General features: G+C 45.0%; 2 protein-coding genes across 2 annotated transcripts; one reads left to right on the plus strand and one right to left on the minus strand.

The window, feature by feature from the left end:
* Nucleotides 1-20287: 20287 nt before the first annotated feature.
* LOC120843677 lies at nt 20288-22420 on the minus strand. The gene is made up of 2 exons (XM_040215105.3): nt 21218-22420; nt 20288-20901 (listed from the first exon to the last, which is right to left on the minus strand). Exons 1-2 carry the CDS (start codon nt 22418-22420, stop codon nt 20869-20871), a joined length of 1236 nt encoding a protein of 411 aa, XP_040071039.1. The 3' UTR covers nt 20288-20868.
* Nucleotides 22421-37674: 15254 nt separating this feature from the next.
* On the plus strand, nt 37675-96964 carry LOC8031058 (microtubule-associated serine/threonine-protein kinase 2). Its single transcript, XM_040502726.1, has 13 exons — nt 37675-37719; nt 45427-45630; nt 46988-47149; nt 52726-52817; nt 53469-53634; nt 55018-55190; nt 56169-56239; nt 57115-57231; nt 63998-64479; nt 67645-67765; nt 67866-68014; nt 83142-83489; nt 96698-96964. The coding sequence occupies exons 1-13, from the start codon at nt 37696-37698 to the stop codon at nt 96962-96964; spliced, it is 2376 nt and encodes a 791-aa protein (XP_040358660.1). The 5' UTR covers nt 37675-37695.
* Nucleotides 96965-125530: the final 28566 nt, after the last annotated feature.

Here is a 125530-nt window from a genome sequence, read left to right on the forward strand (position 1 = left end):
AGTATTTCGTAACGTAACCGTTAGTAATAGCTGCGACGCTGATGATATACAAATACGGCCAGTAATTTATGTTTTGGACATCATTAGCAGGTGCCTTGGACACATTTTTAATCTTAGCCTAGAGACTGCCACATTCCCTACAAAAATGCAAATAGCAAAAGTGGTTGTACTTCACAAAAAAGGTGACAGAAATAACATAAGTAACTATAGGCCTGTGTCTCTCCTTCCAGTCTTTTCGAAAGGTTTAGAGAAAATTATCTTTAGTCGTCTTACCACATTTACAGAAGAACATAACATTCTTACGGAATCGCAGTTCGGGTTTAGAAAGAGACGTTCCACGTAACTTGGTTTGGTGGACCAAAAAGAATTCATTTTACGTAATTTCGAAGACAAAAATGTAGTGTTAGGTATATTTATAGATTTTACAAAGGCATTCGACTTTATTACCCATGATTTGCTTCTTCAGAAACTTTATATTTACGGTATTAGAGGGCATGCGGCAGTACTTATTAAGTCATACCTAGAAAACAGGCGTCAATATGTGCATATCGGGGGTCACGCCTCTGAATTAAAACCTATAAAATCGGGAGTACCTCAAGGAAGTATACTTGGTCCGCTTCTTTTTAACATATACATAAACGACATCGTTAATATTGCACCACCAGCTAAATTTATCATTTACGCTGATGATACGAGTATTTTTTTATCGTCTCGGAATTGCAGCGATATTGTACTAGTCGCAAACGACATCTTGAGAAGTCTGAAGGCTTGGTCTACATCAAATAATCTAAGAATAAATAAAGAAAAAACTAAAGCTAAGCTTTTTAGTCCCAAAAACAGGAAAATTACCCTTTTGAGCGACATCGTTCTGTACTCGTCCCCCATTGAAATGGTCACCACGTTCAAGACATTGGGCGTGTTGTTTTCAAACAATATGTCTTGGACAGAGCACTTAGATTACGTTATTTCCAAACTTGCTTGTATAATTGGTTTGATACATCGACACCGTATAATTCTTCCATCAAGTGTTAAACTACTTTTGTATAACACACTATTTGTATCTCATTTAAGCTATTGTCATTTGGTATGGGGTACCACTATTAGAACAAACTTACATAGAATATTCATACTGCAAAAGAGAGCGTTAAGACTCTTGTGTGACGTGCCTTATCTTTTTCACACGGACCAAAGTTTTGAAAAACTCGGGGTACTTAAAATACATCAACAATATGAATACAGGCTTATCATGAAGTATAAACAAGAATATTCTGTGATAGATAGCTTCCTGCTAAGCTTGGCATCCCTTAGGAAAAAACAGCTGACACATTCTACTCGCCACTCAGATTTCTGGATGGTTGGTACATCGCGTACAGATTACGGTCTTCAGATGATTAGAAATACACTTCCAACGTTACTAAACGCTTTCCTGAATTCGAATATTGATATATTATCTTCTAGCCCGCGTTAGTTACGTGACTATCTACTTTTTATATAAATATGTTTATCAGTCGTCTAGTCTTCATGCAATTTTTTTTTGTGAAGTTGACGGCCTGTTAGTCATCTTCTTTTTGTTTTACCATAACAGCGTTTTGTGGTTGTTTCTGTTTATTTTGCTGTTGCTTTGTTTCTTGCTTGTATGTAACTTGGCCCCGCTGTGTACCTGTTCAGGGGGCTGGAGACCCGTCAAGCTGCTTTGTCAGCTTTTTTCTCCAGCTCCCACCATATGTGATATGGTGAATAAAGTTGTTATTATTATAATTAAGCTCCAATAATAAACCCTTTTTTTAACAACGTTTGCGTGTTAACTGTGGTGGCCCAAACGGCCGCAACGCCGCACCCTCTGCTTTCGATAATTTCGAATGTGGTTGGAACTTCGAGTCCATTCGGAAATCAGAGCTCGTTTCTCGCGCCGCCTGTCGGCCGTTTCCGGCAGTGGTGGACGCAGAGCGAAGAAGATCTAGCTCGAGATTGGCGGTGAACAGCCCGTGGCCCGAGTCCAACTCGAGCGCCCAACCTCCATGCGCAGTGGCGAGCATGCAACTCGTTTGTTCCGGAAAAATTCTGCGCCGTCTATGGGGAAAAGGGTACACATAAATAGCGGTTGAATCCCCCTTAAAATATCGCATAGTTGTCATCAAGTGCGTTTATTCCTACAGAGGTTTTCTGTTTCCTGTCGTTCTCAGTCACTTGAGTTCCGTATCTGGTATGGGGGACGAAAGAATAATAAAATATTTAAACCTGGAGTATGCGGGAAATTATAGGTGAGGCGAAATAAGAATGTGTGACAATCACGCTTTTTCGTAAACACCTTCCAGCGGCGTGGGGAGATCAAAACGAAGTTTCACCGCACACCAGGATTCTGGCCTCAGCTCTCGAGGAGAGACGCACGTTCCTGAGCTCCCGCTTCGGGCTTAACCATTGCCCCAATCCGAAGGGGTCCCAGCACCCCCTCGTTGCCGCCCTGGACACCGAGGACCGACGCGGAGACCTCACATAACCAACCGACAAGCCAAGGAATCCTTAGACCTCCTCGAAAGGGGATTTTCAAGGGTCCAAAGATGAACAATGGGAGCGGGGTGGCAAAGCCTAACGTCGCTCTCGCGCATGCAGTCCAAATGAACAACGGCAACGCTGTGATACCGCCCGTAGCCCCGGAACGCAGCCTCGTCATTGACTTTGACTACTTCCGGACATGCACCGCCAACAGAAAATGGGTAAGCCCCTGTGGGGCTATGTTCCACGTTTTGGACTCCCAGGAGACTACGGAGAAGGAAGGGACGTAGGTGTGAATGAACGTATCTTAGCAGCACCACGCAACGCGTCATCAGCGACTCCACCAATCAACATCCAAAAAGCGTTCCTTCTCTCTAGTCTCCTAGGAATCTAAAACGAGCAACATAGCCCCCCTGCATGGCGAATCAAGCATTTATTCAGCAATGCATAAACCATTGGGAGAGGCTTCAACCCTTTCTGTTAGGTCTGCAATGCGACGACGGTTCCAGAGAAAACCTCGACGCAAGATCACCACCCTGCAGTCAAGTTTCTACTGTGCAAGAAGACTTTCTCATGCTCGAACGTAGCTCGCCCAGAGATTTGCCGTTGAGAACTTACGAAAAAAAAACTAAACTTGACGAACAACACTACCCTGTCATGATGGACAGTAATGAGGATGGCCGACAGGCGGTACGAGGGAAACGTAAATATGACCTGATTTCAACGCAGCAACGTGAGTCTTCTGATGAAAGGACCCAGAAGCCGCTCACGCAAACGGTTGTTCTCCGACCAGTCTGTGAAATGAACGCCGAGGACTTCTCAACGAAAGAGATTCGCACCGCCATCAAGAAAACCGGCGTAAAGAACATGAGTGAATTCACCGTGCATAGACACGAAAATGCAAATACCATCACCATTACAACCAGGAATAGCTTGCTCGCGGAAAAAGTTCTGCAAATCAGGAAAATTCCTACCGAGCGACAAGGCCCACAAGAAGTGCAGCCCTACAATGCACTAGGCTCCAACGAGGTGAGAGGTGTCATCTACCTTCACTCACCACATGACAAACCTGAAACTCTTGTAAATGAACTCAACTGCAACACGCACAAGATCATCGCGGCCAGAGCCCTGGACATCAAGAAAACGACCATTCTTATTACACTCGAGGGAAGAACCTTGCCCCGGCACGTTCGTTACGTTTTCGAGGTCTACAGGGTTGCAGAATACAGGCCAAGGCCGCTGGTTTGTTTCGGACGTCACCAAATTGGTCACAAGGCCGAGGTGTGCCCCAATAACATCCGGAGGTGCGGATCATGCGGACAAGTGCACGGAGAGGTGGAGGATTGCCAGGCTGCACCAAAGTGCGTCAACTGCAACGAAGCACACGTCGCCACCAGCAACGAGTGCTCTAAAAGGAGAATTCCGCCGAGAAGCGACTCGCACAAGAAGCGACAAAAGAAGCCCGCACCGCGAGTTAACGAAGACCTTCAAGATAATAAGCTCGTTTTGACGCCGTCACCTTCCCTGCCGCTGTGGGCTCAGTCGGACGTTTCATGGGCAGATAGAGTAACAATGAATCAAGGAGAATTCAACCCCGAACGCCCACGCCGCCCAATGGCCTCAAGGGCAGCCGCTGACAAGCAACAATTGCGAGTTTGGCAACAGATTCTTACAGAACAACCTGCAAATATCCCACGGAGAGACCTCTGCGCTTGAGAAGCAAGGCTTTCTGCAATGTGCCAAAAGGTTGAGGAAGATCTGGCCTCTATCCAATCAAGCACTAGGAGAATCGAAAGATTCGAGTATCTTAGCAACTGAGATCCTCACCAGAATGAAATCTATCGGAGAAAAAATAGACAGATACCCGGTACTCACCAATGAACGAGAGCCACAAAGGGAACGTGAGACCGGACGATTCGCAAAGCAAACACACAAGCCCTCGCCCTTGGATTCTTCAATGGAATTGTAGAGGATTCGCAAACAATGAAACGGAGCAGCATCAACTACGACTTAAAAGAATGGGCAAGAAAAGACCGGCGGTCATTCTCCTCCAGGAGACCAACTCCGAAAGTGTTAAGCTTAGTGGCTACAAGACATACACCGCACCATCCATACCAAGAGCGATCCCGCACAAAAAGGGCACGGAGAGAGGAAACAATTATCTTAGGACAGGTGGCCATTTTGGTCGACGAGCACGTTCCGCACGCGCAAAGGGAATCGACACACCTGTGCAACGAAGCGAGAGAGGTAGTCGTAGTACAGATCAAACACAACAAAACGACTCTCACGGTGGCTTCGACTTATATAAGGCTCGCTGTCAAGAGAGCTGACAATATGAGCTGGCTTGCACAAATGAAACCTCGACAAAAAAAAGGAAGCCATAATAATAGGAGGACATTTCAACGCTCCACACGAGGAATGGGGCTACAACCGCTCACACCCTCGAGGCAAGGCGCTGAAGAGCAAGTCAAAAGAGCTAGGTTTCGTCTTAATCAACGAACCCGGCACGCCCACGAGGATCGGACTTCACGCGAAGCAAGCAGATACCACGCCAAACCTCACGTTGGCAACCAAGAATGTTAAGGCGAACTGGAGAACTATGCAAGACGCAATGGGCAGCGATTCCCTGCCAATCAAGATCGAGCTACCGAATAAAGACCGGTACAAACGAGACGCACCCTTCATCAAATGGGATAAGTTTCGCGAAACCATCCAGACGGCCGCTTCCTCACTCCCCCTAGACCAACAAATCCAATTAGCAATTAAAGCGGCGACGAAAACCTACCAAGTTAAAAAGAGGCACCCCTAACCCAGACCTACATTTGCTCAATCTTTGGGCTGCTAGGCTCCAGGCTCAACGGTGATAGAGAAAGGCAAAGCATAATATCATTTCAAGATTAAACTCAACATCGCCACGGCCAAAGACAAATATTACACAAAGAAGCTCAAGCGGCAAATCTGGAGACGGCACTGCAACTCGTTCAACGAAACGACTGGGTTGGGAAGATTGTGGCGGATATACAAGACATGTCTGGCAAGAAACAAAACAAGTGCACTGGTCAAAACCTCGCGATCAGGCTAGGAATCACGGAGGAAGAACTTGCAGCAAGGGCAGGCGAACACTTCTTTCTGCAACCAACACCGCAACAGCTGCAATAACGCTACACAGAATTGATCGCTGAGCTCGACCATCCGTCACCAGCTGACGCGCCATTCAACATGGGGAACTAATGGCGGCTTTGGCTTCGCCAAAAGACACCGCGCCGGGGTCGGACAGATACACAATTACAGCCCTCAAGAATTTACCAGAGGAAAAGAAGACAGAACTACTAAAGTGGTTCAACGAAGTGTGGGAAACGGGACAGCTACCAGAAGCGTGGAAGCTCTCCACCGTAATTCGTATTCCCAAACCAGGCAAGCTCACTGACTCGATTCAGAACCTACGACCCATCTCTCTCACCTCGAATCTATGCAAGACTATAAAGAGAATGGTTCTGGCAAGAATCACGTGGCTCCCCGAAATCAACAGCCAAGTTTATTGCGGCAGACAGACCGGCTTCAGGCCGGGTCTTTCAACACAAGACAGTTTGGCAATGATTCACAAAGGCGTCACCTCAAAACGACCCTGCTACAATTCCCGCCTGATCGTCGCGATCGACATTAAGAAAGCCTTTGATTCCGTACCACATGACGCAGTCTTACGTGGCGCGGTAAACAGAGGGGTCAAGGGGAAAACTTTGAAGTTTATTCGCTCCTTTTTGGATGAAAGGAAATTCGAGACGGCCATTGGACCATCCCGAGGACCGAAGGGGAAGAACAAAATCGGAGTCCCGCAAGGAGCCGTGATCTCGCCGACACTTTTTAATATGGTGATGGCGGATATTGCACTCTCACTCGAGCTAATCCCAGAATTGAGATACATAATTTACGCTGATGACATTACCATCTAGATGAAGAGCGGCAGCGCCTCCAAACAAAGTGTCACGCTGCAAAAAGCACTCGACGCCATACAAGAGTTTTCCGAACGAACGGAGCTTCCAACTCTCACCCGAAAAACGAACTACATCGCCATCTCTGACCGGAGAGGGCGAAAAGAAAATGTGGGAAGTCGAATCAAACTTTTTGTCAACGGCACACAGATCCGTCAACAACCGACCATCAAGATTCTTGGTATCCCGATCGACGAGAGCAGGAAAGCAGGAAGTTGGTATAATCAAATCAGAATCCAATGGAAAGAGGCGCTCAACCTCATCAAACGCACCACCGGCAAAGCTTGGGGAGCCCAAGATCAGATCCTCAAGACCATGATCAAGGCCCTCCTTGTGCCTAAAGGAACTTAACGGGATCAACTACCTTAATCTCACCAAAGCACAGAAGAACTGTCTAGAAGCACTCAACAGGGAAGCCTTAAGAGTTATCACCGGACTTTTCAAGTGTACTAAAATCGATACACTTTACCAAATAGCAGGTCTCAACACCATCTAGGAGACTGGGCAAGAAAAAACAGGCCAAGTGCTTAGGCTCCAGAAAACTAAACCGGGACGGGAGATCCTGAAAGATCTCGGGCACTGTAATGAAAACTACCCGGTGTTTACGGAACCTCCCCCACCCTGGGAAGACGAAATAGTGGTTGACACTAGACCTACTTCACAAAATAAAGGAAAGAATGAAGTGAAGAGAAGAAAGCACGCTGCAATTATACAGCTAGACGAGGTGTTAGTACTTCTCGAAGACGACGAGGACGCTATTATACACACGTACGCAACAAAAGACGAAAGCGGCACAGCCATCGCATACTACTGTGCCAACACCCACAGATGCTTCGCCGCTACTCTATGCAGCTGAAGTTCAAGCTATTAAGGCCATAATAGAATTCAAAGACGTCAAACTAAAACGTAGACTTTATATCTACACAGACTGTAAATATGGAGTGCAAGAATGCAGCAAACCCGACAGTCGCAGCAAGACTGTCAGAACAATCAAGAAGACGGCCAAACAACTTCGAATTGAAGGATATGACATTAAAATTCGATAGATCCCTGGTCACCAAAGTATTCAAGGGAGCGACAAGGCGCATGCAGCCGCACGGGAACAGCTACAGGCATCCCTGACCGGCCGAGGCCACGGTGTAAGATACACTCTTTAGGTGAGGACACGGCGGGGCTGAACGCGCGGCGCGAGGAATTAGATAGTGTTCGTTGGGCGGGCATCCGAAAGGCTGCATTATTCCGCGGCCTACGTGCCCGCGGCTGACAGTGTCGCCGGCGGCCAAACGGCGAAACTGCGTGAGAGCGAAAAAAAATTATCTCGTTGCCATGGCACCCCGGTACACCGTGGTCTTTCAGCACAAGCGATAACCTCGCTGGAGCTCTGCGCGTGTCACCATGAGGCGGCACGAGCCGTCTTTGCCGTGCCCACGGGTCGACGAGTCATCTGCCGGCGCCGCTTAAAACCATAGTGAGAGAGAGAGTGAAAAGCGAACTTTATCAGCACTGCGCGAAAAGCGCGCTGTCCTCACCTGGCCGAGGCTCAACTCGCCCCGTCGACAGAAAGGACGCAATAGAAGAGACCGATCCGGCTGAACTTAAAGCACAAGAACGTGAAAAGAGAGAAAGACGTCTCAACGAAGAACTCCAACAAGACGAACACCCGCTCCCCTCGACGTCGTACAGCCGATGGGAGAGGGTGTGCCTGCGAAGACTCCGCACAGGAACGGCCATGACCCCAGCCAGAATAAACAAGTTTAAAAGGAAAGACGACGAAGAAGACTCACAAGCCGGATTATGCGAAGAATGCCTTGTGCCCGCGGATACACAGCATATATATTCTGGGATTGTCCAAGTAGTGCAGAAGTCGGAAAGAATGCTTTGGAGTCGCTCTCCCAGCCTGTGAGACCAAGCTGCTTGCAAGAATAGATCCTCCCTGTCGGCTGTCCCGAACACCGGAAGGCAATATTAGATTCCCTGATCGATTACGTGAAGTCGGTAGGGCTTGTACATTGTATACAACTCCCTTCACCTTTCTCCCCTTCCTCCTGTCACCAATGTCTAGTTTTAAGGGCGACAGGCATCCCCCACCCTCAGTTCCACAAATAAAACATTCTCTCAACTCAACTCAACCGCATACCAGAAGTGACCGCATTCAAGATGGCTGCGGCCATGTGGGAAAGGTGTATATAGGTGTAGCTTTCGTTTTTTACCTGCGGGGCTTGAGTTGATATCATTAAAGCCCCTTCATGTTTTAAAAGTAGAGCACCATACCGGCGTGCGGTCGTGTATCACTACTGCGTGGCGCACGTTAAAGACCCCAAGCTAGCGGTTGTACTGCACCGGCTAAATTGCTCATCTACAGCGAGTGACTCGTCGGAACTTTGAAATGGTTGACCAACTACACGCTGTATAAATATCCACACAACCCCAATTATTTATTAAAAGTAGCGCAAAATGCGTCGATGCACGAGGCACGCGCAACGTGCAACCCTTGGGAAGATCATGGCGGCACAGCGCAGCACTGAGCTCGATTTCAGACGCCACGTTCTTCGAAGTGGCGCGCGGCACGTGTCTCGAGCATTTCCATAACAATAAATGGCGCAACTTTTCCCAGGATCACGGTGGAAGAAATACATTTAGGTGGTGACTCTGGCCGCTCTTCCCTCGGGGAGCGAGCGTCCAGATCGTGTTCGGAACTAGCCTCGAACGAGGAGTATAGACGCTTTGCAGCAGCTGTGCATGGACGCCGCCATAACTGACCTTCAGTTTTTGTTTCGTCTTATTCCATTTATTTCACTTCATGATTACCATAGCAGGCCAGGTTATTGCCATTTTAAGTGTTACTGTGTCCTTTTCTAAAGAATCGGCCTTTGTAGAGGATCGTCAACTACCGTTTCAGTTGCTCGGCATCTCTGTAAGACAAGAGAAGGTCAGCAATGGCGGCTGTAATTTGGCGCGTGTGTAAAGCGTCTATACTCTGTTTCACCTTATGATGTACCGCAGGAAAGGCTACAAGCGCGAGCTCCTTGCACTGGGGCACATGCCGGCCAATGCCCGCGGCACAAGCTCTCGTGACTTAAGAGCAGCTGCAAACGCTATGAGCTCGCGCTTCTAGCCTTCGCTGCGGTACAACATAGGGTGAAACGAAGTGCAGTTGTTCCGTGCCGCCACAGAGGGCGCTGAGGTGTGAGCACCGTGGGTATGAGGTCTCTCCTCGGCGGCCACGGAGTCGGGGGCGTAGCTTGCTCGCCTTTTTCGCGGTGCGGTGATGGTGTGCGGTCAGTGGCTGGCCTCATGTTTTGCTCTGGTGCTGTGTCAATCACCGGTGCCACCATCGTGCATGAAGATGAGCATTAACCCGAAGAAGAAGTTATGCTACAAGGATGGGAAAGACGTGATTCGTTCCCAATTGCAATTCGGGGTACCGGAACTGCGCAGAGCGAGTGTCCTTGTTTAAACCTCCATCGAATGACGCTCGCCTGGAGCAGTGGCCTCGTGCAATCCCGAGGGCCGATCGCAAGTTACTACCTAGTCTCCTCTTCTCGTTGACCAAGTGAAGACCGAGCATGACAGTCTAATTTCTGTCGAAGACTGGGAATGCGAAGATGTCTGCACAGAAAAGGCTTTTGAAACCAAGGCTGTGGACTGCAAGCTATATTATGTAACTGCGTTTTTGATCGTGAAAATAAAAAAAAAGCTACACACTGTCCTGCATGCGGATCCGCTTTCAGCATCGACAATAACACTTCTACTGAAACAGCACTGACAAACGTGAAGAACACCAGAGGCCTTACACACCCCAACAAGAACCTTTTCCAGCTACTGAAGAAATCGGAACAGTTCGTCGTGGAAAATAAAAGCCACCGGACTGTCTACTGGGACACAATCGACAGTGTTCTTGACACATGCACAATAACGTTTCCATGCGCTGAACACAAAGAAGAAACAATCGCCCAGTTGCTCCGCTACTACTTCAGCATGCGAATGCGACAACACTGCAAACATATTACGATGAGTAGGAACAAACAAGCCCAAGAGATAAAGAAATCAGCAAAGCAGCGTTCGTCTTAGTTTAATGGCATAGGCGAGAAACACAGGATGTAGGAGATGGCGGTCTTTGGATAGTATGCAGTGAATTCAGCTTTTATGTACATATTACAGCAAAAATATTTGTCAGATGTTTTTTTACCTGTAAGACGGTGTGACACCATATTGTGCGAGTATAGATGAAAAGTGATTTATGTCTTATAACCACTACTACTGTTTTACTTTCAGTCACTGTGTCATCATGTCAGTCAGTATGTCATCATCCTGTGTCATCGTTTCAGTCACTATGTCATCATAAATAGTAATTTTTTCTGCTCACAAGGTTTGTATGTTCCACAGTACAAGTTGACATTGTATGTATAAACCACTTGTAATGCTAAAACCATTATGCGCATGTAAAGAATTATTTAGGCCCCACTATGTAACATTATTAGAATTTTTTTTTTCAATAAGGCAGGATCAGGGTGGACAAAATCACCCGACCTCATATAAAGCCACGCAATGTGTGTAAACAATTTATGGAACTGTTACCAAACATGTTGTTTGACAAAACATTCGAGCATGACCCAGGTGTTTACTCTAAATTACTCTAAATTATTGAAGGCCCGGTAGATTATGCCGGGAAGTTTTATATTTGTACGAGTATTTTTGTCACGTTGAGTCGTCATCGAAATGTTCTCGTTTGGAAAACAACAACAAAAAAACAGGAACCGCACGGGGGAAAAGGCAGTCAATGCCAGTGCGCCAACATAAATCCATCATTTCACTTCACAGTACACAGGGACCGAGTAAATAATGCATAATTTCCTTCACAAGCGCTCTATAGGAGGTATTCACTGGACGCCATATCTGAGGGCGATGTTTAGAGCGCATGCTCAGAACGAGCTCACATTTATAGCCTGCTAAGACCGGCAACCTTGATGGTGCTAAATGCACGCTCCAAAAGGACTGCGGAAGCTCGCCGTCAGCACGCGCTCACCAGCAGCGCACACGGATATGGCCGCCAATGAATACTCTCTATACAAGCCTTCACAAGCTCCTCTATGCGTGGGCGCTATCTATCCCCGTGCAAGTGAAGCGCGCTCGGTGCGCCGAACATAATGTGGTCGCCGCGCGAGACAGAGAGTCATCACCGAAATATATTTCTTCCACCGTGCCCAGGATAGAAGGGCTTTAGATATCATCATGGCGCCACCGCACCTCACTGAGCTTTTAGTATTATGCTTATGTGTTCCTCTACCACTGTAAGTCCACAGTGCACACAGATAACATTAGCGATATTTATTGTAGACATAAAATTGGTCTGTGTATCTCTATGCACAGACCGATTTGTGGTGTATACTGTAGGTGAGCAATTTAGCCAGTCCCTGTACCACTGCTAGCCTTTAGGTCCTTAACGTGCACCAGCCGTAGTAATACAGGACCGCACGCCGGTACAATGTTAATCCAGATCGACACGGGAAGGAATGGAGATAGACCTTTCCGGAAAATCCCAAGAGACCTTGCAACGGACGGAATTGAGAGGCTGTTCGGATGTACGCTTGTGCCGGCTCGAACGCTGGTAGCGGCAGGGTTAATTTTTTTTTCTTACCATTATACTTCGTTTCAGCTGAAGTCCGGAAGCAGCCGAGGCTACAAGCGCGAGCTCCGAGCTTTCCGCGTCCTTGCCAAGCACGCGCGACTGTGCAGTGCAAGCACTGCTCAGAACCGCACGCTCGCCCTTGTAGCATCGGCTGCGTCTGGACTAGCTGAAAATAGAGTGCCTTCATACACACGCGCGCTTTTGCTTGAGTGGTGACATCTCAGCCATTTTTCCGTCCAATCGGCTTTTTATGCATTTTGAAGTGCGCTCAATCTGGTGTCACTTTGCTCGAGCGCGTAGCTTTGGCTAATGCATAGACGCCATTTTACCGCCCAAGTCACGCACCGAGTGCGCGAGAGCGTCACGCGCTGGCACATTCAGGGCAACAATGGATGTCTTCACCCTGAGACAGACAGACATGTAGACACCCTAGCTGAAACGAAGTATAGGACCTCTGGGTCGCTAAACTCGTGGAACACACAGATTCTTTGCGTTATGACGTAGCTGGGGCAGTGACCGAAAAAACGTCGCATAGTTTTTTTCCCCACCTCAAACCCACAGATCAGTTAATCTTCGTGACGTTTTTCATCGATTGGGCGAAAAATCTCTACTGCTCCCTAGGCACTGAAAAAGAGCAGCACGAGAGAGCGCGCGGAGACTACCGTGGCTCATACGTGTGATGCCACGACAAAGATTATAAGCTGCGTCCAACAAGTTTGATGGTCCCTAAAAAGCACGGCGGAGGTTTGGGGTAATTCTAATCTTAAATCAACACCGTCGAAGTTGATAGTCGGATACCGTTCTTATTTCCGCCGATAAAGCAGAATTTGCTGAAAAATATAAACGCCGTTCTTTCTTTCTTTCGAAGACGGAGCTAGATCAGAACCAGCCGACTAATACCCTAGTTACACGGGCGCTTTGAACTGTCGTTGAGTTCAATCACAGTTATCGGCCCCAACTGAGATGGTGCTACACGGCTCTCTAGAACCCAGTTGAAGCTAACACGAAACTAGTTATTGTGCCTCGTGATCAGTCAATTGTTAAAGTAATCTACTCGGAGAAACATATTTTATTTACTATAAGTGTATCGTACATTATGTTCAATACCTTGTTGCTTTTTAGCGGCGTTTACATCCGTATACCAAAGCAGATTCAGGATCAAAATTAACTGTTGGGCTAGTTGGCTACACATTGTATAAAAATTCAAAAGCGCAAACACCAAGGAAAAGAAGAGGGGACAGGACAGAGCGCTTACTCCAACTGGAAGTTTAATGCAGTCCCCGAGGAAGACATAAAAGAAGAATTCGGCATGTGAAGGTAAAAAAGAGGAAGAAAAAATTATTGTTATAGATTATAGATGCATTAAAAATTTTTTTAAACTAAATCTTACCCCTTGACACTAGCGAAAAAAGGATGTAATAAAAATTAAGAAATATAAACAAAATCAGCAGGGCAAAGATAAGGTTAGAAAACACTAAAATAACCCGCGTTAAGAAAAAGGTCGAGGTATATCATCTCTTTCTCGGACAGCGCTATTGATGGTGCGCTTATGCAAGCCCCCCGAGAGACAATATGGTTTTCGCTTCATAGAGTTCTCGGGATCTTTTTCTATGGTAATGCTTGAGGATCTTTAGTCTGTTGGAATATGGGCGTGCAGTGGCAGTCGCGGACATGTATGGCGAGATGTCCCGATGGTGATGATTTCAGAGAAAGGTGATGCTCTCGAAGTCTCACGTTCACACAGCGCCCAGATTGTCCGACGTAGACTTTTCCACATGTGAATGGAATTTCGTAGACTACGTTGATGTTGCAGTTGACGTACTTGTGCGTATGCTTGACGGTGCGGTTGTTGTTATTTTCGTTTTACGAATTAATCTTAGGACACAATTGTTTTAGTTTGTTTGGAGCTGAAAGTACCACTGGTACTTCATACTTTGAGCCTATCCGTTTGAAGTTATGTGATATGTTGTGGAAGTAGGGTATCACTGCCGGTCGCGTTTTTCAGATTCAGGGCTAAGTTTCGCATATTTTAGGCTAGGTGGAGCTGGCTAACACCCGCTACGATGGGTGCATCCATTACTATCTGTCCATTCACCCAGCTGGTCCCGCCGCCATCTTCGCTCGTTTGGCGGCTTGCCGGCTAGCCGGGATTGTTTTAGCGGTAGCTCGGACGCCTAAACCTATTCCTTCCCGGATATTTTGCTGCTACGATTCTTTTTAGACGCCTCCCCCTGCATTCCGAAACAGTAAGTGCCTCTGAAACGATGGTCGGCGGCAGCGGTCCCCTCGGACAGGCGCTATTTTAGCTCAGTTGGGGAAGTCCGTCCAGTTGAACTGAGGTAGGGGAGCTCGGTTGAACTCAACTGTCATTAGCGGCTCGATGACGGTTGGCGCCGCCGTGTAACTCCGGCCGATCGCGATTGAGTCAACTGTCGTTGACTCAATGGCAGTTGAAAGCGCCCGTGTAACTAGGGTATAACGCTGTCTGCTTACGGGTGGGTTTTGCCTCCAAGCAGCTGTCCCCTGATCCACGTGATAAATTACCTATCCACACCCCTTTCCCCCCCCCCCCCTTCTCTCTCCGATGTCAGTGGACAATAGACCCTTTTCGAAATTCAGTGCCATCTGGTGGTTTGTAAAGCAGTTTAGGTTTTGTCATATCAATGGTGGAAATGAACTTGTATCGGCACCGTCACTTTCGCAAGTCAATGGCATGCGAGGAATTGTCCAGTGTGAGTCCTTTCTCAATCACTTTCAGTTCGATGGTGACCAGGAACCTGCATTCAGAACAAAGCTCCAACCCACTCAGATGCCGAAAATTCTATACACCAAAGTGCTTTAAAGCCGATTGTGTTCCGCCCACAAATTTGACTGAATCTGAGTTATTAGAAATAAACCCTTACGCAGCTCTTGTGATCCATTCCTACGTCGCGTCGTACTGACCCCCCGATTGTACAGGCCTCGCAAGATCCGCTTAGGAGCATTTTCATCGTCTTCCTTTATCAATCACTAGAAGGCCGCCATTGGTATGGCACAGATGCCGTTCCACAAATGATGACAGTGATCAAAGTGGCCAGACTGAATTTCGGAAAGGGTCTATTGATTAGAGAGAGTCGTACGCGCTTTACTTCTTTTTTATTAATAAAACATGTTCAATCAATCAATTACTTTTTTCTGACTATTGGGGTCCACGAAGGATACCAAAAGCGTCGGTGTGGTCGTCTTTCCAAGATTGGCCAAACTGGAATTAATTTTGCTTTCATCAACGGAAATAAGAGTAATAAAATGTTGTTAATATTGACGGTGATGTTTTATTAACGCGATGACTCCAAGCTTCCCTCGTAAACAATCAAAGTTGTCACCGCCGATTCAAAGACGTACCATAAAAAAATGTCGTTCAAAACTGATAATCCTGACCCTGACGTCAAGGGTAGGAACTATAATAGGATGTCACTGAACGTGCCTAGACACTACGAGCCCTGGCACAAGCCTCTCGCTTGGAAGTCTCTCATGGCCGCTCATGAAATTATGAACGCGACCTGTTTTAATTCCAGAACCTCTAGAACCATTATTTTAAAAAATGCACGCTGTTGTGTTTCTCGTCGTCGCTCAGTTAGAACGCTGTAGTGGTTATAGCTCGTCGCCAAGATGTTGTGGTCGCTTGGGGCCATTACGAATGGGTGGAAAGAGACAGGGAAAGCTAAGATAAAGACAGCGCCCCGAAAGGCCTGTAGAGATGCTGGAAAGGCTTACATTGCCGGCGCGTGGGCAGCGGGGTGCCGAGGTGCGGGGCCCAAGGCGGGAACCCCGACGAAAGGAAGAGACGTCACACCAGCTCGGAGTTTTTGTGAAGACTGTTCTATTTTCAATATGTACACATCAATCCCGAGACAGCGCGCGCCGCTGTCAAGCACGTGCACCATCTCGTAGTAACGACACAAACCATGACTTCTTGCGCCATCTAGCTAGTTGATGGCACACTACATCTTTTCCCCCCTTAGACAAAATGACTGTTGGATAACTTGGTACTAGACCGAAAAGAACAGCTTACTCTTTACGATATGGAAAATCACACGCACACTGAGCCCTACCGACCAATCACTACAAGGAAAATAATTGTGAAGTGGTCGGGGAAAAAAAGGGTAAAGAAATACATTTTCAAAGATACGATCATGAATGCTACATCTCCACTGGAAGTGAAAATGTCACTGGAAACCTTTTGAAACAAAGAACACTCAAGTAATCTCGCTATAAGACGAGTCCTTCGAAACAAGAATAACACCTTCACCTCAGCAAGTGAAATGAATGACTAGTCCTTTAGAAACATGAAAATAACACTCACTTTCACAAGTGAATTCACCTGGACAATTTCTGAAAAATTGAGAAATAACGTCTTTTCTTCCTTGGAAGAATTCAGTGAAGCAAGTCCTGCTAAACACAAGAAGTAAGATGTGCCTTTTACGAGTGCTCTTATGGCAACTCATACATCACACAAAAAAAAGAACTACACTATGATAACTTACTCGATGGTAACTACACAACGTATGAAAAAAATATACATAAGGCAGTTCGTCCAAACTTCCATGTGCATAACATGGAAATTTGACATTTGAAGACATGTGAAAAATGCAAAAATAACGATCTGTTCACATCTATCCCATAAAAATACAGTGCACACTATGAAATTGCAAACCACTATGACTTAAGTCCCAGAGTTTTTAAGGAGCGTCTTTGGAGTACATATCCACTTGAAAGTCACGAAATTTTGCGGGAAGTCGTCTACGCCGCGTGGGGCGTTGTGGTGGAGTGTCCGATGGGGATTGTGGTGGAGTATGATATGTCCTTGGTGGTGTGTCTGCACCACCGTCACCTGATGTAGAAGTCGATTCTTGGGTTGCCTGAGGACTTGATTCCAGGTCTTCTGCTAAACCAGGAGCCACTGAAGGCTCGGAAAGCATGGAGGTCTTTGGCCCAACGGAGTGCAGGGACTCCGCTGAGACCGTTGCGGAGCTAGATGACGGCAGCTCGCTCCAATACCCAAGTCCCAGTTGAGATGAACTTGATGCGGTGCTCAATATCGCACCGCTTGTAGGAACGGAAGGTTCAGGACCCTCTTGGAAAGCGAGCCTGGAGGCCTCTTGGAAGAGTGCAGCCGGGGCAGCCGGCGGGACTGGTGGCTGGCTGCTGGCTTGGACTGGTACAGCAGCGCGGAAGGCCGCTTGGAGACCGGAATCAGGAACGGCACCGGGGACTGCGGTGGCGGGAAGGCCACCGAAAACCACCGCATCTTGCACGGTACAGGGTACCACGGAACTGGTGCCGGGTACACCAGGGACAGGAAGGGCACCGGGTACTACCGGTACATGGGCAGCACCAGGGACCACAGCTACATGGGCTGCAGGAGCCGTATGATGAGGAACGACGCCTGGCACAGCAGGGTCATGGGCAGCGCCAGGGGTCGCTTGACTATAGGCACCAGGCACCACAGCAATATGGCCAGGGCCGGGTGCCGCAGTAGCATGGGCGGCCACAGGGGCCGCAGTGGCTTGGACGACCTCTTGGGCCGTCGGAACAGGACCGGCATCAGGGGCCGCAAAAACAGGACCGGCCGCAGGGGCAGGAACAGCAGCAGGGGCCGCATGGACAGGAACGGCAGCAGGGGCCGCAAAAGCAGGAACGGCAGCAGGGGCCGCAAAAACAGGAACGGCAGCAGGGGCCGCAAAAACAGGAACGGCAACAGGGGCCGCAAAAACAGGAACGGCAACAGGGGCCGCACGGACAGGAGTGACGCTGGGGGCCGCAGCACGCAAAGTTGCAGGTGCCGGACCCTCAGGTGGCACATGGCCCAGGCTTATAGCTGGAGCCGCATTAGTTGAAGTAGGTAATATGTCATCATCCATAAGCCACCACGGCTGACGTTGGGGTGGTTTCAATGATGTATGTGTCATTTTGTCTGCATTCCATATGGTTCCATCATCTAATTTATATGTGGCTGGCCCAACTTGTTCATGTATATGTTGCGGTGGGGCATATTTGTTGCGCATTTTCCCTCTAATGTTAGGTTTGAAAACCTTTACTGCTTGCCCAGGAGCGAAAACAGGGTGCTTGACTGCTCGCCTGGCATCGGAATACTGTTTCATCTTCGTTTGATATGCCTTGACTCTATCAGGAAGCTCTTCCTGTACGACCTGCGGAGGGACGGCGGACTGTGGGGTCCCTCGCCCTTGAAGATGCAGTCGCGTCCGGTGGGTGCGACCGTGTAAAAGAAAAGCTGGCGTTTCTCCAGTCGCGGCATGGCGCGTACTCCTGTATACCCCGAGATATTCTGTAATGGCTTCGGAAAGCGGACGATGTTGGACGAGAGCCAACTGAATAACAGACTTAAGGACTCTATGGAATCTCTCTACCTGTCCATTAGCTTGGGGATGGTAAAGGGATGACTTCACATGTTTGATGCCATGCATCTTCAAGAAATCGCTGAACTCCTTTGAAATAAATTGTGGACCATTGTCTGTCGTGATCTCTTGCGGCAAACCCTCGCGGGCAAAGACAGACTTCAAAAACTTAATGACTGTAGCAGTCGTGACATTGTGGGCTGGTGCCACTTCAGGCCACACTTACTGTGGTAATCTACAAGTGTAATGAAAAACCTCTCTTGAGCTGGGGCTCGTTCAAAGGGACCGACTATATCCATGCCCAGTTTTACCCATGGACGGTTGGGGAATTCAACTGGTTGAAGAGGTGCAGGAGATGCCTTTGCAGGCTTGTCTGTCGACTGACATACCGAACAGTTCTGCACTTTCGTCCTGACATGTTGACTTAAATGCGGCCACCAGTAAAGCTCCTTGATGATACTGGTGGTGCGCGAGATACCTTGATGGGTTTCGTGAGCTACATCAATCACTTGATCGCGGAGAGTGGACGGAACCACTATTTTCTCTCCTTGGAACAACAAGGCATCGATGACTGAGAGCTGGTCTCTTACAACGAAATACGGCTTGAATTCTGGAGGCAACTTTTCCTCTGAGGGCCATGTGTTTGAAAGGTATGTCATAATAACTGGTAATACAGGATCCTTTACAGTTTCTTCCTTGAACTCCTTCTGTGTGAGGCATGCACAGACAATTGAAACAACCTCTTCTTCAAAAGACGTACCTTCTTCGGTATCTGGGACCGGAAGGCGAGACAGAGCGTCGGCAACTACGTTGTCGCTGCCTTTACAATACTTCATTGTGAAATTATAGTTGAAAAGTCTAGCAGTCCAACGACTGATGCGTCGTGGACGAACACCTGTCCCTTGAGTGGACATTAGTGTGACAAGGGCTTGATGATCTGTCTGAATTTCGAAATGTCGACCCCAAAGATAAACGTGCCATCTCTCGCAAGCCCAAAGGATTGCGAGAGCTTCTTTCTCTCCTGCTGAGTACTTCCGCTCTGCTTCAGAGAGAGAGCGGGAAGCGAAAGCAACAGTCTTTAGTTGCTTCCCATGCTGCTGCTGAAGAACAGCACCTAGTCCGTAATTGGACGCGTCTGTGGAGACGACAACTGGAAGATTTGGATTGAACATTGCAAGAATGGGAGCCTGCTGAAGGCAGGACTTGACACTTTGAAAACTGGCCTCTACGTCGGTCGACCAGACAAAAGATGCGCCCTTACGCAGAAGCCTTCGGAGGGGTTCTACCAGAGTAGCACAATGGGGGACAAACTTACTGTAGTATTCTACTAGACCTAGGAAGGCCTTCAACTGCGAAGGTTCCGATGGAACTGGAAAATTTAGGACCGCGTCTATCTTCGACGGAAGGGGTGCTAGACCCTCCGCAGACAGACGATGACCAAGGAATGACAGTTCAGAAACATTGAAAACGGCTTTTCTATTTAATTTCATGCCGGCCTCTCTAATACATTTGAGGACTTGTCTGAGATTATTATCATGTTCCTTCTGGGAGGAGCCATAGACAATGATGTCGTCCAGATAAAACTGGACTCCTGGACAATGTTTTAATATCTTGGACATGACCTGTTGGAAGGCCGCTGGTGCAGACGCCAGCCCGAAACAAACTCGTTTGAAACGAAAAAGCCCTTCATGGGTAATGAATGCTGTTATGTCGTGACTCTTGGGGTCGAGACGGACCTGATGATAAGCAGACGCAAGGTCTAACTTAGAAAAATGGGAAGCTCCACTGAGGGAGTTCAGAAGCTCCTCGATGTGCGGAAGCGGAAAAGAATCAATGACGACTGCCTGATTTGGCGCCCGCAGATCGACACACATACGGATTCCACCGTCTTTCTTCTTAACTACTACAATGGGGGACACCCATTCCGACGCGTTTACGCGCTCGATAACGCCTTGGCGCTCGAGCTTCTGAATTTCCGCACTGACGGCATCACGCAACGTGATGGGTAAGCGGCGAAGTTTAGCCTGTACCGGCGGGACATGGTGCCGGACAGTGATTGTGTGAGTTTGGTTTTTAACTAACCCTAACTCAGGAGAAAAGAGATCCTCAAATTCTTCAAAACCAGAAGGTAACTTAGATGCATCGCTCACCGATGAAGGTTGCAAAGATGGTCCCGACGTCGACGGATCCCTTGAAGGCTGGTCTCCGAAGACGCCTCTACTGGAGTAGTATTCAGACGATGTGGATGGCTGAGTGCCGTGAACAGAGGACAATGATGAAGGGTGCTTGCAGGGAGCACTTGAAGGACGCGGTGGAGGACTGGGCTCCACCGTACATGGGGGCTGCGGGACTCCAGCCGACTTTACATGTCCCGGGATGACCGAGCGAGGATCAGCTGCATTGACATGGAAGCACTTGAGTGGCGCGCCCGATAAAATTAGACGCAGTCCATGCGCGGCATCTGTCCCAAGCAGGGATCGGCCATTGCGAACGATGTAAAAAAGAATGTCGGCGGAGCGTTCTTTGAAGCTGACTTTGGTCTGGAAACATCCCATGACTGGAATCGACCCTCGGAGGTAGTGCACAAGAGTGCGCGGCGGTTTCCTTAGCCGGATTTGCTGCTTGAAGTTGATCTTGTTAAACATGCTCTCGGAAAGTATTGACACTTCGGAGCCAGTATCAATGAGTAAGGGTAATGTAAATCCATTCACCTGAACATCAGCGGTGAAATTCCGTGGGCGACGGTCCGCATGTCCTTCAGGGAGGACCTCCGGGGATCCGACGGTGAAGACGTTGTTTGGATGTGGTTCCCCCTCGTCGTCGTCGGGAAACGTCACGACTCCATGGATCGGCGTCTGGTTACGGCCAGGTCCAAGCCTCTCGTACCGGCGACCGGCGGCGCGGCCTCGTCCCGGCGGAAACGCCAGGCGACGGGGGTCGATGACTTCAGACGACGAAGACGAACTTCGGCAAACATTTGAAAAGTGGCCTATCTTGCCACAAGAAAAACAAGCCATTCCGGACGCTGGACACTCCTCACGCGGATGGGGTCGGCGACCGCAAAAGTGGCACGATTCCGCCCCGCGCTCAAGAGCGCGCGCGCCCGGAGGAGCATCCCGAGGCAATCGGCTTGTAAAAACACGGGTGAGTCCACGCGACTGGTGGCGCGGCGAGAAGGAAACCTTGGAAGGTGAGGAGGAAACGGCAGGAGGCCGCCCTCCATTTTGACGTTGCATGTTCGAATTTGACCTCAACTGGCGGCCATCTTGTCCACGCCGAACGGGAACCCTTTGTACTGCCTCAACGGCCTGTGCCGACTCGGAACGCGGAAGACATGACGAAATTTGGCGGTAACGATCGCAATCTCGAGCAGCCCGTTCGAACTGTTGTGCCAGAAGCACGATACGTTCGAGGCTGGGTAGTCCAGCTTCCGCAGACTCTCGGATTACCCGATCTTGTACCTCCGATGATAATAATCCAGCCAAAAAAACTTCCGCGATGCGGGTTTCAAGAGACTCCCCAAAATCACAAAAAGAGCCGAGGTGCCGTAGGGCACCAAGGTACTCAAGGACACTTTCTCCCTGCGACTGGACGCGGGTGAGGAATAACCTCCGTTCGACAACAACATTCTTTTTGGCAGCGAAATGCTGATCAAGCGCCGTCATAAGAACGTCAAATTCGGAAACGGTCTCGCTATGTGCGAGGGCCGTGGATGGAAACGTTGAAACTATTCTTTGGCCTTCGAGACCAAGCAAGGACCACAACAACGCGCGCTTACGCTTCGGCGAGCTTTCATCAGCCTCTAGGACTACAAGATAATTTAAAAACGACGCTTTCCAATTTAACCAAGGCTGCACAGGGGCACCTGGCGTGGGAAGAAATGGTGGAGGTGTCGGGAAAGAAGCTGTTGCCATTTTTTGGAACTTATGAATGAGTGAAGCCAATGGCTACATACGCATATTTGATGGACAAAATATCTATTATATCTATTCACTTCGCCTTTTAAAGTCACTTGGGATGTACTACATAAACATGAAACATAGCGACGCTATCGTCTACTATGGCTATGGTTGGGAGACAAAAGTTGAAAACGAAGGTGAAAATCCGAAAAAATTCCACCGAAATGGAAACGAGACAGTTTCTCCGAGTCTCGGAAAATTAAGAACGACGCTTCCGTGCGGTGCGCACTACTTACATGAAAGAAAAAGAACCATTCGAACGGCCGCTACGGCGTTCGAAAAAAAGAACAAAGGATGGCGTTACGCCTAACCCTACTGGCGTTCGGAATGGACCATTGCCGCTCGAAACGGAACGTTAAATGTCGCTATGCATCGACAGTATTTTCATGTACTACATATGCAAAAGATGTGGTGGATGGGGATATTCAAAAGGACCTCCTTACATTTCGAAACTTTCCTAACACACAAAAGAAAACTATACGTGCCGGTGCTGCCACCACTCATCTCCGGCACGGAGTCTCACATAAAAAAACTCACGAGGGCGAAAATGGAAAAAATGCAAGAAAATACCTCGTCGCCAAAATGTAGTGGTTATAGCTCGTCGCCAAGATGTTGTGGTCGCTTGGGGCCATTACGAATGGGTGGAAAGAGACAGGGAAAGCTAAGATAAAGACAGCGCCCCGAAAGGCCTGTAGAGATGCTGGAAAGGCTTACATTGCCGGCGCGTGGGCAGCGGGGTGCCGAGGTGCGGGGCCCAAGGCGGGAACCCCGACGAAAGGAAGAGACGTCACACCAGCTCGGAGTTTTTGTGAAGACTGTTCTATTTTCAATATGTACACATCAATCCCGAGACAGCGCGCGCCGCTGTCAAGCACGTGCACCATCTCGTAGTAACGACACAAACCATGACTTCTTGCGCCATCTAGCTAGTTGATGGCACACTACAAACGCCTCCAAGCAGAGGCGTCGAAACAGAAAAATAAAGAAAAGGTGATTCCCCCTCCCTCTCCCCCCCCCCCCCCCAGTGGTGTGAAAAGAGGGGGCAAGGGGCAGATAGGGGTAAGTGGGGAGGCTATCGCCCCAGACGCAAACCATAACGTCCTAAATGGAACCCAGACATTTTAGAAATATATAATAAAACATTCGGGGAGGAAACCTCCCTTCTTCCCTACGATCACCCTTCCCCCCTCTCTCTCTCTCAGACACTCTCGGACATTTCGTACGGCGCTGTCTTACCCATAATTTTATGTGTGTGTTGGTTCGTCGTAGCCCTTTCTATTTCCATTTCCCCGTTTTTTTCTCGCCGTCTCTTGTCGCCCTCTAATCTCTCAAACATTACCTAGGTCACTTCCCACACCACCTCTCAGTGACCCAGGCAGCTATAGATGACTGTGGCGGAAGATGAGCTCTGAAGTCGCGTACTACGCGCACGGCTCCAAAATGTCACAAAGTTCAATCTTCGCCTCGATGCCGAAGCGAATATTTTGGCCTGAAATAACTCCTTCCCGAAGTCACCGATAACTTCCACAAACGACGATTTTGCGACGATAAAGTTAAGAGTAGTAACTACCCGCCTAAGGACATTGGAGACAGCATTGACTCTTACACGGCGTAGGGATGTAAGGACACGCGGGCGCGACGTCGAACATCAGTGCAGCCGTTCAATCGGCTGGTTCCACGGTGTTGCTTGCGTGCGCTCCGATGAAGCTCGCTACGACTTTGTGTTTCGCAATCTCGGTTGAATTTGAGCACCGATGTTTTTGGATGATTGCAATCTTGTACCGCGAGACGTCATCGTCGCGACAGTCCAATCAGCACGCTCTGCGAACTTCGGCCCCAACATTGTGCTTGACGAGTTTAGCGACAAGAACACACAAAAGAAAATTAGCAAACGAAAAAGAAAGTTACCTCGCACTCGCTTTTCCTTTCCTTTGGCCTCCTCTTTGTTCTCAAATCACGGACTACCACTGTACACGAACTGTTAAACCAACGTCAACGTCAACTTCGTCTTCGCTTCTTCGATAATTTCACAGGCCTACATCTGAAGGTCATAATGTGTAAAGCAGACGCTAGGGGTGCCACATATTTTCGGAAAGGTCTATAGACCTGTATAAAACAAAAAAGGGCTTCTGGCCGGTTCTATTTTCTGTGTCCGTGTGTATCATGCTTGATTTGCTTTCTTTCCGAAACGACGAACATGCACGTGCTTGGCTGAAGAGATCGCACACTGAGCTGAGGATTCGTAAATATTAGAATGATGTATTGAAATAAAAGTAGGGTGTACTAGACTAGCTGTACTAGTTCTAGTACACCCTACCCAGGATCCCGGAATTCTGCAGCGCGAGCTTTCGCTCCACGTGCTCTGAACTGGTGTACGCTAGAGCTACTCTGGCAGCTACTCTGGCAGCGTAGCTGCCAGAGTAGCGACACGACGCAAAATTATCTAGATGCACTACGTCAGAAGCGATGATAGTGATCTCCATTTTGGGCCTGGGAGGTTGCCATGGTAACCGTGCTTCTAGCGACGCCGGGCGGCAACCTTTGTAGTCTAGTTGATATCTCCATTCGTTCATTGAAAAGTGGTACAAGACGCTTGGCATCGCGGTACGGCAAGAACCTCTGGAGGAACGGTGCCTGTTTTTTCTGAAAAGTGAGACGATTTGCAGCCCAGGAACTGTCGGGCGACGAGAGCTGCTATGGTATCGTACGTGCACGGACAAGTCGAGTGGTTTCCGACGCCGCCGGGATGGCGGCCGCTTTGTGGGACGAACGTACCGTCCTAGTACTTTCGGACTTCGCTGCGATGGAACAAAATCCGATTGCGCCGGCCGCGACCGGACGATTGGCTCGGAACATTACTGCTGCTCGACTGCCCTATAGTGAGCGAGTATATATGTTTAGCATCATACTTCTTCAAGACCCGATCATCCCTTCAAGATGAGATTTTCTTACCGACTGGGGAGGAGCGACGTCGACGGGGTTTAACCAAGAAGGACGGCATGGTGGTCTCTAAGGAATACGCATTTTGGCCTTTGTAGGCATTGTAAAGAGGATATTTAGAACCATACACACATGACGATAACGTCATAGCACACTGACATTACGGAGCACAAAACGGGCCCAGCTACAGAAAATAAATATTACACTCGTAAGAAATAAATATGTCTGTAACTTGTTAATTACAAAGACGAACACACCTCTGAGCATCTAAGTTTAATAGTATGTGTTGATGCATTGTCATATAGCAGGACACTTCATATACGTGACTTGAGCAAACGCCAGCTTTTCACTTGAAATACAAACAAAAAAATACTGCGATCAAATGCAAGCTATGGCAACGAAAGCAAGTTATATCGAAATCTTTAGAACTGCCAATTCGTAAAATTGTCGATTAGTAAAAAAGGTTAAAGAACGCAGGAGCTTCCTCGCTAAAAAAATGCTGTGATAATTCGGTGACCCAGGGCTGAAACAATTTCCCATAGGCCTTACACGCGCCGTATACCTTTCGTTATGATTCTCAGAAATTCAGTCTCCCAAAGGAAGCTAGAGAAATGCGAAAGTTTTATCCTAAAAGCCATGGGAGCACAAGTTCATCTGCTTCTTCTTGCAGTGGTTGTGGTGACGTCAGAACGCCGAGATCTGAGTGGCTCCGAGCGTGGGTAGACCTAAAAGCAAGCTGCCTTGAGGTCTACCCACTATTCTTTTTTTCAGAATCAATCAGAGCTCGGCATTCTGACGTCACCACAATCCCTACTAAAAGAAGCAGACGGACTTGCGCTGCGCATATCGTAAAATCGTTTATTAGTATACTTGGGAGTTGTGTGAATATTATACAGCGTATACTTGGTCAGCCATTTCAAAGTTGCGACGAGTCACTCAATGTTGATGAGCAATTTAGCCAATGCAGTATAACCGCTAGCTCTATAGGTCTTTAACGTGTACCACGCAGTACTGATACATAACCGCAGGCCGGTACGATGCTCATCGAGTTCAAAACGGGCAGGGGTGGGGATTGAATTCAGGTTCCCTGGTTGATTACTACAAAAGGTAAACATTGCAGGAGCTTCCTCGCTAAAAGTTTGTGATTTTGCGGTTACCTGGGGCTGAAACAAGTTCCCCAATGCCCAACATACGACGCATAGATTTTGCATCAATTCTCAGACACTCCAACGTTCAAATAAAGCTAAGAGAATGCGAAAATTGCATGCTAAATGTCTTATCGATCCTCAAACACATCCATAAACTCGAGCACCGCTAAGGCGATATTAATGATGCTGTCGCACAGGTGCTAATATCCAGAGCGATCTTGCACAGAAAGGGTATAAAGTACCATTCTTTCAGATCTTCACGTTATACCTACGTCAGAAGGCACGAAGAAGCCCTAAATCGTCGGCAAGCTGCGGCACATCGTGCACGACTAAGGGCACAGAACAAACTCGCATCCACCAGCTCTGGGCGCTGCCATCTTACCGATGACATCACGGCTCTTGAGAGGTCACGTGACGGGTCGTCACTTGGTTGTTACGGAAACCGAGCCAGCTCGGCTCGTTGCTATGGTACCGCGTGTGACCAATCGCGGTGAGAGGCGGCACAGGGAAAAGCGTGGCGCTACACTGGCCGCTACGCTGCCATATCGAGTGGCTCTAGTGTACGCTAGAGCCACTCTATGTGTAGCGCACCGCTTTTCCCTGTGCCGCCCCTCACCGCGATTGGTCACACGCGGTACCATAGCAACGAGCCGACCTGGCACCGTGCCCATAGTAACCTAGGTTGTGTTCCAAATCTTACCCAAATGGATCCGAGTTACTCCGGCGGATCGCATCACGTGACAGCACAGATTGAAAAACGCTAGACGCGAGTAGGTTTTAGAACGCGAAGGTACAAAACCATTACCGTGGAGTAGGATCGAGTAAATTTTGGAACACGGCCCTAGTGACTACTCGTCACCTGACCTCGCAACAGCCGTCATGTCACTGGTAAGATGGCAGCGCCCAGAGCTGGTGGATGCGAGTTTGTTCGGCGCGGAGTCGTGATGTGCAGCTGCTTGACGACGATTTCCGGCTTCTTCCTGCTGTCTGAGGTAGGTATAACGTGAAGATATGAAAGAATGAAAGTTTATACCCTTTCTGTGCAAGATCGCTTTCGATATTAGCACCTGGCCGACAGCATCCGTTATATCGCCGTAACGGTGCTTCGATTCCCAGATATGTTCGAGGATCGATAAGACGTTTACCATGCAATATTCACATACTCGTAGCTTTGTTTGAACGTTGGAATGAGGAATCGATGCAAAATGTAAGCGTCGCATGTTGGGCCTTAGGGAATTTGTTCCAGCCCTGGGTCGCCGAATAATCACAGCAACTTTTAGCGAGGAAGTTCCTGCGATCTTTAACCTTTTCTACTAATCGACAATTTTACGAATTGGCAGTTCTGAAGATTTTGATATAGCGTGTTTTCTTTGCAATAGCTTGCAATCGATCGCAGTTTTTTGTTTTTTTTTTGTTTTTTCAACTGAAAAGTTGGCGTTTGCTCAAGTGACGTATATGAAACGTCCTGCTATCTAACATTGCATCAACACTTACTATAAAACTTACATGCTCAGAGGTGTGTGCGTCTCTGCAATTAACGAGTTACAGACATAATTATTTCTTACGAGTGTAATATTTATTTCTCGTAGCTGGGCCCGTTTTCTGATCATTAATGTCAATGTGCTATGATGTTATTATCATGTTTTTATATAGTTTTAAATATCTTTTTTGCAAAGTCTCCAAAGGCCCTTGGAGGTAATAAATGAATAAATAACATTCATATCACTGGAGTTTGTTTTTGAATACACCATATGTTCAGGAGGGATGTAAGGAGTGCAGCTTCTTGCAACAAGTCTTCCAGTCTGGTTTGTGTCATTTATTAATATTGGGGGGTCGGAGATGCGAGTGCCCTCAAAAGCTCCACCGCATACAGAACACAATTCTCGATGTGTTGACTCGAAAGGCGTAGAGGCTGGAGTGTGAATATGATGAGTGCTTGGTTAGTATATCGAATATATTCATTTCCTCTTGATTACCTAATCATTGATTCTTATCAAACGGTTCCATAACAAGTACTTTCTGCGACAGTATTATGTCAGGCGTACAGTCAAAGTAACTGTGTTCCTTGTTGTCGGCAGACGCTCCTGGCACTTTGGTGTTCAGTTTGATCAAGTAGCAACTTTCACTGAAGAATGCCATCTTGTTATCCTGCGTCATGTGCCGCCACTGACATCTGATGCACTGAAGCTGCAGGACTGGCCTCTAATCCGAAACGGAACTGATCCTCATTTGTAAATGCCAAGTTCTATGGTGTGCTTAAAAAGCTCGGTGGAAGCTTGGGGTCATCGCACTGGTGCCCTAGCATGTCACGACCGCGTGATTTCTCAGTTCGCTTTTGAATTGAGGGTTACAGCCAAGGAAGCAAAAAATAAAAATAAATCGTTTTATGGCGCATTTAACACGGATATGCGTACTATACCAGATTCAGACTTTTTTTATGCCGTTAAACTTCTGGACGACCATTATGGCTGTCGATAAGAACACTTCATATCCGGTATGCGTCTTTTTTGATGGCGTGAAAAATTCTCTCGAGACCACTATGCTGTCCTTTTTGGCTGAACTCCATCGGCTGTTCATCGCCCAGATGAGGGTGAGACCGTCGACGACGTGGCTCTTCGCCAGTCGGTGACACAATCTAATCTTGAATAGATGATTGGGTCTTGAAAAAGTATGATGCTAAGCACACATTCGCTGACTATAAGGCAGTCGAGCAGCAGTCATCTCCCGAGGCGATCGTCCTGTCGTGGCCGGCGTAATCGGATTTTGTTCGATCGGAGCGAAGTCCCAAGCTACAAGGACGGCACGTACGTTCCACAAAGCGGCCGCCATCCCGGCGCCGCAGAAAACCACTCGCCTTGTTCATGCACCTGCTATACCTATAGTAGTTCTTGTGTCCAGAGAGTCCCCTGGGGGGCCATGTTGCACGTTTTGGACTCCCAGGAGACTAGGGAGAAGGAAGTGACGTCAACAACGCTCTTCGGATGTTGATTGGTGAAGTCACTGTTGACGCGTTCCGTGGTGCTGCTAAAGGTGTATCCACACGACGGACCGGGCCGCGGACCGATTGATCACGTGATGCGCGGCCCGCGGGCCGCCCGGCTGCAATGAGCATCCACACGGCGGACCAAAAGAGCAGACGACACAGTGAACGGGCCGGTCTAACCCTCGACCTCACAGCTCCGCCAAACGCATGCAGCGAGCTGCTTTGAGGCTATTTGTAAGGAGCCAAGATGGATGTTGAACGAAAGAGACGTTTGGCCGCGGTTACCCTGGAGGTGACTATTGAGGACGAGGAGGACTTAAGTGAACCGAAAAGGGTATGAATCTATTGCCCCACAGAGTGGGGAATTGCTCCACGAGCGCGATGAAGTAAAAAGTTGCATCGTCGCACCATGCCGCCATCGTCGCACAACAAAAGGTTTGTCGTCTTCGTCTTCAACAGTTGGCGCCAAAAGAACACGACTTTGGATTTGGATTCCAATCCAAACAAAAGTCAGCTTGTTGCCAGACTTAGCACTTCAATTATACTAAAAACGCCGCGGTCCGCCGCCAAGGTCCGGGCGAGAAAACTGGCTTGGCATTTCTCACAAGCGCGGGCCGCGGACCGCCGGCGGACCTCGAAAAGCGGTGACGTAAGATCACGTGATGCGCGGCCCGCGGACCAAAACAGCAATTTGGTCCGTCGTGTGGATACACCTTTAGATACGTTCATTCACACCTACGTCACTTCCTTCTCCCTAGTCTCCTGGGAGTCCAAAACGTGCAACATAGCCCCCCTGGCTGCAAATCGTCTTATTTCACAGAAGAAACATGCACCGTTCCTCCAGAGGCCCGTGCCGTACTGATTGTATTGATAAAAGAAACAAGCACCGTCCTCCAGCGGCCTTAGAAAGCAAACGACGCCGACATGTGGACCTACATCCAAGACGTGTTTTACCACTTTTCAATGAACAAATGGAGATATCAACGAAACTAGACTAAAAAAATTGCCGCCAGGCGTCGCTAGCAGCGCGGTTACCATGGCAACCTAACAGGCCAAAAATGGAGATCACTATCGGCGTTCTGTCGTCGTGCATCTAGGCATTTTTGCGTCGTGTCGCTACCGACGTTACTGGAGCAAGCTCAGTTTCACAGCTCCACCTGCGACGTGGGCTCAGTGGCGGTCACGAGAACTAGCAGCGCTGCAGTCGAGTCTTGCTTCCGGATTGTCTAGCCCGGCAAGTTTGAATAGCAATACTTGAGTTTGGGCGAGTTGGTGATTCATACTAACACTTCACAGCGCAAGAAAACAGGCGCACACAAAAATAAATTTCAAACACTCAAAGAAAGAACACTCACAATGCGCTGACTGTGATCTCTGTGGTGTATTAAACTTCATCTTCATCATCTTTTCTTGCTATTATACACATGAAAGTAAAAAAAAAGGAAGAAAATAAAAATAAAAGGAGGCTCTCAACGCGGTGGTAGTAGACGACACGCGAGACAGGGAAGCAAGATCCGACTGCAGCGCTGCTAGTTCTCGTGACCGCCGCCTTGGCCACTCGCTTCTGCAGGCGAGAATAGGGAGCTGCGAAACTGAGCTTGCTCCAGCAACGTTGGTCGCTACTCTGGCAGCTACGCTGCTATATAAAGTGGCTCCAGTGTGCTCTGGCTAGCCTAGCCCTCTCTGCACGCGACCACCAGCACCCCCCTCCCCCCCCCCCCCCCCCGGTGTAGGGACTGTGATTTTTTCTTTCAGACCCTGCGTTTGTTTTGAAGAAACAAGAAAACTAAGAGACGCAAAACAGAAAGACAGGTGAAAATCAGAAGCGCGCAGGGGTCCACCGATAGATGAAATTGTCTCGATTATTCATTTCCAGTTATTTATGTTAACATAAACATGTCGGCGAACAGATCTCTAAACTTCGTATGGTCTTTGGCTCGCGGAACATACCTGGAATAATTGAAAATAATGTACTTCCGATAATATTCTAAGCTACTCGTTCATATTTTGGGATGCCGCCGCTGAAAGCGATCGCGAGACCTCGAGGTACCACCGTCGGGTTCGTCACGCGCGCCCGCCGACCCACGTGGAGAATAGTCTTTTCGATGTAGAACCGTGGAACGTTCTGTCATTCTGCTTATATATGCTTGTGGTGCCTGAATACGCATTTCACACCCGTGGTAGAAGACAAGTGTCCTCCTCTAAAAACCTCTTCCGAAGAAGCTAGGCTGCCCCGCCTAGGACAACCTCCTGAGACGCTCACTGCCAACGCGTCGCGCCACCTCCGACTGCCATGGCGAGCAACACAGCGAGTTGTGAGTACGTCAATTCCTCGGGGTAAATCGATTCTCGCGTTTTTTTTTTTAGTAGTTATTTTATAAATCGTTTTATGCCTTGTTACTAAGTACAAGGTGTTCCCCCCAAAATGCTAATGTTAATTAATTAACCGGAAACATAAACTACGCATCCCTGACCGCTGCTTTTTTGCGCAAGTGTAGCGCTAGTGGTTCGAATCAGATGCCAAAGTTTCAGAACTAAGCGTTATTTTATTCAATAGTTATAGGTTCTCTTTTTTTAATTTCAGTGAAACAAATGGGGCTCGTACTTGCCTTATTTTTTTTTTTTTTTTTTAGAAATGGCGTTATTCAGCTTTATGTATTCAGTCACCATTTCCCATTGAAAGTTTGAGAAAATTACTTTTCTGAAGCTTCGGCATATGTTTCGGACCGCTAACGATCTACTTTGGCGGATAATGAGCATTTGGCAATAAATATATTATTTTTGCGGTGAAAAATAAAAGAAAACATGTTATATTTATTTATACACCCTCTGGTTTAATAAGCTTACCGGATAGGAAAAGGTGTCAAGTTCACGGAAAGTGTTCTGTTCTTTATTGGTCGTATCCACTGGCGATAATAAATGCCTAGCTGAATCCTTTGCAGCTGAGCGCTTGTTAGTTAAAAGCTAGCATCGAAACGCTTCCACGCGCACATTTCATATCATAAAGATGGGCGATCGTGGCATAGATGTAAATGGGAGTTTACTCGGACTATGTGCTGCGAACAGCAAGCGGCGAAAAAAAAGTTTGCCGACCAAAAGCTCACCTATAAATAAGCACAAAAAAAAATCATCCGATGCACACAAGAACGTATCGGGTTTTCAACGTGCAAGCGAAAAAAATCCCTTACTAATCTGTGAACCAAGTGTTCACCCAAAAGAAAGTATGTTCATTCCACTGAAATAGGTTCAGTCAGCTGAAGAACTTTAAATGACAAATGTGCATGTCGTCATGTTACACCACAAAACAAGAATGTGTTCTTGTTTTTTTTTAATTAGCCCTGTACACGCCATTATTTCCAGAAATTGCATGATGTAAATAAAGAAATGCAGATGGTTAATTAAAGCACAGCCGGGGCAAATACTATAATAGATAGGCCGCGGCTTCAGTATTTCGTGTATTCTTGCATATTTATTATCTTATGTAGCGGCGGGCACTACATAAGCTATGCCGAATTTAAAATGTGGGAGCCTTCCGATCGACAAATAAAAAAAGTTGACAATTAAAAAAAAACAAAAAACAACAACCTCAAAGTACCGGTTGACGAGGCTAACCTCAAATCGCAATGTTAGACCTAACGTCAAGCCAGCGCATACCCGCGTTCCAGCCTCACGTCAAACATCTGCGCGTACCGGTTGGCGACGTTAGATCTCAAAGCGTGACGCTGTACCTAACGTTAGGCCCGACGTCAGCCCAACGCATACCCCCCCCCCCCCCCCTTCCCACCTCCCCTTCACCGCTGCCTCGCCAGCAGTTGGGCTGGCTCCTCGGCAACGACGACCCCGTTGCTAGGAGCCACATGACGCGTTGCACCCAATGGCAATTTAGATCTCGTTACACTCAGCCAATGGGAATTTAGGTGGCGTCTTTCGCCGGGACATGGGACAGTTAATGCTTTCACATTTATACATATTTAATCTGTTGAAATAGTAAATATTCGCAAAATGTTTTAAACGGGAAATCGGCGCTAACCCAACCATGTTTTCACCCTATTTCAAACTCTCGATTATCACCGAACTTTAGACCTCTATAACTCAAGATCGAACGTGAATTTCGAAATGCTCTCCTGGAATCAATTAAAGCTTAAATTAATACAATAATCGTATTTGACTTCAAAGATCTGTGGCGCCAACATTTTCTTCCTGGGAAGTGAATGTCATGGTCTCTCTTTTAATGGGGGTCTGTGGGAACCGTTCATTGGCTCAGGAAGAAAATATAATGGTCTTGTGGCATTGAATTTCTTCAAATAGGCGGGCTATCAGGTCAATACTATAATCCTCCGAGTGCAAAAAAAAAATCGGCGGGTTGTTTACTGATTTGCAAAAATATAAATTGTTTTGCCCATTGAGTTAAGCTAGGGCGCTGACGTGATTGCAGGGAGATCGCATAAGTTGTAAGCAGTTGCGTGTCCCGGATTCTCAGGAATTACGAACTGAACAAATGGGGGACGAAAACTAATGAATCGATTTATGAGACCTGTTCGCTTTTTGTATATGGCTTAGCTATGTCGCTTTTCTCGGTTTTCTCTGTGTTTTTTTTTTTTTTACGCTGTTGTTTTGTTTTGATTTCTGTATAGGCCACTATAAGGGATCAGGGGGTTCCGTAAAGCTGTTGTTACAGCTCTTTTCTCCTTGCTTCCTCCATTTTGTATCAACATGGAAAATAAAGTTCCTTAATAATAATAATGGTAATAATAATAATAATAATAATAATAATAATAATTCTATTGCACAAATATAAATACAATATATACAAATGCGGGTCCGTCAAAAGCCAATAGTGGCTTGTGGGACTGAACCCGGCAGCGGCGTAAAAAATACCAAAACTATTCACATGAAAACAAAACAAAATCCATGAATTATTTGAAATGCAAAAAAGGAAAAAAATATTTAAAAAATCTGAAAAAAAAAATAATAATAATAAAATTAATGGAAAAGCTGACTTACGAAAGATAGTAGCGCAGTCTCGTGGGTCTTCTGAAAACTGCACACATAAGGAATTAAATATAGGCAAGCAATCGCTTTTGTTCTTATTCCCAAAAGGAAAAATACTTTCGGAAACAACAGCAATAACAAGAGCGATTGTTTGTCTACTTTAGAGTGTCGTCAGTTTGTAGTTCTGAGAAAAACCGCTGGACGGCACTCAATACTGGCAAAAGGTTCATTGCGGTACGTCCAGTGCAACGTTACTAGAACAACTCAGTTGAAAAACTGCCATAGAGCCTGCTTGGACAAGGTGGCTCCCATCCGTAGTCGAGAACCGAACTAAGGGCAATCGGAACACCGCCATTTCTCCCGCGGCGGCTACTCTGGGAACTGCGCGGCTACACGTATACACGTTTGCAAGTCCGGCTTCAGGGCGCTGCCATCTTGCTCACTGGGGTGCGCTTAGACGCGTCCTAATTCGATTACGAAGCGTTGCTAAGGCGTCATAATCAGATTATGGCCTCGGCCAAGCGGACCCCAATGGGAAGATGGCGGCGCCCTGAGACCGCTTCAGGGCGCTGCCATCTTGCTCGCTGGGATGCGCTTGGACGCGTCCTGATTCGATTACGAAGCCTGGCTAAGGCGTCATAATTAAATTATGGTTTTGCCCAAGCGCACCCCACTGAACAAGATGGCGGCGCCCTGAGACCGCACTTGCAAACGTATATTGGTTGAGGCTAGGGGTGTCGCGAACCGGCCGAGGTCGAGTTCGACCAGGTTCGACTTTTTCAAACTTTTAATGGAAAGTCTGACGAACCTTGTATTGAGGTTCGACTCGTGTGCGCATGCGCGACAGGCTGGCCAGTTGGCTTCGGATTGGATGGTGATGGCTAAGAGATGAATTAAGGGCAGCGCTGACTGATTATTTCAGTTAATGCAGTACAAAAAATTAAGTTAACTTCTTCAGTGATTATCTAGAATTGGTTTCTTTTAATTGCAACTCTTCATAAAGTAAAATAACCGATTGCATGAAAAAAAAATTCTCCAAACCTAGACATACTTGTATCAAGGTCTGGCCACACTGTCCACACAGTCGAACCGGTTGAATCTGCCGAAAAAGGTCGAAGGTTCGTCGAACTGGTTCGACCGAGTCGAACCCCGAAGGTTTGACCTAAAAATTCGGTTCGACAAAAGTTATCGACAACCCTAGTTCAGGCCGGGGGCCCTAATCTGGACCTTTGGCGAAAACGTCGGCGAAAAATCCGGTGGCTCTGATCGACCGGCGCCAAGGTCAAGTGTGGCGTTGGCCAATCACGGTCGCCAGATTTCTCGTCGACTTTTTCGCCAAGTGTCCAGATTAGGGCCCCTGCTCTCGGAAAGGCTGGTGGCGCCATCTCGCAGTGCCATTGCGCAGTAGCTATATAAACCAACTTCCATGTTTTGACTCGTGGCTAAAGGGCGGCGCTGTTATCGTATCGAGTTTTGTCGCGGTTAGACGCGAGCGGTCCGAGTTTCAAGGGTGAGTTTCCCAACTGCGTGTTTTAGTAACGTTGGTCCAGTGTTAAAAAGGAGCGGGGCGAGGACTGATCTTCATTGTAGTAGGCTGGATCGCGGATCGGGAGTTCTTCAGTGGCACAACCGTTGGCCATTGCTTCACGCCATCCTATAAACGCAAGTCTATGAGATACACACACAAAAGTAGGAATACTGAAGGTTATAATCGATGCTTGTAGGCGAATATTTTATGATCTCTTGCGATCAACATATTGGGTGTTTAGATAGGGAATCGGGTATTTGTCAAGCGTTCGAACACCCATTTAACACATCGAATGTGCAGGAGCACAACCTACTTTGCCGGCGCCATTTGCTTCAGTTGCCAAATAAATGACACGTTCAACAAATGAACAACAAGCTCCGACTATTTTTGGTTCGTCACAGAAGACCTTAGTGTAGTTCAAAGCAAAAGCTTGCACCATAAGTGATCTCTAGAAGTGCTTGAAACATTGTGCATGTCCCCAATTGATTGTAATTCCTTCTAATTTATTGTCTGCTAAGCGCTGATGACTTCAAGATTACGAACGACTTCACATTGACTCTTGGCAACACTTGTCTCATTGAACCGCATCGCAGTTTACGACCAACGAAATCACAACCCTCGACCCTCAACCACAAAACATTTATTTAGAAAAGATTGGTGTCCTAACGGATTCGATATTTGCGCCCAGAATATTATCTCCCGTTCCCGGAAAACACGATAAACGTTTCATTGTGGAGAACAACCTGCTAAGGCAAGAAATCAGTTTTCCCCGTTTCGCCCTTAGAGCCCCATGCTTTAGCTGGTGTCAAGCGATAATTGCCTGTGGTGCCGCTCGACCAACGCAAACAAGCTGTGATCCGCGATTCATGCTACCACAATAAAGATTTGTGGCGGAGGGTAAGTCATCGTCGCCCTATGTGTACAGGCACAAACTCCGGCAAGTCGCGAGCCCTGAAAAAACGTGCCCGTGTATTCCATCCGTTTAACCCGGCAACACATAGCGTATTATAAATTTCAATAGGTCGACTATTCGAAAATGAAAACACTGCATTTGGTCGTGACGAGATTTCGTGGATTGGTCGATCGAAACCGGGAACTAGTGGCCAGCCTGTACCCAAGGTGGGTGATTTCCGCTACCTTTTTTACTAGAATAATAAGTGCCGCGTCATTATTCGTAAACAAACACAGGTAGACACACACACACACACACGCACGCACGCACGCAAGCACGCACGCACGCGCGCGCACGCACGCACACACACACACACACACACACACACACACACACACACATACACACACACACACACAAACACACACACACACACACACACACAAATGGGTAGTTAATACGCAAAATCGTGAATATGTTTCTAACAACACGACGCTCGAGATTTGTGTAAAACAAATATGCTCGCTTTTGTGGGGTTTTTTTTCGGAAATTGCAGAAACCATTTTTGCATGATCGGATTGTGTCCGCATTTTAGATGTGTTTTAGCACATGCGTTTCAACATTAATTGCATCCTAACTGCCGGACATGCTCCCTCTAAGATGATATATGATTTTGTTACCACACTCGTGAATGACGTCGCTTTTTTTTTCTCCATAGCATTGGAGAAACGGAAGTCATCGGCGAAGATGCTCGTATCACTTTTTCCGAAGGTACGTTTTGGTATTTAGCACTCCTCGACCAACATCGTTTGGATTGAAGTTTGTGCAACGGAAGGCAACGTGGCACTTAGGATTGGGTAGTTCACGAGGCCCTGAAGTTTTATCGGAGATAGGAAGCTCGCTTTGAAGACGGAGATACTGGCGAATTCTAGACTTTTATTTGCCTAAAGGTGGTTCAAATGCTGACAGAAGTATGGCCCAGAATGCTGTCATCATGGCACAACGCGCGCATGTTCGTCGCTTCGGAAGACGAGTAAAGCACGCGCAATACGTATGAACGCTGCAAATGGCACCGGTCAGAAGCTCGCTTTTAGATTAGTGTATACTGGCTAAACCATTAGTCGACATTTTTGCATGCTAGCGGCGCTTAACTTCTAGCATCTTCCCGGAAGCCATCACTTTCGGATGACAATGGCAGAGAGGCAAGTATTTGTCGCCGTGCAGTGCTTTCTCGATTATTTGAAGTTTCGTTGGTGAGAACATGCAATCACAGGATACGAATTTGTTGGCATACGTCAACAATACACACGGTTCCTTTTTCCGGACTTGTCTTTTAGGTGAAGCGCAAAAGACGTTTTCTTGAGTTTATCTTTATCGCATATACGGTGTTTATCAAACTTTAGTTCTTTTTAATGACCATATCTCGGCAATTCTGCGTTTATCGAAATTTCATTGTTATATCCTGTATTCACCTGAATTAGAATTTTTTAAACAATAACGGCAAAAAAAAAAGCCTTGAACTAATTAAGACGGACATTTTTATTGATAGCAGTACTTACAAAGACATTGCCCACTACACAGCAAAGGCTTATACGCTTCTCCCTGTACTAGATTGAGCTTGCAGTAATCAATAATATTGTACGGGTGTCAGCTGCAATGAAAGGATTTGTTAATTGGACTACATGCAGTAGGATGCTATGAAAATAGCTTTTCACTGCTTTCACGTGATAAAAATGTTGCCTCCTGGTCCTCCCCACCCCTGTTGGAAACCCCAAAACCCAGTGCTGCTTGCGCAACACACATGCTTAGATTAACTCCTTTTAAACCAAGTAAAGTCAAAACCTGTTTTATTTACAAACCTGCCAGGTTCTTAGTGTACAAGTTTCTTTAATCGCGCATGAAGGAACACCCTGTTACTGTACGCAGTGAATGTATAACTAAAGAAAAAAAGCATACAATAGGGTCAATAAAAAATCTTGAGTTACTCGCGATTATAAATTATAATATTGCATCCAAATATATTACATGTAAATCTAGATGAGCAATGGGAAACAAAGCACAAGCTAAGAACACGTATAGCTTCAAGATCAAACAGTGCACTACCAATAAAGGAGGAACAAGAACATATATGCTGCTAAAAGTTTAATAAACACTAAGCAAACAACGTAGCAAAGGACGAAAAAATAAAAAGCACAGCTATATTAAGTTATTATCTTGATTGGACGCTAATGATAAGCAGCCTTTATAAATCATCCCAGGCTAGAAACAGGAACCCAAACGATAATCGAAACCCGAACCGTGAAGCAATAAAGAACGGAATCTTTTTATTTAACTCTTACCGGATTGGAACCGATATTATATTAAAAGGCTATGGCAGTGGCTTTTTACTGCTCCCCTGTGGTAAAATGTTGCCTTCTTCTCACCCCTGATTCAAACCCCAAATACAAGAGCGGCTTACACAACGCCCGTTCTTAGATTAACTTATTTTATAGCAGTGAAATATTTGCAAACCCTTACGTTCTTTGTGTATAAGTTTGCTCATTCGGGAAATGATACAAAGATTACAAAAAATCTTAAAGGAAAGTCCTGTTACTGTAGGCAGTGAATGTATAGCTAAACGAGAAATCATACAATACAGCGATTAAAAGAGAGCGAGTTTATTGCGATTATAGCGTATAACATTAAATATCATTATATTAATACTAGATCGAAGTGATTCATCTGGCACAATTACAGCGCAAACTAAGAACACGTATAGCATCAAAATCATCCAGTACACTAACAATAAAGGAGGAGCAGGTACACATATGCCGCTAAAAGTACAACAAACACAAAAGGGCATAAGGACGAAAAAAAGAGGAACGGCAATATTAATTTCGTGTACTGATTGGGCGCCGATGATAAGCCGCCTTTATAAATCATCCGAGGATAGGAACCCATCCAATAATTGAAACCCGAACCGAAAGCCAATAAAGAAAGGGATATTGTTTTGTAACTCTAACCGGAACGAAACCGATAATGGATTAGATGATGAGCCGAAACCGGAACCCAAACTGGAAAAAAAGTTTACCAATAAACTAAACGAAGAGTTTCAGCACTAACGTCATATCAGCAATATAATATGTATAATAGAAAAGGAACTCAGAGGTATTATTTTCGAATCCCGTGCATATTTTGTAACGATTTATGTCATAGATGAGTGGTACATATTTGTTATGAAAATAATTAATTAAGAATCCGGGAAACGATAGTGGTATACTCTAGGAAACAATAAGTCGAAGCAGTTAGGTGAAATACGTACCACCGGGTTGGAATCAAATGCGAACAATGCCGGAACTTCGAGCGCACTTGCCACGGAGCTTCGAAGCTTGGGGTGTTTCTGGGCGAGGTTCAAACACATCGGAGTAGGGACGCACCACTTTCGCAGCTCCCTACTCTCCGACCCGCCGGGCCGTCAGTTTCCAGGGGTCTCCCGATGGCGCAGCGTATGTCAACGGCCACGAGCTCCAGTGTTCACTTTTAATTCGAACCCTATAGTACATATAGCTTTATAAAAATAATACTGGACGCTTTATTTTTATTTGGAAAGTCGTTCAATAAAAATTCTTGTATTTGACGTACCCTAATTTATACGGTATTCACTGTGGACAAAACGTGTCTTACTTGGTGCATATTTCAGCTTACTTTGCTATATAAAAATTATGTCTAATCTCCAGGTTTCTAGGCAGACTTTTCGGTTTCCGGTATTATATGAAACAAACAAATGTATGCCGTAAAATGTTTTCATAAATATGTGACAACCATTGCCTTTTACTTTCCGTCGAGACGCCTTTATTTAAAACTAAATTAGTTAGCTCTTTATAGCTATGCTGTTTGGTCACGAGTGTGACGCCTAGCTCTCCCATGTGCCACAAACGAAAGCAAGACGAAGGGTGTCGGCCATGAAAGACTCATACGGCCTGACTAACCTGGAGCCAAGCGAGTGCGCCTGGGGGGTCTTCCAAGGACTCTAAGAGTGAATGAGATACCGCGATGACTTGACCGGATTCGGGTGAAGAGTACCCTATATGCGATATAAAGTAGCAGGAATTGTATTTATAACTTTTGCTATGCAAAGACTGCAAGTTATTAATCAGGTACAGACGCCGATCATTTCATGTTTACTTTGTTTATTTGCCATCTGAATGGCTGTAGAAACAAAACAAACGAGAGTACAAGTTCTGTATCGCCCTGCAGTTAGCGTGCTTATATGTGCCCTGCTGTTTGCCTTTTTATGTAATTTTTTTTAACAATTGTCTGCTCTGGCGTTTTGTTCTGGCACAATATCTACGCTCAAACAAACGCTCCTTCATTACGCCAAATTGCATTTAAAATAGGCGTTGATTACAACAATGCAAACCAGCTGTAGAATAGATCTTCAAACCTTTTTATCACTTACAAAAACTAAGTAACTTTATAATAAATCTAGGTTGGTAGTTACACCTAGCAACGTTGATATTTTAAGACAGATAATATAAATGGCCATCATTAAAACGTATACCTGAAACTCTCACTTTACTACTTTTGAAGATTACACGGTTGTTTACGTATCCTCAGCTTCCGGTATTTTTTCTCCATTTTAGTGCGGTAGTCTTATTCCCGGAATGATCCTGGGAGAAACAGAGTTTGCTGACTTGTGTACTGGTGGCTTCTGCATCATCAAATTACTGCCCTCGTGAAACTACAGAATTCGGGGAACGATGGTGGCTTTCTCGTAAACGTTCTAGAATTCTTTTTTCTTTAATTTTTAAAAGTAACGTTTTATGTGGCACAGAATGGCAGTAAATCATTGTCCTATCAGTCCTCTCTTTATTTTTTAAACAACAGAACTTGCAGAGCGTCACGCCGAGTGAAGGGTGGAAGTAGATCATTTTTATAATGGCCCTGCCAGGAATTTCTTCGTTTTTCAATTTACCAAAGAAAACGCGACGCAACATATTTTCCGGTCCTCTGTCAAGATTCCAGGCACTGTTTTGCAGAGATATCTTTTTTTTTTCTAATTTTTAAATCCTTGGAAATAAACAAATTGGTGATTTGAGCTAGTTCGTTCATTGCGTAAATTAAAGTGCAAAAAAAAAAAAAAAGGACAGAGCGAAGATCGACGACAATACAAGGCGACTTGTATTGTCGTCGTTTTTGACTTTGTCTGTATTTTTTTGCGTTTAAAATACCCTGGATAGGATTGTCGCACTGTCGTCTTATTCCATATTCAATTCTTCTGCTATTAGTCGCACACCCCCTCTTTAATCTGAGATAACTAGGGTCTGCACTCTGCTAATATTTGCATCAGTCCTATGTATTTTGGTAGGCCGCTTTTTTCGACATCATGAATAAAGTTTCTAGTCTCCCTGAACTCAGTGTGCCACTTATAAATCCTTTATTTCGTTATAGCATATTCACCATAAGCCATCGCTAATGAGGCTACCATTTCACTGTCACTTTCACCAGTATCCACAAAACGTTATATGTTAATCCGCTGCTCCAACTTCCTGTCCCTCGTTTTCTGCAATCAGCTTGCTTAACACGAACGCGTACGCTGCACAACGAAGTTAGCGCGGACACGGCGTCCTCGCTTTTTCTTTATTAGGTTCAGACAGAGTATTAATAACCGCCCTGTCTTTCCACTGCAGCTTTTCAGTAGTGACGAAAAAAAACTAGGCAAATGCAGCAACCGCATGTTTGTGCTGACTATGTCGCATAGTGCACAATTTGATCCTTTATGCGAAAGCCCATGAGATATATCGTCTGCGTCTCGAGTAAGTACAAGTTTGAAGCTTGTGCTAAACCAAGTCGGGTCACATGTCTGTCTGCTAAGATTCAACGCCCCAGCGTCACACTGCGGCGATATCGGGAAATCAATTATCCCGTATCCGAGTTTCGTTGTAATTGAGTGTATACTTAATTATCTTTATCTATTGTGATAATCCACAGCTCATTTTTTTTATAGCGGAGCTGTTAAGGGCTAGGCTCCCCAGGATCGTATCCGTGTATGTCGACACAAACCTACCTGAACAGCTACCGCCATCTATAAGCGACGGCGGCAAGCACACAACCAGTAGGGTTTCCGCCGTCGCTCATAGATGGCGGCAACCTTTCCAGCTATAATATAAGAATGAATAGTTGTGCGCGTTGGTGTGAATTCATCATAGGAAACAGCACGAAAAACAGACGACGACGAAGAAGAAGCACAGAATGTATCCAGTACAGCTCCGCTGGTCTTCCTTCTTCACGAGAGTGGAAAGGCTGAACGTTTTTTTATCATTTCCTCTCACAGGGTTTTCAATCTGTATTTAAATGAATTTTCAAATAACCAAGTGACTTTGCTACAAAAATATACCAAGGTCACTACTCTTTATATAATAAAAAAACGCAGAAACAAAGCATTCACACTCATGTAAGGGTGCTGGAAAACAACAATCGATATTCGGTCACATGACACATAATCACAGGACGCGCCTCAAGTTTTCGCATATAGAAAATGTCTTCTTTTTTATTTTAAAAAGTTTGTTCGGAAAAAAAACAAACAAAACGTTAAAGCTTCCCTAGTGGGATTTACGCTTTGCGGAGGTGAGTTAAAAGGCCAGGGAGACAATATGTAGGGAACTAATTGTCACCGTCAGTCTGCTAATTAACTAAAATACGTTGATTATTTTTTTCAACTGTTGAGAGCTAACATGCGGTTTCAATTAGAAACTTGCCGAGCGTCATCGAAAAGGGTGAGAGCAAGGAATAGCGCTAAAGCTATCATTCGTGCAGCAGGAGCAGTGTTGCAGAGCCGCGTTCCAAAGAACGATGGTCCTGTAACGCGTTTCTTTTACAGGGAACAGAGGAACGCTGCTGTTCCATCTTTCATCGGTAAAACCGGAAAGGGAACTCGTTATATTGTTTAGGAATCGGCAGGAAGAACGGCGTTCCGTTTTTTCTCTCGATTTATCTGCAACATTACACACTTTCAGTAGGCATTCATACGTTTTATTATCGACTATTTCAACCTCCAACCTGAAGGGATGGGGGAGTGCCCCATAGATAGGTGAAAACAACGAACTGGAACGAATGTGACCGTGGTGTCCAGACGTGCATATACAATGTGGATATTTTAACGCGAGAGCGTTAAGAAACGCGTATCGCAGAAAAACCAGCGTCGGTGGCGTGTGCAAAAATCTAGGATTGGTCTATAGGGTCATGACGTCACAGCTGCATGACCTTGCGCCGCAATTTCGAACAACCCACAACGCTCACGTGAAACGTGACGTCACTCGTGGAATGTAAGTTATTGAAAAACATGACATTTCATACCGATTAAAGGAGTAATGCAACGATTTCTGTATTTTGCGCAAATACCGCTGAGAAAGGATAACTGACGTTAATGACCTGTGAAATACCCGTTCGTTTTTCACCACACGCAATCGAACTCGCAGAAAAAAATAAGGAAAAACGAGCAGACTTCACCCCCTTAACTCGCAGCCAGAACAAGCGGCCACCTGATCTGGAGCCGATTATATGCCGCCAATGTTGATCATAGCCATCCGCTGGGGCTGGCAAGGCACAGGAATCGCGCTGAGTTCCAGACATTGTTATGGTTCGGCTGTTGTCGTCATTGCAGCGATTAGACACAGGACACTACCCGAATGCTTATCGAGCTATCGATTACCACGAGCCCAAATTCATTGTCCTCGCCATTCTCGGGTCCAATTTATGAGCCGAATTCAAATATCGTCACTAAGCGGTACTGCTACCGCCCAGCTACGTCATCAGGTTTTGCGAAGGAGAGACTGAATGAAAACACTCGGTTTTGTCCTCGAAATCACAGCGTAGCGAAAGAGTTTCTTGGTCAGTGCCGTTGCGTGCGAGTTTCCTAGAGTCCCACTAGTGCCAGTAAGCTCGTGTAAAGTGAAAAAAAAAAAAAACATTCCAATTGAATATTGTTGCACCGCCCGTTTAAATTCTACCGAAACCGACAGTTAGCTGACCACGTCACCTCAGCTTTAAGAGAGGTTGTAAGGCGGGAAAGCAGAACGTCAGTTTCGGATTGTTTGATTTTTTTTTTTATATATATATATACGAAAGAATAAGCTTCACAGAATTGTATAAAAAGTCGGACTCGGTGGGACTCACACAAGTGCTTACTGACAGAAGTGTGAACGCACAAGCATGCGCAACCAAAGAACTGCGGAAGTTTGAACTATTGCGGTCGCGCCAGTGAAAAACAATTATTTAATATATGTCTTTCTAATGAGAGGTTTATAATTTTTCTACTCTCAGGACACATTTATACAGTGATATTTGCCTCAATAGATTAGGTAAACGAGAAAAAAAACGTTGTGTGTGTCCGAAATTTGAATTTAAAAAAAAAAAATAATAATTTCAGACTAAAATGGCAACATGCGTAAAGAGCATAGGACAGGAGCAACTTCCCATTGATTTTGCACTTCCGGACAGATCCCGAAGACGGCGATCGTGCTGCTGGAGTTCTTCATTAAGCGCGAGAGCAAAGTGTCCCTTCTTCGCGACCCCCTGTCCCACTTCTGCCAAGAAGAGGTGGTCCTCCACGCCCAGGAGTGTCTGCTCAAACTCAACAAGCAGGTGATCAACTTCCAGGACGTGCGCGACATGGTCGAGAACCTCGTCGCCCTCCACAACATGGTAAAGACATTCCACGTCGGAAGTCTCTCCTCGCACGCCGACACGCCGTTGACAAAAACAAGCCCAGGTTTTCCGTCACCGCGTCTGCTGGGCACTGCGCATGCGCAGAAACCAGAGTCGCGCGTGAAGTTAAGCGTCTGCGCACGTGCCGCACCGACAGCAGCGCAACTGCAGCGGCGAGGTGTATTACCCGTTTCACCTTAAGTCTAACTGCAGCCGACGCCGCGATTAGGAGGAGCTAATCAAACACCGCCAAAAGAGCATCGTCACGTCTCTGGTCGCCTTTTTCAGTTTCACCGTGCTCAGTTTCATAGCGCAGACTGTTTGTTTATTATGACTATACACATTTGCAGCCTCGTCATTCAACCGAGCTCATTCTGTTGATTGCAGCTGTTGGCTATGATTTTCGGGAAAATAGACGCGCCGTGAGTTTCGTTTTTAAAGAGTGTACTCGGTGCTAGTTAAACCAATGATAAACTCCAGGTATTTTCTAGTGGCGAAATGCAAACAACTAATAATCCTGGCATTTTATGTAACAAAATGTACACCTGTGCTCTAAATATACCGCTTTACACTTCCCGTTTTACAAGTACCCTTTTTACTATAACCTTGAGTGTAATTTTGAGCTTACAGCTGGGCTGCTTTTAAAATTAAATGTTCTGTTGCCAGTACACAGTAAAATTTTGTTCGGACGAATTTAAATCAGGCTGAAATATACTTTTTCTTGATAATCACTTTCTTGTGTTTTTTTAACGTTTAATTTATATAGTTTTAGTGTATCACAGTTTGCAAACAAGACATTAGTTTGAGTACGCAGTACTAAATTTGTTCCGCAAATTTTAGGCTCTATTCACTGCTAAACCCCGAGGCCGCTTTGGTCTTTTTTTTTTTTTACGTTTATTTAGCGATATTTGCGATATTTTGTTGCATCTGACAGAAACGCCAAACTTTGGCTTGTTTCAACATGGAACGCTTGGCCACCGAGACCCGATTCCTCTACTGGGCGCTAGTAACACCGTATAAAACTATTAACTAATGGCAAACATTCGTCAGTTACAGCTGCACATGGTCGAGTTCCATCTTGAAAAAAAGGTCCCATATGTGTGTCTGAAATGTCAGGTGGTTGTCCCGTGCACGCTAAATTTCCTCTAAAGAAATAACAACCTGTTACGCTTCTGTTGAAAATTTCCATGAAGAAAACTTACATAGCCAAGACATGTTTATTGTCATGATTGAAAGTTTGTTGTGAGACATTTTCACATTCCAAAACTACGAGGCCGCCCTTTTATGGACAAATGGTGTAGGATCACATTTCATGAGAACACGTGTAGATTCCATCATTCTTGCTGCGGCGCAGTGTATCAAGAAGAACCCTGATGTGGCCAAGACTCTGGGCCTGACTGTACGCAAGCTGACCATCATCGTTGGGGAGGTCGCCGGCAACCTGGAAAAGCTCGCCGAGGTGCCAGTCACTGATTGGATGGCTATCGGAGACGCCATAGTCTCCAAGCTTGAGCAGGTCATTTATGCTCATAAAAATCTCCGATTATGTTTTGTGCACGTAAAATGTTTCGTGCGAATTTCTTTTCTTCGCTGAAAACAAGTTTTTCCAATTTATTCGCAGAGGCGTCTGTTTGTACGCTTCTTCCTACAGGGAGACTGTATCAATCATTTAATCATTTTCATTTTTATCTGGACATATACGTACAACTGCTGGAGCCCATAACCTAAAATAACATTGTTTTGCATCTCATTTTTATTTTGTTTTGTTGCAAAAGTTTAAACTTTTATTATTTATCCCCGAGAGAGCTATATCACCTGCAATGGAAAGCAATTATGCTACAATTTATAACCTGTACTAACCTAATATAGAAAAAAAAATTTAATCAAAATAAAGCAGCAAATACTAGCTTTCTACGCTATGTGGCAGCACTGGCGTAGTGCATCCTGTCGCAGATAACCTTTCTCAGGGAGTTACCGGATCGTTTGACGTTATAACCACGAATATTTTGCATAGAGGTTTCGGGCGGCGCCGGGAATCTTGTTTTTCATTAGACACGTTTATGCCCAATTATGGGGATCTTGACCAAAATCTGGTAAGGTGGGATTTGCGTGAGCGAAGCAACGCCTTCCATTGCAAGTCGCAATGGTCGACTGTAAGTGTTCTAAGTTGATAAAAAAGCGCTCGGGTCCGGCCCATAAACAGTGCGAGCAGTATCCTTGCGTACAATGAATTACGGAGGAATGGACAGCGTGAATAGTTTTATACTCTATATTTTGTAGAATTTCCTTAACCAAGTTCTAACCCTCTATCGTCTGTGCTTCCGGCTCTTGTGTAGCTAATCTCTTGATTAGCTACACTTGTCATCTGCTAAAAAAAAAGAGGCTCGAATATTGTTAATTATTCAATTTACCGTAAAGCAGAAACCACGTGACCGTTTTTCACGTGTGTGGCATATCTTCTCTAACCGATACCGTGTCCCTCATTTGACATCCAAGATTGTCTACGATGCAGTGATTTTTTTTATCATATTTTTCTGCTTATGAGGCTTAGGGCTCTCTTGTTTTCACCAGCTGTCAATCCAGGCTGAGCGGATTGTTTGTTTTCAAGAAGAATGTAAGACAAACAATGGCCATTGCAACAAAAACTAGCACGTGCTGATTACAACCCACGTCTTTTTCACGCTTTAGAAACGTAAAATGTTTTTATTTTGGGCTTTTGTTACCGAAAATAAAAGTCCTATTTTATGACTAAGTATAAGGTGCTTATGTTCACTGCAATTGTAGATTGCTGAAATAATAAACAAAATATATTTTCTTCATTCTTCAGTTTATGATTTCAGTAACATCTATTCATTTATTTCTTACGCTTAAGCAGTTACAATTAGGGTTTCGACGACAGACCCAAGGTTCGGTTTTAGATTGCTTCAGAAGTTGTCAAACAACATAAGAAGAAGTTTCGACGGCACTCTAGGCATTTCGAAAAAGCTCACCGTGATTGCAATGCAACGCATGTTTGACTTGCTTGAGAGCGGCGAAATAGTAACAACATTTGAGTACGGTTTAAATTTAAGGAAATTCAGCGTAGATTGCATCTACCGCTGTGCATATAAAAACATGCGTAAGCTATAGAGACAACCAGTTTTGAACGCAACTTTCAGGTCCGAAGTCCAGGAACACCGAGTGTAACCCTATTGCGTACCTGAAATTTTTTATAGCGCAGCTCTTAGGCGCTCGTTCTCGTGTTTCTTGGCGTCGGCACCGCCGTCGCCGTCAGCATAACCGGAGAGGGAGAAGGGGAAGGAGGAGAGGAGGGTCCTCCGAACCCTCCCTTCCTCCTCCTTATATAGAATCAAGAATCAAGAATAATTTTTATTAGGTGTCCAGGAACGACCATGCGGTCTTGGTGCTGGCACACCGAAACTTACACACTACAAAAAAGTAGGAAAAAAACATAAAAAACTCAAAACATTGAGTAAAAGATATGATACATATAACGCATGCTGACACAAAGATACGATATACACAACAAGGAAAGAACGGAACACAGGGTCCGAACGCAGAGTAGGAAGACTACCACAACAACGAATATACCTTCTTAAAATAATATATAATAACATCACAATCACCGACAGGTTCAGAGAGACCCATACAAGAATCTGAGAGATCTGACAAATTCAGTCACACAAAAAATATCAAGATCACTTCCAATGCCATTATATGCCCGACACATGCGAAACATCGGGTCCAAGATATTTAACGTTCGAGGAGAGTAAAAAGACGTTGTCAAACGGGTCGCTGTCCGAGGAACTCGCAAAGATATCTGTGAGAGCAGTTCTGAACAGTCGGCCATACCATGAAGGACTTTGAAAAGGAAAACCAGATCTGCCTTTTCTCGACGGTGATATAAGCTGTTCATTTGTAGGACGTCCAATACATTGTTACCCTTTGATGGAGATGTTTCATCTCGCAGATATCGATATCGATAAATAGATAAAAATTTGTTTTGCACTCGCTCGAGCCTTAGGAGGGTAGTTTTACAACTGCCATTCCATACAGGAGATGCATATTCGAGTTGAGACCTTGTCAAAGAGCGGTACAGGGTTACAAACGTTGTGGGGTTTTTAAATACTCTAGTCGTTCGACAAACGATACCGAGCGCGCGCAAGGCGCAGGTACTTATACGAGCCACATGGCTATCAAATCTCAAGGAGGAGTCAAAAAGCACTCCCAAGTCCCGCACTTCACTAGAACGGCACAATACGTCTGAGCGAACACTGTAAGGGAAACACGTCGTTTGCGTTTTGCGACTATAGGACATGACCTTGGTTTTCGAGCTGTTTAGTAGGAGACCGTTCAGTGAACACCATTTGCTAAATGAGTTTATGTCCTCTTGTAGAAACTTGCAATCTCAGATAGTTCTAATCTCCTTAAATATCTTAATATCATCAGCATATTGCAAAAAAGACGAGTTTACAATCTGCTTACACACATCGTTCACAAAAATAGAAAAAAGAAGCGGGCCCAGAACTGATCCCTGAGGTACCCCAGACGTGGCCGTGTACGTAAAAGAATACGCGCCGTTCGCACGAGCAACACATGTTCTATTAGACAAATAATTCTGAAACCAGTTGTGTAGCTTTCCACAGACACCAATACCACAAAGTTTTGATAAAAGAATGTCATGGTCAACCACATCAAACGCCTTACTCAGATCAAAGTAGACCACGTCGAGCTGGCCTCTTTGGCACACAACTTTGGATGCAATGGACATAAATGAAATCAAATTTGTTGTTGTCGAGCGTCCTGCTACAAATCCGTGTTGGTTGGAACTTAATACATTTTTTAAACGAAAGGACAATGTTTTGTGGACCACCATTTCGAAAAGCTTCGAAAATGTACACAGCAGAGACACAGGCCTGTAGTTTGATGCAGTGGTACGACTTCCAGACTTGTAGACTGGGACTACGACTGACTTCCTCCACATATCAGGGAACACTCCTGCTCTTAAGGAGTTGTTGAAAATATCATAAAGGAGGGGCGTAAAAATTTCGTGAAATGCTTTTACAAGTGTTGCTGGAATACCATCGTGACCTGTGGACATGGTAGGCCTCAGTTTTTTTATGCATTCCTGAATCATTCCCTCATCCACAGGCAGGGAGGAAATGGATTCGTTCACGCTAGGGGATGGCGGCTGTTGGTACCCACTCCTATTGTGTTTATATACAGAACTGAAATGACGCGCGAATATATCGCATACACTGGACGTGGTCACATTCTCCTCATTAAGTATAATATCAGGATGTATCAATTTTCCTCCTCGAGAACGAACATGTCGGTAGACATGTTCGTTTTTTTTTACTTTCTATATATATATATATATATATATACGGGTGCTGTTTGTTGACCGTCCGCACTCTGCCATGACCTGATGAAGAGCGGTCCCCGCGCGAGGACAGCGCAGCAGAGGTTTGTTGCACGATTTCTCCACGGGACGCGGTGCCGTCGGTATCGAGAAGCGCTCCAATTGCAAACGGAAGCTTAAACCCCCTCGAAATTGTGCGGTTTTTCAGAAAGCCGTAAAATGCTGCGCGTGCCTTCTATCGTTCTGAAATTTATCTAATTAGTATTTTTCGATGATGCTAAGCAAGTTTCTAATTGAAACCATGCATTTAAACACAATATTAGAAAGTTAATTACGCAAAAATAATTAACAACTTAATTATATCAAGCTTTAATAATTTTCGTAAAAGTGGCCCCTGACCCAGAGCCAAAACGACACAAGCCTTTTAATACAGGCCTTTTTGTTGCGGTGCGTGGCTTTCGCAATACCGAATTGGTCCACTTTTCATGATATATATATATATATATATATTTGTTTATACTGGAGTATCGACGCGCTTTAAGGGTTTACTTTGAAATTGGAGCCAAAAATGTATGCATCCTATCATATTTGAAGTTTTAGAAACATAATTTTAATTCTTGCAAAAAAAAAAGGCAGCATGAGATTTCTTAACTTTGCTAAATGTGTCGCTCTCCGAATTTGTTTAGCCTAAGCCAATGCGAATCTGGCTACTAAAATTGCATTGTTACACAGCAGGATTGTTTAATTAAAACTTGTGCATTGACTATTACATAAATGAGTTCGCTCCTGTTCCTCCGTCACGAAAGAGTGTGGTGCTTCGTCGCTTCTGTCAAAGCTGTCCTTTTCATGTTATTTTGTTGGAATATACTAAAAAAATCTAAAAACAGGATATAAATAAAACAATTAACACTGTGAAAGTCACTGTTTCGGCTGGTATTCTATTTTATTAAATAAAAAGCTAACGGTAGGGCGAGCGATGTGAGAATCGACGGTCACAGGTAGTATGTTTTGTTGGATGCGACACTGTTTCTTTTGAGAATAAAATTGAAAACCCTTTGAGGATGCCGCTATTAAGGCACAACGCATTTTAAGAACAAAGGTGCACACTAAACTAAGCAACTGGGCGAATTGTACAGGGGCCAACGATAAAATGAGACGCGGTTTTTCGACTCGCAAAAATAGACTATACGCATCTCAGAAAGCTTCTACATACCCCTGCAATATATTTTTTATATTATTTTTTTTATTTTTTTAGCTTTGATGAAAATTAGGTTTAGGTGGACGTCGACACATTAAAAAATTATACTTTTGTCTCGTAGCTTTTTATCGAGGTAACGTCATATTATCAAACTTTCGCATTTTGTCACCACCGGAATCGTCAAGTTCTCACAGAGTTTGTTTTCTACTATAAGTAGTCTATTTTTTGTGACCGAAAATCCGCGTTTCATTTTTGTTTTCAGTTGAATCTTTTAGTTTGATAAAAACAAGGGTGTTTTATTGATATATCTATTAATTGTACAGCATGTCAAAGTAAACCCTAAAAAGCGCTGATACATCTGGTCTAAAAAATTGTTGATATTACCTAAACGTATCCTTATGAAAGAGGCTCCAGATAAAATTTATGTCATCACTTCAGTGGATACTAGATAGTGGGATTTCGTAGACCCTAAACATAATCTCCCTCTGTGTGTACCGTCTTAATGATGGCATTGTCTTTGTTGAATCACCAGATGAACCTGCCAAAGCAGCCTCCATACACGACTTTTATACCAAAGATGCGAGACTTCAAGAGCCTCAAGATGCTTGGGGCTGGAGGATTTGGGTAATTATTCACTTAAATTTAGGAAAAAAACATTACAAGCGAAAGTGATGTATATCTTAGAAGATAAACGTCTTAGATCCATAAAGAGCATAAAAGACAGTATATCAAAAGACGCAGAACGTCTGGGCAGGAGTATGTTCTTTTATTCTGTGGCAGCACTCTTCAGCGTACAAAAGAATCGTTAGATTCATTACATTTTCGAAGTGAATAACTTGCGATGACATATAACGAAAGACTCTATAATGCCTATACTGTCTCAGTCATAATATTTACATAACATTAGTGCAATAAATAGGCAATCAAAGCTGTTGCCAAGTTAATTATTTACTAAATTTTGCTAACGTTGCAAAATGTGAATGTATATCGTCTTCACCCGCCAGTTAATAAAAAAACAGCGTTTTTTTCTGAATGCAGAGTGATTTAGCAAAAACACTCTACATTGTGCGTAACATCCGACTTTATCATAAAAAAATGTCAAAGCGTTTGAAACCCCATGCGTGGTCTAAGTATTTGAACCGAGCACATTTTCATTTGCGATGTGGCTTTAAAATATATTATTCGCTATCCTACAAAGGGATAATGATACATTACGTTTCAGTTTTTCCACATGCAAACTTTCTTCAGAAACCTCCTGAATTTCCTTCATTTCAGGGCCGTGTATTTGGCCAACTACAAACCGGCCAATTTCGTCGCGACAATCAAACTGGTGGCAATGGATCGCTTCAGCAAGCACAAGCAAGCTGCCATGGACAAGGTGGTGGCGTCTGTCGTCAGAAACCCATTCCTAGTCAAGTATTACAGCTGCTTTTGCGTCAAAGTAAGTCTAGATCATATACGAGCTACATTTTCACGTAGAAAGACCCGAAAATGTACCAGCTGACCAGTGAACGACGCAATGCAATAACGTATATGTGCAAACCTGTGTGGTATTATCAACCAAATGCTGCTGGCCAAGATAATTTGTTTTCATTTTTTTATATTTCCTATATAAGGTATAATGTGTGACTACCTAAACATAGATGTTACTTACATTCACCGCGTTCCGTAAAACAGAAAGCTCTGCTTCTCAGTTAGTTCGTGGCTGCTCCGAATCTTCGGGGCACGTATATTTGTTTTAGGTGTATTTTTTAATGCAAAAGCATTTGTCCCATGGAGCGAACTGACATTATGAGCTTTGAAGCCTTGCCAAAAGGGTCCCTTCCCCTGTCCCAATGCCGTCTGTAGCAGAAATCGGATGGACAGGCTCCCATTGGCTGTCGCGCGTCATCAAGGAACGAGGCTCCCATTGACTCTCGTGAGAGCTAATTCCATATAAAACCACCTGAGAAGCCCTCTCTATGGCGGCGCAGCGCACGCAGCGGCCCGACTGCCGGTAAGTGCAGTAAGAGGGAGCGGTGGCCGCAGAGCTGGCAGAGCCCGCCCAGGCAAACTTTGGAGGGGGTGCACGGCCGAGCGTTGCCACTTCACGAGAGAGCGCGCTCGGCTGTCGGCCGGCGAAACGTGGCCGTCTGCACCACTACGCCGCAGACGAACTAATGGAGCGGAAAAACTACATTCATTCTTCCGCATTCACGACTCATAAAAAGTGCTTCGGTTTCCTCGGACTTTTTTTTGTTTGTTTTACTATATTAACAATTATTAAGAAACCCCGTCCTTCCTCGACTCAAAAGCCAGTATTGGATTGAGGTATTACATATGTCCAATAAATACAATAGGTGACTCAGCTTAAAAATTCCTCTTTCTCTGCAGCTATTTGTATGTGTTAGGAGGAGAGAAATTAGAGGGCTTAGAACGATAAGTTGCATTAGACATCCGTCGGCTACTAAGGCGCCATTGGTTAGAGGCGCCGAGTCTGCTTATTTTGTGTCATAACAAGTGAAAGAAAATCTTTGGGAATAATATCATTTTCATCTTTAATTTTTTTCGCTTCAGGGGGACATCAATACCCACATTATGCTCTTATTTCACTGAATACACAGGTGGACATCAATATAACACATTATGCTCGTATTTCACTAGAATACAACAAACTAACTTCAGCATTCCACTCTGCCAACCTAGCAAGAGTGGTCAAATAAACGCCCAAAATACACTTCAATGACGTTATTTTATAAAAGTGTGCTCAGTGCGTGTGCTGTCTATGATGGTTGCATCGATGCTGTCAACCACACGTGACGCCGGACCGTGGATTCGCTTGCAGGAGGCGTACGTTACCATCATGGAGTATATTGCGGGACTGGACCTGATGCGCGTCGTCACCATGGAGGGCTATCTAGAAATAGACGCAGTGCAGGTCATCATGGCTCAGCTTATTTTGGCCGTGGAACACATGCATCTGCGCGGCTTCCTTCACAGAGATATCAAAGTGTCAAAGTGAGTGCAGCAGGGGATTAATTTCGGCTAGCTGGTAGTTCTTCAAACAATTTAAAACATCATTATAATAGACAAGGTATTTTTGTCTCTTTGAATGAGTTGTGTGTGAGTTCTAGTCGTTGTGTCTTTGCGTCTTTAACCGGCATGTTGCCTTTTCTTTATCAATGCGAGTGTCTTAACAAAGGTACGTGACGACATCCAACAATGTTGTTTTCTGTCAATTAATGATCACAAAATGCTTGAGAAGCGCGACTAGTTAAAATGAAATCGTAATTGGATGTAGACATTGCCCACTTCAGAGTAATTTGAATTTTATTATTCACCTTTTGCCTACTGCAAAAAATAAAGAATGGACTTAAAAAATCACGGTCATGCTACCAGTGGTTACTATTGTAATTAGCTGTAGTTTTATTAGAAAAAGTATTAGCAGTAGGTGTTCTACAGGCTGCTGGCCAACACAAACGAATATTGTTTTTCACGTAAAAAAATTATGAAATAATCATCGGCGTGAATGCGGATGTAGGCACAGAGGTACGAATAAGATTTGCAAATATTAGATTCAAACGATTCGAAATTTAAAAAACGTGTTCATGCATTTTCATGAGAGTATAGTCATCTCAGAAGCTAGCCAATATATGGAAGCAAGCCTGTTGCCGAAAATGAGCGCCGTTATAATTTCAAACATCACATCTAACCCTTACCGTTTTGATAATTTCATGATACGACGAAACATGGTGCATAGTCATATACGTTCCATATCTGCAAGTAATGCCTTACGAATTCAATTCCGGTAATAGTAGAACCGCGATGTGTGCTGACTGAAAACAAATTATTAATAGCCACTTTGAGATAGTGTTCTTCCCACTCTCAGTTAATAAGAACTCCAGAGTTACTCGCCAGAAAAATGTTCATGAGTTGAGCAAATAAAATTCTGAGCTGCTACGGATACTGTCTGAGTGGCGAGATACGCTTTTTCAGCATGCTGATCCTGCCAGGCGGACGGGTCAAGCTAATTGACTTTGACACAACTAAAGTCTGCAACGGGCACTGTAAGTAGTTTCTCGTGCATTACAGGGTGAAAATAGAACATACATTTCCAACGCTGCAACCATCAGTGTAAAAAATAGAGCACGATGATAACAAGTAAAAGTTGCCGTTACAAGCAGTAACCGAATTGAAGTTAGAAACAATTAATGAAACGATTAATACTCTAAAACCTTCAATGAGGTCTAGCTTTCTCAATTTACTCACGTTCTCGACATCATACCTCAAAGGCAGTATCTCATACGCATTACGGGTGAGAGTGGATACGTAATATATTTCACTGCAGTCGGCAGAAATATAAAAAAAAATCTGATTTGGGCAGTAAACTGATTCAATATTTAAAGATGTCAATTTCGACCACTTATGAAGTGCCTTATCATTGATATCATGTATAAGTTGCCTAGGATTTTCACTCGTTGATAAGCAAAGTAATTTAACTTTTTTTTTCAATTTTTACGATAATTTTGTGCTATGCTTTTCGTTAATGATTGTAAAAGAAAACACACGAAGCATTTAACAGTGACAGATATTCAAACTTTGCCCTGGCTGAGGCCTGAACCAAACGACTCAAGCGGTACCGAGTCTGCTCATATAGAGAGAACGTGCTGTAAATTGTAAATTGCATGGCCGTACATCTCCTTGAGGAAGGAAGGCTCCTTCTAAATATTTTTATTGTATACTTCTCGCGTTAAGTTTCCATATCATCGGTCAAAACTATCGCATTTAATCATCTATAGCTCTACTGTCATATAGTTCGTCAGCATTCTACCCTGCGTAGTTTGTGAGATGTAGAGTAAACTCGACGGAGCAGACAGTCACAGAAAACATGCTATGGCTTGCAATGTTCACTTATGTCATTTTTTTCTTTAAATGCCAACAGTTTCCAAACGCCTTCTACGTGGTTACTTCCGACGAACGCCCTTTGAATTTCACGATGGCGAATCAGCCGGCACCATTCCTTACATGGCCCCCGAAGTCCTGAAGAGGAGGCCGTACGGTACGCATTAATGAATATTTATCGTGTAAAACACTACACGTATTTCTGTGTTCAACCTTTCGGTCATTCAATAAAGGGTCGAAAGAACCTAGTATTGATGACAGTTTTACTTGCAACGCATTTCCCGATACCCTTGAAAGATGTGTACGCAGCAGGTGTTTACTATTTTCTTGAAGAAGAATACACAGGGTGTGGCGTTATATATATGTTCCCGCTCCTTGCTTTGTGATTCGTCCTTCAGCGCTATTATCGCTCCAGTTTTGATTTTCTGCTGTTACTTGAATTACTCTATATTTCGTACTCTTGGAGCGCACCTTTTGTGTTAATCTATTGTAAAGCTATTGGATTGTAAACTATTGAAAAAAGATTTTTTGCCGAAATTTAATTTTCAGTAAAAAATTATTTTACTGGATTATGGGACTTTTTTTCATTTCCGGTATAGCCTGAATTCACTGGAATGTCACCGGATTCTTTACCAGAATTTTATTTCCAGGAAAAAAACTATTTTACTCGATTCAAAGTGGCAATGCAGGCGAGTTGGTTCATCGTTACAAAATGGAATCAGCGCGCAAACAACGAAGACACAAGGAAGAGAAATTGACAGGACAAGCGCTGGACTTCAACTGAACGTTTATTGAAAAAGAAACTAACGAGGAAAACAAACAAACCACCAATCATCACCCCATCAAAACGTGCTCAAAAAAGCTACCTCTCTCTTAAGTAAAAAAAATTGATGTTTGGCTGACGCATTGGGCACCTTCCTTTCCTATCTCAAATGCTTCGAGCAGCTCGCGTGCTGTCTTATCGGCCCCTCTTCCCAAAATCGAGATGCGATCAAATATCGGCTCGCACGAGCAAGTGCTGCAGTGTAAAGGCAAGTGACCGCCCGAGGTTGATCGCAGCGAAAGCGCGTGTTCACGTGCTCGGTCATTAACACATCGGCCGGTCTGGCCGATGTATACTCGACCACAGCTTAACGGGATCCTATAAACTACCCCCATCGCGCACTCGACGTACTTGTTTCTGTGCTTTACGGAACATCTATTCCTTCCCGTTCCCCTGTCCGCCACTCTGGGGCATAGCTGCAGCATCTTGCTGGGCGCCGAAAAGACAACCGGTACATCATAGCGCCCCGCAATCTTTTTTAGATTGTGGGATACCTTGTGTAAATATGGGATTACTTGCGGTCTCCTATTTGGCCGGTCTCTTGGTTGTTGGGGTCCCGTCTTTACCTTTCTTAGTAGCTTTTCTGCTACCGCCAACAGAACTGTCGCTGGGAAGCCCGCGGAGCTAAGCCGATCAATCTGCTTTTCAAAACTCTCCTGCAACGTGTGCAGGCAAGATTTTGCTAAGGCCAAATAGGAGACCGGCCAAATAGGAGACCGCAAGTAATCCCATATTTACACAAGGTATCCCACAATCTAAAAAAGATTGCGGGGCGCTATGATGTACCGGTTGTCTTTTCGGCGCCCAGCAAGATGCTGCAGCTATGCCCCAGAGTGGCGGACAGGGGAACGGGAAGGAATAGATGTTCCGTAAAGCACAGAAACAAGTACGTCGAGTGCGCGATGGGGGTAGTTTATAGGATCCCGTTAAGCTGTGGTCGAGTATACATCGGCCAGACCGGCCGATGTGTTAATGACCGAGCACGTGAACACGCGCTTTCGCTGCGATCAACCTCGGGCGGTCACTTGCCTTTACACTGCAGCACTTGCTCGTGCGAGCCGATATTTGATCGCATCTCGATTTTGGGAAGAGGGGCCGATAAGACAGCACGCGAGCTGCTCGAAGCATTTGAGATAGGAAAGGAAGGTGCCCAATGCGTCAGCCAAACATCAATTTTTTTACTTAAGAGAGAGGTAGCTTTTTTGAGCACGTTTTGATGGGGTGATGATTGGTGGTTTGTTTGTTTTCCTCGTTAGTTTCTTTTTCAATAAACGTTCAGTTGAAGTCCAGCGCTTGTCCTGTCAATTTCTCTTCCTTGTGTCTTCGTTGTTTGCGCGCTGATTCCATTTTGTTTTTTACTCGATTATATGACTTTTTACGCTTCCAGTAAAACCTCAATTTACCGGAAGTCACCGGATTTGCTGCCATTCACCGAACCTTAACGTGTTTTTTTTTCGGACGTCAACGAAAGGCATTTAGGAAGAGGCCTGTGAGCCGTGGGTGATTTACGTTTACCAGATGCTGAACGATTCGGTAACAATTAAAATGGTTAGTCCATATAGGCCTGCAAGATACATGTCTTTATTTCAAAGGTTTGATACCTGTGAAACAATTTGCACAACTGTAGACAGAAGCAATCAGACCAAATAGGAACAACCGAGTTGTTTGTCGCAAAACAAGACATCTTTCAAGGTACTCACAATGCCGCTGGGTAAATTCCTAGATGTACGGTAGTTCGACTAATAAAACCGAGCAGGTGCACCTCACAGACACACACACACACACTGTCAGTAGCACGTTCAGCGAAAACCACGAACGCGCACCAACATCCGCCGCCGTTGAAAATAAATCATGGGCACAGTCACGGTGTCGCCACTGATGCCGTCGCCGCGGGTGCACCACGCGGACACTTACATACTGTCAGTAGCACGCTAGCAAAAACCACGAACGCGCGGAACGAACATCCGCCGCCGTTGAGAAATCACGGGCACAGCCACGGCGTCTCTGGCGTCTTTTTTGCTCTTGGATGCTTCTGAAGCCGGATGGAAAAAGAGGCGTAAGAAACAGGTCACTAAAATCTATTTTCTTTTTATCCGCACGCCCAGCTGCTTTCGCAGATACAGGTCGCACACATGGAACGAGACGCCGCCACTGAGCGTCCGTTCGTTGCTGCTCGTTGACGGACAAAGGAACCGGTTTTCTTCGAAGCAGAGAGCAAAAAGACCCAACACATTTTCCCCACGAACCCAAATGCGACAGAGAGAGGGTGCGTGGGGACTCGTCCTTGGTGCGTTCTAGGCACCATAAGTACACACCCGATCCCCGGCTCGTCTCGGCTTCCCCCTCCCCTCGTGTCGGCTGCCAGTGAATTTCGGTTAACGGGGAAACCAGTCCCTCGCTTCTGGTAAAAATTTCCAGCAAAGTTGGGGTCGTCTGGTAAAGGAAAGTGGCTGCGGGTAAAATTCCGGCAAATATTCCAACAAAGACTGGTAAACTACACTGGTTTCGGATAAAAACGAGTGAAACTTGACCAGTTTTCACCGGATGTCACTGGAAGTTCATCGTTTCCGGCTTGAGCGGCGTCGGCGTCGGCGTCGCCGTCGCTCAAGCCGGAAACGGGCGCGCTGCACTCTAAAATAATATGTCTGAGACGCGAGACACTAGATTCGGAGAGCGCGTCTTTGGAACGCGCTCTCCGATGTAAATTCGGCTGCCTGAGAAAAAATTTTTTTTTTTATGGAATGAAAATTTAGGTGTGTCAGCCGAACAGAGGTCACGTGACATCTCCCCCCCCCCCCCCGCCCCCCGAGACGAGGGGAGGAGGTTGAAGGATGAGGGCACGAGGAAGAGAAGGAGGAGGAGGAAAGGACGAGGGGAGGAGGAGGGTATACCCCCCTCAGTACCCTTCCATCCTCCTCCTCAAGAGCTGCGCTCCAATTCGGCGAAATGACAAGTCTGTGCTCCATCGGTCGAACACGGCACAAAACGCCGCGACGTTGTAGAGCACTGCCAAAATAATTACTATTCAACGTATTAAAAATTATACATTTAATTAAACAAAAAAATCAGCTCGAAACAGGCGATGGCCACGACTACAGATGCCCTGAATTCAAAGAACCAGTACACAACAATTTCAACAATCCTATAATATATACTCAAACAATAGATCATAATGTGTCAATGGAAGTGGTATTGTATGGAACACACCACATAGCAAATCTTCAGTTTTTTGTTCACCAATATCCAGGGAAACTGTACTTAGAGCAGAACAGCTCTTGCGGCAGAATCGATGCGGGAGCAAGTCGTCCGCTTCTCGAGCATTAGTTGCGTGAAGTCAAAATGACGCCAACCTCTGATTGGCTCTGATTGAAGGATAGTGGGTAGACCTTAAAGCACGCTTCCTTGAGGTCTACCCGCTATCCTTCAATCAGAACCAATCAGAGCTCGGCTTTCTGACGTCACCACAACTCCCTGCAAAAGCAGCAGACGAACTTGCGCTCCGCATAGGTGAGCATCGAAAGGGTGGTGGTAGTTTGTGCCATAACAGACTGCATCACACATTACGATGTCTTCATCACGGAATCATGGAGCATTCCGAGTGCGAGTTCTCCCGACCTTCCGTCCTAAACAGCAATCTTCTCGGTTGCTAACTAACAGCGAGGGTCGGCAAAGAGGACCTCGCCTGGAACTTCTTTCTGAAAAATGAACGCAAAGAAAGTTCTTCGCTAAGCATTTGGGGCCTCTAAATATTGAATGTATGTCGACCATTTTAAAAGTGGAACGCCTATGCACGCGTTTATAAATGTGGAAGCTGCCGTTCGTATTTCTAAGTAAAATACAAATACCTCAGGTGTGAGACGGGGTGGAGAGGGGTATTGCATAAATTAGTAAAGCAATATCTTCGTTTTTATAAATTTAATTATTCGTCATCAATATGTACCAACTACCGAGCTGTATTACTACTGAACCAAAAGATTCCTTAACACGAGTGTAGGTTTTTACCAAAAAATCTAGAAAACTAAAATGTTGTCGCGCACAAACTGTCGCCTGCTCCCGTCGTTATCTTAATCTATGGTTATTAAGAAAGGGACCAAAAGCGTGTGAATAGGTCTTATCATGTGTCCAGATAAATGAATCAATCCACCCTACGCAAACACTTATCGTGCGTGTCACAATGTTTAGAAGCCCAAATCACAAGCACAATGCCGCATAACTTCACACGCATATTGCGGCTCGGGCATCAATTCACAGTTATTTTTTTTAGTAAGGCTCATCGCCCATTGTCAGTGAATCCTTGGTCCCCTCTGGACTTTTATTTGAACTTTCGGTTCTCGTATTCTTTTTTTTTTTTTAGACAGATTTTTTTTTTTAGGTTCTATGTTTTGAGGACACATTTTTTTCTTATTATTGCCCGCTGTGGAAGACCAAGTAAATAGGCTACAATAAGTCTACTGGAGCACGAGATTTGGTTACGCCATTGTACTATCAATTACCGCCAAACCCTGTGAATAGAGAACAACGTACACAGCCGACATAAACACATGTACCAACGGCGTAGCAAAAAAAAAAAAAAAAGAAAGAAAAGCTTCGTGCGATTTGGAGATATTAGTAGAATGTCCTGCGAGCCCCAGCGAACCACAATACTTTCAAAAGATGTACTCAAAGCTCGACGGCGGCAAAGGCAGGCGTCTAGATTTTATATGTGCACACATAAAAACGGAGAACGCCGAACACAACAAAACGCAAGCAAACGAATACGCGTAAACTGCTCTTTGCCCCATGCAGATATAAACATCAAGCTGAAGCCAAGACATATACCTTTATGTTCCCGCAGATCAAATTTCGCTCCGGAGAAGCTTAAAAAGTTACTTTCAGCAATCGAATCTTAGGAAGAAATGGAGAACACGTTCACCCAAGGTGCCTGAGTTTTCGTGCGCCGATAGTTCATGTCGACATTTCATCTGCGGGGAACAAGTGGCTAACGAAGCAGCTTTCCCCCGGTAGCCCAAGAATTCAGATTCTCCAAACGTCCTTCTTTGTTAGAGCCTCCCTGGCGAACCTCAAGAGCGTACAGTATGGAGGAGGATCGCACAGAAAAAATGGAGTCGCGAGCATTCCGAAGCCCACGGTCCCTACGGTCCGCCGGTCAAAGCTCCCACTCTGCGACTCCCCCGAGGAAGCCGAGATCACGCGCGTGGTCACGTGAGCGTAGTTTCGAAATTTGTTGAACACACTGTCTTTCTTATGCGCCTTCTCTCCAATTTCCATTGGTTTATTTTTTTTTTAATTTTTGTTGTTGGTTTGGAAGAAAATATGAAGACTCACGGAGGGTTACAGTGAGGGCTGTGTAGTTTACCGCGCTTTTTATATGTTACTGTGAAGACGTTACACGTCGGTTGCCATCAAGTAACCCTTAGATCAACTTTGCGGCTTTCAACTTGGGCCTTGTAACGTATAGTCTAGACAACAAATATTAAAAAAATCGAAACAACTGCCGTTGTGACCTTTATTCTAAAGGTTGCTCAGGTTTTATGTTACATTTAGGGTAACCGAGCTTAGAGTGTACTTACTGCTCAACCGCAGGGAGGACAAGACAGGCTGCCCACTTAGCAAACACACCTTTATCAGGCCCAGCAATCGGGGGCTACGTGTTTTTCTTCTACATGCCCACACGACACATTGCTCATCTATATTGATGAGATCAGATCAACTCTGACAGTTTAAATTATAAAAAATGTGTGTGTGAAGGCACGCTCCTTTGATTGTATACGCCCGCGAAATCATTTCGTGCTGTTTTATAGTTCAAAAACAAGGAAGCTCGCCGGGAAGTGTAAACGCCCAATCGCAGGGTTTACCACGACGATAGATGGTGTTAAATACCCCTCCCCATTCAAAGCGGAAGGCCCCGAGGGATTGGCGCATCAATCCAGTCGCATGAGTTACGCCAAACATGTCAGCGCCAAGGCCATTGCAATATCCCCCTAGTAAAGGTATTTAGCCCGCTCTGCTAAAATGGAAAGAGTATGAGGATATCTACTATTCCTAACTTGCAGCAGACTATAGTCAACCTTACTAACATCGTATACTACGGAAAATGCAGGAAGATCGGCTGACTGGTGGTCTGCGGGTGTTGTGATGTACAAGTTGATGACTGGCCGAGTACCATTCCGTGGCAAAACGAAGCAACTTCTTCGCGAGCGCATCATCTCTTCGCCAATTAAGTGGCCCCGTGCCGACGAGCACAAGCACTCGGCGACCCCTCCGGCCAAGCATATGGCCTATCGAATGCTTAAGAAGAACCCCGTCGACCGTCTGGGCTCCAAGACCTACCGTGACCTGAAGACGCACGCCTTCTTTGACAACTTCAATTGGAAGAAACTGTACAACTCGACGGACCTCTGCGACATACCCGGCATCGCTGAGATTCTGAGCAACGACGCCGAGAGGGGCGACAAGGGTGGCCCTGAGGCTGATGACAAACGCCGTCACCAGAAGGTGGAGGAAATGACCGACATCAGCAGTGAGAACCAGAAGCCCCTGCTGTGCTACTCGTCGCCCAGCTTCAAGAAGCTCATTAGCGAGGTACGTGAGACAGAATCCAATTCGCCTGGTGGTACTAATGCTGAGAACAAGGAAGTCTGAGAAAAATTAAACTGATTTGATTGTGATAGGCAAAAATGGCAGCCAAAAGTCATTTTAAATAGGGACATCCCGTAGCGTTCTGTAAAATTTGTCTTCGGGAAACCATTCTTCTCGGCATGTGCATCGGAGAATTATTTTTGAATCGAAATAATGAGAAAGACCCAAAACGTGAATGCTTAACTCGTTTATTATCGCTGCAAGTATCTTACACCATGGTGTAGGGTAAGGTGGGGCAAAATATGACAAAAATATTAATTTCAATGGTAATTTTAGTTTTGTTTTAATATTAAAAAAAACAGCATGGGGCCATTCTCACATGTCTTGACTTTATACTCGGTAAGTATTACCTAACTGGAGTAAGCGAAACATTAAGCAAAACAACAATATCTGAAAGTCATGTAATGTCTCATTTTGAACCGCCCTGCGGAGAAAAATGAGTCAGCATTGTGGGGTACAATGAAACACACTTAAAAAACCTGATTTGCGTTCAGTTTTTGCAATAAAAACACTGAAACGCACTGTGCGGGTTCCAACGCAATTTTCATGAACCCACCCCCTTGCATTCCATGCACTCGATTCATGCTGAATGCGGGGCTGCTCGGCTTTAACTGCTTTGCATAGCAGGCACTGCCAGTCTCTTGGGGTGCGCATCCCATGGTCTGCATCCAGAACGCTCAGACACTGCGCGCTTCATCGGGGGGTTATTAATGATATGTGTCTTCAATTTCATGTCTGTTCTTTTCTTTTTCTTTTTTGAGGGGGGTAGAGGGGGTAGGAGGGTGAAATTCTAGTCCTCAGTTGCTTTTGCCAGTATGAGCTTTGCCTTGTGGTGAGATGACGTGAGAACAGCGCTGCTATCGACCTCTCGTTCTCTTTTTATATGCTACATTAGTCAAGACAGAATAAATGTTCTTGAAACTTCAAACGTCGAAAAGAAGGAGCCTTCTGTAGCCCATCCGATCTTTTGTAGAGCCGCTGCTCTTCACATTCCCCGAGTCGATTGGCTCGCCTTTGAAGCGGATCCTTTTGTACGCCTAAACGTGTGGCTGCAGTGCGAGCGGAGTGACGCTGCTGCTTGACACTTTCAAGAGCTTTCTTCGTGCCGCCGCTTTCACGCAATGAAACCCTTTTTGTATTTCTGTTATACGTTCGGACCATCCTAGACACCAGGAAAAAAAAAAAAAACATGGCTCAAGAGCCGCCAGGAGACTCGTGCATTATTAACACGCGCGTCATAAAATGCCAGATTGTCGCGTTTTCCTCGCGCGTAATCTGTCACGTCAAATTAAAAAAAAAAGCAACGACAGTTCGCTTCTATCTTGTCCACATGGAGCTAATAAAGCAAACCAATAAAACTGAAGCTTACCTTGGCAGAATAGTTTGCGCGAACCTGGGTGCATATCTCGAATGGAAGCTTCGTGTTGAAAGTTTGCGCCTTTTGGTGGTGGTGGGAGAACGAAGGGGGGAGGGGGGAGTAAACGCGTCAACTTCAACTTTGCATATTTTTTTCGTCGGAACCGTTTTGATGACAGCTCCAATTTTTTACGCACGCATTGTACAGGAGACGGCACCTCTCGGTGGAGTTTGAAAGTACTCCAGCTGGTTGTCTAGAAGATTGATTGCGCTAAACAGAAAGTTCCGCATTGGTGCCCCGCGTCTCATTTTACATCACCTTACCATTATAGCGGTTATTCTGACTCCAGCGGCACTAAAGCTGAAAGCCGCCTTCGTTAAAAGGATTTTCCGCTCAAAAACGGCATTTTTTAAACAAGCCTGAAAAGTTTTAGACCGTATATGTTTTGGAGTTGTTTCTCCAAGCAATATTCAATATTTTAGTGTATATATATAAATCAGAGATCTGTACTTGCCGAGTTGCAATACATATACACGTATATAAACAGGGTGTTTAACTAAAAGTGGACAAATTCGATATAGCGAAAACTACGCTTCGCTACAAAACAAGGCTTGTGTCGTTTTGGTTCTAAGCCCGGGGCCCATTTAGGAAAATTATTAACGCTTGGGATATTTATATTTTTAATTTTTTTTGGCGTAATTATTTTTTAATATTCAGTTTAAGGCCATGGTTTCAATTATAAAATTGCTCAGCATCATAGAACAACACTACATCAATACATTGCAGAACGATAAATGGTAAGCGCAGCATTTTACGGCTTTCTAAAAAACCGCACAACTTCGACGGGTTTTTAAGTTTCGGTTTGCAATCAGAGCGCTTCTCGGCCCCAACGGCACCGCTCCCCATGGGGAAATAGTGCAACCTGCCTCTGCTGAGTTGCGCGTGGACAGCGCAGCAGAGGTTGGGTGCACTATTTCTCTCTAGGTTCGCGATGCCGTCGGTGCCGACAAGCGCTCCGATTGCAATCCGAAACTTACAAACCTGTCGAAGTTGTGCGGTTTTTCAGAAAGCCTAAAATGCTGCGCTTACCATCTATATACCGTTCTGCAATTGATTGATTTAGGGCTTTTCGATGATGCTCAGCAAGTTACTAATTGAAACCGAGCCCTTAAAGACAATATTAAAAAGTTAGTTACACAAACATAAATAACAACTTCATTATTCCAAACTTTAATAATTTTCCTAAGTGGTCCCCGGGCCAGGACCAAAACGGCACAAGCCTTGTTTTGTTGCGTAGCGTAGTTTTTGCAATATTGAATTTGTTTGCATTTTGTGGAACACCCTGTATACACACACACACACACACACACACACATATATATATATATATATATGCTTGCTACTGCTGCATTACTAAAACACTACACTTACAGTTGAGTCGAAATAAGCAATGTTCTCGCTCCGCGGAAAGCTGAAGTGGCTTACCATTGGTTGTCATATCCCTAGTTGGAACCTTCAAGCAGATGCAGATACTACGAGCTTCAAGCTTCATCGGTGTACACAAAAAATTAAATAGCTAAAATTAGGAAAGCCATCGCATCAAGAAGAAACGTACCTGTACAGCGTCAGGGCGTTCATCTCGCGTGCGCCGCCAAGCTTGAATAACCTAAAAAGATTGTCTGAACAAATCAGTTCTCAGCCCTCCAACTTACATAATCGCTTTTGCTTTTTTTTGTACGATGTCAATACAGGCGAAGCGCAGTAAGAGCACACTCAACGTGAACGACTCTTTCATGGAGACGAGCGGCATGACGTCATCAGATTTTGACTACCCGATCCACACAACTGGCAAGCGTACTCCAGGAGTCAGTAGTACGCAATATCGTCTTCGCATTTTTCTGAAAAATTTGGTATCTTTTTTTATGTGTGGTTTCTTTTAGAATACCATGTATGCCATTCTTCACTTGCGCAGGTTTGGGAGAAAAGGACAGCCAAACTCAGCCAACGGAAAAGGTTAATCTCATCCTCTTCCGGAAGAAAAAGTTTTTCAAATACTGGAACTTTGGATTCAATATACGCAGAGTGAAGGGCGAAGGAGACACCTATTTTCTCTATGTTGAGGTGAGTTTTAAATAAAGTTTATGCTATAATATTTCGCGTAGTTCGGCATAAATGGATATGCTGACCTGATCGCTGCAACTCGGAGGGAAGAAATGCGATGGCACTATGGTGCGTTTGAGTCGGAAGGCTGTCCAGAACTTCGGAAGGCTAATTAGCCACCGCATTTAAACAGTAAGAGCAATTTGAAAGTAAACATTATTGACGGATATCTGCCTGGTGGGGTGAGAGTTAAAGCCTGAAAATGTATTTCCAACCAAACTTTGAAAGGCAACCCGACGTTTCAAAACCAACACGGTTTCTTCTTCAGGGGTGACTGAAGGCACGAGGACACAGCAGCAGCTCCTAACCTCTTCGTCTTCCAAAAAGAAAAGAAGGAAGAAAAGGAAAAATTAAAAAAAATCTAGAAAAACTAATAACGTTTGGAAAAAAAAGTTTTTATTTTGTTTTTAGAAAGTAACTCTTTATTTGTTCACTTTAGGGCCATAGTTTCAAGTAGAAACTTACTGGGCATCATCAATAACCCCTATAGCAATCATTTTTAGACAAGTATAAAGCATGCCGAGCATTTTAATATGTTGTCAAAAACCCTTAATTCTGACGCGTACTCTGGTTTCAGATTCTTAACCTTGGCGGCAGCTGTCCTGCCCTTCGACGGCCGAAGCGCAGAACCAAAGCCAGACAATTCGCTATACTTCTTTTCAGCTTAGGTCTGAGCGCGGCCGATGTTATGAACCAAAGGGCCAATCAAGCAGCGAAAGAGGCACAACGTCATGGCGTGGTCTTGCAGTTGATTGGAATAGCCGGTATTCGCCGTGTCTCTGTGGGTGCTCCTCCGCCGGCTAGTTCTATCAAGCGCAGAAAGAACGCCATGACGTTGCGCTTTTTGCGCTGTTTGATTGGCACTTAGGCTCTTAACATCGGCCTCGTTCGGACCTAACGTGAACCGAAATATAGTCACGCCCGCCGGCCCGCCAGCCTCCCTTCCCTCTCTCGTAGAAAACAAAGAAGTGTAGCGTGCGCTCGTAGCCAGGCGATAAGGAACGCCTCGCTGTTCGAAAAAGAATGACATTGCAAGATTGAGCTTTCACTTTTGGGCTAACCTTGGTTGTGCGCTTCAGCCGTCGGAGGGAAGGACAGCTGCCGTCAAGATGCGCTAGGATAAGAATCCGAAACCAGAGTAGGGTACGCGTCAGAATTGAAGGGTTTTTCGAAACATGGTAAAATGCTCTGCATGCTTTATACATGTCTAGAAAGGGTTGATATAAGGGTTATTGATGATGACCATCAAGTTTCTAATTGAAACTATGGCCTTAAAATGAACAAATAAAAGTTACTTTCTAAAAAACTTTTTAAAAACTATTTTTTCTAAACGTTATTATTTTTTCAAAGGGGCTCTTGGGCAGACACCGACACGGCATCAACCTTTTTTCTGTGCGATGCTTAGTTTTCGCAAGAGAAATTTGACCTGCGTTTTCTGAAACACCCTGTATATGAACTGACACTGCACCTGCAGCCAAATTGGCAAACTACATGCGCAGCAAAGCACTTGTAACAAGGAGCTGAAAAATGAAACCTAATGTTTTCGTTGTAACTGATGTCAAGACTTCTTCAGTAGATTGAGTGTCGTACCTAGGGTTGATCGCGCTCATGGGAAGCAGATTTTTCGCAGTCCTAATGATGACAAGGATAATTTTATGTCAAGTCCTGCGTGTCCACAAGAGCGCGGGTTGGCTGTGTATGAGCACATCCATTCCATTCCATTGTACTGAACTCACTTAGAAGTAAGATACTAAACAAGACCAGCTGGTATTAAACCACCTGCTATAATCCTCGCCTGGAGTCCACATTTTGTGGGGAAAAAAGTAGCCATTTAAAAATTTCATTGTTTCTAAATAACGTCCAAACGCTCAGAGGGAGAAAACAAACTGGGCATGTTAACATGAGGAGAGCGCTCTACACTGGCCGTCCGGACAGAGAGATTCCGGCCCTCGGTGTCCTTTCTCATTTCTCAAGTCGGGGCTTCCTTCTAAGTACTCGTCGGCCCGGCGAGAACTTGAGGCAGGCCCGGAAAACCTTCTACCTTGTATAATAAACGCTGCGGCAGGCCTAGCGTTCCTACTCGGACCGTCCTAACCGAACACAGATTCTACCCTACGGATGTTCCTATTTCTTGACGCTTCGCTAAGGGAACCGTTCATCAGAGTTCTGAGAATGGTCCCTGACGATTTGAGAATCGATCTCGCCCGAAGAATCGAAAAATTGCCTGTGCAAGTCGACCGGGACGAATGACCTGCTTGTCCCTGCGGGACTTTCTCAACCCACTTGTATGGTGCTGCTGCATAATTCAATTTCCCGAAAAAGAGTGCCCGGCCCAAAGATTAAAGATCGCGACTACGTTCTTAATTTTGGCAGCTGAGGCACTGTCAGGATGAAGAAACACGGCGCCGGCATGACCACATGCTAATCAACAGTTGGACGATTGCTGGTTCATTCTTTAGTTAACCGACAATACGGTCGTATTGCTGGAACAGCCGTAGAACGTGGACAAAAGTTACAATGTTATATAGGTGTACCAGGTTTAAAGTCCTTTCCCACATTTGAGTCGGTTGTGTTCGCAGCAACCAAAACGACAGAAAAGAACTGAGGACTGGAACAACAGTGACTCATGCTTGCGTCGAGAAGCTGGCTTTTGTGTCGCTTGCCACGTTGTGCACGGTGAAGACTTGTCCCGGGGACTTTGTCGTTGCTGTCGTTTCGGCTGCTGCAAATGCAACCAAGGGAAGTGTCTGACCCAGGCTTTTTAAGCAAAAGAAATATCAACAAATTGTGTTGGACAACGTCTGTTGCGTGATTAGGTGGCCAGGCAAATGTTATGCTGATATCACATATAGCTTCGATGCCAGAGCTTTCAGATAGTAACGCGTGTCTTTATTCCAAGAAATTACCTAAATAGAAGAATTGAGGTCTGGTAAATGTTAGTTAAACAATAATCAATCCTGATGTGTGACTGAGCTATAATCAACGCTTGCACAAATTTATGTAATTCTCTGCTCTCCGTATAGCTAGAAAACGCACGACCGCCGATCGCTGTTTTCAAAGGCGACAAGTCGTCCATGTCAAGGGTACTGGGGACTACAACTGATTGAATGCACTGAAATCTCATGCTTCTGTGCTTCATTGAGCATTACACAGAGACGCAAGACGGTAGTAGAGTTACCATCATTGACAGCTTACGACACGCAGGGCGTGATTTAAGAGGAAATTGACATCCCCCCCCCCCCCCCCCCCCCCCGAGCCCGGTCCCCCAAAAATAGAGATATAGGGTGTTTAAAATACCCGAGCTTGATCTAAAATGGGCCGTAAAAATCGACGCCTGCACGCAGCAATGTAAACTTTTTGTCGAAGGTGTATTTCGCAGGTCGGTTTTATCTTGTAAAATTAGAAAACGTAGCTCTCTTTAAGTAATAAATAGGGCCAAAAAACTTGCCACGGTCAACGACAGACTGTGACGCAGACGACCGAGTTGAGAGGCAGGGCGCGGTCGGCGCACGTATTGATAGATGGCACTACCTCCTTATAGAAACTAAAGCCCCTTCATGTTTCAAAGGTAGCGCAAGGTTCGTCAATGCACGAGGCACGTGCAACGTGCAGCCCTTGGGAAGATCATGGCGGCACAGCGCAGCACTGGTACAGTGTCGCACTGAGCTGGATTTCAGACGCCATGAATTTCCCAGAAGTGGCGTGCGGCACGTGCCTCGAGCGTTTCTACAACAATGAATGGCGCCACTTTTCCCAGGATAGAGGGACTTTAATCGAGACCAGAGACATACAATGAGAGAGTTTGGCCAATAGGCGGAGCAAAGGCCGCCACAGCGCCGAATATTCCCCCCGCGGTTAGAGCGTAAACTAAATATGTGACAACGCGTCGACCAATCAGCAAAGAGCGACGTCACAATATTCGAAATGAAATTTAAAGCGTGAAATAGAAGAGTTCAATCTCGCAACAGCACGACGACGACGACGACGTTTAGAGGATGCCACACCGGACGTCGGCGATGCCTCAGTCTAAGTCCTAAGTCTCGGTACCTCAGAGGTGGCAGTTTTTTTGCTTTGACTGGGCCCTTGGAGCCTGATGCTTCGACCCCAGTGAACGACGGCACCATTATGCTCCCGGGGCTTCTTTGTGCAACCGTGCACCGATCGAACGGCAGGCTGCAGATCCCCTTGGGCCGCTGCGGACACTCCTCAACAAAATTTGGACATCTTCAAATTGGACTGGCATCCTCCGCAATAGCAACAATCCATCTCTTCGTCATCTTGCATGTATATACTCATCGCATTATCATGTTCCTTAGACGCGGCACCGCGGTCCTCCATGGTACGGGCTGTTGCCTTTCCGCAGTGCCGCCGCTCTCTAGAGCCAAAATAAAGATATTATTATTATTATTATTATTATTATTATTATTATTATTATTATTATTATTATTAGTTAATTATTAGACTACTTTGTGGCTTGTCAATGTATCTTTACTAAGGCAGTTCCTGTGACTGAGGCAAGGTACCGCTTTGAGAAGCTTGACTTGAAAATGTTCGATCGGCTCATTGCCGGTTATGACTGGGCAGCTTTGTTGTCATCTGTCAACGGCGAAAATTTATATACAAATTTTACCAGTGTTATACAAAAATTTCGAGGCCAATCAAAGAAGGTTGTGCATGTCAAGAAACGCAGGCCCACACTGCCCTGGATGACTTCTGAAATACTCGAGGCCATAGAACTCAAAGAGCAACTGTGGAGAAAGAGTCGGCGTTCTCCCAACAATGCCGCTTTCAAGCTGGATTGTAAGATCCACAGGAACCGTGTAAACGCTCTCATTCGTTCAGCGAAGCGGTCCTACTTTGCTAAAAAGATCTCTGACGCTGGTTCTGATGTCAGGAAAACTTGGTCCATTATCAATGAATTTCGTGGCTACCTGAAAACGAACGTAGCCGATAGTCTAATTAAACATTTCGGCACTGATCTCACTCTTACTGTGAACAAGTTCAATCGCTCCTTCGCAGGCGCAGGCGTTGTCGCATCTCACTGTGCTGGGGATCGATTGCCCGCAGCCTCGTCAATCACGGAATCTGCATTTCTTCCTTCTTTAACGGAGCCAGACTTGCGTTCTTATCTTTTTGGGTTTAAACGTTTCCGGTCGGCCAGTGTGGATGGCATTGCAGTAGGTGACCTATGCCGGAATTATGACTCGTTAAAGGACGTACTTCTCGTTCTGATAAATAGCATTCTGGATTCTGGCATTTTCTACAACGAATTAAAGCAAGCTCTGGTAGTTCCGCTTTTTAAGGGTGGTGTACGAAACGAGATTTCCTCGTATAGGCCTATCTCTATACTGTCTTGTATTTCACAGATTCTGGAGAAACATCTTTTTGTCGTTATGTCAAGTTTTCTTGAGAAACACGCAGTAATATCGCCAAACCAATACGGTTTTGTCGCTGGTCGTGGTACCACCAATCTTCTAGAAACCTTTTCAGACTTCCTTCACTCTTCTTTCGAACACAACATGTATGTGTGTGCACTCTTTATCGATGTCGCTAAAGCGTTTGATACAGTAGACCATGACATCCTCCTAGACAAGCTGTATAGATTGGGATTTCGTGGCCCATTTCACGCACTGCTCAAATGTTTTCTTACAAATCGCACACAGGTTGTAGCGGTAGGCAATGTCCATAGTGCAAAGGCCCTCCTAAGATCTGGAGTCCCTGAGGGTTCGATTTTGTCACCACTGTTATTTAACATATTTGTGAACGACATTTCATCATCCATTACCAATTCAATAATGTTTCAGTAGGCTGATGACACTGTATTGCTTTCTCGCCATCTAGTGTACCAGCGTGCAGTGGACATGCTCCAACTGGATGTAATTAGGGTCATGGACTGGTTTTCGGTAAACAAGCTTCGAGTAAATGCCTCTAAAACACAGCTTATATGTTTCTGCAATCCCTTAAAGAATATAAGGTTGACCTATCCGCTATTTCTCCACAACTCCGGTTGCTTGTGTACTCAGTGTGATCCTATAGAATATGTGAGTTCGATCAAATACCTAGGCATTTACTTTGATTGCGATCTTTCTTGGACTACTCATATGACGCATCTTTGTCAACGGCTGAGGTCAGTGTCTTGTATGCTATACAACATAAAAAGATTCCTACCTTTCTCCATCAGGAAAAGGGTTGTGCACGCTCTAGCCTACGGTATACTAAGGTACGGGATCACAACTTTTTTTAATTGTCCACTCTTCTGGCATTCCAGAATTGACCGAATTCTAAACGCAATCCTCAAGAACGTCACGTATAACACACCATTTTCGTCAAACGCTAACTTGTTTGGTTCGCTTGAACTGCCCTCATTCCACTCCCTCTTTCTTCAAACGGTGATCTGGCGCCACTTCTGGGAGAGCGAATTTAAGGTCACATCAGATTCGCCGCGGGAACTAAGGACTACCTCTCGTCTCGATATACCACGAGTGAGAACGCGATATGGTGAAAGTACGCGCGCTTTTTATGTGCCGAAAGTGTTCAATGATTTACCAGACTCAATATTTTCTATTACCTCAAACAAGAAATTAAAGAAAACTCTAAAAACAACATTTTCTGACGTATCGCGACAGTGACTGTGAGCGTCATATGATATCGGTGAAACGTTGATTATTCTGTTTGCGATATTATTTTCCTTTTCATTTCTCAATTTTGTCCTGAAGTAGATTGTTGTTTTATCTGCATCATCGTGAGGCCCTAAGACCTCTGCGAGTTTGCCCAGTGATTTTTTTTTTCGTTGGTGCTCTTTTTCTTTTTAGTGCCCTACACTATTTGTAACTACAGTCTTGGTCTGTTCGTCCCGACGTTCTGCTTCGCCTTTCTTCAATACGGACGTACTAGTGTACGTGTGTGTGTGTGTGTGTGTGCGCGCCGATGAGTGCCGTTTTTTTATTTAGTGCTCCGACTGATCTGCTGGCCCAGCGGCTAACTGCGTTCGTCCTGCGGGAGCAATGACAATTTTTTGTGTAATTTTCTTCTCTTCTTTTATTTTTACATACTGTGTGACAATAAGCGAGCTCGCCGTTTGATTCTTCTCTTGCTGGATCTGGTCCCACAAGCCCTTGCCGGCTTTGACCAGGTCCGAAGCTGAACTTGGTAATTCTTCTCTCGTGAATAAATATTATTATTATTATTATTATTAAGTGGTCTTCCAAAGTGGGAAGTTGAATTTAATATTTGCAGAAAGCGATGTAAGAAACTTTTAAACCGTGATCGCCAGGCGCATTCTGACTCGGTGGAATCAGATCTTGTTAAAAATCCCAAGAAATTTTGGAGGTACGCTAAATCGCGCTTGGGGAAGAATATTGAGTCCGAAATCGTCTTGAATCAGCATAGCGACAGTGCGAAGGGCATGTCTGAGTTGTTTGCTGATCACTTTGCGTCAGTTTACATTAATAATAATAACTGCTCCTCATCTATTTTGCCTCACTCGGACGTTTTTGGCGACTCATTAGGTTCTGTGGTTGTCAATGAGGAATGTGTTAGGCTATGTATTAAGAAAATGAAACCCACATTGTCTGCAGGTCATGACGGGATACCCGCTGCAATTGTTAAGGCTTATCATGAATTACTTACGCCTATACTGTGCACAATTTTCAATAACTCCTTGACGTCAGGGATATTCCCTGACGACTGGAAACTGGCAGTGGTTGTTCCGGTACTGAAATCTGGAAATAGTGGTGATGTTCTTAATTACAGACCGATTTCTCTTCTCTCTTCTTTTTCCAAACTCTTTGAAATGGTAATCCATCAATTTCTCTCCTTCAAGTTTCGTAGTATAGTCATTCCTAATCAGCATGGTTTCATGTCCGGCAGATCGACATCCACCAATCTCGTATCTTTTATTTCTGCTGCCTCTGAAGTAGTTTGTAATAGAGGTCAGCTTGACGTTTTTTATTTCGACCTGAGTAAGGCATTCGACGTAGTCAACCACAACATCCTCTTATACAAGCTTTCTTCGTACGGAGTATGTGGTTCGGTATACAATTTGTTAAAAAGCTATTTGTCTGATAGGCATGCCTACGTCCGCGTCAACAATACTACCTCGTCCTTGTACAAGGCAAGCTCTGGAGTGCCTCAGGGATCTGTCTTGGGCCCCCTCCTTTTTAATATTTTTGTAAATGATGTCTCTCGAGTTATATTAAATTCTTCATTTCTGCAGTACGCTGATGATATAAAAATTTACAAAAAAATATCGACCTTAGAGGATTCCATCGCGCTTCAGAATGACGCATATTCCTTCGGTCGTTGGTGTTTAGACAATGACCTCCGTTTGAATCATTCTAAAACAAAAATAATGACATATTCTCGCAAGACACATGATATATTCTTTCCATATAGTTATCATGGCGAGCTGCTGTCACGTGTAAGTGAACTGAGGGACCTTGGAGTTGTCTTTGATTCAACCTTGAGATTTGACACTCACGTCATCAAAGTGGTTCAATCGGCCTTGCGCACGTTAGGTGCCGTGTCTCGCATAACGAAGGAGTTCAAAAGCCCGTCCGCTTTTTTTACGCTGTATTGTTCCTTAGTTAGATCCCAGCTAGAGTACGCCTCGGTTGTTTGGAACGGCATTTCCAAAACTAACAGTTCATCTGTCGAGCGAGTCCAAAACAAATTTATTTCTATCTTTAAATATCGTTACCTTGAGAATGGTGATCCTTGTCTGAACGGTGTGTGTAACTCGCAACTTGTCAACTTGTTGAGCCTCCAGCAGCGTCGGGTGAAGGCAGATTTGTTGTTTTTGTTTAAGACCCTGCACGGCTCGATTAACTCTCCCAGCCTTCTGTCCGAAGTGAGCCTCAGAGTTCCACGTGTGCCTACACGGCTCCAATCATCTTTTTATATAGCTCGACATTTTAGCAACCTAAACCCGATCCAAAGATCGGCGGAGTGTTATAATCGCTACTCTGACACAATTGATATTTTTAACTCATGCGGGAGCAAGTTCGGAAATGCTGTTCAAATCTTCCTCTTGCAGGAAAAGGGCTGATCAGTTGAAGCGCTGATGTAGTATTTGCTTTTTGCTCTCACACCTGGTGATGTCTCTGTTTTGTGCTTCTGATTTCCCTTGTTAATCTGAGTGTTTTTCATACTTGTTAATATTTTTATTCTCAGACTGGAGAACTACGTTCTCCTTCTGCACTCGTGTGTATGCGTGTTTGTATGTGTGTGTTTTTGCTCATTTTTTTTTAGTGTGCCAGCACTAAGACCGATTGGTTGTTCCTGGACACTTTAATAAACATTGATTGATTGATTGATTATTATTATTATTATTATTATTATTATTCCTGCGTAAATAAATTTATTATTATTATTATTATTATTATTATTATTATTATTATTATTATTATTATTATTATTATTATTCAGATCGCAGTTAAAATATGCCTCAGTTGTTTGGAATGGAATTTCTAAAATCACTCCTTGGAGATCGAACGTGTGCAAAAAAAGTTTGTTTCTATCTTTAAACATCGCTACATAAATGAGGATGTTCACTGTTTAACATATGAGTCTGCGTTAGAGCGTGTTGGTTTGCTTAGCTTGCACCGGCGTCGGGAGAACGCGGACTTACTAGTTTTGTTTAAAACGCTTCATGGACTCATCAATTCTCCGAGCCTGTTATCTGAACTGTGCCTTAGGGTCCCACGTGTGCCCACTCGTCTTCTGTCATCTTTTTATGTTTCTAGAACGTTTAGTCCGGTAAACCCAATTGTGAGAATGACACAGCGTTTGAATCATTACTCGGAAAAACTTGATATTTTCCACCCTTGCTGCAGGACGTTTGTCCTTCCTATTAAAAAGTTGCCCGTGCAGGATGAGCATTGCTGAACGGCTCTGTTATGTCTGAATTTCGTCATCTCCAAGGCGTGTTTTCTGGTTGTGCACTTGATATCCTACGGTCTTGTGTTCCGTGTCTACTCTTACTGCCTCGTTTTTATCTCATTCTACGAATTACTCGTGTACTGGCTAGTATTGTGCTTAAAATGTATCTTATTTTCTGCGGAGATGTGTATAATATATTTTTTTTATCCACCAGTGTACCAGCACCAAGACCTCAGGGTTGTTCCTGGGCACTGTATATTAAACATTGATTGATTGATTGATTGATTAATTGATTGACTAATTATTTTGTTTTTCTATTACTTTCTGAAATTCTCCTGTGAATCACGATAACCTTTAGGTTCAGTCCCACAAGCCCTTGTTGGCTTAGAAGAACCTGCCTTCTGCTCTTTTGAACTAACACAGCGTAAATAAATTTACTATTACTATTACTATTACTATTAAAACAGCGCGAAGGGTGGGGCACGCGAGCGTCTTCAGACGCGGTTTCCTAGGCTCGGGTTGAGACGGTCCCGCTCGGCTCGTGAGCTGTCTTTGTCAGTGCTTTCCTTCCCCCAGTCTCAACTGAGACGCTGTTTCTAGCAAGTCGGCCCTGGTTTGGACCGCACGTTCGTTTATTTTACCGTTGAACATGGACGTGACAAAACTCTAACATGCGCCAAATCTTCAGTCACGACGAGTTTTACCTTCTTACTCGAGCGACGCTAAAACGACTTCAATGAGTCGTGTCACATATTTAGAGCTCATGACCACCGCTAGGGGCTGTTTCGAGGCCCGTGGTTGGCCCCGAGATGCTCGCCTATTCAAACCAATGTGTGGCCAAACTCTCCCAAGAAACGGTTCTGATCGAAACCACGGTGATCGAGACTAAAGTCCCTTCATGTTTCAAAAGGAGTGTAAGGTGCGTCGATGCACGAGGCACGTGCAACGTGTAACCCTTGGAAAGATCATGGCGGCACAGAGCAGCATTAAGTTAGATTTCAGACGCCATATTCTTCCCAGAAGTGGCGTGCGGCACGTGTCTCGAGCATTCCCACAACAATGAATGGCGCCACTTTTCCCAGGATAGAGGGGCTTTAATCGAGACTGCTCGCGACGATGTTTGTCTATGAAAATGACAATAATATTTTGTTTTGTAAGGTACATTCGGCTTAAGAGTAAACGCGGACAATAATAGCAAAGTTCAAATAAAAAAATAAAAAGGAAACTTCCACTAACGACGGTGCCAACGGCGCTCTTGCTGTTGACGGGTTTCGTCTGCGTATCGTCTGCCTTCATTCAGTGGTCGGCTACACCTTCCGGCGCTGCTCCCGACGCCATCTATCAATACGTGCGCCAAACGACTCGGTCGTGTGAGTCGCCGTCCGCTGTTCACCCTGGCTAGTTTTTGGACCTATTTCTTTACAGAAAGGGTGCTAGGCTTTGTAGTTTTGCTTGTCGAAACCGACCTGTGAAATACACCTTTGACGAAAAGTTTAGATGGCTACGTGCAGACGCCGACTTCTACGGCCCATTCTAGATGCAACCTGGATATATTAAGCACCATATATATATATATTTCTTTTTTGCCAGAATATTTAATACGGTGTCCGGAGACTACCTAATTCATACTTTGCTGCAGAGCCACGTATATTTTTAAAAAGCCGAAAAACTCAACTGCTCTAAACTGAAACCGAAACACGAGCACGGAAGCTCATAACCGGAATTCATACCCGACCTGTTTTTAGTTCGTTTTTTTATGTTTTCCGGCGTGTGAAGCAGAAAACGACGAATTTTGACACACCGTTTGTCGTGAGATAGCTTCGCACTTATATCCCTTCCAATCGATGTTCCGCGCTTGAAGATCGATTGGCCGGTACCACGAACGGCAGTTCCGAAGAAGCGGCCCTTTTTTTCTGTCGCAACGTTGATCCGTCATGCGCTCCCATCACGTTGTTCAGCCCGCAGAACGTCGCCATATTGAAAATGGCGTGTAATACATAAGCTTCCTGTGATCTGTGTAAAAAAACAAAATCTCTATCGACGTTTTTGCAGGTTTCTTGGTGGACAAATAAAAAAATAAAAAATAGGGCTCATTTTTTTTTCATGAATGTGTGATTTGGATGACCCACGACTTTGATTATATTTGGTAAACATAGTTTGAATGCCACGTGACCTTGAAAATTAGAGGGAGCGCGACTGAAACAGGCCAAATCTCGTCAGGTTGTTTTCGGGCAGAAAGAAAACGAATTTCAAGCCGCAAATTGTGCTCTCGGTAGTTATAGGTCATTTTTAAATAAAAACCTGGGCGAGGTTTTTATTCCTTGACTATCAATGACTATAAATAGTTACAATTACTACCTTGAGCTCGCGGCCGTCTTCGTGACTGGGCTGTGAATCGCAGTTTGTGCACGCTCAGTAGCTCTCTTCTGTGGAATATCGGACGCCCTACAAACCAACTCCCTCGTCATTTTTTTTTTTTTTTTTTTTTTGCCTTTGACTAATGTTGAGAAGGTTTATAACTAGAATTTGTCTTCAAGTATTGAGAACCAACACTGTAAAGCTAATGTTGGTTTCTTCGAGAACGAGAGGCAAGCCTTCCCCGTACATTTTCAGGAAATAAACTAAATTATCACTCCGTGTAAACCGGTTCTATTTTACTCTACAATTGCAGACTTGCGACCTACGGGAAGACTTGTACGGAACACGTTACAAATCCCGCGTTACTTCTCTCTAGTTACTTTTTTTCCCATTAACTAAAGGAACGATTTAGTTACCTTTCGAGTTTAGGGGCGAGTGACGTACTTTCGTTACTTTTTGATTAGGTATGTAACGAGTAAGGGTATTAAGTTACTTCTAGAAAAGAACGTGTACAGCGGAAGTTACCCCATTTGGTTTTCCGCCCAGCTCGCGCAAACGCCTTTCAGGGCAAAATTAACGCCAACAAGAAAATGAAAGAAAAAAACAAAACAAAAAAAAAACATACCATGAATGCGTTGAAAAGGTAGGCATCATTCACGACACAAAATGTTGGAGGACGGCTACTGCTTTAGAGAAACGACGCATCAAGGGTGACGCGAAAGTAACTCGCTACATTCGAGTAGAACTACGGCATTCCTTTTGAATCTCAGTAACAAACAATGTACTTGGTTATATAATGAGCGAGTAACGAGTAACGGTACTCGGTCGGGTGTTCTCAGTAACGTGTACTATAAACGTCTCCTTACGGGTTGCGTTTACATGAATGTGATAGTAGCGCATCGGATTGAAAGGGAAGCAATAACACGCACCCGGTCCTTCTGCATTTACCTTTCGTGTCCAATACAGACTGTAGAACCGAAATTTTAATCGGTTCGGTTCGGCTTTGGGTTCACGACTTTCACTTCAGTTCCGGTTTAGCTCCGGAAAAGCAAATAACGGGTCAAACTCGTACATTTTGATGGTTTAAAACGGGTTCGAACTGGTTCAAACCGGCTTGAACCGCGAAAATCGAAAAATATTTGTTGCAGATCGTATGCATTCTAATTTTTCTATATTTTATTGCAAAAGAACACGGCTTCCGCAGCCAAGAAAATGTATTTTGAATAGTGTGTAGAGTTTACTTTTATTTTCAAGTAAAATGCATTATATATCAAGCAGTTGAGTGACGGGGTCTAATCTCAATATTGAAGTAGTGAAATTACCCCTACCCGCACACTTCCTTCAGGAACCTATATTATAATATTAATGTGCGGACTGATTAAAAACTCTGCATGGTACCGCCCAGCTACGCGTCAAACTTCAGTGTATGTTTTGTGTGTTTCCCGAGAAGTTACATTATTTTGCAAGGCTCCCGAAAGAAGCTCGTCAGCGTCGCTGTTTTGTATTCTTCTTGTCTGTACTTTTCTATATTTGTTCTGCACTCCCCGGTCTTCTCACTCCGCCCACCCTTTTAAAATTTATTGCGTGCTCAGGTGCCCAGCCCCATCAGCAAGCATACATTTTTTTTTTTTTTTTTTTTTTTGCCGCGGGGTAGTAACATATTCTGTTCAGGGCGAACTGACTTCCCGCAAATTGGACAAATTATTTCCAAAATATTTAGATTTCTTTAAGAACTTGTAGTTTAATAACTTCATTTTCTTCAGCTTCGTTTTTTTTTTTTTTTTATGTTTCTTTAGTCGAAACGTAACGTGTCTCTCTCGATTACTTCATTTGCTGACCGAGCTCACCATGTGTGAGCTCTGTTTTCTTTATGTTCTCTTTTTTTATTCACGTGTGACGATACCGGCTACACGTGACTGACAAGCACAGCTTTTACGAGCTCTTACAGCTCGGGCGAAAATTTTGCCTGCACACTGTCGGCGCTCACCTTGAAACCGCCACACAAAAAGCGATCGCTCGCCAGCCTTTGACGACGGGAACATACTTTTCGAAAATATGGCAATATATTTGACCGGAAAATAACTACCCTAATTTGCCATCAGACGCTTGGGGAGGCGGCACGTCTTACGCTTTATAGCCGTGCAACAATGCTGGGATGGTATGTCTCTCACTTTACGCAAGCTCACTGGCACTGGTGTGACTTTTGCATACTCGCACGCAACGCCACTGTCCAAGAAGCGTCTTTATTGCTGATATTATTCAAGAGTAAAAGTGAACTTTTTCGTTCAGTGTAGTCTTAGCCAAACTTGATGACGTAGTCGCGGGGTTTGCAGTTTTGACGTAGTCACTGGTATAACCCTATGGTGACGGTAGTCAGACTCGGTTCATAGAGGGAACTCAAGCACTGCTGTGAGCCTTGATTTCAGCTCACGACAATAAATGCCTCGGCGGGAATCCCGGTGCTGGCTCGTATCCAATCGCTGTAGTGACAGAAAACACCCGAAGCCTAAACATACCTGGGAGTCAGCGCGTACCCTGTTGGTTGCCAACCCCAGCGCATGGCTCTGATTAACACTGGTGGCGTATAAGGGACACCAAATCACGTGACCACTTGTTCTTTTAGCGAGTTGAGAAAATAATACTGTTATCATTTTTTCTATTTATTTCCGGGACTGTCACTTCTTAGAAAGAGAAAGCAAACGCGTGTCGAGGGCGCTACTAACATCCATAAATAATTGATGTATACGCTGATAGTATAAGATTTCTGCACCAATTCTCTTTAAGCCTTCCGTAACTATGCGGAGGTAGAGGAGAAACAACGTGTTGGGTCGATGTTTATTATTTCCTATAGTCGGTGACGAAAGGAAGCCCAGCTGACAAGTCTCAGGTCCTCCCGCTGGACATAATTTTGTCCGTGGGTGGAGAGTGCGTGAGTGGCTCCGCCGTGGCCGAGGTCAAGAGAATCATCGCCAACGCGGGCGACCAGATGGTCCTGACCGTGCTAGCGTCGAGTTCGTACCGGCTGCTCACCACCCGCCGGGACATGTTGAGTCTAATGCGGGGCATCCAGAGGGAAAGCGTCGTGGTTGCCAGAGCGCCTGTGCTATGCACGGGGAACAGACCCTACGGCCTGGAAATCTTGGAAGCCAACGTTTGGGACGACAAGAACAAGGAGTTTACCAGGGCTTACGTCCTCACGGTATGCCCCGCCTCTTCAGTATTTCTACTTATTAGTTGTTTTTTTTTTGCTTTGTACGAATCTTTAATTTGTTTATAAAAAATCTTTTTTTTTTTTTTTAGATTGCACACTGCGAATCGCTAGCACAGCGGGTGCATGCTAAATTTGTTCTAAAGGCAATGAATGACACAACGTCCCCCCCCCCCTAGCAAAGCAACGCAGTTACGTACAATGTTCCAAAAGTTTCCATTAAAACCCTCGCGTGCCGAAACAGGCTTAAACGAAACAGCTCGCGGGTTTCAATATAACGAAAAATGTTGCACAATGTGGCCCCAAAACGAAACAGAACTGACAGAATTTACTTGAAAACGGTAAGTGTGAAGGCGAGCTGGTGATAGTTTATCGTAAGTTAACACCTGAAACTGAGACATTGATAAGTTTTTCTACTACTGTTCTTGTTGTTTGTCTGTGTTTTTTTTTGTATTTTAACTTGGAAGTTTTCAATGGTTTTGTACCACAGTCTCAGGTGTTACAATACAAGAGTCCGCCTTTCAATATTACTCTGCAGAGCTAAGACGACCGATGGTCACTTATCGTTTTCCGTCATTAGTGAGTTGTAGTATTGCGATATTGCGTATACGAGTAGACGCAAGCCCTGTGCGTTTGCGCTAGCGTTGCGTGTTCCACACGGCGCGTGCGCGGAGCCCGAACTACGGCCTTGGATTGGCGCATTGCAACTTCGCGCATGCGCAGCGTGAAGAACGCAACGCCAACGCAAACGCACAGCGCTTGCATTACTCGTATACGCAATGCTAAAACTCACTATTACTGCGGTAACGCTCGCAACGCTCGTCGGAACATAAAACGAGCTGTGAAGTTAGTTCCGGCGGGAGGAGAAGAGAGATAGAAAGACGGAGATTTGGCAGCGATTGAGAAGCACGTCATGGAGGGGGAATCGATCCCTTTTCTCACTATGAGTTACGTAAAGCATTTCTTCAAACAAAATTACAACCCTTATCTTTCTGACATACGATTTCAGTGCATAATTTCTCCAATTAGAAGTTTAACAAAGGAAACGGTTACGAGTGCGTTCTGATAGCCCAGTGGTTCTCAAATGGGGGTCCGCGGACCCTTTGGGGTCCGCGAAGGCATTCTAGGGGTCCGCGAAGCCCTGCCTAATCAGTCAAGCCCGACAATAAAAGTTAATTGTTTTTTTTCAGATTAGGATGGAATGTTCCAATTATCTGGTGAGTTTTCTCGTGTGTATGTCAATGAAAGAAGTTTCTTTTACATTAGCCCTTAGTTGTATCCATTTATTAAATCATTATAATAATTAATCACTATCTTTCCTTTCCCCTCATCACAAATGGGGTCCTCCATCATCTCTGCCGACCCGCAAGGGGTCCGCGAGACCTCAATGGTTGAGAACCACTGTGATAGCCTATCAGTTCCCACATAAATGAAAAAAAAAGACAAAATTATGCCAAGCCCAGTTAACAAAAAAGGCGAAAACTGTAGTTCTATATTTTGAATGAAGTGTTTTTTTTTTTTTTCTTTGTTTAATTACTAAGCGGAACATTTCAAGTACCAGGCGAAAAACCAAAGGGATGCGCGTATCTCTGGGTGTCTTTCCGATTTCTTGACGTCTCGCTCATCATTATCATGCTTAGATAGCTTGCTAAGCCGATATTTTCAACATGGCTCTTTAGTAGAAGTGTTCAACTAGTGAAATTTCAACTGCAATCGAATTCAAATTTAATAGCGACGAATAGTGCCCATAGAGTCTAGTATCAAATAAAAGACGAATACAGGGCGCAAGTTCATCTGCTTCTTTCGCAGGGGTTGTGTTGACGTCAGAACGCCGAGCTCTCATTGGCTCCAATTGAAGGAGAGTGAGTAGACCTCGAGGCAGCTTGCTTTGAGGATTATCCCCTATGCTTCAATCGGAGCCAATCAGAGCTTGGCGTTCTGACGTCACCACAACCTTTGCGAAAGAGGCAGATGAACTTGCGCTCCGCATATAAAGCAAAATTGCAATGTTCAAAGGGTCAAAAAAACAAACAAAAAGAACCCTATAGATGAAAAAAAAAAACCTACTGTTTAGTCCCGCGACGGGCACGCGAAAAATTGAGCTAACACGAATAAAAACAGTGTTAATAGGCTCAGGAGCCGTCGGGCGTGCTCACACATCGTCCTGTGGATACGCAGCACGCCGGATGAATGGACGGATATGGCTGAACCGGTTGATAGGGGTGACGTGTTGCACCACCTGACCCTGACAGCCCACTCGACGTCCCAGGAAAGGTGTGGTTATCATTTGGGTTTGTTCTCGTTTTGACCTTTTCGTTTGAAATTTCCCAAAAAGACCATCGTCCAAAACAAAAAAGAATATTTCTTTTTGGGGGGGGGGGGGGGGGGGGGGGGGGGGGGGGAGTTTGCTGCATTTGGTTTGTTCTCGTTACGTCCTTCGCGTTTCATCCTCCAAGGAAAAAAACAACCAAGTGGGGGCACTTCGAGGTGTCGATGTTAAAGCTGGGTCACCACATATTTGCGAAGAAGCTTCTTCAAGTCAGACGCTCCCCTCCCCCCTTCCCAACCCTCCTATACGCAAGGGATAACACACCACACGCACACGTTCTGATTACTCCCGCGGTTCGGCTAATTGTTTCTGGAATACGTCCCTTTTGCTCTTGAAATATACAGCGAAGGTCAGGACCTGCTCGTTCGGTTGTCCGGAAGTGGTAGCAGGCGCTGAGCAATAAAACATCGATTACTCTTTGTGTCAAAGCACGGCTTTGTATTTCTCCCTTTTCCCGGGCCGCGGGAGGGTGCACCCGGAGCGGTTCCCTCTTCTCTCCCCTGCCCCCCCCCCCCCAAACACACACACACATGCACACACTATACTCTGTCTTTCCTTAAAGTGGACTGCAGCGTACGCTACGAGCCGTCGGAGCCAATCCAGGGCTGAAAACGTGCCACGCACGATTTGGTCCTGGTGCGAACGGGACCAAATGCGAATAGGTCCAAATGTGAAAAAACCGGCTTGGATGTTTTGAGAAGGGTCACACGAGAAGGTCCAAACGAGAATGGGGCGAAACGAAAATGGGCGAAACCTGAATGGGACGTTTTGGGTTACAGCTCTCGGGAAGTGCCAGGCTGTGTTGCCAATTTAGCGCGTTTTCCAGAGCGATCTGCCGCGTTATCTAGCGAGAGAAATTGCCGTTTTGCGGGTAGCGGCACTTTAACGGTTTTCAAGTCACGTTAGCGTGTTTTTCTGGAGGTCTGAAATTCTCTAGAGTTTAAGTTCTGAGGTAAGTTAAAGTCATTGGATCGAAATAACCCTCGCTGCGCCTTTAAAGGGACCATGAAGGCAGTTTCGAAGTTTTATTTGACGATTGAAATGGATGTCAGGCACGTCTCAGATACTGTTGACCAAGTTCTAGCCCGAACATAAGTTTGGGTGCCGCACCAATCGAGCAAACAGGTGCGGTATAATTGCGCCGGGAACGATGCCTGAGACCCCACCGAGGCGGCGGCAGAAAGGTGAACTAAAGTGCGCCGTCGAAGCGTGACGACAACGGACTCCTCGTCTGGCGATTGGTTCAAACGATAGACGCGCTCTTGGTTTCGATTTCGGTGGTGAGATGATATCAAAAAAGTTTATTTGAACGTTGGATAATCTTTTGAAGTTGTAGTTAGGAATTAATAGTTTTCATACCGTGTATAAAAGCATAATCTGAAGCGATCCCTCCGTTTGTCATTGGTTGAACGCATCCCGCACTGCTACCTCGGGGGGCGCGTAACAAGCATCGAGCAACCATGGACAAAAAAAAAAAAAGAAAGAGGTACGAGCGCCGGGGGCGGCGGACTTTTGTTTATAGTTTCGTGCGTCGTCTCGTGTTCGCTTTGCGAACTGGTGTCTCACCAATCATGACGCGTTTATGTGCAGTAGTAGGTTACGCGAAAGGTCGGCTAAAGACGTGCGGTCGATCGGGCGACGTTAGTTTGCATAAACTGTCGACCGATGCAGCAATGCGCAGCATTTGGTTGCGCGCCGTCGTCTTGCGTAGACCTGTGGACAGCGGTGTCAGGATTTGTTCGTTGCATTTCCGACCAGAAAACTTTGAGCAGCACCTTCACGTCAGCCGGAGTCTGGGTAAAAACATGAAGTTCCCGCGTCTGAGGAAAGACGCCATTCCCTCACTTTCCTTGAGCAAGGAGCCCACACCACAGCGGCAACGAAGCACGTTCAGTCGGCGTGAGGTCGCTGAACGGGAGCTCAAACTCGTTTGCGAGCGCCGGTGTTGTCGTCCATTTCTTCCAGGTTTTCTTCACAGGCCGCCGTGCACTAGAGCGAACCACGGAAACCACACTGAGCACACTGATTGTGCACTAAAGCCTACCGATGCCGACAGCGCTCCCTGACGTCACTTCTCTTTCCAGAGGCGAAAAAGGGAAGAAATCTGAATGTTTGTTTCGGTTTCGCAAATTTATTTGCAGGTACAGAAATAAGAGTCACAACGTTCTAGAAAAAGTTGTGTGGCATGCCAGGACCCCAATTCTTCCAAAAACACCTTCTTCAAAAAAAAAAACAAAAAAAAATTGCTTTCATGGTCTCTTTAAGGTGTTACGGTGGGAAACTTGGAACATGCTTTGAACAGATTTCTACGTGAATGTTTGAATGCGCTTTCTAAGTATCGTATGAAACGGGCCCACGGAAGTACGCGCAGAAATTTTAAAAAGTGCGTACTATACGTACTTCGAAACTGTCGATAGTTTCAGTTTATCGTTCCGATTCCCCCTATAACGATACCCGATAACGACACGGTGCATGCGCAAAGGCGTCGGCGGAGTATCGGATATCGTTATTGGAGTCATCGGAATGACCTACTAGAACTCTCGTGTAGTTATCTGGAAATTCCACGTGAGGTCAAACGAGTCCGATCCCTCTAGTCGGAACAGAACTTTCTGAAAAGCGTGTGAATATGATGATTGAAGCTTTGAACTTCCCCCAATTACATGCTGCATAGAATCTTAGAACGACGGCGATGTACGTCGACGACAGGAAGGGCAACAAACCTGGTGAGAGCAAAATGACGCAGTGGACATTGTTTTGTGCATGAAAGTAGAGCAACAAGCAAAAACGACAGACACCGACAAGCCTCAAACACGCACAGCATGCACGCGACACTCCTAATCGAGTGGCCGTGCACGCGATGATGCCTCCGAGAGGCGTGCTCTCTTTCGGTGCTCGTGAAATAAGCACGAGTGATTGGAAGCTTGCCCAAGATACCCTCGCGTGCATGATGTTTGTGTTTGAGGCTTGTGAGTGTCGTCTGTTTCTGTTTGTAGCTCTAGTAAGACTCGGGCATCTGGAATATTTCGCAATATCAGGAGTGTTCCTCATTAAATCTAAATTTTCGACAGCAGTACTAATATTCGATGTATTGAATTAGTCAAAAAACCGAAGACTGGGAATTCGAAAATTCAGTCGAATTATTCCGATAGTTATTATTGGATTCGAACTCAAAACTCGTATATTTGCGCATCCTTTTTTTTTCGGTCTTTTGGTTTTGATATAAGCAGAACATTGGACAAAATAAAACATAATATTATGCTACCTAATTTTTGTGTAACTATCATAAACTATTCATAAATAATATTCAAATATAGCGGAAGGCAAACAGAAATATTTTTAAAATGAGCTATCCTTGCTTAGAGACTTAGCTTAACCGAGACTTAGTCTTCAACACGAACTCTAGAATCAAATTTTTAATGAAATCTTAAGTTGCCTTTATAGAGAACCTCTAGAGGCTTCGTTTAGAAATTATATGGATGGCGTGATTCCCTGTAATTGTTTTTGTGTTGTTATTTTTTTTAACGGTAAAGGGCTTCGCTTTACGTTATTTTTACCAATAAAGTATATGTTATTCCGACCTCTTTTCGCATGTAGCGCTCAATCAAAGGAGATTTAGTGTCCATTGAGCACTAAGGTAGCACAGATTTAGCATTGTGCCACCTATCATTTTTTTCTCATGTGGACTGCTGAGTCTTTTTTCTGCTGTGTTACAAAACAAGTGGTATTCAGATTCAGATCGTTTTCATAAAGGCCCGTGTCATAAGTGTTCTGGTAAACTTTCCTGGCCAACATTGGTTTCGAATCTCTTCAGTGTAATTAATTTTACTTTCAACTGTGAAAATAACTTTTTACTTGGAGCGAGAGGCTATACAGACTTGGATTCTAGCACGGTGCTTCAATCGCTTCACACGATTACAGGCCATTTGTCACGTTTTCCGAATGCAAAAGGTACAAAAAGAAACTTGACTAGGCTTGACCGGGACATGTATTTGTATACACGGTAGGCGATACGCGGGATGGCGACGCCGCTTGCGCCGGATTGACTGCTCCTCGAAGAGGATGCTGCGTTGTCACACATAGCAACGGGCGGTTGCTGCGCCGGCCGGCAGTGGGCGTTGCGCGTCTACACTGGTTAGAGTTCCTGTATATGCTACCTATCCTGTAGGGAGCCTATACAGGAACTCTAACACTGGTCAGAGCCGTATATTAGGAGAGTTTGGCCAGTGGGTGTGGTGACGAAGGCGCCGCAGAGGAGAAAAGGAAATGAAAAGGAGGAGAGCGCCGAAGGAACGAGAGAGAAAGAAGGGAGCGGAGAGGAGACGACCGCCATTTTTTAGCAACGCTGTCGGAGACTGGTCGGAGAAGAGCACTGCTGAGGCTGCGCGTCGTCTGCTACGGGCCGACTTCTTTTTCGCCTGAATAAACGTTTGTGGCCATACGCCAAAAAATCTTCATTTATTAGCTTTTTAACCTACCGAGGAATAACAGAATGTCATTTTCTTGCCAGAGCCAGCGATATAAAAGGAAATAATCGAGATTTAGATGCCGATCCTACGCATTCCGCCGGGAGAATGATCGAAGATGGTGGCCCTCCCCATTCAGGTGGGAGCGTGGGTGGGAGCAGCCGGGAGTTCACGCGCATGCGCTCATGCCTCTCGCTCTACGCCGCGTGCTGATTGGCTCATTTGAAAGGAGAGCGTTACGGCGGCAAGATCATAGACTGACCAAACTCTCCCCATATACGGCTCTGACACTGGGGCGCGTTTTACCCCACCTTGTGTTTGCGGGACAGTCTGCAGCGGCTCATTCACGCACCGTAGTTATACACACGATCAAAGTGGCGCGAAATGAGAGGGGGGGGGGGGGGGGGAGGTTACAACGCGTCCCAAGGATACACGCGCAACGCGCCCACTGCCAGCCGGCGTAGCAAGCGCCCGTTGTCATGTGTGACAACGGAGCATCCTCCTCGAGGAGTAGCAAATCCAGAGCGAGCGGCGTTATCACGCCGCACTTCGCCTACCCTTTACAAATATGTGACCTGGATGGCTCACAGCTGTCGACCTCTCAGCGCCGAATTTTCCTTCTCACCTCAGAGGTTTATCAGCGCAGTTTACAGCCCACATTGGCATTCAAATCGCAACCTCGAAGCGGATCTGCTCGGTTTCATCATCAAACCTGCGTGAAAGTTTACTGGATTATTGAGCAACCGCTTTCGCAACCGCTATGGCAACGCGGTTCAACCGCCAATGCGAATAAGGCGTTAGTGCTGAGTGGTTTATGCGATCAAATTCCTTAACTTCTACGGATCGACCTCTAATTTAAAATGAGCTAAGCTTGCTATTTTATGTGCCGTATTTGGATGATAGTAAGCTTTTCGTAACTGCTTCATTATAAACTAAACCGCGAGGGCAGGCGAACTGGTTTCAGACTGAAATATGCATAGGAACTCTGGAACAAGGAGAAGTAGGGACCAGTCATGTACGCGTTACTGAAAAAGCAATTACAATAATTTTATTGAAAAATGTAACTGATTACAGTAATCAATTATTTCAACCCAAAATTAATTGAAAAATTGCCAGAAACTTTTTGATTATTTTAAGGTTATTTTTTTTTTCTTTTTATTACGAAATTGAAAATGCCTACATAGGTTCAAAGTGGTTACGTTTTGTTCCTTTGTGTCATTCACACCTGTTGCTACTATAAGTTGTCACTTTCTTCAGCAATAAAGATAGATATATAGGGAGAGAGAGAGAGAATGATAAATAAACAAGCGCACGCTATACTAATAAAGCTCATATATAGTAACAAAACAAAATCGTAGGTAAGATAACCTTCTGTTCTTAGTGCGTTTTTTACGGAATCCGGCCAACTCGTTCAAAGTCAACTCGTCGACGGTCAACTCGTCGACGGTCAACTCGTCAACGGTCAACTCGTCGACGGCCCATTCGTCGAATAGGCCAATTCGTAATAGGGCAATTCGTCGTTGGGCAATTTGTCGAAATGGGCAATCTGTTGAAGGGCGATTCATCGAAAGGGTTGTATAACGGTCTTATACTCCGTCTCACTTAACCGTGCAGTACCTACACCTCCTAGAGTGGAAAGCCGCAGCACATCTCAGGTGACGTCACACGAGTCGGCCGGAGAGTGCCGCGGAAAAGCGCTGGACTGAAGGAGTCGCCCATGGATTTACCGACGTAGTATATATGGCATTTTATTTACACTAACACTTTTTAATAGGCAAAACAGGGGTTATAAACATCGATATGACTGGGAAGCATATTTTATTACACGGGCAGCTTATTAGAACATGCAATTATTGTTATGATATGCAAGAACAAAGTTAACGAAGTTTCGGGAAAGGTGGGTTTTCGTTTTAGGCACCAGACTCTAATGTGCTTTAAAGGGGCGATGCAACGAGTTTTGTATTTTGCGGAAAAACCGCTCAGAGCGGATCCCTGACGTTAATCACCTGTGAAATATCCATTCGTTTTTCACCACACGCAATCGAAGTCGCAGAAAAAAAAAAAAAAGAAAAACAAGCAGAGTTTACTTCCTCAACTCGCATCCAGAACAAGCGGCCACGTGATCTGGAGCCGATTATATGCCGCCAATGTTGATCATAGTCACGCGCTGGGGTTGGCAAGGCATAGGACACGCGCTGAGTTCCAGGCATTGTTATAATTCGGCTGTTGTCGTCATTGCAGCGATTGGACACAGGACACTACCCGAATGCTTCTCGAGCTATACATTATTACGAGCCCAAATCGAGTGTCGACGCAATGCTCGGGTCTAATCTATGAGCCGCATTCAAATATCGTCACTCGGCGGTACTGCTGCCGCCCAGCTACGTCATCAGGTTTTGTGAAGGGGAGATTGAATGAAAACGCTGGGTTTTGTCCTCGAAATTACAGTGCAACAAAGGAGTTTCTTGGCCAGTGGCGTTGCGTGCGAGTATCCTTTAGTCCCACTAGTGCCAGTAAGCTCGTGTAAAGTGAAAAACATTCCAATTGAACATCGTTGCACCGCCCCTTTAATTATCTCTAGAACCGAATAGACAAAAACAAACAAAAAATAATTGCCTTGAAACGTTATTGTAAGCAGTGAAGGGACCCGCCGAAATGCGGTACAGCAAACAATATAGTAGGTAGTTCTTGCTCGCATGTGGTTACTGAATTTGTTGGTGGTGTAATTAAAAGAGGAGAATTCAAAACTTCTCGACTCATGCTATTCTGGTGCTCTGAAAAATTTAGTGTGTTCAAATGTATTTTTTAGCAGAAGTAAAATGATTTAAAAACAAAACTGCAGGCCAGCTGGGAAATGTTTATCATAAAGTATAATTATGTCAAGACTGGGGCATGAAAACTAAAAATTAAATGAAGAAAGACCCGAAAAAGAGGGACGGACACCGTCTAAATCAAAGTGTAGACGCTTTGATTGAACTGAGTGCAGGCAGACTTATACCCGTGCCACACGGGCAACTTGAATGCCATTTACAACGAATGACATTCGTGTGATCAACGAATCGGCTCGCGATCTGTCGGGCGTGGAATGCCTCACGCTCGGAGTGTCGCGCGCTGATTGGTCGATCGTTCAAATGTCATTCGTTGTAAATAGTATTCGAGCTGCCCGCGTGGCACGGGTATTAGAAAACTTCAAAACATAATTATCAGTTAGGAACATGTGTGTGGGAGCTTCATGCCCAAAACTACCTGCGTTAATTCAAACTACAAATAGAAGCTGTGAATAGAAGCTTTCTCACCTTTGAAAGCTTGAAATTGTATCATCTTGTGTATCCATACTTCCTTCTAGTATCCATATTGACACGATTGCAGCACAAGCATCTTAGATGTCGTTCTGTAGCTTTCGCGACACTAAGACACAGCACATGTACGGTATATATATATATGTACACTTTAATACCGTTGCACAATGATAACGATGTGACAACTGTTGTGTTGTATATAAAATAATTATTTTGATTTTATTGATTCGCATTTTCTTGTCTCTGACTTAGTATTAGACCCATAAATCTGGTCATTCAACCTTCCACAATAGTTTTTCATCACAACGTACGTGCTGCACCACAACAAGTGCTGCACGCGATCACCTGTGTGTCCTTCTCCGCAGGTGTCGAAGTCAGAAGTCTCATTGATAGAGAGCAGTCCCATTGTGAGCTCAGTGACGAACTGGCACTGGTTCGGAAAGTTCTTGAGCAGCAACGTAAACGCGTCTCACGAAATTAACTACGACAACAGTGGGATAAAGAAGCGCCCTCGACCCAATTCCTTGACAAGAGAGTATACGTATTGTCTTCTGCGGTCAACGCTACCCTGCGTTTCTGACACTTCAACTTTTTCAAAGCGGTATAAACTGCGTATTCTGCCACGACTTTGGCAAGACTATGTTGCAGCTGGGTCGTGGCGTGTCTACTTGTTTTTCGAGCTCTTCACATCGCTCGTCTTCAGACGTAATTGTCGGCAATGTACTCTGCGGTCGCTTTTTATTTTCACCTTCATAGATTGCAAGCCAACCAGTTGCCAGTACGTCCCGGAACTGTCTTGCAAGCTATCAGTCGAATCTTTCCTGTGAACATAGCGTGACCCGACTTCAGTGAAGCAGATCACATCGATTCCCTAAATAATACGCGCTACATTGATAAGAAAAAAAGAGGGACATAGAGCGAAGGCTAAAGGCTCCTGACCCTGGTTTTGTGAACTGGAGCTTGCGCTACAAAAGTAAGTTTTTGAAACAAAGAGCGCAAGCTAGCTTTTACTTGTCGGCTTCGTTGTCATATACAGGCGTCAAATTAAACGAAGGAATTAGGTAATAATCATACGATGTGAAAATATACGAAAGTTCTCACCCTGGTATGCGTCAAAAGCACCAGAATTTCTCGAGGGATCGTCCGCACCTATGCTTTTCACGGTTCTTCATCTTCTCTGGACTTAAATAGAAACACTTTAGTCGAGAACGTTTCGTAGATGACATGGCACCCAGAGGCACCGCATTTATGAGGCATGGCTAGCCCGAAAGCTGCCCGTAACTCGTCAAGCACCACGTGCTAACCTTCATACAAACCAAACACGAAAGTAAGGTTGAAGTAGTTCGCGTACTCCCGCCGCGATCCTTGCGCAACGCAAGCCTTCCTTGCGCAAACGAGGCAAAATTTGTCATTGCGCAACAGCCCCGGGATGAAGAAAGCTGAAAAAATAATATAAACGAAAGGCCGGAGCGTACGCCATCTGGCGTCCCGGGAGAACAGAAATGTAAGCGAAAAAAGCTAATGTTTTGCGGAAAAGCCTCCCTGCCAGGTCGGCCCACTCGTCGTGAGTCTGTGACGTCATAACCCGGTTCGCTGCGGCCTTAGCTCTAGGTGGTGTTGGCAGTACAGCCAAAGCTACAGGGGAGAGAGCGTATGTTAGCCTGTTAAGAGGAGGGAAAGGAGGAACGGAGAATTCCCCCCCTTTCAGTCCAGATCCTCCTTTCCCTCCTCTTGAAAAGGTTGGCATACGCTCTCTCCTCAGTAGCTTTGGCTGTACTGCACGGTTTTAGTGAGACGGATCGAGTATAGGTAAAAGTTCGTGGTTCCTTGATATCTTTTCATCTAAATTTTTATCTGTGTTTAGACTAGAGACAGCGCCCTTGTAAAGTTACAAGACTGGAAGAAACTTACAAGAGGGCAAAGACAGGAAAGAACCTCGAGGCAAATTGAGAAATATATCAGGATCATCCTTTTGTTCCTTTCCTGTATGACTTTTTTTCTTTTCTCTTTTTAATGAGCCGCCGCAGTTTGTTGTCGTGAAGCGGCGTAAACTGGGGGACCGAGTAGGTAAACACGCGTCCTAGTGATACATGCGCGGCGTAGTCACCGTGCCCGACTGTGCCGTGAACGTGAGGAAAACGGCAAGTTGTTATCTTCGACAAGAAATATCAGAAATGTCAATTATCGTGTGGAAATTTTAGGGTTTATTATAGGGCTGTATTTCCTGTAAACTTTATGAATATGATATATCTTTGCTTTAAAAAATCGGCTGCCAGTTAGCCTCCTCGACGAGTTTTCCTTCAACGAGTTGCCCTAGGTCGAATGGGCCTATTCGACGAATGGGTCGTCGCCGAGTTGGCTTCCGAAGAGTTGGCCTTGACCCGTTCTATACAAGGACGCACTGGTGAACTCTTTCGAGATAAAAAGTGGGGGGGGGGGGGGGGGGGATGTCATGGCTGGATGAGATCAGTGCACAACACAGTCGTCTACGCCGCGGCAAACCCTGATCATAACAACCCGTACACCTGAAACGAGGCACCCTTGACAGCTCGACAATTGAAGCGTCGCTGAGCGCGTTGACATTCTAATCCTTCTGGTATCTTGGTATCTTTCTTTTTTTTAGTTTGTGTGGAGAAAAAAAAAAATTCTCCAACCTTGGTGCAAAATAGAGGAGCCAAGCACGGGCAGACAGAGCGAATTTTTACGTAAAAGGCCTCAACTCAATAATGTGAGCTCTATCGGAAACATAGAATTGATTACTTGTAATTGATTACAGACAAATAGTAATTGAATTACAGCGAACGTTACCGAAAAAAAATAATTGTAGCTTTGAAGTGTTAAAATAAAATGTAACTGGTTACAAGTAATCAGCTACTCGTAAATGCCCGTTCACATACTGGCGCTTGACTCTGACCGACATAGGCAAGACCGGTTTTGACTCCTTTTGTGATGGTTTACGACCGGCTGCATTGCTGCGGATCGGGTGGTAAGTCATTCTAAGAGGTTTAAAAACCGGTCTTGTCTCAGTCGGTTGTAGTCACGCGCAAGTGTGCGAACGGGCCTTAAGTCGTTCCGTCTGGCAAAAACAAAGACGCAACTTTTTTTTAGCACGCCGACGTTACTCCGTTGAATAACAAGATGGTGTACCCTGGAGACGTGATGACGCACTTGGACGGCACGGCACTGGAGACGTTACCCCGCAACCAAGTGCTTCGCCTGCTGAACCTGGGCAAGCCGGATATCACCTTGTCCGTGGTGCCACTCTCGCCCATGCGCACCAGAAGGATCATGATCAGCAAGCTGCACGAGACAGCCATGACAGACACCAATATCCCCAGCAGGTCGACAGCAGCAGAGATTGACTCGCAATTTTAGACTGTGCCTTGACACGAGGCATTTTGCGTCCGGCCACTACTGCAGCGAGGATTGATGTTGGATTGAAGTTTAACGCTCTCAAGTCCGTTGAACCTAATGCAAATGGGCATGTAGCATCGAGGGTAGAGAAATCCTTGAGGCCCTTAGTTTAGTGTTGTTTATTATACATCAAGCAGTATGCTCATACAAACTCTCATTCGCAAAGACAATTGATATTTTATTTGCTTTTTCTTTCAAATATTATACTTCAACATTTATACAATATGCCATGGGCTCTCAATTAGATTTATTTTTGTTTCCTTGCTAGAAGAAAAAAAAATTAGACAGATTTGCCGATCACTTGTAACTGAGATCTCTCACAATTAGCGTTCGGGTATTGAAAAGAGAACCTGGAGCGTAGGCAGGGACAACACGAACAGAAGCACGGATGAATTGGACCAGTATAGACCCAAGACAGTGTAATCGTAACTGGCTTGGATAAGGAAATATGCAAATCTTTAGGCCTACCCTTATAGCGGGAGGTCAAATTTTGTTCGTGTGTTCATAAACCAGAAGGCTGGTTTTCGCAGCTGCTACATTTGATGAACCCGACTTGCGATTCAGCATGAAATATTGTGACTCATATCCATCTCTCAAGAAACCTTTGTTTTCACCAACACAAGCATCAATGATACTTCAATGTGTAATAGTTCTGGAGTACACACTGAGAAAAAGAATCTCAGATATTAATGGTTTCATACCGAGGGCATATGGCACTTGGTCCTGCCGATCCAGATAGTGATATGTTCAGCCGTGAATTTTAGTTTAGAACGAAAGAGGACAGTCTAAATATACCTATGAACTCTACGATTTGCAGCTTTCTCTATCTCTATCTACATATGCTTCTTCCTTAACTCTTTTTTTTCTTTTGTCTCATGTCTTATAGATTTACAGCTCTAATTTATCGTTTTTGTTTATACAGAAAACGCGGCAGCTAAATTATATTTGAAAACGTAATTAAACTTCGCATCGTTTACATTCTATATACATTTTCTGTTCTTGAACTTTTTTCCAGTCTTGTCTTTTCATTACTCCTACTCCCCATTCCATGTGCACAAAAATTAAATGTGTATCGTTCATTTCCTCTACAAAGATTATTGCACTGTCTGCTTAAAGAAAGAAACTTGCCAGCGTAGTTTTGAAGCTACTGCTATTTCTGTTACTGTCATACTTCATCAGTATTTAAACAAATAAATATATATTGGATGCTTATAATTTTTGCATGCCTGTTGTCTACTGAATGCCATAATGTCAGGGCTGACAACGAAAAACTAATTTTCAATTGAGAAACGTTTAATGCATTAGGTATAGCTTAAAATAGGCGTTTAGTGAATATGATAGTATATTATACATATAATAAAGACTTAAATGTATATTAACTGCCTCGCACTGTAATTTGCACGTTGTACAATCATCAAAACAAAAACAAATTACGTCTACAATTCTCTGCAATGCCAAAATAGAGCGCAGCTCTTGAAGAGGAAGAGGCAAGGGTACGGAGGGTAGGGTATGCCCCTCCTCCCCTTCCGTACCCTTCCCTTCTCCTATCTTGCCCCCCTCCTATTTAGTGGAAAATTTTGCGAAAAATATATCCCCTGAATTTAGCGGGGAAATTAAATTAGTGTTAAGGTAACGGGACGTCCATGGGGGGGGGGGGAGGGGGGGGGAGGGGGAGGGGGGGGGCGTTAAATATAGTGGGAAAATATTTCCCCTAAATTTCACGTGATGTCACATTGATTCAAGTGACGTCACACGGGATGTCGCGCGTGACGTCATGAGGGTAAATTGTTCTGGTTAATTATGGCGGAAAATGTTTTCGCTAAATTTAGCGGGAAAAGCTTCCCGGGTTCAGTGACGTCACGTGCGACGTCATTATGGGTAGCGTCCGATAATGCAACGCGCGGTTACGCCGACGGCGACGGCGACGCCGCTCAACCAGGAAACTGCGCCTAAGAGAAGCGCTCCAAAAAACGCGTGTAGATGAAGGGGTGTCAGTGAAAGCCAATTAGTGATGACGAGCTTGCGCCATACGCCACTCATGAATAATAATTAGTGGATGCAAGGATTTTTGTAGACTTGCATACGGGAAGGAATTCATGATCCCTCCTTCCATTGCAAAATCTATTACTAGGACCGTTAGATCCACCGTAAATTCGCAGATGTGTAGTTATTGTGCAGCGCAGGTAGGCCACACTCAACTGTAAGAACGCGCGAGTAGCGTCCGCAATGACTTTATTTTATCAGGGGCTTTAGCCCGTAGTGCTGGATGCACTTAACATTCATTAGAGAGTTTAAGGGCAAGGTACCTTATTGCGTTGAATCCCCCAAGCAGGTTGATACGTAGCACTTCGCAACCATAGAACTCAAGCCTGGTCTTGAAGTTTAGATTTGGATTGAACGCGCGAGCTCCTTCAGAAACAGCGGGGGGTAGCAACCAAAAATTGGCTTAAAGCGAGCTTGCGTAGCTCTCGCTACTGGCAAGATGCAGCGTGAACGTGAACCTGGCTGCTTCTAGAGCCGGGATGGTACGTTCTATGATGATGTGTGATATAAAATCATGCAATGTAATCCACACACATAGACCTTTAGGCACTCTTTGCAAGGACTTCCAGGAATTTGTACAAACTATGGGAAGTATACTAAAGGCAACCAAGTGACTCAAGTACTGAATGCTATCGGAACCTTTATAGATGTTTATAATACTTGTTTTAGATTAAAAAACAGAAAATATCTAAAGACACTTTTTGTGGGCAGTGACATTTATTTAACCCGGTAATCTTGGGTACAATCCCCACCCCTGCCCGTTTATGTCTGGATGAGCATCGTACCGGCGTGCGGTCGTGTATCACCACTGCTTGGTGCACCTTAAAAAACCCAGGCTAGCGGTTGTATTGAACTGGCTAAATTTCTCATCTACAGCTGGGAGACAAGTTGCCCGTTGAGGCAGACTAAATTCTAGGCCATATTAACATACGCACACCCTAATTTTTTTACATTTCTTTATAGCCACCTTTATCATAGTACATTTGTTTGCTCGTTTTAAGGGTGCCTTTATATGATTTGTATATACACTAAATTCGATATCTGTTTTGTTTCATGTACAACTATTTATATACATAATCGATCTGAATGCGTCGCATGTTCGTTTTGCGGTGCATGCACGAACTGGAAAGGAGAGAGATACCTTTGTCAGACAATTGTGCCTTTTGTCTCTGTCGCCAATTGGCCAGCTTCGAAAGAATTAAACTTCAATAAAATTCAAAAATTAAATTCATATATTCGCTAACAGCTTTAGAAACGCCAGGTGTGTCCTACTCGTATTATGATCACCCTTTCTGATTCATGAGTTTTTGCTCGGAGTTCTTATCAACTGAAGTCGTCATCTCATAGGCAGTAGAGGGGTAAGACGCTCGGGACTCGTCGCGCCATGTCTTCCTTAAACAAATAACACAGACACCCCTAAAAAAATAAGATATTTTTGCCGGGCGATTTAATATGGTGTCAGAATACTACCCAATCTATATTGTGCTACAGGCTCACGTATATTTTCAAAAAAGTCACCAAGAAAAAAAACTGATCTGCTCGCAACCGAAACTGAAGTATGAGCACAAAAGCTCATGGCCGCGACACCTGGACGATATTTACCTTGGAGGAGAGAGGTGCCAAAAGTATACCCAATCGCGCTTTTGTTGTTTTCTCCGCTGCTCTGGTCCCTAGAAAGACTGGCTAGTCTTCCGTTCACTGCCCACGTCGACGGCTGCTGCGAAATGAAAGCGCCTGACGGCGCTGCGAGCAATCGGCGTGCGGGAATTCGGCAGTTACAAAGCCACAAAAGGAAGCTGGAGAAAATACAACAGACACAAGCAAATGAGTACTTTGCGAGTGAATTATTCACACCTGCTGGCCTTCGGAAGCCTTAGCCGTTCTCGCCTCCAGCTTACTCGTTGTTCATCACTTTGGCGTAAAAGCGGAAAAAGAGGAGCATAAAGCACATGAGTTCGCTTGTTGTTATTGCCACTGCATGGACCTCACAGCTCAACAAAGGTAAATCTGTCAATGCTAAGAAGGCAAAGAAGTCAGCAATGGTTTCCCTATTAAGCTTGTCGAAACTGAAGAAGGTAATGCCTAAGGGAGGTAACAGCTACAACAACACGCCGATTGCGCGCAGCGACCCCTGAAATATCATCCACGGAGCTGCAATCTCGCTGCGTGGAGAGAGGCGTTCGAACGGGAGACAAGCCAGTCTTTCTAGGCAGCCGCTCGGTGTTCTGTGCTTGAAGATCGATTGGCCGGTACCACGGACGACAGTTCCGAAGAAGCGGGCTTACGGCCGTCGCAAAGTTGGTCTGTCGTGCGCCGCCATCACGTTGTCGAGCCCGCGGTACCCCCGGCACGTTGCCATATTGCAAATGACATGTAGATGTACTTCATGTGATCTGTGCAACCTTTTTTTATCATAGTATTCGCAGTTTTCTGGAGCCCACAAAAATAGGGTTTGTATTCTTCTATTTTTTTAATATTGAATGTGTGTCTTAGATGACTTACGACTTTTGATTTTAAATTTGGTACACATAAGTTAAACGCCACGTGACCCTGGGCGGACATGTGACCACTTTCAGGCGAAAAGAAAACGAATTTCGTGCCGCAAATTGTGTTGTGGGTGGTGGAGCTCTTATAGGCAATGTTCAAATGAAAAACCTTGGCGTGTATAAATACCGGGCGGCGGAGAAAAGCTCACCGGAGAAAAACTCACCGGAGAAAAGCTCACCGGAGATAAGCTCACCGGAGAAACGCTCACCGCAATACCGGCAGATGCGGAGAAAAGCTCACCGGCCGTTGAGCGGATGCGGAGAAAAGCTCACCGATTTTTTTCTTTAACTTAGCGGATTCTGCGTCAAACGTGGTAATTTAACACAATTCGCATTCGTCAGTTCATTAAAAATATGTCCTCTTTTTTGTGATATCCTTGAAGTTCATTGGGCACATATACTGGATTCTCAGAAATTAGTAATCACCCATTTTGTATATTAATGAAGCCGCAAGGGTATAAAATCAGAACATCGCTCACCGGTAAAAAAGACAACAATTTATTGACAACTGACAGTGCGCCGTCGGTAGCTCTCTCAAATAAAAAGGTTTGTTCTTTGCGAGCTAATATGAATAGCGGTGTGTGAACCGTTCCAGCTCCAAATATTGCGTAGTGCCTAATAGTAAGTAGGTGTTATATAATAAGTGTCGGCTACGCTGTTTTCTTTCTGTTAATTTAACTAACAAATCTTCAGTTGCGAGAACGGCTTCGTCCTGTCGCGTTTGTTGTCTTCATTCCGTCGTCGTCGTTTGAGCGGTTTTCATAATGTATAACGTTTACCAACTCGCCCTATTTGCTACCTTAAAGAAGACTAGTTCTTGTAAAGGTCACGAGTAACAACGGTGACATTGTGCAGCCTAAAGGTCATAGGTGGCTCACCGTAGAAGGGCATTATCACAGAAAGGCAACGTGTGGAAACACCAGCACGAACAGCTAGAAAACCTGCTTCTCCGTGGAAGAAAGAAACCTTGATATCCTACTGACTGTTTTATCCTGTTTTCAAAGGTTAACAAAAGCTTCAAATAGAATTTCAGGCACCGCGTTGTTGCGCATGCACTTTCGGATTTTCGGCATTTAGTTTAGAGTTTTAGGCTTTAGGCAAACATTATTAAGTTTTCGAACTTTTTCCTGTTCTTCCAGTTCATGAAGTTTTCAGAAAACACTCGCCCGCAATTATTAATTTGGGAGCAATATACCCAATAAACTTGACAAATAATACAAAAAAGGACATTTTCTTTTTTACAGAGCTGAGGAATTTTAATGATAGTAAATTGAAATATGTTACGCATGATTTAACAACCTCCATATAAAAAGAAGAAGAAAAATCGGTGAGCTCTTCTCCGCATACGCTCAAGGGCCGGTGAGCTTTTCTCCGCATCCGCAGGTTTTGCGGTGAGCTTTTCTCCGGTGAGCTTTTCTCCGGTGAGCTTATCTCCGGTGAGCTTTTCTCCGGTGAGCTTTTCTCCGGGATTCATAAATACCCTGTCAGTGTTCTTTTAAGTCATGAGTGACCATAGCGGCTATAATTGAACGAGCTGAAGTTTATCCAAAGCTATAACAAAGTGGCGGAAAAACGAGGAAGGAGTCAAAGTACAGGCTAGCTGATGGAAGTCAACCATTTCGTCGTTTACCCTGAGACTGGGGGGGGGGGTTTTGAAGAGCAGAAGAAACAGAAAAAACAGACAGGTCTGACAGGTTTGAGACCTGTCTGTTTTTTCTGTTTCTTCTGCTCTTCAAAAAACCCCCCCCAGTCTCAGGGTAAACGACGAAATGGTTGGCGGAAAAAGTTTGTCTTGTACCCTAGTTACACTATCGCTCTCAACTGGCATTGATCCAACGATCTCTGGCATCTCCGAACTGTCAATGAGCTCAGCTAAGTTTATTTATTTATTTACTTACAATACCCTCATGGTCATAAGGGGAGTAAGTGTTTAGTACAATGGTTTATAGTGCTTCTCGGAATCTGATGGGATCCTGAATGGTGACGATGTCTTCGGGAAGGTCATTCCAGTCCACAATTGCATCAGGAAGAGGGGCGTGCTGATGTGCTGTGGAAAAACACTTTGGCCGGGCTATTTTATTGCAATGATCGAGTCTGGAGGAAAGATAACCCGGTGGGGAAAGAAGAGACTGATTTAAAACTGGTGAATAAAAAACTTTATGCAGAAGGGCAGAGGCGGGATATTTTTCGACGGGTGAAAAGCAGTGGGAGAGAGAGATTTGATTTAATGAGGGAAACACTAGAAAAACTGGAGTAATCAGAGTGAATAAAACGCGCAGAATGGTTTTGAAGAGATTCAATGTAGTCTGTTAATATAGTTTGATGAGGGTGCCAGATTGAAGATGCGTATTCTAATTTAGACCGGACTAGGGCAAGATAGAGGAGCCGTTTTAGTTGAGAAGGGGCGGATCTGAAATTGCGACGAAGGAAACCCAAACTTTTGTCAGCGGAACTCACAACTGAATAATATGGTTTTCCCAGGAGAGGTTTGAAATTAGAAGAACGCCGAGATATTTATACATATCCGTGGGTTGAAGAGGGATGCCACTGAGAAAATGAACAGGAGAGGTTTGAGAAGAGGAACGAGAGAAGCGCATGCATTTACATTTGCTGACCTTAAGCGTCATCTGCCAGTTAGCACACCAGCTCTGAACTAGGTCGAGGTCATTTTGTAGGGTTAAAGAGTCATGAGGGGATGTTATTTTTCGGTAAAGGACACAGTCGTCGGCAAATAGGCACATGGGTGAAGATACCTGAAGAGGAAGATCGTTGATGTAGATGAGGAAAAGTAACGGACCAAGCACCGTTTGCTGAAGCACGCCAGATGTTACGGGGGCTAAAGTAGAAGAACAATTATTAACATGAACAAACTGATGACGCTGAGAGAGAAAAGATTCAATCCAGGAGAGAACATTATTATCAAGGTTTAACGACGATAGTTTTAGAAGCAGTCTGTTATGCGGAACTTTGTCAAAAGCTTTAGCGAAGTCGAGAAATACAACGTCAGTGGGGTAGCCAGAATCAAGGTTTGCGAACAGGTCGTTTGTTAAGCAGAGAAGTTGTGTTTCGGAGGAGTAGTTTCGACGGAAGCCGTGCTGCGCGTTGTTAAAGAAGGAGATATAATAAAGGTGAATAGATAGTTGCCGGTGGATTACGTGCTCCAGTATTTTAAAAGGTACAGAAGTTAGAGATATTGGCCTATAATTTGAAGGAAAAGATTTATCACCGCTTTTGTGGACTGGGTGACCTTGCCAATTCTCCAATCCTCAGGAACCGCCGCCCTATCTAATGATTGTTGAAAACGTTTTGGTAGAAATAGGCTTGAGGAATAGTTAGTGCTTTGTAAAACCTTAGAATTTATGCCGTCGACACACCAGGGAGAGGACATTTTCAGTGACTTAATAATAATAACAATACCTTCGTAATCAATACAAATTGGATCAATAGGTAAAATATTGCTAGTAATATGTAAGGACAGTGTTAAGGGACTGTGGGCGGTGAAATGGGAAGAAAATATTTGATTAATAACTGTGGCACATTGATTAATCTCGATAATGTTCTCGGAATCATCCATAAGCGCTAGTGGGGAGTCTGGTACATGATTTACAACATTCCAAAATTGGCGCGGGTTGTTTAGTAGCATAGATGGAAGGGTCTCCTGGTAGAATATGCGCTTCTGCTGCTCTAACATAATTTTATATTCTGTGGCGCATTCATGATATTTAGACCAGGATAAATCAGTGTCTTGTTTTTTGGCTACTCGAAAACGTCGTTCTTTCTTATTGTTAAGGGTTTTCAGTGAGCGCAAATACCAAGGATTAGAAGACCGGGAACTGATGTTAATAGTTGGAACATGAGCTCCAACGAGTTGCAGTAATTTGTTTTTAAAAAGGCACCAATTTTCATTTATATTCCTATCGTCAAAACCCTCCAGGAAGACTGAGAAATAGCTTGAGAGGTCCTGGTTAAGCTGCTCATAGTTCCCCTTATTATATAGCCTTATTTGCTTGGTCAACCTGACTGGTTCTGGTGCTTGAAATCCTAGGTTAAAAAACACTGCTTTGTGGTCACTGTTGACTTCAAAACCGGTGAGAGAGGTGATAGATTTCGGATGGTTAGTCAACAGCAAGTCTAATATATTTGAACATGTGGTGGTTACACGGGTAGGGAAAGAAATCACCTGGGAAAGGTTAAAATCCAGGCAGAGACTAATAAAATCGCGACACTCACCAGAAATTCCACTACCAACAAGATCTGATAACTTCCAATTTATCTCACGGAAGTTAAAATCGCCTACTAAGAAAACAGAATGATCAGTATATTGTGTGAACAAAATTGACCACTCATCATGCAAAGCAGATACAAAACTAGGTGACGCATCTGGTGGTCGATAACACACGCCAACCAGGATTGACTTAAAACCACATTTCACTGAGAACCAGATGGCCTCAATTGACATGGAAACGAAAGGAAGTGTGCTTATGATACTCTTATCAATGGATATTAAAACGCCACCACCACGACGATCCTTCCGATCGCGTCGATAAAATGTAAAGTTTGAATGATTCGGCAGTATTTCATTGTTGTTTATATCAGGATGAAGCCAGGTCGAAGTGATCAGTACTATCTTAGCATCAGATGTTGAGATATGAGAACACAATTCGGTCACGCTTTGGTATTAAACTGCGCGCATTTAAGTATAAAACACCGATAAGTGAGTTACAGTTGGAGCAAGCAACGGGTTTGTTCCCACTGTGCCTATGTGGAAGCACTAACCACAAAATCGGAAACCGAGTCGTAAAGGAAGACATTTAAACCCATATGTAGTTTATCAAAACGCAGCTTATACGGACCTCCCTGTGACTTGGCGTATGCAAGAAGTCTCTGACGCGTAACGCGAACTTTCTTCGAGAAAGCTTCAGACAGAAAAAGGGAGGCCGCGCAGCTTCGGTCCACACAAAAGTAACTGTTTTTTTGTTTTGTAAGTTGACCTGTGTTACACGGTACGTAGGCCTAAGAATCCCAGTTGAGATGCGCGTCAAGGGCACAGTTAAGTCTGAAACGAAACCAAAACTCATGTCACATTACCGTTTTATTTTTTCAATCATGCGAAAAATTATGCAGTTATGCAAATGAACTATATGGTCATTTTTCATTCATTATAAACATTTAACACGAAATGTAATTAGCCTGTTTTTTTAGTAAATAAACGATAATCAGAACATCTCGCACAAATTTAGCCATTAATTTAACCAAGACAGTTATAACAAAAGTCTTATTGGCAACGACAGCATGGCCGTCCTCGCTGAGCTTTAGCTTCTGCGACGTGCCGTGATCGTTCTAGCGGCAGATGTGGCCCCGAGTCATACCTCATCGGACAATATTTGCTGCTACTATACTTTCTAGATAACTCCACCGATCTTCCGCAATAGTAAGTGCTTCGCTGGCGCTGTCCAGAGGCTGTGATGCGGCAGACGCCGCTTTCTTTAATTCTGTTAGGTCGAACCCCACCAATTAGCCGAGGTAGGCCAGCTCAATTGAACTCAGTCATCGTTAGCGGCTCACTGGCAGTCGGCGCCGTCGTGCAAGTCCGGCCGATCACGAATGAGTTAACTGTCTTTGGCGTAATGACAATTAGGAGCACTAGTGTAACTAGGGTATTGAACATTGATCTCCAATAGGGGGCTAGATGGAGCATTGACGAAACGTTTATGAAGGTACCGGAAGTAAGCGACTTGTTCCGGAAGTGAGGGCTTCACAGGCTTAGCAACTCTTCCGAGTGCTGGTTCAAGCAGCGTTCAGGGCGCTGGACTTTTTTTTTTTTTTGTCATATTAAGAGAGCTTACTTGTTGCGCAGTAACAATGCATAGAGATCCAGTGGTCCTTAGGGATGCCATTCGATGTTAAAATAATTAGTATCGAGTTGATCAAGTGTGCAAATTTCCAATTTTCAGATCCCTTACTTTCAGAATTTAGTTCAAACCGGCATTAAAAGCCGCTGAGTTACACAGAAAGCATGGACCAAAATATCGACTGAAACCACTAGGAAGCCCAGCGGACGCCCGACATCCGGGACCAGCATCGAACTTCCGGTGGTTTCACTTGTGCCAGGCTCGGAAAGCAGCTGTGCGCATCCAGCCCTCTATATTAGAGATCGGTGGGCTTGAGCTCAAACAGCCCGACATTTCACAATATGCCAAAAACAGTTTTATTAGATTTTACCGTACCCATTATTTAGACCGAGAGCAAAAAAGGTGCTTGTTAGGTAAGGATATTTTAGGTTTTTGAACAGATGATGTATTTTATGGCTGGCATCTAACACATATTAAGTTATGCGCCAGAAACGAAAGTAGAAAGGCCGACAGACTCAAAAACAAAATGCAATGACTGTAACACTCCGTGCGTTCCATTATGGGACATCTTTGAGTACGGAGAGGAGTGGCATGGTTTCGATTTCGATTGCCCCGTTGACGAAGTAGTGCCTCTCAAGACAGCATGAAAATAAAGTTAGCGCTCGTTTGCATAGCATCCATTCATCTTTGTGAAAGCCTTTGTGAAACACGCACCTCAAGCGGCCGTAAGGACCTGCCTAGGCTTAGCGTGGAGAAGGAGTAAGACTTGCCACGTCCCATTCCTTTCTGGCGTCCTGGCTACATGTTGCGTTTTCTGATTTATGCTGCAGCGCGTGACTTGCCTATATTCATCATCACCGGATTTGTATTTTTTTCTTTGAGTTGTAGAGAATCGAATGAGCTTCCAGCTTAAGTCAACGTGTCGTTCTTTTTGTGGTGTTCCTTGTGGACACTACATTTTGGCTACGAGGTTGGGATAGACGCGAGAAATATCCACTGAAATATACATTGACGACGTGCTCACTCGTTTCATCGTGGACACGGGATCTACTGCTTGTCTTTTGACTGAACACGACTATCGGAAGCCCTTCATTGACAAACATCGTCGGAGTGCGACCTCGGTTTTGCTACAGAACTACAACAAGTAAGAAATCCAATGCTTGGGTTGTTTTCTGGCCGAGGTAACCTACAGAGACAATCGCTGCTGCGTCATATTTTACGCAACGAAGAAAGGAACGTCTTTGCTGGGTTTCGACAGGATGCGCAACATCCGAATCAACAGTAAGGGAGCCAAGCTCAGCTCTCGCCAAGCTGTTGCCTTACCAACTTCAGTCCACAAGCAGTCCAGCTGTGCTACATTGAGGACATCGCCGTCTGGTGCAAGACACGCGAAGAACATGGGGCAAACTTACCGGAGGTTTTCCGTCGTGTCAGCGCATCGGCCCTAAGGATTAACGCAAAGTGCGTCTTTAATGCACGCGAGATTTCGTTCCTGGGACATGTCTTGAGTGCAAAAGTAATGTCAATGGTGCAGTTGAAGGTGGACTCCATTGTTCACGCACCTGTCTCTCAAGATATGAGGGAGTTACGGCCAGTTTCTTTTTTTTTTTAACTATCAGTCTATTATGCAGTCTTCGTGTCTCGCTATGCTGACCTTGTAGAACCACTTCGCAAGTTGTTGCAAAAAGTTCAGAAGTTTGATTGGGACGACGCTTGTCAGCGCGGCTTCGAACAGGTGAAGACTGTATCGTCATTGGCAACATATGCCTTAGCTACCAGTCATGGTGACAACCGACGTGTCTGACAAAGGCCTGGGCGCGGTACTCCAGCACAAGTCAGGCAGTGAGCTCCACACGGTGGCCCTTGCCTCGCGGACCTCGACTCCAACAGAAAAAGAGTACTCCACCGGGGAGCGAGAGACGCTGGCCTGCGTCTTTGCTTGCGGGCACTGGCATATCTACCTATGGGGACGTCACTTCGTGCCAAGGACAGATCATCAAGCACTGGTGACCTTGCTGGCATCCAATAGATCAGGACATCGGCCTTTGAGGATATCCAGATGGTCTGCACGGTTGTTATAATACAACTCTGACATCGAGTTTCAGACAGGTGCGGACAACTGGGTGGCCGATGTGTTGTCTCGTTTACCAATGGAAAGCCATCCAGTCCAGGAGAAGGAAGAAGAAATAGTCTCCATCGTTGCCTCCTGTTTAACCAAGAAGCAGCTGCAGGTGGTAACCATAGCAAACGGCACTCTGCAAAACGTTGTAGACTTTGTCACCAAAGAATGACCCTCACGAAAGTCTCTGGCTGTTGAACTGCTTCCCTTTTACCACGTTCGGGAAGATCTTTCGGTTTTTGACAACCATCTGCTGAGAGATGATAAAGTGGAACGAAACGCCCATTAAGCCAACCCAGGTATTGTACGGACGAAACAAAGGCTTAGGGACCAATTCTGGTGGCGTTCTATGGACCGTGAATTGGTGTTAGAGGTGCGAAACTGTCACATATGCCAAGCAGCAGAAAAGTGCGCCAAGCCCGTGCCCGCACCCCTAGAGCCGGTTGCTCTGCCGGATAGGCTTTGGCAGAAGTTGGCTATGGACATTGTGGGACCGCTGGCTAGAGGACCACCAGATAAAAGATTTGTGACATATCGACTATTTTTTTAATGGCTCGAGATCTGTGTCACTGGACATGTGACATTTGAACGTGTCTTGCAGTTCGTGAGCTCGGTGTTCAGCAGAGAAGTTTACCTCGAGGATATGGTCACTGATAACGGCCCACGATTCAAGTCCAAGGAGTTCAAAGCCTTTCTCCAAGAAAGAGTAATTCAACATTGCTTGTCACCCGTCTATTATCATCAAGCGAATGAATCGTGTTTTTAAAGACTTTATTCAACTTGCCATTCTGAAGGACGGCCCCTACAGTCTGCAGTCGTCGACTACATACGTGTGTACAGAAACAAACCTCGTGGCACCAGCGGAGTCTCTCCCGTTGTTCCCCTTCTTGGAAGACAGACAAAAATAGGCTGAACATTGTAAGAATTCCCTCCAAAGATTTCACGAAAAATCCCGAGGTCGAGATAAAGTTGCTTCGTAACAGAGTGAGCTTCATCTCAAGAGCAAGGCGTATACACATCGAAGGCGAGGGCAAAAGTTCCAAAATTCAAGGTTGGTGAATTTGTCAGAGTACTAAAGCCTGCTTGTGGCAAGAAGGGATCTCAGCGGTACACGGCGCCAATGAAGGTTCTGAAACAGAAATGGCCAGGCACCTATTTGCTGGAAGATGGAGCTCCTGAAATTTTTTTAAATTAGTTATTGCACCTCAAGTAGCGAAAACAGCACAACTTTGATGGCCAGGGTGGCTACCAATAAACTCAAAGGGAACAAATAAACCTGAGTTAGAGGGTCACGTGAACCTACAGGCAAAACATGAGTGGGGCGAATCTACCTCAGCGCCCCAATCAGCTCTGCACATGTCAAGCCCTCTACAAAAGGAAGACAATCCGCACGGACGAATGACTACGTAAGTTAATGTGTATAAGTGAGAACTTCGATTTGTAGATAGTGGAATTAAAAATATTTTCAGCGGTAGGTAATGTTGTGTTTCTGCTTTATGCTGCATCGCGTGACTTGCCTATAATCATCATTGCCGGCTTTGCCGGTGATGATGATTATAGGGGTGCAGTGGAAAGGCCCAGCCAAAGTGCTCCAAAAGCTTGCTGACACAAACTACGCTGCACAATCGGGAGGGACGCGAAAGGAGGTCAGGATTTATCACTCTAACTTGATTAAACCCTACGTGGGGAGCAAAGAGATGGTAGCCTTGCCTGGTACACACCGGAGGAAGTTCCCAAGGAGATTCCTATGTGGAAGGGGGAAAATGAACAGTATGATGTGGACACCGTGATGGCCAACGCAGTAAAGGTGGAAGTTCTTACTAAAGATCAGGCGAGCGACCTGCGCGATGTGATCAGCGAGTTCGATGGAGTGTTTTCCGATCGACCTGGAGTACTAATCTCGTGTGCTATGACATCGAGCTCACAGACGGTACTCCAGTACGACCGAAAGCGTATACGCTTTCGGTCGTACTGGAGTTGTCTTGGAGAGACCCTGTAATCGCTGTCTTGGAGAGACCCTGTATACAGGGTCTCTCAAAGACAGCGATTAAACGAATGCTAGAGCTCGAGGAGATAGAGGCCACCGAAAGCGACTACATCATTTTCCTCTTATTCTCGTGGAAGTGCCGGGCATAAATCATACCTTGCCCGTGCATAAATTATCGAAAACTAAACGCGATTATCAAACACCAAACGTACCCGATCTCTAACATAGGGGAGGGGGTGGAGCGAGTGAGTGCTGCCCGGTACATTTCCACGCTAGACCTGATTTGCGGGTATCGGCAGGTTCCTCTGACGGAACGGGCAGGCCGTTATGCGTCGTTTATTTCACCTCTCCGAACATTCCGTCCACTGATGCTCAGCTTCGGGCTTAAAAACGCCCCATTTTGTTTTTCGAATCTCACGGACCGCGTCCTTCGCGGGATGGAGGGATTCGCACTGCCCTATCTGGACAATATCGGGATCTTTTTGGAAACATGGCAGGAACAGATATCGCACTTACGTGAAGTGTTTGGTAAGCTACATGAGGCGGGCCGTATGGTAAATACCGAAAAATGTCAGCAGGGACGTGCGGAGGTAACCTATCAAGGTCACGTCATTGGACAAGGGTGTCGACTACCCTCGGAGATTAAAGTAGCGGTCTATGACAGTTTCCCGAGACCCAAAACAATAACGCCGATCGCGCGTTTTCAGGTTTGATGGGCTATTACCAGCGTCGTCAGACAGCCAGCACTCTCACAGATGCTCTCAGAATGCACGAGCCCAACAAGGTCGTTTGGGACGAGAAAAGGGAGCAGGCTTTCCGGAGCCTAAAGAACGCGCTCACACAGCGGCCGGTCCTAAGGGCACCAAACTATGATCAGCCTTTTTTTTTTTTTTTTTTGTGCAGTGCAATGCGAACGACTGCGGACTGGGTGTGGTTTTGTGCCAGAAAGTAAAGGACGAGGAACACTCGATCCTCTACGCAAGCCGTAAGCTAAACACACGGGAGGAGGAGTATAGCGCCTCCGAAAAAGAGTGCTTGCCTGGTCTGGGCTGCACAAAAATTCTCCTGTTACCTGATAGGCGTTACGTTCACGTTCAAAACGGACCACTGCTCCCTGACCCGGCTACAGCAGATGCCACCAAAAAAAAACGGCAGGCTGCTACGGCGGAGCTTAGTGCTAGAGGTGTTTAACTTTAGCGTAGCATACAAACAAGAAAAGCTGAATTCCAATGGAGACACTTTAAGTCGCATGTGCTAAAAGAGGCTTTGAAAGAGTGTGTACACACTTTTTAATGATAATAATATTGTATTCTTTTTGTTTGTTTTTGTGTGTGCTTTGTTCCGTATGCCACCCGCGCTCGGAATATGGAGATTAAAGATATTTTAGAGTGAGTTTCTTTCTTTACTTGGCGAATTTCCGGACGGGGTATATGCTTTGATAGCTTCCCGTGTTTGATGTTTTGTGATTCCGGCAGGCCTTACACTACCTAAGTGCTGACAAAGTCTCAAAGTTGCAGCGCAAGAACTGGGATATCCGGAAACGGCACCAGATCCTCGGCTTTCGGCAGAGCAGTCTTACACCGCTCAGCCACAAAGCCGCCCGTCGGCGGAAAGTTGTTATGAACAGCCAAGCAAGCCTTTAATGATGGGCAATTATCATCGTCATAGGGGGTGAAATCTCGACACCTGAACTTTCCTCCGGCAGCAATGTTCAATTATTAGACAGTTTTAGTGGACCGTACGCTATAGCTTTGCGTACGCGAGGAAATTGCGGGTCGTGAGTGCGCTTGCGTAGAACGCAATAGAAGGGCCAGCGTATTGCGTACGCACGCAACGCTGGGGATTTTGCGAAGCGGGCTAGCGGGCTTTGCGGGACGCTCTCGAGAGATCTCGGACCCAACGAGAGCGCCAGTTTCAAGATGGCGGTTACCTCGAATGGCGCAGCAAGGGCGACGTGGTGTTTTCGAAGTTCTGTGTTACGTAAAGTTGCGTGGTGTTCAGCTCGGCAATTCTTTCTGGGACCTACCGCGGTCAAATCAGATCGTCGTGCAGCTGAAGGAGTGCACAGTGAAAATGTTCGCCGCTTGGAATGTGCGTCAACGCTGCGATCTGCTCAACGCTAAGCCTATTCCCACAGTTCATCGCCGACGGACGAGCGACTCTAAAAGAAATCGCCGAAGTTCTCGGTATGCACTGGACGTCAGTAGGTCATGAATTTCATTCCGCGATAGCATTGATAAAAGGTGCCGTTTCAACGGGACGATTGACGGAGGCCCCGTGATCGAATTTGGCTACGCACTTTTAAGCCTGGTTCAGACAGTTGCGTTTGACTGCGTTGCGGCAGCGAGAAACCAGGACATCCCTGCTACTTATATCGTGTGCTAAGATGATTCTTTGAATGGGATTGCACGCTTCATACGAAGCACAGATGTGCGGGTGACTCGCTTTCGGTTCTCGATGCAACGCGGTCAAACGCACTCAAATGCGAGTATCTGAACCGGCCTTTACTCGTAGCCTCTCTACACCGCAGAAAGGCGCGCTTGACGAGGCACCTGCGGCTTGGTTTAGTTTGAAATAAAATGATTGGACACGTTTTCATTTTCAATATTTCTTTCCAGGAGCATGGTTGCGCTATAAGCACGCGGAATTCTGCAGCTCTAGCAAATCTAACCAAGATGATGCGCGGTGTTAAGTAGAAAACGTAACGCACAACTAAATTCGGTCCGAGCAGGTCATTTTTAGCGTACGCTATATTATTGCGTATTGCGTACGTAAGAGCCAGCAACGCTCTACTAAAACTGTCTATTGTCGTCAAACGGGCTGACATCACGACACCTGGACTTACCTCAAGCAGCAAAGCTGGGCTTGGTGGCTCCAGGAGCGTCTGAAGAGAGCTGATGCCTTCGATCGAGCGAAGACCCCAGAGTCTTCGTCATTGTCTGGGCTACTCACTGGTTTACAAGGTCCTCTTCGTCCATGAGTCGGGCAATGGGGTGTCGCTCCCTGGGAAACGTGGGCGCCAAGGAGTCCGCCTCGTCTCGACAACACAATGGAATGGCGATAGGCTCAGCGTCTCGTCTTTTTTCCGTACCACGAGAAGGTCCTGGTGGGTTAGCGAGTTCGTCTGTTGAGACGATTTGCATATGATCAACATCACCATCGGCACCTGTCTCGGCCTCGAGGCGTCCTGACGACTCGGATCTTCGAGTGTTTGTGTGTTTGTGCGGGGAGGGACAAAGGAGGCGGAGCCTCGTGGCGTGTAAACTTCGAGTGACGAGATTGGCTGCAGACAGAGCTGCTTCGGTTCCCTATCTGGGAAAGTAGGGAAAACGGACCCGTTGAAAAAGAGAAGCGAGCCCGTTCAGCTTGTACTCTCTGGCTTCTTGATGCTGTGAATATGTATTAAACAGCGTACATGTCGGGGAACCCCGGCTCCTTCGAGTTTCCTGCTCCCGTGCTGCTCGGAGATGGTACGACAGTCGGCTTCGCTACTGGGACAACGACCCACTCGTAACACTGGATCTTATGAAAGTATCTTAAGCTGGCCATACGCTCGCAATTTTGGTTGATGAAATGAGCAGTTTCTCCTTGACCTCTTCATTCTTGGGGAGCCGATCCAAATTCACGGTGACAGATGGCTTTATCAAACCATGATTTAATATCGAGGTTTTGCTATCCACAGGAGACACCATATCCGCACACCGGCTAAACAAGTGCACATCTTCGCACCGCCACGACATGCGGCGTCGGTGCTGGGTGCCATTAAAAATAATTGTTCTATCGTGAAATACGCAGGAACAACAATATCATTGTAAGAGATATGTGAAGATAAGCATGGTTGATAAGTTGATTGCATGCGCAGTTTCCAAAGACGCAAATGTTGGCGAGGAACGCTTTCAGTACAATGACGCTCCATAGTGACCTTGGAGCGACTCATTCTGACGACCCTTGCGAAGCTTTGAATGTACCGAAGTATCGATTACCATGGCAACTGAGACCGATCAGCCGCCTTGCAATGTTTGGTCGTCTCTATGTCAGTACCTGTTTGTGCGAGGCTATCAGGCAGGCAACGAGGTAGAGGGCCTTAGAGCGATAAACAGGCAGCTGAAAATCACCCGCAATTGGCCGCCGCCATGTTGCACATTTTTGGCCACTAGACACGTGACCTTAAAGGGGCCCTGCAATCATATTTAAGTGTCTACCTTTTTTCCGGTTTCCACGTATCTTGGGGTTCCGGCAAGCCAGCAGGCACGGAGAGAGTAACTTAATATCAGTGCATCATATTTTAACCGAACGACGCGGAAACCTCCTCCACCGAGCGGGGCGACCCGTGGTACCGAAAGCGCGCGATATGTGACGTCTTTGGTTCTGGGATTACTACTCGTCAGAGCCGCTAAAATCTTCTTTTCAGTCGAAATAAAAAATTTAAGTGGCGCGAACCGTTCCAATTATTTATAAAAGTAGCTTTTGTTCAGTTTTTAAGAACAGAAAAGAAACAAATGCAGTTTATAAAGTACGGAAACAAGGAATGACCCATCGACATATCCGCCACCAAGCGGTGGAAAAGGCGGCGCATACTAGAAAGGAGTAGTGGGATTAGGCGCCGACACGGAAAGGTCCCGTAACAACGTTACTTTGTCTTGTATGTACGCGGCGGCGCTGCGGTCGTATGGACTGGAGGATCCAACCGGCTCCGAGGATTCCGAATGCCCTTGGCGAGCAGCTTTGTCTTGCGGTTTGGCCGTTTCGCGGTATGGCAGCGCGAAGTGGCTCCCATTCTGAACTGATCTTGACCCCGTGTTTGCTGTCGTTTGTGGCCAATGAAGTGTCATGCCGAAGTAGTGTTTAATCGCGCAGCAAATGAAATGAGAGCCAGTCTGGCTGCTCGCTTCATACGGCCTATCCAGAACATGCTTTAGTGGCTCCCTCTCGCGCCGACGACACGGAGTGCGGCAGCCGTGAGCGCTCGCTAAGCTCACTACCTTTCCCCTAGTTCACGGCCATTGAAACAACCAAGGACGTCATGAAGGATGTTATTTTTTGTTTGTCTTTGTAATTTCTATTTACTTATAACTTAAAATAAAGCGAAATTCGAGAAAATAAAATATTCATTAAGTTACTACGATCAGTGCGCTCAGCTCGGTGCAAATTAAAAACCAATAAAAAAGTCCTTGCATGGCCCCTTTCAAGTTTCACGTCTAGATTTTAACGAAGTACCGCGCACAAATAATTTCTTATTGATATTTGATAACAGTACCAACGAGATAAGTTATGTTTCGTTTCTTTTAACTCAAGAATGTACTTTTACGACAGAAACTCGTGCAGCTTCGCAATGCCTCCGCTAGATGCCGTCAGCCGCGGGGTTGTATTTTGGGTGTTTATCGGTGCTAGACACTAATCTCTAAGGCTAACAGTATTTAAAACATAGTTAATCGTGTTTTTTACAGCGATCACAATACAAATCTTGGCTCAGTTTTTCGTAAAAGCTTAAAGATTTGATACCGTCACGTATCTAGTGGTCAAAATTGTACAACATCACGGCAGCGAAGGGGGGCCATTTTTGACTGGTGAACAGGATATCAGTTTATCGCACTCAGCGCCTATACCTCGTTGCAGCAGGGAAGGCAATGGCGCTACTTTCCCAGGATCCAGTGGCTTTAGGCAGTATAGGGTTCTTCCTATTTCAGCCAACAGCTGAAGTGGGTGAGTCACGTGACCGGTTTACCTGCATGCGCTCCCACCTCTCGCACTGCGAATTTAGAAAGCCTCACAGAGCTACGAGTCGGAGGACGGCACGATCCGACGATGTTTGTGCGCTCTGAAAGAAGCAACCGAATTCTTACAAATAAAGCTATTCTATTTTATGCTTAGAGCACCAGACTTCGACATCTGAATAGGTATTGGTGTTTCAGGGCGCTCCAAAACGCTGGAAAGTGACCTGCCAAATACAGCATAGAACTCTTTATACCTGAGAGACTGCTGACGTCATCCGCATAGAACTCTTTATACCTAAGAGACTGCTGACGTCATCCGCTGGCGCTATGTGCCAGTTCTCAGAAGTTTGCAGTATAGGTAACGCCGCTTTTCTTCCTCTTGTAGCATGCCCAATTCCAAAGCTTTAGCATATGTTCCTTCTCTAACAAAAAAAAAAGAAAACATGAATCATCTTGTTTTTTTTTTTTTCGAAAAGCTTGCGTTTACCAGGAAACGCGCTTGGGTGTTCATCCATAAGCACCCGTGCAAATAAGCCCGGTGGGACCCGCCATCTTGCTTCTGGTATGTATCGACAAATGACGTTTAAATACCCGATCACTCTGAATGACGTAATGTTTAGCGACGTCTGAAAGAGAATTCAATCTCAGGCTGCCCTTGAGTGACGGCGCTGCTCTCATCGTCAGTAAATAAATAAATAAATAAAAAATACATGGATCGGCGCTCGGTCTGCTCAGTCGGCTACGTTAAGCTTAGACTATGTATGTTTGCTCCGGGACTATGGCCTGCTTTGTCTTCCAGCTGTCCAGGCTGGATTTCGATTCGATCGAAGCACCCAAAAGAAGTTTCGATGCACACGCGCAGTCACAGCACGACAGAAGGCAACGTACGCTTCCTAGAAGCGGAGCTTCTACGGTATTTGCAACCCAGTACCATGCTCAGCTCGCTGCCATTTTCATGCATTCGTACGTATGGCACCTGATGTGTTTGCTGCCTAAAGCCGCGGTATAAAGACTTCCTCTCGACGACGCCCCCACAGCGTTGTCTCGAGTGTCCGTCACATGTCGACTTCCTGCTGGCCAGGCAAGCGTTGGGCTCCGAGTCTCACCTGTTCGACACTGCTTCAGTGGACGCCGTCATGTAGATATGAGGCAAACAACCGCATTGTCACGTCAGAGCTGATGGAACCGCGGTTGTTTGTCCCATATTTACATGGTGGACCCCATGAACTAAGTTTCCTTTTGAACGAGAGACGGAGGGGACATACCTTGGCCACGCCTACTTCCGTTACCCATCCCTCCATGTATGAAAAATACGAACGCCTTCTCTTGCCCACTATACCCTCCTTGGCATCGACATTTCAAAGTAAGGCCTCTGGGTTCCATCTTGCTCCTGGTATGTTTAGATCAATTTACAATCAGGCCTTGCTAAAGCGCGCCCATAGTTACCACATTGTCGCCCAAACAAAGTATTGTTTATCTACGGTGGCCAGACTAGTCTTTGAAGCGTGGCTCCTTGCAAACGTCTACTATAGATCGTCCGATAGCCGATCCATGGTAAGACGTGTCCATATTTGCAAGACTGGTGCTCCAACAAAGCGCTTTCCTACACACGCTAGCCAGACGGTTTTCCGAAGCTCGATTACTTTCAAGCCTGTAGATAGCCGCCGTGCATGGTATGTGTGTGGATGGGCCTATGCACGCTACGCATGGTAGACAGGTCTAAAACAGCCAAATATTGATCTCTACAAAAAAAAATTGCGAAAGGAAAAACAAAATAAGGAAGATGCCAAACGACAATTGCGTGGGATAGTGGCAACAGTTAGAGGTAGAGATTTAGAATTAGCTTCATTTTCTCCACATGTTACGGGTTTTAATGTTAGGTCTCTCTGACATCAGTTTCGAACACCGCTCGCACGTTATATTTAACACTTGAGCGCACTGGACACACGCATACTACTTACACGTAAAACAGTGCCGACGGATGGGATAGGACATAATTGCCGCTGAAAAGCGTATTTTGTAGAACAAGCCTAAATGTCGTCAGTTTTTTTTTTTTTTTTTTTGTTATATATAAAGAGGCATTTACAGCACTAACCTTGAAACGGTCATTTGAAGTAATAGCTGAAATAATCAGCTATTTTGAAAAATATTCAAGTTTTCACGTGATATTCATGGCACAGTCTCCAAATCAAATAGTATTCTGGACAGCGTGCTGCCATCAACTTCTATGAATATGGGACGTCGTGGAAACGAACGTACAGTGATGTCATGTTATAATTGACACCTCAATTTTTTTTTTTTTTTTTAATATAGCGTATATATAGTGCCTCTTCCTTTAGTAAAAGGACGAACATGCATGTATTTAGTTATACGTTTCCTGGCACCTTTGTTCAATACGCCTCGCAAGTGGGCTCATTTTCGTCTTCTACGCATAAGAAAGGAAGTAGCGGTGACGTCAGAACGCCGAGCCCTGATTGGCTGATCGCGAGCCCCTATCTGAGCGTCGTCTGCTCCTTTGCAACGTCGTCTGCTCGCAACACCGTCTGCGTCTGTCTTACCTTTCCTGCGACTTTCGGAAGTGCAGGTCTTTACCAGCAAGCTCGACTTCGCCTCTCAGAGAGGGCAGACGAAATAACTCGAGCGGTAGGCCTACGTTGTTTTTGTCTAACAACTAGCAGACGCGCATCAAGGAGGGAAGTCAAAGGACTCACTGGCGAGCTCTCCCGAGGCGCTGAGGTTTGTTTGCTAAGAACCGAGAGTAAGCGTGTTTGTGCCCCGCAAGTTCCCTCCCAAATACGTTTTCCCTCCTTTCGTGTGCGGCGAGACCCCTCATTCTTTAACGGCGTCGGCGGGTTGGCGCAGTTAACATCGTCTGCTTTACGTCTGCTAGTCAAAGCGATGGCTGCTTTACCTTTCCTGCGTCTGTCGGAGATTCACCGCTTTTTCACCGGCGAGAGTCACCGTTGCCTCGGGAAACAAGGAGATAACAAGAGGAAGAAAGGGACCTTTTAATCTAAAATTGCGGTCAGCGATCAAAGTATAATACGGGAAGGGTTCACAAAGGTCGCGCGGGCATATTCCGTTCAGCACGCCAGCCGGTTGTGGGCAGACGGTCACCGAGTCGTGGAGTGCCAGCTAGGCCTAACTGCCGTACTCGCTTGGTCGTGTTCGGTGTAATCGTGGCCGTTGGAGCTTTTCCCGGGTGTTTGTGGATCCTGCGTTCTTGTTCGTCGTAATCTGTTTCAAGTGCTTTTTACTTTTTTCTTGCTGCTTGAAGTCGGAACGCGTGAGAAGCGCGCGTAGAAAAATAAACGTTCGTGGATCGTAGCGACCGCGACGCTGTCGGCCATGCTGATTTGATCGTAAGAAGTGCGTAAGACAGCTTCGGAGTTGTCGTAGGATTTCGTCGTAACCTGCGCAAAACTTACGAAAATTTCGTTTCGTGAATACGAATTTGTTCTTAAGTTTTGTCTTACGCACATTTTTGGCGTAAGATCGTTTCGTAATTCTGGCCTCTGCTTTTCCGAAAGTCGCAGGAAAGGTAAGACAGACGCAGACGACGTTGCGAGCAGACGACGATGCAAAGGAGCAGACGACGGTCAGATAGGGGGTCGCGATCAGCCAATCAGGGCTCGGCGTTCTGACGTCACCGCTACCCCCTGCGCAAGAAGCAGACGAACTTGCCCTCCGCATAGCGGGGTATCTATATTAACGTGTTCGTATCAACGAGACATGACTGCATTGCTTTAAATATATTCTTACAGCTTTTAGCATCTTGATGCTAGCTACATGTGCAGTCACTTAATTATACGAAGTGCTTGTAAGGATAGATCATTACGGTGCTTTTACGAAGTTAGCTGTGCGCCGTAAAGATCTCCATATCTGAGTAGATGAGCGATAGTTTACATCAAAATAAAGTTAAACCTCGCTTAAGGAAACGGTCCCTGGTGCTGACACGCGAGCGTCCGAAAGCTCGTTAATATAGAAAGGACTTCGGCACTCTACCAATGGAATTCTCCTAATTGTAACTCCACTGTTTCAAACAATCAGTCAGCGACATGGCTGTTACTGGAAAGATACATTCATATAGTAAGACGCTTTGTATAAGTACGTGCGTTCGCCAGTACTACTGTGTCTCAGACATGTAAAACACGACAACAAAAGTGCATGCGAGAAAGTCTGGAGATTTACAACCGTCTTGCACTTCAAGTACTCGGGCAACGAAAGTCATCTCTAAATTCATATGCTCATTCTATTTGTTACAAAAAGCTGCATAAAACATATAAGATGTAGGGTATAGACGTTTGCAAGTACGGACTCTGGGCGCCGCCATCTTGCTGCTGGTGTGAGTAGATCGTCTGATAGTCAAGCATTGCTGAGGCGTACCGACGGTTTGCAGATTACCCCCCAAACAAAGCGTTTTCCGTCCACGGTGGCCAGACTAGCTCTCGAAGCGCGGCTGCTTGCAAACGACACTAGTTCCGTTGGTCATGCACTGGCAATGTGTCTTTCAAGCCAAGATTAAGCACGAGCGTTTTCAACCCACGCTATCTTCTACAGAGGTTGCACAAAAACCTGGATTATGCAAGCTTTAAAAGCTATGCCTACAAAGTATTTTCTAGGACTTCGTCGCCATTCCTTCCCCAAATATTTGCATTTTGGCTAGAAAACAAATGAGAGGAGGTATTATTTAGTTGATTTGTACCTTTACCATTTATATCACCAGTCAGATATATTCATAACTTATTTTTACTAATTTACAACATTCATGATTCGATAACATGACAAATTTTCATAATGTAGAGAATGAATGCAACAACATTAAAACAAAAATAGTGATTCAGTTAATATCCATATTACAAAGATCCCGATGCCGGCACAAAAAACACTGAACTTTGGTTTTCTCCACGTTTCATTTACTCGTAATGCGCTAGTGAGTCCCTTATTCAATACATTCAATAAGGATTGCCACCGGATAAGAAAAATCCAAAGCTATTAAAAGCTGGTACATTTTATAAGCAAGGAGTTTGTAGACACATAATTTTCATGAAAGATACAAATCCTTCATGTTCAGTGGCAACTGCTTTTTTGCGAAATAACAAGTTACACGTGAAGGTAGGAAGAGGAGGAGGCGACATACCGGCTCAACACAGCCAAATGAACAAATCCCAAGTGAAGCCCGAAGTAGAAGTCCCGGTCGGTGAGAACCTCCCAAGGGTGCCCAAGGGTGTCCTTTCCGTCAAATAGCTTGCTTTGGTTTTGCTCGTTTTTTTGTCATCGTTGGGGGCGAGTCCCTCCAAACGTGGTCTCCCCCAGCTTCACCTCTGGTGGCGTCATGTCGCCTTCAGTAGCTGCTTACCTCCATGCAAGTTACACAGGCGGAGAATTAGATGTGTTTACAATATAGCCACCAAATAATCATATTAACTGTACAGACGGTATTGTATTTCATCACACTTAATGACATCTACCACACAACCATCCTCATTATTGCATAATCATCGTAAACAGACACATACACGTAATGATCCACAGAGCTTAAAGTTTTAAAGCTTAGTCTTGGGTCAAGGGACGCTGAGAGGTTTAAGGACTGTTACAAACGTTCAGTACATTTATATTCTTGGTCACGTGAAAGAACAAAGATACGCCATGATATGTTTCTGTACACGCTTCTACGAAGCAAAAGCTACAAGAGGCGCAGAATTTGCGAGAGCACGCTCCACGACTTGAGGTAGTCTGCCGTGCGCACGCGATCGTACGTCGCAAGTCAGTGTGCAGGCCCTCGTGGCTCCCGCTTCGCTTGAACCTACGGTGAAACGAACTTAGCACGGCATATTGCAAGGATTGTACTGGTCAGGCGCCGTCTCTGTTAGCTCGTACGGCAAGTTTCCCTGAAGGCGTTTGTGCCAAATGCATTATGCAAATAAACTTCAAACAAGAAAGGAAGCACTTCCTGGAAAAAGACGGCCCAGCACACTTCATCATCTAAAGCAGATAGTGCGACTGTCAAACTTATTTTAGTATAATTTATAAAAAAAAACAGACCAAAGTCCTAAATCGTTTAGAAAAACAATAGAAGTGTAAATACGAATCAAAGGACAGAAAAAGCTGCAAGTAGATGGAAAGGTCAACCTAATTTGAAAGTCAATTGGTTCAAGAGCGTTAGCATTAACTTTGATCTTGCTTTAAGGGCTGCTTTGCGCAGCAGGTTATAATCCCTTGTTTGATATACCACTGCCTCCCAATTTTCCATGTAGTGCTTTTTACGATTCGTTTAAATAAACAAATAAGTGTCTAAAATAGCAGCGAAAAACAATCGACTCCTGTTTGCTCCCGTTCTTCGCGTTTTATTTCTGTCCTCTTTAAAGAAGTATTTGACAAACGTTGACGGCAGGGTTTACAGAGGCGATCGAAATAAGATTGAAGGAAAATGTTACTGAAATCATCACTTTCTGCACAGATCCTTATCTTCTCCTAAAAAATGTACTACATGATCGCTTCTTTAAAATAAATTTCTCCCTTCCTCCAGACATTAAAAAATATTGTTTAAAAAAATTGCTTATTACCACGGTCAGTAAAATAGTAACCGGAAGTCTGTGTTACTTATCTTGCCTATATACCTGCGTACCAATTTGTTTAATGATGAGTGGAATATCACAAGAGATAAATGTATGAATAATTCATTATACTCATTAAAATATCGAATCAACAACTAAAATTATCTAATACCGGATTACAAGGTCATTGTTTGTCTTGTGGAATCTTATGCAAGCATACTCTCTTCCATCAAAGTAAAGAGATGGAGTGTGAAACTTGGTTCCGTGGAGTTCACTGTAAATTGCGTGTCATTTATTGCGTAATTGTTATATCTCACTGTAATCTGACACCCCTAAAGGGCGAAGCACCGCCGCTGCATCTAGTCCCAATTAATAACGATAAAAATAAAACTATCAGACGTTTTGATGCTTTAGTATAGGCTCCTCTCCAATTCTAAAAAAAAAAATTGTTTGCATTGTTCATAAAGAGTATTGTATCGCGAATATCTCCTAAATTTGAGATGTCTAGAGCACGCGTTACTAAATAAAGATAGTAAAAAACTTTCATTGAGTACTAAAATGTATATGGCAAAGTCTTATACAATTATAAATGAGCAGCATGTTGCATACAATTCGCACTGCGGATCGGCTGTGCCCATTCATCTCCTTGGATTGTCATATGATTGCTTGGTTCCTTGAGACGTATGATTCCATTGCAAATTTCGTTTCTTATTTTTTTTGCATCCGTATTACTTTACCAAAGTTAACCGCTAAACGTCAGACTTCTAAGAGGCGTCTATACTTTGTTTTAACTTAAGTCCAGATTCAGCCGTTGCTACGAGCTAATAGGACCAATCAAGCAGCTTCAAAAACGCAAGTCACTGGGCCTTTTTGTTTATGATTGGTTCAACGATGACAGAACACTCAGAAAAACATGACGAACACCATGATTGTGCGTTTTCTACTAATCTGATTAGTCTCATGAGCTTATAGCGTCGGCTGCGTCTGGACTTAAGCTCAAACGAAGTATATCAGCCAAATGACAAAACAGAAAGAAATGTATAGTAGGTCGTAGAAATATCGTCCACATTGCATTGACATATCAATGATTATAGATCAAAACCTTCATTGGCGCAGCGAAAAAATAGCAAACACAAAATAACAAAACTTACGAGCGTCTTTGGGCGAAGAAAAAAGAAAATCAGCAAGGTGCCATCTGCCGAGTTACTATATTGACACTTAGATAATACCACAAGATGTCACCACTCCCACTCGCCCGTTTGAAGCACATAGATACAAAAAGACAAAACAAAACTGGTTTATGTGATTTTGTATAATTATTATATATCATTCAACACCTACCTCATACTTTCTGAACTCGAGATTAGGCATTATATTGAGACACTCAGGTTGCGGTTTACGTATATTGGCCCGTAGTTAATGAACGGCCCAATCCAAGCACGCCTTGAACTCCATTTCATTCATAGGATTCTAGAAAAGTAGAAGAGCATAGATATAAGAAAATGTGCAATGGACAATTTAATCATCCACCATGTAAATACCTGACTGGAAATGTGTGTGCAGAGTCCGCAACAGCTCCATTTTTAATATTTATCATACATCACTCCAATCACCAGACAAAGATGATCCTTTATATTTCTGAACGCTTCTTACTAGTATATTCCGGTCCCAGGGGGGATCCAAGGGGGGGGGGGGGGGGGGGGGCGACG

Source organism: Ixodes scapularis, unplaced genomic scaffold (genome assembly GCF_016920785.2).
Source record: "Ixodes scapularis isolate PalLabHiFi unplaced genomic scaffold, ASM1692078v2 PGA_scaffold3__209_contigs__length_174095766, whole genome shotgun sequence".
Classification (NCBI taxonomy): Eukaryota; Metazoa; Arthropoda; class Arachnida; order Ixodida; family Ixodidae; genus Ixodes; species Ixodes scapularis.

Bases quoted from the DNA above. Each gene is read 5' to 3' on its own strand.
- LOC120843677 (XM_040215105.3), bottom strand. From the start codon at position 22,420: ATGGCAACAGCTTCTTTCCCGACACCTCCACCATTTCTTCCCACGCCA. The intron at 20,902-21,217 runs GTGAATGGATTT...ATGTCAATGCAG, and splicing joins ATTTCACCGCTGATGTTCAG to CTGATCCTCGCTCGGTCATC.
- LOC8031058 (XM_040502726.1), top strand. From the start codon at position 37,696: ATGCTCGTATCACTTTTTCCGAAG. The intron at 37,720-45,426 runs GTACGTTTTGGT...ACTTCCGGACAG, and splicing joins TCGTATCACTTTTTCCGAAG to ATCCCGAAGACGGCGATCGT. The intron at 52,818-53,468 runs GTAATTATTCAC...CCTTCATTTCAG, and splicing joins CTTGGGGCTGGAGGATTTGG to GGCCGTGTATTTGGCCAACT.